The 121,896-nt window shown below is 40.5% G+C and overlaps 1 protein-coding gene across 4 annotated transcripts; it reads left to right on the forward strand.

Annotated features, from left to right (window-relative positions):
- Positions 1-32,925: 32,925 nt before the first annotated feature.
- On the forward strand, positions 32,926-112,972 carry LOC126461530 (HEAT repeat-containing protein 6). 4 transcript variants are annotated; one of them, XR_007585948.1, is made up of 17 exons: positions 32,926-33,137; positions 40,214-40,459; positions 44,540-44,815; positions 50,024-50,239; positions 66,715-66,981; positions 67,085-67,269; positions 74,998-75,227; positions 76,981-77,565; positions 77,650-77,813; positions 78,706-78,828; positions 94,996-95,120; positions 95,337-95,424; positions 95,503-95,646; positions 102,259-102,336; positions 104,545-104,760; positions 105,703-105,827; positions 112,627-112,759. XR_007585948.1 is itself a non-coding variant. In XM_050096003.1 (16 exons), exons 1-16 carry the CDS (start codon positions 32,964-32,966, stop codon positions 112,894-112,896), a joined length of 3,387 nt encoding a protein of 1,128 aa, XP_049951960.1. In that variant the 5' UTR covers positions 32,926-32,963; the 3' UTR covers positions 112,897-112,972. The 4 variants fall into 4 exon arrangements, 3 of the variants coding, with proteins under 3 accessions (XP_049951960.1, XP_049951962.1, XP_049951961.1); XM_050096003.1 differs by lacking the exon at positions 105,703-105,827 and having other exon boundaries at positions 112,627-112,972; XM_050096005.1 differs by lacking the exons at positions 105,703-105,827; positions 112,627-112,759 and having other exon boundaries at positions 95,503-95,653; positions 104,545-104,742.
- The last annotated feature ends 8,924 nt before the right edge of the window (positions 112,973-121,896 follow it).

The raw sequence follows: 121,896 nt of genomic DNA on the forward strand, positions 1-121,896 counted from the left end.
TTAACCCGCTGAGATGACTATGGAGTAATGTGTGAAGATTATCATACAGAGGAGGCAAGAACTGTCTCGATTTCACACACAGTCATTCCAAGTCAGTTCTGCTGGTCAAATCTCAGTGTGGTTTCCAGATTGTTGCCCGCACTCATCTATGCATCCGGTTAAGATAAAACATGCTCAGAACGGCATTTATATAAAAAAATTGGTCACACTGTACTCGTATCATAGACATTCAGTACTGCATTTATATACAGCATGTTCTCACATATGCAAAGAGAGCCATTGTTTCCGCTCACACTACTTATAACTGAACTAGCGCTGTCTAAAAGTTTATTCAGCTTGCCTTTTATTAATGAGACCTCTCTCCATCATACAAATGAAATAAATTGTTGGATCACTAGCTACTTAGGCCGTGTATACACGAAGTGACAAAGCCGTTGTTACTCCTGTTGTGGAACGTATGAGGTAAGGTAACCCACTATTCCTATCAGCAACCAGATCTAAAAGTTTGCTGCCTGGATAATTCGCCTCTGGGACTAAAGCAATCGAACAACAACTATTAAGCTCAAAATGTGCGCATGTAATTGTTGCTGCCTAAAAAAAAAAAAAAAAAAAATACGTATTGTGGAGAGAACTATGTTGCTCACACTATTTTTACTTTATTAATCACCCAGTAATGATGACAAAATGCTCAGAAATCTTGTAGATGGAGTTACGTTTCACCCTGCATAGACCTATGCCCCACAGCGAATTCGTGTTCACTGCAGGGGTTACACATGGAGTAATAGGAAGTTTCCGAGGTGACATAATTCCACGTTGTAGGACGTAAAATAGCGCTTCCGATGATGGATCCTGTTTAAGAACACAGCAGCATTTTCTTTCTTGCAGAAAGTAAGCTGTAAATGTTCTCCCTAGCACTCAATTTCGAACCTGAACCACAGAAATCCAGACTGTTACATGTTCTGTGGATCATTTGCACAGTTTTTATAGAAATGACGTGGAACGTGCGAGGCTATGACTTATTCGCAAGTATGGCTACATTCTGGCCATTTACCAGATTACTACATCAGCTGGGGTTCCATTTACCCTTTTATTTACTTTTATGGCCATTAAAAGGTATTTATTTATGAATCTTTTAGTGTTTCGAAGGGTTCTATTAAACGAGTGTTCTTTAAAATGAACAAGTTTGTCAAAGCTGCTGAGTTTTGTTTTCCTAGTTACAGTTCAAACTGTATATTTCCTGCACAGCTCTATCTTTTGGACGAATTCATGTTAAAAAAGACATAGCGAGAAAACGGATAAAAAGAATAATGCTTTGATCCGACAGGTTGCTTTTGGTAATTAGCCATGGAAGTAGCCACTTATCAGAAGTATTCAGATACAAACCATTCCGTGTGTGCTGCAGACTAGTAAGGGGAGATGCGTCGAACACACACGTGTGTCTAGAGTGCATGCAGAATAACGTGGTCGGTAGACGCGCAATCGGCACTAACGCGGGAGGAGAGCGGTATTCGTGGGGGTTGCGACCACGCGCTGTAGGGGAAATGCCGTTCTAAACTGAAGCGTACACTCCATTTTTCGTAAATATTAAGCGGGGCCCCTCCACGCCCACACCTGTATGGTTTCATTCAGAAAGATCCACTATCACCTCTGCTTTGGTTAGCATTTAAAAAGCATTCCGCTGAAAATGTAACAAAAGCCTGGTTTGTTAACCACTTGTAACTTTCAGAGAAGTGTCGTGTGTGGCGAATTTTGAGCAAAAACCTACACATTTGTCTTATCATGTTAAAATTGGCTTCTTTTGGCAAAGCATAGCGGAGTTTACATAGCGTCACTTCACTAACATGTGCAGGCGCAATTGCGAGAGAATTTATTAAATTCATAAAGTGAGGAACTGAGGAAAAATAAGGTTAATGTCTTCCATTACGTTGTTCCAAAATCTGTAGCGTTTCTCGTTTCACCAGCTATCAATAGCCCTTACACCTTACGTTCTTTTGTCAAAAAAGTCTGTAGTTAGTGGAATAAGACGGTAGATAATCAAGTTTTTTCATAATAACCATACGGCAAAATACTCTCCTCTTTCTTGCTATCATTTGCTAAAATATCATTTCGGTATCTCAAACCGTTTATGAAACATGAGGAATGCTGGCTTTATCGTTGGCGTGGGCGATCGCAAATGAGTGTACTAAATCAGATCAGTTTTCTCCGGATTGGTGACAAACAGAAACCCTCCACGGAAGCCTAATGAATAATTCAATGCAGCAACATAGTACATAATATACACCAAACGCAAAATCATAGCGACCTCTATTTTTCATTGCAAACTTTTTCTAATTTCGCACAGTTTCTTTCTTACGTACGAGTATCACGATAACTGATCATTAACGAAATGATGGGCACGTCTCATGAAGCTGATGTAAAGCTATAATTAACGCAAAAATGTTTTTTCCGGAATACTTTCTGTAAAATCGTTTGAGAAAAATTGCAGTGCGTGCGCCTCGATTCATGTCATTGCCTTCCAGCGCTTTGGACGAAAATTGGTCACTGCCCATAGGCCACCTTATCCGGCGTAGACTCTATGCCCCTCTCTCCTGAGCGATTTCTCAAGCTCTCCAATAACACAAACCTCAGAACGGTTTACGCTACCGTTCAAAGAGTACAAGACAAGGTTTTGTCATACATGGCGATGGATGTTAACTGACAAGGGAAAATACATAGTCCCCACTCCTAGTGCAGAATTATACAGGAACCTAATCGACTGTGAACATGCTGCGTAAGTTTAGGGACCGTGAGTGTGCAGTATAATTATTTGTATTTTAGCCTAGGTAACATAACTACAGTCACAAACGCCTGGTGATGGGGTCAAGTCTTGCGTGCGATTCCAATTCTCGGGCTTTTAGTCACGCGTCACGTCCGACGTTATGAGTTTACTATGTGAAGGATGTAATCAGCTTTTTATTAAATGTTATCTCTGGTGTCTTACTGACTGGCGTAAAATAAACTCTTTATTCTAATTATGTCGCGATTTCCGAGGGTGTGGTTAGGCAGGAACCTAAGACAACAGCGAAAATTGCGGAGAGTGAAACGGGCAGCAATGAAATTGATAATCTTGGTTCTCATCAATATTTGCCTGCTTATTTCCATAGTGCCTCGATTATTATTAGGATTTATCTTTTGGTATCGGTGTGTCTTAATGAGCTGCAAGCTCAAGTTGTCGATTCCGATTCCACGTTTCGTTACTTTTCGTTGGGTGTGTGGCTTGATTGCTTTTTACATAGGTCACACCTGAAATCCCACTGTTTTACGCGTTACTCGCCGGAAACTGACAATTTATTTACAAAATTGTACTTGAAACATTGTTTTTCATATTACTGGCTTTTAGTTTACATTCAGGAAAGAATTGTCCAGCCGTTTCTGTTTCGCATTCACTATTTTATGATGACGGTTCACATTTTTCGGAAAGTAAAAACGTCGATACATCAAACGAGTTCTGTTCTGCTAACAACAGCTCAATTGTGTTCCCGATGACTGGTTCTTCAATCGCCTCGTCATCATTCTTTTCATATTGCGAACAAACTTTGTTCATTATAACCGCTTCATTTAGTAGCTCAAATCTAATTTCGTACACACTGTTTATAAAACGAAAATATTTGTTGTAATTATAGCAGAATATCTCAGGCTTAGTTTTTTGTATTTAAAAAAGCCGGTGGACGGAGTTTACCTTTCCTTTACCTGCCAACTGCTGTTATAATTTGCACCGGGCAGTGTTAAATCTGCCCTTTGGTAGAATCGCAGATAGTTGTTGCTAGGAATGCGTGAAAATTTTTGAATAAAAAGTGTATCTGCAGATTGCAGGAGAGGGCAGGTGCGGACGCCTATGAGTAAAAGATAGAGTTGGTTTAGTCACACGGTTCAGTTCAATATCCACTTGATGTAACGAACCTCTTCCACTCGTCCGACTACCGCAAACTCGATTCTAAAACATACGACGGGTAGGGGGAAAGAGTCTAGCGTGGAACGCTTCGTACCGACAACAACAAAAACATGAGGAGTCAGAGCAAACTTGCGGCGAAAGAACCAAACCGGCGAAGCCTTGACGACTGACGCGAGTGCAGTTCAGCAGAGCGGCGCGGCGGTCCCTGGCGGGTGCTCGACGCGGCGCGCTTTTTCCGCAGCGGCTGGCACGGCTGTGCCCGGCCCGGCGTTCCTTTCATCGCGGCGCGTCGGCCGCGGGGGGACTTCCCAGCGACGCCTTCTGATCTCGGCCACAAAAAGCGACAGAAAGGCGCGCGCCAAACGAGCCGTAAATTGTTGATGGCGTGGGCCGGTGCGTTAATGAGGCGCGCCCCCCACATGCAAAATGCAGCGCCTCATTTCGCGGCCTCAGGTAACCACTAACCACTGCGCGGGGCGGCCGCAGGCGCCGGCGTCGCCCATCTTTACTACAGCTTCGCGGCGTGTGCGAGAGTGAACTCGACGGCGGCCGTAGCATTTATCTCGCGGTCGGCATCGGCGTAAGCTGTAGATGCTGCCACCAAAGGGAATCGCCAAATTCACGAAATGTTCACCGCTACCTCTTCCATTTCAAATCATAATTCACAAACAGTAACTGGAAGCAAAAATCTATTTAGAATATTTCGTAAAGCCTGCGGACTGCATCTCCTGAAGTCTGTAATGCGCTAGGGACATCATCTACATCTACATACATACTCCGCAATCCACCATACGGTGCGTGGCGGAGGGTACCTAGTACCACAACTAGTATCTTCTCTCCCTGTTCCACTCCCAAACAGAACGGAGGAAAAAATGACTGCCTATATGCCTCTGTACGAGACCTAATGTCTCTTATCTTTGTGGTCTTTCCGCGAAACATAAGTTGGAGGCAGTAAAGCTGTACTGCAGTCAGCCACAAATCCTGGTTCTCTAAATTTCCTCAGTAGCGATTCACGAAAAGAACGCCTCCTTTCCTCCAGAGACTCCCACCCGAGTTCCTGAAGCATTGCCGTAACACTCGCTTTATGATTAAACCTACCAGTAACAAATCTAGCAGCCCGCCTCTGAACTGCTCCATGTCCTCCCTCAATATCTCTAACGTCTAACGTCCATCAGTTGTAGAATTTTGGAACACGTATTATGTTAAAGTAAGAGACTAGAAATCTACTCTGTAGGAATCAGCATGGGTTTCGAAAAAGACGATTGTGTGAAACCCAGCTCGCGCTATTCGTCCAGGAGACTCAGAGGGCCATAGACGCGGGTTCCCAGGTAGATGCCGTGTTTATTGACTTCCACAAGGCCTTCGATACAGTTCCCCACAATCGTTTAATGGACAAAGTAAGAGCATATGGACTATCAGATCAATTGTGTGATTGGATTGAAGAGTTCCTAGATAACAGAACGCAGCATGTCATTCTCAATGGAGAGAAGTCTTTCGAAGTAAGAGTGATTTCAGTTGTGCCGCAGGGGAGTGTCGTAGGACCGTTGCTATTCACAATATACATAAATGACCTTGTGGATGACATCGCAAGTTCACTGCGGCTTTTTGCGGATGATGCTGTGGTATATCGAGAGGTTGTAACAATGGAAAATGGTACAGAAATGCAGGAGGATCTGCAACGAATTGACGCAATTGAATCTCAATGTAGACAAGTGTAATGTGCTGCGAATACATAGAAAGAAAGATCCCTTATCATTTAGCTACAATATAGCAGGTCAGCAACTGGAAGCATTTAATTCCATAAATTATCTGGGAGTAGGCATTAGGAGTAATTTAAAAATATGGATTTAGATGTAGATGAATCCGACCAGATAGGGATCCCAAGCGCTCGAGCAGTACTCAAGAATAGGTCGTATTAGTGTTTTATAAGAGGTCTCCTTTACAGATGAACCACATCTTCCCAAAATTCTACCAACGAACCCGAAGACGACTATCCGCCTTCCCCACAACTGCCATTACATACTTGTCCCACTTCATATCGCTCTGCAATGTTACGCCCAAATATTTAATCGACGTGACTATGTCAAGCGCTGCACTACTAATGGAGTATCAAACATTACGGGATTCTTTTTCCTATTCATCTGCATTAATTTACATTTATCTATATTTAGAGTTAGCTGCCATTCTTTACACCAATATCAAATCCTGTCCAAGTCATCTTGCATCCTCCTACAGTTACTCGACGACACCTTCCCGTACACCACAGCATCATCAGCACACAGCAGCACATTGCTATCCACCCTATCCAAAAGATCATTTATGTAGATAGAAAACAGCCGCGCGGGATTAGCCGAGCGGTCTGGGCGCTGCAGTCAACGACTGTGCGGCTGGTCCCGGCGGAGGTTCGAGTCCTCCCTCGGGCGTGTGTGCGTGTGTGCGTGTGTGTGTGTGTGTGTGTGTGTGTGTGTGTGTGTGTGTGTGTGTGTGTGTTTTCTCCTTAGGATAATTTAGGTTAACTAGTGTGTAAGCTTACGGACTGATGACCGTAGCAGTTAAGGCCGATAATATTTCACACACTTTTTTTTTTAGATAGAAAACAGCGGACCTACCACAATTCCCTGGGCCACTCCAGATGATGATGAGTCCCATACTCCTTCACAGACCGTAGGGGAGCGACGCGGGAGACCCGCGCCGCCTTACTAGGCCAGGTCCTAATGGAGGCGGTTTGCCATTGCCTTCCTCCGTCTGTAATGGGGATGAATGATGATGATGATGATGAAGACGACAACAACAACACCCAGTCATCTCGAGGCAGGAAAAATTCCTGACCCCGCCGGGAATCGAACCCGGGACCCCGTGCTCAGAAAGCGAGAACGCTACCGCGAGACCACGAGCTGCGGACGTTCGCAAGATATCATGTGAAAAAATGGCGAGTTGCGTTTCGCAGGAGCGATGCTTTCTAAAGCCGTGCTGATGCATGGACAGCAACTTCCCTGTCTCAAAGAAATTCATTATATTCGAACTGAGAATCCTGCAACAAACCGATGTTAAGGATATTGGTCTGTAATTTTGAGGATCCGTCCTTCTACCCTTCTTATATACAGGCGTCACCTGCGCTTTTTTCCAGTCACTCGGGACTTTACGTTGGGCAAGAGATTCGCGATAAATGCAAGCTAAGTAAGGAGGCAATGCAGTAGAGTACTCTCTGTAAAACCGAACTGGCATCCCATCAGGACCTGGCGATTTATTTATTTTCATCGTTGTAGTCGTCAAAAAAAAAAAAAAAAAAATTGTTCAAATGGCTCTGAGCACTATGTGACTTAACATCTATGGTCATCAGTCCCCTAGAACTTAGAACTACTTAAACCTAACTAACCTAAGGACATCACACAACACCCAGTCATCACGAGGCAGAGAAAATCCCTGACCCTGCCGGGAATCGAACCCGGGCGTGGGAAGCGAGAACGCTACCGCACGACCACAAGCTGCGGACTCGTAGTCGTCGTCAATATTATTATTATTATTATTATATTTCACAAGCGCCATATGCATTACAAAAAACGTAAAACAACAGGGCGTTCAAACTGTGACGCAACCTTAAACATTACCTTCATTTTTATTTGTCAATACACATACGAAACAATTTATTATTGTAAATCTGAAAGATTTGCTGTGGTTCATGGTTGGTTGATTTGAGGGAGATGACCAAACATTGAGATCATCGGGACCATCGGCTTAGAGAAGGATGGGGAAGGAAGTCGGCCGTGTCCTTTCAGAGGGACCATCTCGACAATTGCTTGATGCGATTTACGGAAATCACGGAAAACCTAAATAAGGATGGCCGGACGCGGGATTGAACCGTCGTCCTCCCGAATGCGAGTCGGGTGTGCTACCCACAACGACACCTCGCTCTGCACTCTTCGTGTAAGAAATATTAACATCGCCAAACTGGAGGGGAGTTCCAAATTAGACTTCCTGAACATGGATACGCAAGTAGTGGAAGTGCGTTGGCATATCATTTAAAGGAGCTCCAACATCAGCTTAAAAACAGTGAAGACGACATGTCCATTTTTCATTTTGGTAATAAATATTTAATATTGAACAGTTTCGAAGAAACTGAAGTATATATGAGTTATCAGGATGACCCAAAAATTATAATAAATAAGCAGACTTCCTACAGATGTAGGTGGTTCTTTAATTTTTCAATGATTTACTTGTGGGTAGGAAAAAACAATAAGCGTCCCCACCCTGCTATACTCTTAACTTTCACTCTGTTTTACGGATTTCTTAATGACTGCTTGTAATTTTATTAGCGAACTATTTTTATTAAGTCGTATTAAGAACGTAAAGGTGACGTGTAACAGCATATTTGTTTTATGAAACCTACACTATTGACTTGGGTTTAATTGTTGACTTTCTTGCACAACTGTGCTGATAAAAAACGAAATAACTACTTTGATTAATGTTGTTTTATTGAAAATAACTATTTTAACTAACTTCGTATCGGATGCGATGCCCTCTATTGAAATTACGAACCAATCATACAGAATGTAGTTCTATATGACGTTGTTGTTTGTAGTGTTATACTGTTTTTTCAACTGATGTTCCCGCACTTTAGTACTCACTGAGTTTTTATTATTTTATATTAATAATTTCTGTTTTACACGTCATCAGGAGTGTTGCATCTAGCGATGCGAGTTTACTTCATGGCACCGTTAACGGTGTAGTTGACACTGTTACTGTAGTCAGCTACTGGGTAGGTCTCCTTCTTGTGTACGACTGCAAATGTTTTTATTGATATTTGCACGGATATTATTCAGCACCCTTGTCGGTGCATATAATGATCTTAGATGGTGTGTGTACTTATTCTTTTCAAAATTATGCACAATTAAGATGATTTGTGATTTATATAACCTCATTTCTTTGGTAAACCTGTACTGTATATCATTATTTGCGCATCTCTATTATTTGTCACCGCGTCATCTGACGATGGGCCATGCCCGAAATATGTCAGGGGCACAATACAGGATTCAATACAATCTGGATCTGTATTATTTAAGCGACTTGCCGGCAGTTTAAAATTCACTTTAATAGTTACAATTTAGTGTTTACTGTGTGTCTTCGTAAAATCAAGCGCTCCCATCCCATCCATCAGCCTTGCTGGCCACTTCGGTTGGCCAGCAGAAGTCCTTGCAAAATTCAGTTAGTTTTGACGTGTCTTGCCGGTTTGTTTGGGCTTGTGACATTTTACCTTCAATCTTAAAATTGCTGGACATTTCATGACTATTATACTCGCCATAATAGAGTGCTGCTTTGTAAGCTACGGTATGGCGTATTTCTCTCCGATTTTATGACTGTTGATCACAAAGCTTCATTTGTAAAATTACTATGTACTGTTTGGCTTGTATGTTCACAGATAAGGAAAAGCTGACAATTGTTCTTACAATTGCGTATACGTTACATACTATAATACCTGCTGTACAATTGCAAATAATGAGCATTTGATCCAATTGATACTAATGCATCTGACTACTTTCTCCTTTATTTCGCGTAATGCGTGAGATTATGATAGGTTGTTCAAATTTTTTGCGCTACACCGTAATTTGATGTTCATCATCATTTGACAGTTACGTACTGTTTGTCTTTTACATACGGCACGTTGCCAGTTAACTATATATGCAGCTCCCCTGTCTTGTAATTTTAACTTTATTCCCTTGTTATTTGGATTTAGTTTTTAAGCTTTTTACGATTTTTCGTCCAATTTTTTCGACAAGTTTACAACCTGGTGCGCTCGCGATGAAGCTTTTAACTATATACTGTCACTATGTTATTGGCCCATTATACTACTGCATGTCTGTAGTTAATGACGTTTTTCAATACAATATTCAACTCCTTTTAAAATTTGAACTGTGGGTCATCTCAAATGCAGTAACATGTTATTTATACGACACTGTTAGGTGCGTTTGTAGTATGTCCGCCTTTACTACTGGAATTGGCTTTCCTCATATATTCCGTTCGGCTGTTATACAGTTTTATACCCAACTTCACTGTACAAAATTTTCTTAGGCTTCTTTATGGACGAGAGGATGGTTATAGAAAGCAACCTAAACTAGTCATCATTATTCAGTTGTATAATCAAAGATCTAGGTATTGAAAAGCTTTTAACAGTAAACATTTTTTATTTAATAACTTATACAAGAATGATTATTATTGCAGGTATGACCCAGTTAATTTACGAAAAAATTCTTATACAGTGGAACAGTTCATTGTATGTGTCAGTTAAGCCAAAGCACGGAATGTCTTCATAGAAAAATTTGGCAAACACTGCCTCGGACAAGTCCACCTCAGGTAGTTGCACAGTTTCCAGAAGAAGGAAAATGTGACAGATGCAGCCAACGGTAGTCGGTCGAAAAGACTATAGCCAGAAAACTATATCCGCCCAGGCTTTTTTTTTTTTTTTTTTGACCACGATGTCTGCTAGGTCTGGTCTCTTCGCTCGTAGTGCCCACGGTACTGCCCATCCGTACGAAATCCGTGTACTTCGTGAATTGTCAATGTGTCCGTGAAGACAAAGAACGTGTAGTTTTCTGTCACTGATTCATGTCATCTGTAACATAGGATGGCGAAGAACTCAGTGGTTAGTTTTGGTCAACCGAGATAAGTTTTCACCTTCATGTACAGAGGTTCAGAAGACAACTCCGCCAAAACACACACAGAAAACAGACAAATATCACTGGATAAAGCATCTGTACAAGTTTTGAACTCTCATTGTAGATGCTCGACATGGGCACCGCTCGTGACGCTTCAAAACGACGATGCGGGAGGAAGAGCATGTGTGTGCAGTTCACTGAAGCCGCTGCTGTCCTGAAAGGCGCAACGACAGCAGCTCGCTTTGGAAATCTCATGACTGGATTGTCTATCTGCAGACCTGAACTAATTTGATAGGACGATACGCAACGGATGATTTCTCTACCTGTTGTGGCACACCTGTCCACTAGTAGTGTGACTGAGCGAGGTGGCTCAGTGGTTAGCACACTAGAGTAGCATTCGAGAGGACGACTGTTCAAACGCGCGTCCGGCTATCCAGATTTAAGTTTTTCGCCATTTCCCTAAAATGTCGGGATGGTTCCTTTGAAAGGGCACAGCCTATTTCGTTCCCCATCCTTGACACAATCCGAGCTTGTGCTCCGTCTCTAATGACCTCGATGAAGATGGGACGTTAAACCCAACCTTCCTATTAGTTTTGCTCACATGGTTCAAAAGGCGCTAAGCACTATGGGACTTAACATCCGACGTTATCAGTCCCTTAGACTTAGAACTACTTAAACCTAACTAACCTAAGGGCATCACACATCCATGCCCGGGACAGGATTCGAACCTGCGACCGTAGCAGCCGCATGGTTCCGGACTAAAGCGCCTAGAACCGCTCGACCACAGCGGCCGGCACTAGTTTTGCGCTTTGCAACTACGTCATGGTGTGTCACTGAGGTGACGAAGGTCATTGGATACCACCTCATATGTCCGTCCCCGGTAGCTGAGGGGTCAGCGCGACAGAATGTCAATCCTAAGGGCCCGGGTTCGATTCTCAGCTGACTCGGAGATTTTCTCCGCTCAGAGACTGGGTGTTGTGTTGTCCAAATCATCATCATTTCATCCCCATCGACGGGCAAGTCGCCGAAGTGGCGTCAAATCGAAAGACTTGCACCCGGCGAACGGTCTACCCGACGGGAGGCCCTAGCCACACGACATTAAATTTACCACCTCATATCATGTCCGACTTCCTTTTGCCGGGCGTAGTGCAGCAGCTCAACGTGGAATGGACTCAACATGTCGTTGGAAGTCTCCTGCGCAAATACTGAGCCACGTTGCGTCCGTAGCTGTCCACAATTGCTCAAGTGCTGTCGACACGGGATTTTGTGCACTACCTAACCTCGCGATTATCTCCCATAAATGTTCGATGGGATTCATGTCGGGCGATCGTAGTGGCCCAACCATTCGCTCGAATTGCCGAGAATATTTTTTCAAACCAGTCGCGAACAACTGTGGCCCGGTGACATGACCCACTGTCAGACATAAAAATTCCATAGTTGTTTGGGGACACGAAGTCCTTGAACGGCTGTAAATGTTCTCCAAATAGCGGAACAATCATTTCCAGTCAATGATCGGTTCAGTTGAACCAGAGGACACAGGTCATTCCATGTAAACAGAATCACACCATTACGGAGCTACCACCAGCTTTCACAGTGCATTATTTACAACTTGAGTCCATGGCTTTGTGGGGCCTGCGCCACATTCGAACCCTACCATCGCCCCTGAAATCGGAACTCATAGGACCAGGCCACGGTTTTCCAATCGTCTAGGGTCCAATCGTCTAGGGTCCAATCGATGTGGTCACTAACTCAGGACAGGCCCTGCGGGCGATGACGTGCTGTTATCAAAGACAGTCGCGTCGGTCTTCTGTACGTCCCACATTGGTTTCTGAGGTTATTTCACTCAGTATTGCTTTTCTGCTAGCAGCTGACAACTCTACGCAGACGCCGCTACTCTCGATCGTTAACTGAAATCTGTCATCCACTGCACTGTCCGTGGTGAAAATTAATGCTTGAAATTGGTACTCTGTCGATCTCGGAATATCGAATTCCCTAATGATTTACAAAAATGGAATTTCCGACGCGTCTAGCTTCAACTACCATTCCGCGTTCAGACTCTTAATTCCCGTCGGAAACTTTTTCACAAGAAAGCTATCCCATGACTTTTCGAGAGCTGCTCCATCCACTAATATGTTGTCTACTAAACGAGTCCCATCAGCACGTACAAAAAGAAACCGTCTGGCGTGCAACGACACGTAGGCGAATTTTCCTCTCATTTTTTCACGGTACAATCAACAGTGAGCGCAATGTGCAGACCGTACAGCCCGTACAGCCATTTGTAAAAGCTATACGCAAAAAGCACCTGTGGTACACTCGGCTGAAGCATAACAACGATACAGCTCATACAGCCAACGCCATCATGACTTTCTTGGGAACGTGTTTTCATGAATAAGTGACATCGAAGCGATTGTGGTCCGCTCAGTCTCCAGATTTATTCCCACCTGAGTTTACTGTGAGGACACCTTAAGGATACGAAATTCACCGTCACACTATTCCCGAATCTCAAAAATAAATTGAGTTGTCACTCTTCACCAAACGTCACTATACCTGTTTAAGAACATGAAAGGTCGCATTGAATTACGTGACTCGCGGAACAGAGGGGACTCTCCACAATGCCTGTAGCTTCGTCACTTCCCTAATAACGCTATTATAAAACCAAACAATCATCTTCCTAAAGTTCCGTTAATGAAAAAAAAACAAAAGTGCGCTGTCAAACACTCAGTGTGTAACTTGACCTTTCGCGGCGTCCTTCATGAAAGTAATAATAACGCTGTGGGCAATCATGCGATAACGAGTGTAATAGCAAAATCAAATGGCTCTGAGCACTATGGGACTTAACATCTGAGGTCATGAGTCGCCTAGAACTTAGAACTAATTAAACCTAACTAACCAAAGGACATCACACACATCCATGCCCAGGGCAGGATTCGAACCTGCGACCGTAGCGGTCGCTCGACTCCAGACTGCAGCGCCTAGAACCGCACGGCCACTCCGGCCTGTAATAGCAACGTCTTTGGTTCAAAAAAATGTTCAAATGTGTGTGAAATCTTATGGGACTTAACTGCTAAGGTCATCAGTCCCTAAGCTTACACACTACTTAACCTAAATTATCCTACGGACAAACACACACACTCGTGCCCGAGGGAGGACTCGAACCTCCGCCGGGATCAGCCGCACAATGAAAGTCTTTGGTGTCCGCGGGTATGCAAACGTGGCGATTTGCAGACACTGTAGACTTGCGGATCCAACCAGTTCACGGAAAGATTTACCTGGTCCGAAGGGACATACACCCTATAGCCTCTACTGCCTCTCGGGCGCAGAATAACTGTTCACCACTATTAGTCTGTAAGGCGCACACCAGTCTCGCTAAATTACCACAAATTATCAAGGAATCTGGACACCCAGCTGTAGCGATACTTACATACGTGCTGATCAAAATCTAAATAGGTATATATTTTAGAATTTTATGCCTGTATGGGTATAATTGCGCTTTGCAATACTGTAGCATAGATCTTCATGATATATGAAATAATAATCACAAAAAAATTGTTTCTGCTTTTCTTTAATTAATTAATTAAAATAACTAAAAACATTACTGAATGACAGATATAATGGTTTCACAGGTTTTCATGACAACTGTACTGTTGATAGTACAACACTAGACGTCACTCGAATGACCTTCCTGTCGCCGCAAATTCCACATTTTTTCAGTTGCAATTTCCTTTATAATTACCATGTTTTCTTTGTCTATTCCGCCCGCGACATCACTAGTATCTTTTCATCAGCCGTAAGACATACTGGATTTCAGTGAGCAAATCAACATGGAATATGTAGTTTTTTAACCGTTCCTGTACCAGTTTCTTCCTTTGTTATTGTTTATTTGACAATCATAGTTAACAAAATAGCAACGAAAGCTTAACAGCTACTCGGCATCTTTGGTTCTGGAAACGCGTTGAAAAATGAGAATTCTGACAACATAGTATTAACAATAAATACTGTACGTGTGGACAGCCCTTATGCACTAGCAATGTCGGGAAAGACGAGAAAAAGACATCATGAAAACTGAGATTTGCGGACACCGCCAGCTCGAGGAAAGCCTTTCCTCGCCCCGAGTGATCGGTGCCCAAACTATCTGGCAAATGTGGGGCCCGCGAATCTCCGGCAGACCCTGTTGTCCCCATATCTTCGGCATTCGAGCTTCCGGGGATTTAAACAGAGCAGGCTTTCTGCCCACTTTAGCCTTCAGTTCCAACAATTATAACGTAGATATGTGAACGCTGGTCTCGCCATGTTTAACTGACGAGTCACTATATTACGTATTCATTGTGTTTAAAAGTTGCCGGCCGCTGTGGCCGAGCGGTTCTAGGCGCTGCAGTCCGGAGCCGCGCTGCTGCTACGGTCGCAGGTTCGAATCTTGTCTCGGGCATGGATGTGTATGATATCCTTAGGTTAGTTAGGTTTAAGGAGTTCGAAGTCTATTGGACTGATGACTTCAGATGTTAACTCCCATAGTGTTTAGAGCTATTTGAACCATTTTGTTTAAAAGTTAATTTGATTTGTAATTTAGTTTACATTATTTTACTATCACCTCATTCTTAAAAATCTGATAGGTCACTATAACGTAGGAACAGCTCACGCTCTGTGCGACCCGAGGATGAGAAATACGATAGAAGTGTTTCCCTTCGGAGGCTGTTTCTGCCGTCGTCGCCACTTGATGATGACGATCATAGTCACAGAAGAATCAAGTTTTACGGTCTATTTGATGCAGATTATCTGCCGAGACGATTTACTCAGCCTTACTGTCCCTTTTTTAGCATAGAAGTAGCTGAAATATTAAATTAGAAATTCCACTTATTGCCGCAAAAACAACTGGTTTACCAAGCAAAATCAGTCACTTTACCAATCGCCTACGCACGTTTCGAAGATAAATCGTCACAACTTCATTACTGAACTAACTTCATAGCGATTTCAAAGAGACAGAAATGCATAATTGTGAAAGATACATTGCTTCCTTGAATATGGCACAGTCATGTAGTTTTTGCCTGTTTCGCCTTATGCATAGAGTAGGTGTACTGTTTTTGTGCACTGTATACCTTGGCTATAAATGAAACCACTATTTTACGTCAGTAGACGAAATGTCGTGTAGTATTTCATGGGCAAGAAAAGCTGCTACGTGTATCATGTAGAAAGACGGTCTTAGGATCTCTTGAAAGCACACCAGAAAGGAAAACCTAAGTCTGGAAAGGCATTTGGGGGAATATTCCTAGCCGTACTGGGTTGGGTTGTTTTGTGGGAGACCAGACAGCGAGGTCATCCGTCTGATCGGATTAGGGAAGGTTCAAATGGCTCTGATCACTATGGGACTTAACTTCTGAGGTCATCAGTCCCCTAGAACTTAGAACTACTTAAACCTAACTAACCTAAGGACATCACACACATCCATGCCCGAGGCAGGATTCGAACCTGCGACCGTAGCAGTCCCGCGGTTCCGGACTGCAGCGCCTAGAACCGCACGGCCACCACGGCCGGCCCGGATTAGGGAAGGATCGGGAAGGTAGTCGGCCGTGCCATCCCGGCATTTGCCTGTAACGATTTAGGGAAATTGCGGAAAACCTAAATCATTCCTCCAGAATGCGTCAGCCGTATTGGTTTTCTGTGACTGCATTATAATAAAGGTAACATAAATGTACCGCAACCAGCCACAATGTTTATGGACTATTGATCTTGACGCGTTTTGCACTACTAGCTCGCATCAATCCACATTAAGGTAATTTATATTACTAAAAACCTAACCCGGTTCATAGTGAACAGAACCAGTTGCAGGGTGCCTATCTAACAGCTTCCAGGGACAGCAAAAATCTGATTTTCAATATTTAATTTAATTACTGGCCGAAATTAAAAATTTAAGAAGCTATCTACTCATTAGGAGGCATGTTCTTACGCTAGAGGTTTAACACAGTGAGGCAAGTATTACAGTTAGAAACTGTGTCTATGTCTTGAGGCAGCGTTGATTCACGACGCGCAAAAACGGCTGAATTGTGCAGCGTGGGGCAGAGGTAGAGGCCACGGTGGCGACACCGAAACCCAGCCTTCTCCGTCTCTCTCTGTGCAGAACGCAACACGCAGACCCCTACACCCCCTCTAAGGCGCAACACAGCTACGACAGTTTCTCAACGCACCTCCACAAAATTCACATGTTAGGTTACACCAATTGCAAAAGCAACCGCAATTAGCCGAGAGATATACACAAAATTAGTTTCCCATTCACGAAGCACAGTGCACACACACAAACGTTTCCACTTAAACTGGAAAGATTGACATCTTTAACCGACTAGTGTCAAGTCTCTCGCTCATAGCAACAACCCAAAAATGTAGAGTGTTTTATTGCGATATATTTTATTGGGAACACTAAATTGTGAGTATGTTGCTTTAATGTGTACTACTCAGTTTGTGAGCGGCTTAGTGTATGTAACTGGTTGTACTTTTCTCTCTAAGCGGTACTGTGGATCATCGTTATACAGAGTGAGCCACGGGAAATGACATTTTCAACTTGGCACTCTGCAAAGATGCAGATGTATTCCCGTTATCCACCGCAACTAATTGGACCCACCTACTACGGTGTTCAGTATGGAACGTTGGCCAGTGAAATTGCATACTGAGGAAGTGGAGAAGTTCATGTGCCGTGAATGTTTCCATGTTTCAGGCAGAACAACAATACCCAAAATAATGAAATAATGGCATGAGACGGTTTCTGAAGGATAAGAAACATGAAATGACAGTTTAAGTGCCGTAATGTATCCAACGATCTCGTGCAACTCCGCGACGAAGCGCAAAGCGATCTGCCCGTCGCCGTTCCACCATATTACAAACTTCTCGCATGTCTTTGCAGAGGATTGTGACACAGCGTATTAAGTTTCATCCTTATAAGCTGCAAGTGGCTCGACAGTTAAGGCCGAGAGATAAAATGGACAGGCACAATATTAGTAGGCAGAATTGACCAGGTCGACGAATTTCTGCCAAATTTTGCGATGTCTGCTGAAGCAAACTTTCATTTGAATAGATTTACCAATAAACATAACTTTCTATATTACTCGCGCACAAATACACAGATCATTCACGAAAGGCGCATGGGTGCTATTGGACACTCCGTTGGATTCGGGGGCCATTTTCTTTTTAAATACAGCGGACGGCCAGCGAGTGTCAGTTTGGAGTGGTATGCGGCCATGATTAACAGTTTCTTCGTTCCGAAGCTGCAGGGACACTGCCGTCTAAACGTGATATGGTTGCAGCAACACGAGGCTACAGCTCACACAGCCGCGAGTAGAGTGGTTACATTAAGTCCCGACTTTCCCCATCAGTTACTCTCATAACTCGGTGATAAGCCATGACCATCACCTGATCTTTCAGCCGCTGATTTTTTCCGTGTGGTCATCCCAGGGGGGAAGTTTTTCACTGCGACTCCGTAACACTGAGGAGGTGAAAGCCATAATCAGGGAACGGATAGCTACCAACACAAGAAATGACTGAGGAAGTAATGAGGGGCTTCCGCGAACGTCTGCAAAAATGCACCGCCAACGATGGAAGCTATTTGTGTGATGTCCTAATTAAGGAGTAAACTTGCGTTTGGCTTTTCCGTAATGGCAATGACTGTAGAACAGTTATCTAAAATCCGGCTATATCCTTAAGTTATTTGTGTAAATATACGCTAAACCATATAATAACCAAATGAAAATGTGCCACCCACTATCCCTTGAGCATGTCTAATTCTAGAATGAGATTTTCACTCTGCAGCGGAGTGTGCGCTGATATGAAACTTCCTGGCAGATTAAAACCGTGTGCCCGACCGAGACTCGAACTCGGGACCTTTGCCTTTCGCGGGCAAGTGCTCTACCACTGAGCTACCGAAGCACGACTCACGCCCGGTACTCACAGCTTTACTTCTGCCAGTACCTCGTCTCCTACCTTCCAAACTTTACAGAAGCTCTCCTGCGAACCTTGCAGAACTAGCACTCCTGAAAGAAAGGATATTGCGGAGACATGGGTTAGCCACAGCCTGGGGGATGTTTCCAGAATGAGATTTTCACTCTGCAGCGGAGTGTGCGCTGATATGAAACTTCCTGGCAGATTAAAACCGTGTGCCCGACCGAGACTCGAACTCGGGACCTTTGCCTTTCGCGGGCAAGTGCTCTACCACTGAGCTACCGAAGCACGACTCACGCCCGGTACTCACAGCTTTACTTCTGCCAGTACCTCGTCTCCTACCTTCCAAACTTTACAGAAGCTCTCCTGCGAACCTTGCAGAACTAGCACTCATGAAAGAAAGGATAATGCGGAGACATGGCTTAGCCAGGAATTTTCATATCAGCGCACACTCCGCTGCAGAGTGAAAATCTCATTCTGGAAACATCCCCCAGGCTGTGGCTAAGCCATGTCTCCGCAATATCCTTTCTTTCAGGAGTGCTAGTTCTGCAAGGTTCGCAGGAGAGCTTCTGTAAAGTTTGGAAGGTAGGAGACGAGGTACTGGCAGAAGTAAAGCTGTGAGTACCGGGCGTGAGTCGTGCTTCGGTAGCTCAGTGGTAGAGCACTTGCCCGCGAAAGGCAAAGGTCCCGAGTTCGAGTCTCGGTCGGGCACACGGTTTTAATCTGCCAGGAAGTTTCATATCAGCGCACACTCCGCTGCAGAGTGAAAATCTCATTCTGGAAACATCCCCCAGGCTGTGGCTAAGCCATGTCTCCGCAATATCCTTTCTTTCAGGAGTGCTAGTTCTGCAAGGTTCGCAGGAGAGCTTCTGTAAAGTTTGGAAGGTAGGAGACGAGGTACTGGCAGAAGTAAAGCTGTGAGTACCGGGCGTGAGTCGTGCTTCGGTAGCTCAGTGGTAGAGCACTTGCCCGCGAAAGGCAAAGGTCCCGAGTTCGAGTCTCGGTCGGGCACACGGTTTTAATCTGCCAGGAAGTTTCATGTCTAATTCTGCTATACGTCACTGCGAATTTAGTTTACATCCTTTTTGGCTTAATGATTGACTTTCTACTTCGAAATAAATCAAATAAAAAAAATCGGTAGTATACTCATTGAACGTAGCACCCCTTCATTCATCTGGAAGATTTTAGGGAAACGACGAAAATTCTAATCTAGATGGCTGGACGCGGTTTCGAACCACACATCTCACAAATGAGACTGTTCCCTATTGTGCGTAGAAGCCTGGCACAAAATCAACTCAGAGCGCAACAAGAAACATCTGTCTGAATTTTAATATTCTGTTACATTAACCGGAAACGGTAACACCACTTTTCGATGAGACTGCGCGAAACATGCTCTTCGCTATCATCTATTGCAAGCTATTTTAGTCTCTAAACGCAATTACATAACTATTCTTTAGTTGCTAGCAGATACTCTACTGACAACAATAATAATTTAATCAAACTATTTTGTGCTTTTCCAAACTGCGCTAACGAGTCTAGTCGGATTTCGTGTCATTTCTATTGCTCTATATCTGTGTTTCACTGTTCAACTTGCGTATTACTCTTTGACATTCTGTGCGGTTCATTTCTTGCCCAGTTTAACACGTTAACTGCAGCAAGGCCGTCGGCGGACACACCTGAGGTCCACGCCTCCGCCATTTACCAGCCAGCGGCCACACTCCTACACTGAATAGCCAAAGAAAGTGGTACACCTGCCTAATATTGCGTAGGGGCCCCGTGAGCAGCAGAAGTGCCGCAACACGACGTGGCATGGACTCGACTGATGCTGAAGTAGTGCTGGTGGGAAATGACATGAATCCTGCGGGGCTGTCCATAAATCCGTAAGAGTAGGAGGGGGTTGAGATCTCTTTTGAATAGCACGTTGCAAGGCATCCCAGATATTCTCGATAATGTACATGTCTGGTGGCCAGAGGAATTGTTTAAGCTCAGAAGAGTGTCCCTGGATCCACTCTGTAGCAATTCTGGACATGTGGGCTGTCGCACTGTCCTGCTGCAATTGTCCACATCCGTCCAAATGCAAAATGGACATGAATGTGATCACACAGGATGCTTACGTAAGTGTTACCTGTCACAGTCGTATCTAGACGTATCAAGCGTCCCCTACCATTCCAACTGCACATGCCCCAAACCATTACAGAACTTCCACCACCTTGATTGTCCCCTGCTGACAAGCAGGGTCCAGGGATTCATGAGCTTGTCTCCATACCAGTACACGTCCAACTGCTGCATACAATTTGAAACGAGACTCGTCCGGCCAGGCAACATGTTTCCAGTCACCAACAGTCCACTGTTGATGTTGACGGGCCCAGGCGAAGCGTAAAGCTTTGTGTCGAGCAGTCATCAAGGGTAGATGAATGGGCCTTCGGCTCCGCAAGCCCATATCGATGATGTTTCGTTGAAAGTTTCGCACGCTGACACTTTTTGATGGTCCAGCGTTGAAATCTGCAGCAGTTTTCGGAAAGGTTGTATTTCTGTCACGTTGAACGATTCTCTTCAATCGTAGTTGGTCCCGTTCTTGCAGGATCTTTTTCCGGCCGCAGCGATGTCCGAGATTTAATGATTTACCGGGTTCCTGATTTCACGGTACACTCGTGAAATGGTCGTACGGGAAAATCCCCACTTCATCATTGCTTCGGAGATGCTGTGTTCCATCGTTGGTGCGCCGACTATAACACCATGTTCAAAATCACGTAAATCTTGATAACAAGCCATTGTAGCAGCAGTAACCGCGCAGCAAACGCGCCAGACGCTTGTTTTACACTCCTGGAAATGGAAAAAAGAACACATTGACACCGGTGTGTCAGACCCACCATACTTGCTCCGGACACTGCGAGAGGGCTGTACAAGCAATGATCACACGCACGGCACAGCGGACACACCAGGAACCGCGGTGTTGGCCGTCGAATGGCGCTAGCTGCGCAGCATTTGTGCACCGCCGCCGTCAGTGTCAGCCAGTTTGCCGTGGCATACGGAGCTCCATCGCAGTCTTTAACACTGGTAGCATGCCGCGACAGCGTGGACGTGAACCGTATGTGCAGTTGACGGACTTTGAGCGAGGGCGTATAGTGGGCATGCGGGAGGCCGGGTGGACGTACCGCCGAATTGCTCAACACGTGGGGCGTGAGGTCTCCACAGTACATCGATGTTGTCGCCAGTGGTCGGCGGAAGGTGCACGTGCCCGTCGACCTGGGACCGGACCGCAGCGACGCACGGATGCACGCCAAGACCGTAGGATCCTACGCAGTGCCGTAAGGGACCGCACCGCCACTTCCCAGCAAATTAGGGACACTGTTGCTCCTGGGGTATCGGCGAGGACCATTCGCAACCGTCTCCATGAAGCTGGGCTACGGTCCCGCACACCGTTAGGCCGTCTTCCGCACACGCCCCAACATCGTGCAGCCCGCCACCAGTGGCGTCGCGACAGGCGTGAAGGGACGAATGGAGACGTGTCGTCTTCAGCGATGAGAGTCGCTTCTGCCTTGGTGCCAATGATGGTCGTATGCGTGTTTGGCGCCGTGCAGGTGAGCGCCACAATCAGGACTGCATACGACTGAGGCACACAGGGCCAACACCCGGCATCATGGTGTGGGGAGCGATCTCCTACACTGGCCGTACACCACTGGTGATCGTCGAGGGGACACTGAATAGTGCACGGTACATCCAAACCGTCATCGAACCCATCGTTCTACCATTCCTAGACCGGCAAGGGAACTTGCTGTTCCAACAGGACAATGCACGTCCGCATGTATCCCGTGCCACCCAACGTGCTCTAGAAGGTGTAAGTCAACTACCCTGGCCAGCAAAATCTCCGGATCTGTCCCCCACTGAGCATGTTTGGGACTGGATGAAGCGTCGTCTCACGCGGTCTGCACGTCCAGCACGAACGCGGGTCCAACTGAGGCGCCAGGTGGAAATGGCATGGCAAGCCGTTCCACAGGACTACATCCAGCATATCTACGATCGTCTCCATGGGAGAATAGCAGCCTGCATTGCTGCGAAAGGTGGATATACACTGTACTAGTGCCGACATTGTGCATGCTCTGTTACCTGTGTCTATGTGCCTGTGTTTCTGTCAGTGTGATCATGTGATGTATCTGACCCCAGAAATGTGTCAATAAAGTTTCCCCTTCCTGGGACAATGAATTCACGGTGTTCTTATTTCAATATCCAGGAGTGTATATAGACGTTGCCGACCGCAGCGCCGTATTCTGCCTGTACATACTTCTGTATTTGAACACGCATGCGTATACCAGTTTCTTTGGCGCTTCAGTGCAGTGCAGTATAGTAGGTTTTTAGGTGGTGAGTAAAGCTGTAAAAAAACAAAATTCAAAACGCTGAAAGATATATTGTACCTCATTTCCTGTATACGTGCGTCAACTCAGTCAAAAAATAAAAACTGCTAGCTGCATGGACTGTAGCTCAATCTTGCTGAAACCATAACGGGTTTTCAGACGGCATTGTCCCTGCAGCTGTGGTATGAAGAAATTGTTAACCGTGGCCGCATGCTACTCGAAACTAGTATTCACTGGCCGTCTGCTCTATTGGAAAGAACAGTAAAGACCCAATGATTCCAACTGTTTGTCTCACAGCACATCAGGCGACGACCTTTGCACCATCCTGGGCCTTAGATTTTGTTTAGAAGAGTAAACTGCCATTTGACTGTATTAGTATATCTTCGTGCTATCTAGATTTCGGCTGTTATGCCATTCTGAAGTACAAAGCTAAAAGTTGTTAAAACGTTATTACGTCACCTGTTAAAGCAGTCCAATTCGTTGACTGTTAACATCTTAAAGACTTAAGTTAATCTTTTTTGCCTGCTTTAGAATGCGTTAACAGTTATATTAATGATTTAACAACTTTTAGCATTGTACTTGAGAATGGCATAAAAGCCGAAATCAAGGTAGTATAAAAGACACATATAGTAATACACAGTCAAATGGCAGTTTACTCTTTTAAACAGTATTACATGACTGTGGCTCAACATGATCGAAAACTTCAGTTGTGTGTCCGAATAATATCAGAAATTGTGTTTATTGAAAAATTATTCAGATGAAGGTTTGTCTCACTAGACATCGCAAGATTAGTCGGAAATTCGTCATCCTGATCAATTCTGTATAGAAACACTGTGTCTACTTTCTTTATCTGCCGACCGTGACAGTTAAGTCACTTGAGACTTATGAGGATGAAAATTTAAACCATGTTTCACAGACCTATGCAAAGACGTACGAGGGATTTGTAATGTTGTGGACTGCACCGTACTGCACTCCATACTGTACTAAACACAGCGGCGTGGTTGGCCGCAGAGACGGCGCGGCGTCAAGCGTGAACCTCCACTGTGTCCCGCCGGTGACCGTGGTAGTCGGCGCGAAAACAGTATTGCAACCGAATGACTGGCGAGTCGGGCGGTGGGACCGAGATTTCATCCAATCGCTGCTCTTTCTCGTGACGGCTTTATCACTCGCTATACACAAACGTTCGACAATAACTGCAGCAACGAGGCGATCCACTGACCGTAAATACTGCTCCCTCACGTTCACAGTTGGCTCTCAAAAAAATTATTTCAGTTTACGTGCGCAGACAGTGAAGCGAATTTTTAGAACTGTCAATCTCTTTGACTCTGCCGCATATGACAGTTTCTCTCTCTCTCTCCCCCCGAGATACAGCATAACGAAACGGCACCAAAGCAGGCGTTAGGGCAAGTTCGAGCGCATTGGTTTCTCGATTTTTTTTATATCTATTTTCTTAAATAGTTGCTGGGCGATGGCCTTAGGCCAAGTGCGTGCGTTATGGTTAACCGTCGAACTAATCCACAGTACAACTTGGTAATCTCCAAATACGGAAAGCATCATCGGGAATAAATAGACAGAAAGAAATCTACCACCGGTCAGGGACCGAACATCGCCTCCATTCGCCAGAAATCGTTGAAAAAAATAGTGAATATTAACCCTAGATCACTAAACCCTCGCGAAATTTACGACTGCAGTCGGTATCAATTCGTGGTTCCCGACAATCTGGTATTGTAAGTATAGGGTGCAAAACAGGGCATTTTGTTTTTATTTTCTATATTGGAGACCTTATAATTGTAATTAACTAATGCATAAACCGTAACTTCCTTTCAATAAAATATGGAGCAGTAATATTTACTATGGTTTCGTAACAATGTGACATTCCTCCCCCCCCCCCCCCCCCCACCCCCGCCCTCCACCACCTAATTTTAGTTTTCTCTGCATTAAAGAATTTGTAATATCTACTTAATGCGATTTAGAATGAGCCTTAGTATAGTTTCCATATCGACTGCATTGCATTCGACACCCGGTTTTGACCCTTGGGATAAATTATTTTGTTCCACAGAAATTAGAAGATCATGACCAACAGTTCCGGAGTGAAATTTTGCTTTCCGTAACGCGATCTGCGCTAAAGTGAATGGGTGATGGGGATAACACAGAACGCCTATAGGTAATTTCGGCCAAAACTGAGGTACGAGGGCCTTCGATGTTGTCGGAAGATGAGGGTCAGCCTTGCTTCACGGCAATGATGTCTTCCGTCAGATGATCCTCTTACAAATACCGAGAGAAAAATAATATTAACGTCCCATCGAGGAATCGGCAACCCAGCTCAAGGCCAGAATGGATACGAATTGCGTAAAGCGTTCATCGTCTGTTTGGTTTTTATCCACACTACTGCCGTTAATTGTTCGCATAGTGCGGACTGCCTTGCCCTCACATTCTGCTTTTGCCAGACACTGACGTTTCGATTATTGATATGTAACTTATACAATGCTAGCCATTAAATTTTCAACACAACGAAAACAGAATGAAACAAACGTCGAACTGGCATGAAGTATAGTACTTAGGATTACTTATGCAAAGAATTATAATTTCATCACAGCGGCACATAGTAGGTAGGAGCGAATGCCATTTACATTCGTTTTTAAAGAAAGATTACGCAGCGGGTTACTCGCGTTGATTGACTGTGAGGCGATCGCGTCATGCCTCACGTACGGGGAAACGTCCACCAGCAGGCGCCCATTTCGATAGCGGAGGGATTGTGGGCTATCGAGACAGCGGTTAGGTGTTTTGCGATAGTGTTGCTTACGTTGGTCGGGATCCACTACTGTCGTGGAAATATTTAATCACGAATTGAGGAGAGCCATAACGCCATGCGTATCTCAGCTGCTGCACGCGGCTAGCACCCGAGAGGTCACACACATTGTTCACTCGGCCGTTTAGGCTCGTCAACAAACGGCACGTACCTCAAGCAAAGAAGTGGGCTCGATTTCAGCATGACAACTGTCTGGAGCGCAACGGACTGTCAGCACGATGACTGTTGCTGCAGCTTGCCTTGACACTGCAGCAGAGAGAGGCGCGCTGACAGATAGCGAACCCAACGAGAACAGTGGCCGCAGGAGTGACACACGGCGTCACTTTTTCAGAAGTGTCCCGATTCTGCGTACAGCATTACAATGGACTTATACCTACGTGGAGATTACCACGACAACGAAAGTTCCCGATTTCAGTAATCGACATAGGGGATCGTAATGTGTAATAGGCAGACATCTATCTAGACCATCACACACGAATTCCAAACTGCATCTTGATCCACTGCGAGTACTATGACAGGTAGCAGGTGAGAAAACTTTGATTTCATTGTCGAGCGGCTGCTCATAAGCCACACATCAGACCTCGCTTGCTGAAATGAGCGTAAACATTGGACGATTGAACAGTGGAAAAACTTTGTGTGGGTAGACGAATCACGTACACAATGTCGCGATCCGATGGCAGGGTGTGGGTATGGCGAATGCCCGGTGAACGTCATCTGCCAGCGTGTGTAGTGCCAACAGTAAAATTTGGAGGCGGTGGTGTTACGGTGTGGTCATGTTTTTCATGGAGGGGGCTTGCACCCCTTGATGTTCTGCGTGGCACAATCACAGCATAGGCCTACATTGCTGTTGTAAGCACCTTCTTGCTTCCCACTGTTGAAGAGCAATTCGGGGATGGCGATTGCATCTTTCAGAACGATCGATCACCTGTTCATAATGTACGGCTTGTGGCGGAGTGGTTACACGACAATAACATCCCTGTAATGGATTGGCCTGGCAGAGTCCTGACCTGAATCCTATGGAGCACCTTTGGGATGTTTTGGAACGCTGACTTCGTGCCAGGCCTCACCGACCGACATCGATACCTCTCCTCAGTGCAGCACTCCATGAAGAATGGCCTGCCATTCCCCAAGAAAGATTCCAGCAGCTGATTGAACGTATGCCTGCGAAAGTGGAATTTGTCTTCAAGGCTAAGCCTTGCCGATGGAGGGCGCCACGAACTTTTAAGTCATTTTGATCACATTGTGTACCTACACGCAAACAACGCAGAACATGAGACAAGCTAAACACACTGGCAGTCTAATCACAATTCAACGTTTGTCTCTGTGCTGTTCCCGTTATACAGACATTTGACTAACTTATGATCAGTAGGAGGATGAAGAGCGGGGTTTGAGTCGTACAGTCGACATCGGCGATATTATGGATGAGAGAGTGAAGTAATCAACTGTGGCATTTTTAAAGAATTGCGGGAAGCACTTGAAGCAGTTTTAACTGTTTGGAAACAGATCACAGTCCCGCTCAGTCACGTATCTCTATCCACTTATCACCAGCGTTTCAAATTTACATGACAAAAATTCATGCAGTGTGTATGTTACAAGTGTTGTTGCGCCTAATAGCCACAGACGTAGATAGAGGTAAAACAGCAATTTATTAGCGTCGCCAAAGTGTCATAAAGAAATTATATATATATATGTATATGTATATATATAATCTCAAGACCCATATATTAAGATGCCAGAAACACGTATTAACACATCATAATCTACTCGCTAGCAACACATGGTGACAATGGGTGAAACAACTCAGGATGCGCTTGGTAAACAAATATGTACGTAGACTTCTTACCGATTATGTATTTACGCGTATGTAACTGCAGTCTCTTAGTGAGCTGCGACGGAATTTCATTAGTGCAGCATTCAATGTAATTGTTAAATGTGTAGAGTTACTATGTGCTCCGTTTTCATCGTTTTTAGGTAATAACTTAATTCATTTTGAAATCACAAGTTAAAGTGCACCAATTTTCCCTCTATGCGTACTTATATCAGTAGATCACAAACGGAAAACAAAAGAACATTGATTACGATAGTTTTTTTTACCTCTGATATGCCGTTTAACTACGCGGTCAATTCTGAAAACAAGGTGTATCCAGCTGCAGTACGCAGACAATCTACTCACAAATTTTAAAACAGAAGTATGGAAAGATGAAGTAGATGAAGATGACGCGGAACGTCTGAGACTGAACAGAATTTGACAGGACACTGGAAGACTTACATCGAGCAATACCATTTAGGAAGATGACATTCCTTCACAGTTGCTGCGATCTCTGAGAGCCAGCCAGGACAAAAACTATCCCATCGGGTGTGCAAGAAATGCGACAGGCTAAATACCATCAGACTTCATGACGAAGGCACGCGCAGACAGGTCTGAATTTTACCGAACCAACGTTCGGTCAAGCTTGAAATATACTGGCACGAGTTATTTACATAAGACTAGAAAGACTGGCAAAAGTCGATCTCAGGTTCCGGAGAAATTTAAGAACTGTGAGACGGTTCTTAAATACAACCTATATTAGAAAACAGACTAAAGAAAGGAAAATCTACATTCATTGAGTTTTTAAGGAATTCATTTGACTGTAATACAATCTTTGATATTCTGAAGGTAGCACGATCGACGCATACTTTTTTCTTTTAAGCCAGCAGACAATTCGTGTCCGTATAATAGTTCTCACATGTTGTGACATTGAACAATTAAAGTTGAGTGACCTCCCCACCCCGATCCACGTATTTCTGTGTGACAGGTGGAGTTAAACTAGTGTGAATAGAATTACTGCTTTTACCATTGTCCATATTTAGAGGACAGGATAACCCAATAGCGCCTGGTCAGCCAGTTTACAAACGGGAGAAAATAGGGTATATCCATTTCCCACTGGACAGTGTCTGGTAATGTAACGTTCAAATCAAACTTTGTGTTGACTCAACTTCAAAAGAGATCGAAGTTGTTTATTATGGATTTTGTTAATACCGGCAGTTTCTCTAACACTTTGTGTCAGAGAAGCTATGTTTGTACACAATGAATAAGGAAGCCTTTCGAACCGAATACTTGTTATGATTCCTCGTGCAATTTAAAGAAACATTTCAGAAACAGGAAATGGTGAAAAATAGTGTTCATTAGCGTGACATCATGCAACTGACAGGTATCATCTACTAACCAAAATAAATGCAACGTTATCGTAGCGCCCTATTCATGTCCCTTTACTCTCCTTTTTGTCCGGATTCAAATGCATGATTTCAAGGAGATTATCAGCAAAATGGTAATTTTTGGGGTCTCAGGAGTGCGCAAACATTGGTCAAGTCATCGAATGCAGTCTGTGTGAAAGATTTCTTCCACCCCGAAATGTTATTCAAATGTGTAGCTATGGCTCAGGAAACAAATATTGATGTTCCTTGCAGCCATTTCTCGCTGTTAGTGAATAACAACTCAAATTTGTCGATACATACAGGACTGCCTTCCTCGGTGGATCCACTACGTCACCTGGTTTTTCCAGACACCTTGCTTCTCTCTCCTAGAGCCACTGATGATGAAAATAAGGTACTAGGGTTTTGGATGCACATATTAGCTATAGATGTTTCTGATATTATACTTCGTGTGGATATTGGAAACTATTTACCGTTCATTCTGATGTGTTGGTGTTCCTTAGGTGTACTTCGAAACAGGAGGCAACTTGTGCTTCCATCCATCATTTTATGAGCATTCAGTTGCATTATAGAGAAATCTGTATACTACATTTAAGGCTAAAGAAACATGCCACACTTTAGTAAAACTGTCAGTGAATACTTTTCGTGTAATGTCTTTCTCCTTCGTCCATAACACAATTTTGTTTCGCGCTTCCCGGCGAAATACTCACTGTAAAATGCTCGTGTCTTTCACAGGGCTTAGAACAAAATCAGCCTGTGGTTCTCCCACAACTAAGGACCTGCCTCTTGACACAGAGCTAAAGAGATACATGTCATGTGGATTACATTCATGCTATGTAACATGTACACAACCCATGCGTGACTCTGATGTCAGTTCCCGACAAAGAGTATGAACTCGCAATACATTTAAACTAATTTTGAAGTTTAAACTTCAGAACGTAAGTGACTTTTCTGCTAATAAATTACAGTCGTAATTGTATAGAATAAACTGACACACATATAAAAACACATAAGCGCACCGTCATTCCAGGCATTGTCGTTAAAGTTAGAAGGGTGATTGCTGACTGCCTCACGTACCTTGGGTCGGGAAGGATTATTTTCTTACTGGCTCGGGCTGCTGGCGTGCATTTGCTCTTTTCCATAGCCATCAAATAGCTCACGTCCGCGAGCACTGCCTCCAGATCCGCCATTTTGCGTGCTTTTTCTTTTCACCTCCTATTTCACTGCACACACGGACACTTCCTACAGCATATTGTCAATCTAACACCTGAAAAATCATCAGTAAAACTAGCTACGTCCGCGCGTTTCCTTTTTAGATCACCGTGGGTTCCCGAAGTTCGTCGCCTCATTCATTTGAAAAGTGATACACAGTACCGTAACATTTTGATGTCAAACAAGACCTTCCCACTTCCACAACAGATTGCTCACTGACCGGTTAGGTCGACCACTTTCCTCCCTTTGGTCCTGATTGGTTGATTTCTGAAGTAGTTCACAGTGGCACCTACAGATGTCAGAGGAGCGGCAGACGTCAACAGCTGACAAGGGGGCGCGGCCAAACACGCGGTACCAACATAAATTTCTTGATTTCAAAAGTCCCTAGGAGAAAAGCGTGGCCTTCTTTCATATAGAGTGAATTCAAATCTTACCATAAAACTAGCACATTTTGTATGAATAAGTTCGCGTGCCTGAATGACTGTTCGCTAAGCGTTGCACACAAATAAGTCACTAATACGTCTACGGTTCCTAACAATGACGTCATACAGTGAACTAGTAGTCTGCTTTGGCAGTGGGCGATTTTAGCAGAAGACACAATTCCAGTTCAGAACATATGTTATAGACAAACAGAAAACAAGAAAGTAGAAGTTATTACTAAAGATTTCGGTAAAGGCACCTATGTCTAACGAGCAGTGGTCGCTGCACGTTCATAACTCAATACGAAAGTGGATATTATATTGCAGAATCCTTTTGACTATCTTTCAATGTTTCGACGTTGGGCGCAGTTAAGCAGTAAAATATATCGCGAACATTGATATTCATTCTTCTGTTGAGCAGAGGTACCTGAAATACCTATGTCTGTACTTTCGTTTCAATGTAGCCGACAAAAAAGTTCATGTAGTTGATGGTAAGATGAAACACAGGAGGAACAATGCATGTGAATACGAACTATAAGGATTAGGCAATTGACTGACATATACAAAACGCGATTCGTTTAATCCTGCATATAAATAGTATGCACACGCCTCATAGAAGTGAGAAGCATACTTTTACGCATTTGTCCGGCGACAACCATTTCAAAGCATTGGCTATTTTATTAATATAGAACGAGCACTTTATATTGCTGCTTCTGGTACAACCCAATGTCACTTCTTTCAAAATGATACATATATTATGTTTGTTAAGAGAATGCTTTAATATAGGGTAATAATTATTCCTAAAATAAATTTCATTTTATTTCTTGGGTCTGCGTCACAAGCAACATAAAACATCATAAGTGTCTCAGTCACACTGAAGTGAGTATTTTACAATTTTAAAGATAATGAATTAAGAAATTTAGGGTCTGGTACTTTCAATACCGCTGGAACTTTGGGCTTCTTTTGTATTTAGGTACTGTGACTCAGAGAGAAAAAAATTAATAAAATGTTATAGCCCCTATTTTCTAATCCAATCTTTGTGCCTCTGTGATACCTAAAACAAGTTATTCCTTTGATATGAATGGACGTAGAAGAATATATGAAAACAACTGCACGTATTGTAAATGACACTTTTTAAAATTACAAACATTCAGTTTTCGTGAAAAATGCATCATTTGTACACATAGAGATGAACATTTGTTAATACTAAATAAGCTATGAATGAATAAATGAAATTTTTTACACAATTGTGTTCCAAATTTGTTTTGAGTATGCTGCGCTGTAGAAGTTCGTTTGGGAGCTCTTACACATCCTCCATAAAGTACCGATCTCTCTACCGGTGATTTTCATATTTTTGGAGACCCGAAGAAAGACATTTGTGACTGTCGATTTGCTTCGGAAGAAGGGGTGCACATCTGGAGACAATCTCGATTCCGTAGACAACTGCAAACATTTTTCTTTGAAGGTATTGACCGGTTAGTCTCACAGTGGGATAAATGTATTAACAATTATGGCGATTACTTTCGAAAAAATAAACAGTTTACTTAGTTTTGCATCTATCTCGTTTTCATTTGACTGCTCCTTATAGGACTATCACATAATTGCTGATGGTAAGTTTTATTTACGAGTTGCTCTATAGTTACGCTGTAAGATATTATTACTCTCTGTAGTCTAATAGTTTTGTTATGGATGCTTATCCTTACTTCGGAATGTAAATGTGGCTGTATATGGCCATTTAAATCAATCTGTATCACTTTTCCCGTTATAGTACAGGTACCAGTTCATACGGTTATTTAGATTGGGACATGTCTCACACGACTAATGGACATAAATCAGAACGATGAGCTGAGATTCTGTAAGTGATTCTGCAGAAACAATGGAAAATTGAAAAATGATGCACGATAACATCGGACTCCTACAACTTGTGGCAGTATATATAGGGTAAATATGATGTAATGAAGAGTGGGATTTGTTCTTGTAGGAACAGTTTCTGGCTCTCTTATTCAACATACGGGGCGCAGGCCAGAATACGTGTTATGTATAAGTTACCATGGTATTATCCGAGCTGTTCGGAATTACACGAGGGATTATCATCAGCAAAATAATGGATAGTATAATGTGTTTATGGCAAACGTACTAAGAGTTCATAATTTACTATTTTGTTATTTATAATTTCTAGGTGAATAACAATGCCATTCGTAACTAATTAAAAACATTGAAGAAACATGAACATCATGATCATACAGATAACATTTTCAGGTTGTTTGATTTCTGCAGCATACCGATAATACCACAGGTATATGCACATCGAGAATTCAGATGATGTGGTGTGTTTCTGTTTGTTACTTTGTTGTGTATATGTTGTCACCACAGAGGTCCAGAAAACAAAACACTTGGTGGGTGCTGTTCCCATAAGCCACCGCGCCCAGTGTTGGTTTGGGCTGCGCGTAAGCGTATACACTCTACTATTGTGTCGTGATGGATTTGTGTGGCGAGTGTGACACTCAAGAAGCAGTGAAATTCAATAGCTTATGTGATAAATTAACGACATTGTTTCATGGAAGGAGCCGAGGAGATCGGCAATATATCAATTCTTTACTTGATGAATTTAATTCACTGGATTTTAAGTCTGACGTTATACAAAATGCGGAGGTAAGATGTAAATGGTTGAGTGTTTTATTGTTTGTTATGTTGTTAAAAAAATTATACATATTAATCACTGTAAATAAATTCGGTTAAGGTTGCGTATTTAACCCCTCTCCCTCTGAAATCTTGGTTGTGGCTGCAAAACGGGGTCAACTGAATCTGCCTATATTGGATGTTTGCTTCGTTCCGCGACGTGATGATAGTGGTGTGCAGAAATTTATGGCTTTATCATGAAATTGTGTAAACATGTAGTTAGTTAATGCAATATCAAAAAAACTAGAGAAAGAACTTTCACACTGTGCAATTTCTCAACAAATTTCTCTCTTTGAAGTAACAAGATATATCACAGTTGGTCGGAAATGCTTATTAGCTAAGTCGTAGGGTGAATTGTGTGAATAGCCATAGTTTATAAGCTGGTAGCAGAACAATGTGCTGAATGGTGTTGTCTAATGTAGTAAAGGCAGTATAGCACTTCAGATGCATTATTAAAGTAATTGCTTTCATGTAGATAAAATGCTGAAGGAAACAATTCTTGCAGAGAAAGTCACATTAACAGGCTGCTCAGCCTTGTGTGTGAGAATGATTTTTAATGATTGGAATGCCACCTGAGCTTGTGATTTGTTTCTGATTATCTCTGTGTCAACAACGTGTTGAATTCTTCCATCTATTACATTTATTAATTGGAAATGAATGTGATTATTACATACTCTCTTTACACATTTACAAAACATTTATGTGAATATAAAACGACTCAGTCCACGTAATTACATTTTGTTGCCCAAATGATCCATATAACATGAAATTAACTTGGTCAGTGGAGGTGTAAAAGGATATTTTTTAAAAATTTGTTTCTTTCGTTTTACAAAAATTATAAATTGATGTAAAGTCTTATATTCTGTATGTGACTTTTATTTTATTTTGTTTAAATGTTCTTAACACTTAAACTGAACTGCTGTTAAGGTTAAGATACTGTGTGGTAACATAAGACCTGAAGTGTTGAGAGGAACTTCACTTTTTAGAGCAAAATGGGAAGCTGGTACTGTGTGTAAAGAGCCAATAACCAAATCTGAATTTAATAGGCCCACAATCTTGACAAGATGGTTGCCAACAAAAATTCCCAGCAACTTTGTCCATTGAGAATAACTTTTTTATAACTTCACTACTGTGGTCTCTGTTTTTATTTGTTGTTAATTACAGATATTTTTTAGATTTTGAACACACTTGAATCTTGTTGAGTGTATTACATGTTGGGATTTTTGAGTTAATTGAACAGTTTTGTGTACATGGCAATTCGGTTACAAGTGAATGATTAACCTTAGGCAGTGCTCAGTTTGAAAGGTATCTGAACATGGCAGTGCTTTTTAGGCATGGATGGTCCTGTTAAAACTGGTATACCTTTACCTTCCTTCAATCCATGAACTAAATTACGTTGCTAGTTATTGAAGGACCTACAGTTTAACATGGATTTTGAACCACAATACTACTATGCTTTTTTTCACATGTAGATGTCATTGCCAGAGGTGGAAGAAACTGTATGTGACAAAAAGTTTTTTTGGAGAATTGAGCCCTGAATGTTTGGCTACGTAGACCAACACTGGGCCGCATGTACACTGATCAGCCAGAATGTTATGGTCACTGGCCAGGTAGCAATATAAACCTGTCCAGGTGATAGCAGCATCACCTGTGGAGGAATGACTGCTAGTCAGTCGCACACACAATGCATGTGGTATCAGTGAGTGTGCTCTCACTGTGTAGAATGAGGTAGGCACATGATCTATGTGTTTTTGAAACAGAGAGCAGATAGTGATGGCCTGGAGGCTTGGCATGAGCATTTTGGAACAGCATGACTCGTCGAGTGTTCGAGGGGTACTTTGGTAAGTGTCTTCAGCACATGATGAAACCAAGGTGAAACCACATTCATGTGTTGCGGGATTGGGTGGGCACCCTTTCTTACAGGTGTCAGATGTTGTTGCCTGGGCAGACTGGTAAAACAGGACAGGTGGTGAACTGTGGTGGAACTAACATCAGACTTTAATGCTGAGTGGAGTACAAGTGTGTCTGATCACACAGTGCTCAGAACAGCTGATAACCCAGGCAAGTACCAGTGTTAACACCTAGACATTGGCAACTACGACAGAAATGGGCATGTGACCATCAGCACTGGCAGAGCATTGTGTGGTCTGATAAAACCCAATACTTTCTTCTTCATGGGAGGGAACAAATCTGTTGTCTTCTAGCGGAACAGCTCCTTGAAACCTGTCCTGTGGGACAGTGACAAGCTCTTGACGGCTCCATTATGCTCTGAAGAACTTTCACATGGGCATCTATCAGTCAATTGGATCTTGTGCAAGGCACCGTGATGGTAAAGGAATATCGTACACTGGTTGCAGACCACCTACACCACTTCATTGCAATCATATTTCCTGATGGCAGTGGTAGTTCTAAATAAGATAATGTACTGGTGCCCCAGCTCACCAGATCTGAATGTGCTTGAACACATCTGGGATGTGATTGAATGTGTCGTCAGAGCTCATCCCCCCCCCCCCCACCCCCTCCCTCCCTGGAATTTACGGGAATTAGATGAGTGGTATGTGCAGATGTGGTGCCAGCCCCCTCCAGCAATCTACCAAGGCCTCATTGCTTTCATGCCACAATCTGTTGCTGCTGTTATCTGTGCCAAAGTTGGACATACTGGCTATTAGGTATGTGGTCACAATGTTTTGGCTGATCAGTGTATATTATTGGCAGTTACTGGAAAATGTACTCGGGCCCTCTGTATGACTGTCACACACATGGAACGTTTGTGTATGTGAGAAAGTGTAAATGAATGTGTGGGTACTATGTTCCATGACATCTCATTTTGATATGTCCAGTCAGCGATGGTGAACAAGAAGATATTATTCAGATTGCCTGCTGATGTCTGGAACTGGTTTGGTTAGTATACACACAATCTGAGTTTGAAGGTATTTGATTCTTATTACATTTGGGAAAATAATCAGTTTTGTAGTGGAAAAAGGGAAGAAATGCTTTACAAAGAACTGCCTAACATTTTCAGTTTTGGTGAGTGTCTCTAAAGTTCATTGATGAAGCTATTATCAGTTACCCTCATGATAATCAAGCAGTTGCTTCTTTCATTTGGGTAAATTGACCAGTGAGAGACTTTTGGTAAAACTTTGAGGAAATGCTACTGTGATAAATTTTGTGGTTTCCCTAAATTATATTTTAATGTGTATTCAACAGAGCTATGGCTGATTTTCCTATGTGTTGTCTGAAACGGCTGAGTACATACCATTTTTTAAGTGCTCCCATGTAGCGAAAATCCCTGTAAATACTGGGAGTTACATCTGGATCCTCCACGTGGCAGACAAGGTGATTGCTGTGGATGTAGATGCTTGTTGTATGGTGGCTAGTATATGCAAAATCCTCTGTTAGCATTACATTTTTACAGTGTTCTGTCTTCGCCAGTGTTAATTCTGTAGTTAGACTGTTTTATCAGAACATCACATGATACTAAATGTGTTACCTAACTATGCTGTACCAGGTGTAGAAGTATGATACTGAAATTTGGTTGCGATAATTACTCGTCTTTTGTTTGAAACTGATAAACAATATTTTATTCAAAATAATCTCCATTGCTATTTATACTTTTCTCCCACCTCTCCAGCAGGCTGTGAATGCCAAGCCAAAAAAATAGTACTTCCTTTGAAGCAAACCAGTCAGCGAGTAATTTTTGTACATTTTCATATGAACTGAAGTGTTGCTAAGCTAGAGTGTTTCTCAGTGATGCAAATAGATGATAATCTGATGGAGCCAAGTCTGGAGAATAAGCCGCATGCCTTAGTATTTTCCAACTGAACACCTCGATTGTTTCCCTGACCTGTTTTGCTGTGTATGATGGGGCTTTATCATGGAGCAATATGTATGACTTTGCGTCGCATTCTTCCAGATTCTGCTCATTTTTCAAGTAATTCTCGACTTAAATCAATAATTTGCTGTGAGCAGCATTCAGTGTTAACAGTTTCATCAGGTTTTAGCAGCTCATAATAGACACCCTTCTGATCGCACTAAACACAGAGCAATGTCTTCTTTCCAAAGTGATTTGGTCTTGCTGTGGATGTCGATTATTTGCCTGGATTCACCCATGATTTACAACGCTTAGGAGTCTCAAAATATATCCATTTTTCATCACCTGCCACTATTCGATGGAGAAATGTCTTTATTCTGTATATTGTGAGCGGTGTTTCACAAGTGGTCTTTAAATTTGCTTGCTGTCTTTCATTCAGTTCATGCCGAACCCATTTTCCCACTTTCTGTACCTTTTCTATTGTCCTCAAACTTACTTTTTTTGGTGATTTCCTGTGCTTGTCGTTTCTCACATTGAAATCAACACATCTGAATTTTTTGAACCACTCAAAACAGTGTGTTTTCCCAAGAACATGTTTCCTGAAAGCTTCGACAAGCATTTGATGTGATTCTGCAGCAGTTTTCTTCAAATTATAACAGAAAACCAATGCTGTCTGCAAGTTGTAGTTCGTAGGTGCAAAACTCGACATGCTTACGGGTCTGAAACAGATACCAATCTATAGAACTTGGGTTACTGTGTGTTGACATTTGTCAGCAGCCGTTACATGAAGCAGAGGGTGCTGCGGACATGGTCTCAGAGGCCCTGCACTGATGGCTAGCACCACCTGTAGGGAAATTCTGGTTTCATACTTCTACACGTGGTAAATACAAAGTGCAACTAAATTTCCTTTACAGACTATGAGAACTTGTTGTAGCAACTAAGACGATTAAGTTTAGCATAGGAACTCATGTTTGGAAATCAGCCATTTTCCCACTACATCCAAAATGACACAACATACATTCCTCTCTGACTCCTGCTGCTTGCCATCTGGGTCCACTTAAAAAGAAACTCGATGTGCCAACTACTGACATCACTACCTTACAGTAACTCAATATTATGTCCTGGTACATGCTCGGTCCTCAATCATTTGCTGCAGCCATAACTTGTACCAGTAGTTCTTACTTGGTTGGCACAGGGATCTTGTAAATGAAGGAGTTCATGTGACCCCACAGGTAGTAGCCTAGTAGGTTCAAATTGGGAGAACATGCAGGCCAAGTAATTGGGCCACCAAAGTCTATCCACTGTTGCCCAACTCTTTGGTGTGGATGATCTCTGCCCGCATATGAAAACTGAGATGGTGTGTTATCATGCTAAAACTGCATGTTTTGACGTACATGCAGTGGCACATTTTCCAACTGACCATGTAGTAAGCTGTCAAGGAACAGAAATTTTATGGTACCCATGAGATATAGTATTAGAAGGCATTGCCCAATCACATGTTTATCCAGGAACCTTGCCCAAATGTTCAGATTATCATTCCTGAAACCCATGGGGTGTGCAGCATGTTGGTTTTCATTAGTCCACATATCACTATTGTGGGAATTGAGAATACATTCCTTGGTGAATCTGGTTTCATCCATGAACAGGTCCGCTGTGAGCAGCCGAACTCATTCACATGACAGTGCAAGAACCACTTCCAGAAGTGGGCTCGTGATGCAATATCTTGTGACTGCATTGTCTGTACATTCTCGGGGTGGTATGGGTGTAGCTGCTGCTCATGTAGAACAAGGTAGACAGTTTGGTAATCCACATTCACCATTACTGATACATTTCTGGTACTTGCTGTCACTTCCTCTTCCACTGCATGGATACACCCTCTTCAAACTAGGGTGTGCAGCACTGCCATGGAGCACCACAGTCTGTGCTGGCACTGGTGAATGTACATGTCTCCAAGGCTTTCAAGTTCACCGTAGCAAAGAGGGAGTACGAAGGTGTCTGGTGGTGTGGAAAATACTCCACATATAACTGACAGTCAGCACTCCCATTGCACTGAGCTTTTCCATACAGTAACTTCATGTTGGGGTATCTGCAAATGTGTAGCTGACTGTCGTCAACAGCAACACACTAAAAATGAAATATACCAATACAACTTGCACTCTGTACTAATGATTACTACTGTCCAGTAGTACAGTATGAAGAAAGACCACAAGCACAACAGCAGTACAAACCTCTCTGGGCAGATCACAAATTCAACTGAATGGCATGTAAAGAAATCAGTAGTGGGTATGGAACATCAGATGATTGGCGAATAGTGTATGTAACACCCTAGTCAGTGGTGTCGAAAATGCAGAATATATGAACATGTGCTGTAGTATTTTGCATGTATTGGGAAAATAGTACGTTTCTGCGCATGAGTTCCAGACTTATGCACTGCTCTTGCTGAGGAATGGGATCACTCTTGTAGAAAGCATTCATTTGGAACAACTGAAGCATTTGATACTTCTCCAGCCAGCCATTGTGGCCGAGCGGTTCCAGGTGCTTAAGTCTGGAACCACGCTGCTGCTATGGTTGCAGGTTCGAATCCTGCCTCGGGCGTGGATGTGTGTGATGTTCTTAGCTTAGTTAGGTTTAAGTAGTTCTAAGTCAGATGTTAAGTCCCATAGTGCTTAGAGCCATTTTGACCATTTGATACCTCTCCAACAATTCACAGACACCTTTCGACCTAACGTAGGCTTTAGGCTACTCTACAAATCAGTATGTCGTCACATATGAGACTTCATAGGCTTCAGTGTACATCACAGATAAGTTTGTCACCACAGATAAGTTTGTCTACACTTCAGAAACTAACACAGATGCAAAAGAAGTGTTGTCAATTTTCTGCTCTATTTTTATTTGCATACATATGATGATATACAACCACATCATCATGATATTGTGGGATGAAGCTGACATCCAGTATTGTTAGGTCTAGTTGACCCGTTTGTTCAGTTTATTTATTTATTTGTTTATTGTATTTTTAGAGAGTTAATTTTTCATTAAATGTGTTTCTTTTTGTTACTTAAAATTAAACATTAACATGTTGCAGCTGTGGTATGTTGGTTGTTTTGCGTGTATTTTGAAGAACTGCGACTGTGAAATTGTTTAACAATATTTTTTCTTAGTACTTCTTCAGTTAAGTCTCCACTGAAAAATGTTTTTGGATTGTCAATATATTAAAAAAAGTTAATTTTGGTTCCAGAAAGCTGTTTTAATTGTAAATCAGTGCTGTTGCATTGTTCCTTCAAATGACACCTTTTTGGTTGCTAAAGGATGCCAGTTGTTTAGCAACCTTATTTTGAAACAGAAAGTAAAAGTTGAAGGAAAAACATTGTTATTAGCAATAAACTGGTGTTTAGAGGCAGTCAAGTACTGTTCAGATATTGCAATTTTGGATATACTGGGTGCCTTGGAAGTACTACTGTATGGGAATGGAAACCTAGTAAAGGTATGGTAACTTTTATTCCTAATCATGTGGATGGCTGTTATTAATTCAAAATATTTTCAGTGCTTGGTCCCACACAGCTTGTCAAAAATTAAGTTACTAGACCAGTGGTTCCTCGTGTTGTGCTGTGTAAGCATGGCAAGATTGAGTTAATGACTGTCTAACATAAGGATGTAAAGTATCCTATGTGCGGATGGATATGTGTGTGTGTGTGCGAGTGTATACCTGTCCTTTTTTCCCCCTAAGGTAAGTCTTTCCACTCCCGGGATTGGAATGACTCCTTACCCTCTCCCTTAAAACCCACATCCTTTCGTCTTTCCCTCTCCTTCCCTCTTTCCTGATGAGGCAACAGTTTGTTGCGAAAGCTTGAATTTCGTGTGTATGTTTGTGGTTGTTTGTGTGTCTATCGACCTGCCAGCACTTTCGTTCGGTAAGTCACATCATCTGTGTTTTTAGATATAACTAAAGCTTAATTCACACAAAACAATTGTAAAGTGCCTTTCCGTTGTAATTTTGTCGAATTTGACATAGTGAATCTTTGAATACTATTTGAATAAATAAAAACTGCATGAGAGAATTTTTATATGGTGGGATGTCATACTTCAGTGATTCGTATGTGTTGTTGGCTGAGTATGTGTGTTTCATACTTACTTCTGTATTGTCTATATAATGCCATTGCACTGCATGTGATATAATGTTGGATGGCTTGAAGTTATTTTCCTATAAGTTGTTAGACTAATTTAAAGGGTAGCTATTGCAAATATGTTTTGCACTTAATATGCAGATTTTCACATAATATTTGCTGCTTATGCTTATAACAAGTTTAGTTTAATTATGTTTGTACTCTGTATTTCTAAAGTGTACAGCTTAACTAGAGATATAATGCCAGTGCAGCATTTTTATTGACAAAGTTTTTTCTTTGATCAGTATTGATAGTAACATGTACAATATGTTTAACTTGTTATTTTGAGCAAGTACAGCTTTTATTGGCTATTGCTCATGGTTCAGATGTTAAAAAATCTGAGAGTTGTTCCAACAGTTTACAAGTCTCCAGTGATGGAGTGATTTGTATTATTATATTATTGATGCATTGGATCTTCTGAGCTATATATAAATTTTACATACTGAGTTCTGTTGTTCAGTTTCTGATATTGTAGGTTTGTAGGGTGAAATAGAATGTCATTTATGTATGCTGTACATAGATACTGTAATTTAAAAACATCTTGTATGTATCCATAATGAATTTTCACTCTGCAGGTGTGTGTGTGTGTGTGTGTGTGTGTGTGTGTGTGTGTTGATTTGAAACTTGCTAGAATATTAAATCTGTGTGCCGGACCAGGAATTGCACTTAGGAACTTTGCCTTTTGTAGGCAGGCACTCGAACAACTGAGCTGTCCAAGAAGTCCTGCAAGATATGCAGGATGACTTTTTGAGGTTTGGAAGGTAGGAGGTAATGCACTGGAGGAAGTAAAGCTGTACAGACGGAATGTGAGCTGTGCTCAGGTAGCTCATTTGGTAGAGCACTTGCCTTTGACAGGCAAAGGTCCTTGGCTCAAGTCTCAGTCTGTAATACAGTTTTAATTTAGCAGGAAGTTTGAAATCAACACAAGTACTGTTGCAGAGTGAAAATTCAATCTGAATACAATTATCAAGGCTGTGTCTAACATCCTTCCTTCCAGGCCTGCTAGTCCTGCAATTTATGCAGGAGAACTTTTGTGAAGTTTGGAAGGTAGGAGATGAGGTACTGGCAGAAGCAAAGCTGTGAGGGCAGATCGTGAATCGTGCTCGGGTAGCTCAGTTGCTAGAGTCCTGGTCCAGCACACAGTTTTAATCTGCCAGGATGTTTCTTGTAAGTACATTATTCATTTTTGTAAGGTTTCAAAACCTTTGTATTTAAATAAGTTCTGGTCATTTGTGTTATGATTCCTCATGATGATTGATAGCATTTGAAACTTGTGGCAATAATGAAGATTTTCACGTTGACAGTGTTCTATGATTTTTAATAGATTATTTACCTATTTTGCATGCATGTGATATTTGATTCTGTAGTATTATATAAGCTTAATATGAGGGAATTAAAGTTTATGTGGGTTTTTAATAACAATTTCTTTTTAATTAGTTTGACAACAAGAACTTGAATGAGGTAGTTGAGTGTTGTGCTAACTTCTTCTTTGCTTCTTTTTTCCATATAGTGCCCATACTAAACACACAATGTGTGCTTTATAAAAGTATTGAAGATTAACTAGCTGCACTGTATGTTTTCTGTTAATATTTGTTTATCTACACTCATGCTCATAAATTAAGGATAATGCTGATACATGGTGAAACAACACTATGGTGGGCGGTTTGCGAGTTTAAACCACCTCGGGGTATGACCATGCGGTGCGGTCATCGCACGGTGGCGCTGGCAGCTGTCCACATACGCAGACGTGTGTTGGTGCATGTCAGAGTACAGTGCAGCGAGTAAGTGTGCAGATGTTTTCAGATGTGCTAACGGTGACTGTGTGTTGAAAATGGCTCAAACAACAGACATTGATGAGGTTACGAGGGGTGGAATACTAGGGCGACTGGAGGCTGGTAAACACAGCAGGTCGTAGCACGGGCCCTCCGTGTGCCACAAAGTGTGATCTCAAGATTATGGCTACGATTCCAGCAGACAGGAAACATGTCCAGGTGCTACAGTACGGGACGTCTACAGTGTACAAGACCACAAAAAGACCGATATCTCACCACCAGTGCCTGCAGACGGCTACGGAGTACTGCAGGTAGCCTTGCTCGGGACCTTACCACAGCCACTGGAACAGTTGTCTCCAGACACACAGTCTACAGACAACCAAACAGACATGGTTTATTTGCTCGGAGACCTGCAAGGTGCATTCTACTGACCCCTGGTCACAGGAGAGCCCGTAAAGCCTGGTGTCAAGAACACAGTACATGGTCTTTGGAATAGTGGTCCCAGGTTATGTTCTCGGACGAGTCCAGGTATAGTCTGAACAGTGATTCTCGCCGGGGTTTCATCTGGCATGAACCAGAAACCAGATACCAACCCCCTAATGTCCTTAAAAGGGACCTGTATGGAGGTCGTGGTTTGATGGTGTGGGGTGGGATTATGATTGGTGCATGTACAACCCTACATGTCTTTGACAGAGGAACTGTAACAGGTCAGGTGTATGAGGACGTTATTTTGCACCAGTATGTCGACCTTCTCAGGGGTGCAGTGGGTCCCACATTCCTCCTGATGGATGATAATGCACAGCCCCTACCAAGCTGTCATCATGGCGGAGTACCTTGAAACAAAAGATATCAGGTGAATGGAGTGGCCTGCCTGTTCTCCAGACATAAACCCCATCGAGCACCTCTAGGATGCTCTTGGTCAACAAATCGCTGGATGTCTTTAAACCCCTAGGACACTTCAGGAGCCACGACAGGCACTGTTGCAAGAATGGGAGGCTATACCCCTGCAGCTACTCGAGCACCTGATCCAGAATATGCCAATGCATTGTGCGTGTACGTGTCCATGGTGATCATATCCCATATTGATGTTGGGTTACATGCGCAGGAAACAGTCACATTTTGTAGCACATGTGTTTCAGTACAGTTTTCTCAACTTATCACCAATACCGTGGACTTACAGACCTGGGTTGTGTGTGTTCCCTATGTGCCTATGCTATTAGCGCCAGTTCTGTGTAGTGCCACGTTGTGTGACACCACATTCTTCAATTATCCTTAATTTATGAGCATGAGTGTAGCTCCAATCAAAGCTACAATAATTGTAACAGTAACAGTGAAGTGATCACTTACCTAAACATATCGCTTTACTGGTCGCATTTTAACTAAAATATCACTTTGTAAAGTGTATTTTTGTACTCGAGTGACAAAAATTTGTATTACATTATGTTAGTGCGATATATTTGAATGGTTTTATTCAATAAATCTAAATGTTCACATTTTTCATGATGGCGCTAGGCAGAGGTATTAATTAAAAAAGCTGGCAATGTGGGTGGTTTTAATTTTTTTTCAAGAAGTTTCACTTCTCAGAAAGTAGCTGAAGGAAATTATATTTATAAATTACTTTGTTTTCAGCTGTCATGTGATATTTTTTCTGAAGATGGTACTCTGATGCTTCTCTCTGACCAAGAAGATAATGATATGTCCAGAAAACTATCAGTGACATCAGTGTGGGATGTTCGCTTGCTTGCTCTGAGATGTCTCCAGTCTGTTACGCACATTGCAGATACTAATGTAAATGATCAAAATTCTATCTTGGAATTAGCACAACTTGAAAAATGTGCTTGTGTTTTCTTTAGCTACCTCCACGCCAATAGAAAACAGGATCAAAATGAACTAAATTATGTGAAGGTTAGTAAGAATAGTTGTTTCATTTTTAGTATAACTATTTTTTTAGGTTACCCTCTTGGAACTGCAATCACACAATATCATAGGAGTGAATATGAATATTCTTGGTGTATTCTGTTGATGAAAAGTTGACCAGAAATAAAAGAGCTTTTAATAGGTAGCTCTTATGATGTTACAATGGACACTTTACTTCAGTGTATGTATATGGTCACTTTGCAAGGAAAGGAAAACAGAACTGGGAATAGACTTTGAAAATATTTAAGAAATCTAGCTTCATTAGTTCTTGTAAATGCAGTGCCCATTAAATCATTCCATTACCTTTTTTATCTATTGGAAAAATGCATGAAATATTACATGGATAACATTTTATGTTCATTTTGTTTGCTGATATACTTCACGGCCTGATGGAAGTCTTCCTGTAATCTGGTTAAAATTATTGATGATTGACACTTCATGTGTTGTAGTTGGTTTTGTCCAGAGTGCTAAACATCATGCCTGAACCATTCGCCGTTGCCAAACTGCCGCAACAATTAGGTCACCTCTAATGCCTTGTCTAGCCGGTCTGGATGTGACCTAGCGTGCTACACTTGAAACACTTTGTTTCACGATGTGGACATTCTTTCCTACTGTGAGTAGAAAAACACTGTGGAGAAGATTGCTACACTTTATTCTAAACCACACCTTCTGTACAACATGACCAAAAGATTTTGATTTTAATCTGAGCCCCATTTTTATTCACTTTAACATTAACTGTAGACTAAGTACCTTGCGCACTACAAACAAGGGAAATAGACGGAGCCTGAAAATCAACTTCAGTTCTGTCCACAATACTTTGAGATTCTGTAATTGACAGAACTGTGTCCAGATCAGGATCTGGCAGTTTAGGATAGTAGCAAGTATACATGCACCAGACTATAACTTAGTCTGCAAGACCACTTGAACCCGCAACTTCTTGTTAGCCCTTTTAGTTCAACAATCCACTGTTTTCATGACTGTTCAGGGTGCTTCTTAAGACAAAAAGCTTTAAACCTCACCACAGAGACTTGAATCTTTGTCTTGTAATGCTCGTCCTAAGGATTTCCTGATAATCAACAGCTTCTGGTTGCGAGTTGGCCAACAGTCTGAGACACAGATGATAGCTGTTGGCTCTGTTAGAGGTCGGAAAGACAGTAATGCATACCGTACTTTAATGCTGTCTGCTGTGAAGTGTGCTGCTAGATGAGCACAATATTCTGACCAGTCCTCTCTGTTGCTGTTAAACTGCTGAATCTTGGGTGCAGCAACTGGCTGTGGTGTTGCTTGTTGTGACAATAAGTTCGTAATCTGTGGAACACTGAGAACCTGTCATTCAGTCTGCTGTGTCTGAAACTGAGCAACTTCTGTTAATGATAATTCATGTTGGGGATTTGGCATGGTTAAACATTTTAGACTAGATTCAAGAACACAGAAAAAATTATTGCTGCTGTGGCTAGTGCAACACCAGCCATGTCCACACAGGCAGGTAAAGGTGGCATTCGATTCAAAAACTCTTCATTGCCATGTTGATATGTCATAGCAAGCATAGACAAAAGTTCTACAGTTTTAACTTCTGAAGGATGTTTAGAAGCTTGTACTACATATAGGTATCATTAGATCAGTCCCAGTAAAGCACTTCAATAACAAGTGCTTATCTTTAGAAGGCACCCCTGCTCGTAATTGGGACAGTAATACACAATATGATCTCAGAAAGCGCTCGGTGATAAATTTTTCCTTAGATCGAACAATAATACTGCTGTTTTTGAAACTCTTTGTAGTTCACATACTGAATAATTGTTCTACACAAAAACATCATCAGACTAACAAGACAGTCAAATATCTCTTTCTTGTACTTAAATTTGAACTTACTGCTCTGACTAACGACACCACCTTGCTGCTAGATCTGAGCTACGATGAGACTATTATCACAGTGAGCAAGCGACACTGTGGTCTCACGTAAATATACTTTCATACAGTGGCAGCGTACAGGATTTCTCAAGAGCATATTTTTGTCAGCGCCTCTCATATTTGTGGCTGTGTATGTCATTGACTATGTTTAGCTTGTGGTTCTGTCGTGAGCTTCACTCTTTGGATGACACCGCAGTCTACATCCTTCTCTTGTAGTCTGCTAAGTTCTTCATCTAATGCTTGCAACATTACATGGATTCCTGCAACAGGGAGAATCAGATAATGAGGAATAGAAACCAATGTTATCATCATGTACCTGGCTAGGCTTGTAATCTTAAATGCTTGTCTGAAACAACAGACACTGGTGACAAGCCGCAACTGTATGAAACAGTTTTGAAATTGAGTAGCTGACTGCAAATTCTGTTACATCAGCTGTGCCAGGTGTAGATCTAGTACCCAATGGTGACATATGAAAATCTGTGCTGGACCGGGATTCGAACCCGAATTTCTGCTTATTGTGAGTGGTAGCCTTAATCACGTCAGCTACCTGTGCATGCTCCCTGGACTGATCCATTTATGTGTGTCACACTGTCTACATTTGTTGATTGTGAAGGTGATGAAGTTAGTCGACTATGATAAGAGGGTGTAGAGGATCTGGCATGTGGAAGTTTGGATTGGTCTGAGGAGCATACACATGTAGCCAAAGTGGTTAAGGTGACAACCCGAAATAAGCGGAAAATTGAGGTTTGAGTCTCAGTCTGGCACAAATTTAAATAAGTCACCATTGGATAGCAGATCTTTGCCTAATACAGCTGTCAGGGAAATCAGTCAGTGAATTAATTAGGAAATCATTTACTGTAATTGCCATGTGTATGTGCATATGATGAGTGTAAGTGTATGTTGTATAGTATATATAGGGTAGTGTCTTATTTGCGTTGTCGTTATGTGGTGTTGATAATGATGGTGATGGTAGTGATGAGACAAAATCTAGTGCTGACACATAGCTTACTCATTGTGACACAAATGACTCCAGATTCTACTGATCGATCATCACGAGACAGCATCACAAGTCCTTCCTACATGATATGCTGTGAAGATGATTGCAATTCAGTCCATGCATTTGATGTAAAGTTTGGTAATAAGGAATCAATATTACCACCATTCCTCCACTTGCCAACCAAAGTGTTTACACCATTAGAATTTTAACTGGCTTCCTCTGAGTCAGCTGACACCACAGAAGAGTATTTTATCAACCTTGTCTGTTGAGGTAGGTTACTTTGTGTAAATTGAAGTGGCAATTGATCAACAAATGTTTGAGTAATCTGTAGCTATTGCAGCAATGAGATCATTGCCACTGGGGATAGAAGTGGAACATTTTATGATTCTTTTAATGTGGACTAAGTGAGATTCCTGATCAGGATTTTACTTCAGTAGTAGCGCTGCTTCTCTCCATGTATATCTTCTTGCATTTCTTGTAGTGACGTTTTTTAAATTACAAACGCAACACTGTTTAACATAAGTTGTGAACCTTCCACATTTATTGACATGAGTAATATAGTGATCATCAACATATATTTAATAATTTAGGCACTTCATGTACCACAGGTCAGTACCTGCACTACGGATGTTTAGACAGAGTGGTATCATTTTTACAGTACATTTGTGCTGTCAAATTGTAACAAACGACATGAAGGTGGCTTTAGTTACATAGTCACTGCTCATAGTAGCTTTTCACGTGAAGTAACTTGTCACATGATGTTTACAGTTTGATTATAAGGCACTGTCTGACTTTTTTACTGATTACATTTTGATGCAAACTCACGTGTGATTGACAAGATAGCTTACATAATTGTGCAGAGAGTCTGAACGACTGTATCTGGATAAGGATAACTAAGTGATTGATAGTTGTTCACAAGGCAGCTGCCATAGCAACAGCCAATCAGTGTGAGAGTGAAGTCACACCTGTCCAATGCCCAGTTGTCATATTGAATTGCTACCTCTTGTTACCAGTCAGTTGCAGACAATTGTATTCTATTAAGTAATTCTTGTGATTTTTTATTTCTTATATGATTTGTTTATTGGTGTGGCATGTTTCTCTTACTATGAATTTGTTCCAACTATGAACTTGCTTAGGAAAGGGGTAAGAATCTTATGCTCTTGCAAAGTGAACTCAGTACTTCATGTTAATGGGGAACTAGACATCTGCTGTTACTGTAGGTGTATTGCACTTGCACTTAATGGTGAACTGACAACACCCTCCCCTTCAACGCAATGTCAAACACTTCTTTATTCTGATCCTATACTTTGTAGACTTAATCAAGTATTGTTGTGCACTCATACTTACAGAAATATGTAGGATTAGAAGTTAAAATCTACTAAAATATTTTAATTATTAACCATAAAAGAGAGCAAAAGCAGAGCATAGAAAATTATAGTAAGCAAAAAAGGAAGCCCTTTCAACTGTTACTTGTATTACCACAATAAAGGCAACTTTATAGATACTATTTTATATAAATGATCCCGAATTCCATGGAATTCACAGAGCCTGCCAGAAGTTGCTAAGAATGAAAATTTCAAAACCAAATCATTAGCTAACAAAAGAGTTCTAGTAGAAGAGGGTAATTTTGGAATCTGAAAAAATTCAAGCTACAAATATGTTGCACTGAATTTTGGAGATAAACATTATTTCAGATTGATTGTTTTGGAAAGTGAATTTTTGAACAGAATAATTTTTTAACTAGGACAATTTTGAAAAACATTAAGTATTTATTGAAAAGATGAAGAATGAAGGCTACCTCATTTTAGAAACAAACAGCTATTTCCTCACTGAAAATTTCACCTCTGTGTTTTTTGCTTATCTTAAATTGTAGATATTTCTTTATAAAAGAATTTCCAGGTATTCTAACTGTGAAACTACTGTTAGTGATTAAGACATTATGGAATAAATAGTAAGTCTCACTGTAATAGGGCATGAATAAGAAATTAGTTATTTTGTATAACCGTCACATGTGTTTTCCACAAAACAGAAACAAATAATGAGGAAAATTACTGTATATTTGTGCCAGGAGTGGTACGAGAACTAGGAGGGGGGGGGGGGGATTCCACCTTGTTCCTTTATTTTACAATGTTTCTGGAAGTGGTTCTTTTTTTTATGTGGACATAGCAAAAGCACACAATTTCTATGTAGTGTTATTCATAGTTTCCTCCCAATATAGGGCAAATTAAATTAGTTGCATATGTTGGGAAACATTTGTAACTTGGATGGAATATTTATCTCTTATATTTCAGATAATAATCACATGCTTGCTGGGACTGCAAAATATATTTTGTCAGTCAAAAGAAATGTTGGACAAATATGTTGGTGATGCCCTTGGTATTGTCAAAGCTTATATGTTGTTTGGTTTGCCGGGCCACACAGAGCTCAAACCTCAGAAAGTCTTTCCAAGTATATTCGCTCAAGCTGATTTAAGACCAACTTCCAGCAATTCAGTAAAGGTGAATAAGGTATGTCTGTTTGTATTTGTAATGTTTGTCGTTTAACAAGAAATTCAAACACAAATGTTTTTACGGTTAATATAAATAAGTTAAGCATTACCTGCTGCTCTTGTTCATGTATAGAGTGGATGTTGGCAATTTGCTTTCATGTCAAGTTTCACGCATCTAGCACTAGGAAGTGAATTACCCACATTTTGTGAATTGCCTTTACTTCGTGTTTTGCATTTTCTGGTGATTCGTGTTTCTGTTCTACACACTGGTGATTACATTTGCAGCACACTGAAAACAAAACCCAACAAATATCAAATTTGCATCATATGTATTGCATGCTCAGATACGAAAATGTATAACACTGCAACACAACCATAGGAAATAGGTAGGATTAATGTCATCTACTTTCTGTAGTGTATAAGAATAAATTACACAATAGATTTCTCATTCAGAAGCTGTATTTGAATGTTGTTTGTTTATGAGATTATGTTATACCTCATGTAAGAAAAAGAAAGAACTACCAGCATTTGCCAGAATTAAGCAGTGCCAGAGTTGTAGCCTGTCAGGACTATGGTTTATTGGTCTGGAAAGGCGCTACTTTTGTTTGCTGTGATTCCGTGGTCATCATATTAATATGGCTCATTGCGTTCAGGAGGGAGATGCTAAACGTCGTGTAGGAACTCAATGACCCAAGAGGACAGACATATTGTTCCCTCAACCATGCAAAATTGTACAGCCACATCATTAACTTGAGTCAGCAAATGAGCTTATTTGCAGCAGAACAAATATTCACATGTACAATGTTGCGACGTCCAGACATCTTTATGGGCAAGAGAGACAAGCATGCTGATTGTGGTACATACAGTCAACACTGGACACAGAAGTGACACCTGATTGTTTTTCCAGATGATTTCTGGATCTGCATCCAGCTATACACTGGACTTACCTGTATGTGGAGGCTTCAAGGAGACCAGTTTGCGTTTGTTGCAGCCATATGGGTCAACAGCTGGTGTGGCGGTAATGTGTGCTATTAAGTACACAGTACAATCACCTTCAGTTCTCATAGACCAGGATGTTCCAGCTGAAGACCCCACCAGTTGACAGCTGGGCACCTCGAGGTATCAATGTGCAGGGAAACAGTTTACAATAAGGCTGCTGGGCCATTGTTGTTGTTGTGGTCTTCAGTCCTGAGACTGGTTTGATGCAGCTCTCCATGCTACTCTATCCTGTGCAAGCTTTTTCATCTCCCAGTACCTACTGCAACCTACATCCTTCTGAATCTGCTTAGTGTATTCATCTCTTGGTCTCCCCCTACGATTTTTACCCTCCACGCTGCCCTCCAATACTAAATTGGTGATCCCTTGATGCCTCAGAACATGTCCTACCAACCGATCCCTTCTTCTGGTCAAGTTGTGCCACAAACTTCTCTTCTCCCCAATCCTATTCAATACTTCCTCATTAGTTATGTGATCTACCCATCTAATCTTCAGCATTCTTCTGTAGCACCACATTTCGAAAGCTTCTATTCTCTTCTTGTCCAAACTATTTATCGTCCATGTTTCACTTCCATACATGGCTACACTCCATACAAATACTTTCAGAAATGACTTCCTGACACTTAAATCAATACTGGATGTTAACAAATTTCTCTTCTTCAGAAACGCTTTCCTCGCCATTGCCAGCCTACATTTTATATCCTCTCTACTTTGACCATCATCAGTTATTTTGCTCCCCAAATAGCAAAACTCCTTTACTACTTTAAGTGCCTCATTTCCTAATCTAATTCCCTCAGCATCACCTGACTTAATTAGACTACATTCCATTATCCTTGTTTTGCTTTTGTTGATGTTCATCTTATATCCTCCTTTCAAGACACTGTCCATTCCATTCAACTGCTCTTCCAAGTCCTTTGCTGTCTCTGACAGAATTACAATGTCATCGGTGAACCTCAAAGTTTTTATTTCTTCTCCATGAATTTTAATACCTACTCCGAATTTTTCTTTTGTTTCCTTTACTGCTTGCTCAATATACAGATTGAACAACATCGGGGAGAGGCTACAACCCTGTCTTACTCCCTTCCCAACCACTGCTTCCCTTTCATGTCCCTCGACTCTTATAACTGCCATCTGGTTTCTGTACAAATTGTAAATAGCCTTTCGCTCCCTGTATTTTACCCCTGCCACCTTTAGAATTTGAAAGAGAGTATTCCAGTCAACATTGTCAAAACTTTCTCTAAGTCTACAAATGCTAGAAACGTAGGTTTGCCTTTCCTTAATCTTTCTTCCAAGATAAGTCGTAAGGTCAGTATTGCCTCACGTGTTCCAGTGTTTCTACGGAATCCAAACTGATCTTCCCCGAGGTTGGCTTCTACTAGTTTTTCCATTCGTCTGTAAAGAATTCGTGTTAGTATTTTGCAGCTGTGACTTATTAAGCTGATAGTTCGGTAATTTTCACATCTGTCAACACCTGCTTTCTTTGGGATTGGAATTATTATATTCTTCTTGAAGTCTGAGGGTATTTCGCCTGTTTCATACATCTTGCTCACCAGATGGTAGAGTTTTGTCAGGACTGGCTCTCCCACGGCCGTCAGTAGTTCCAATGGAATATTGTCTACTCCGGGGGCCTTGTTTCGACTCAGGTCTTTCAGTGCTCTGTCAAACTCTTCACGCAGTACCATATCTCCCATTTCATCTTCATCTACATCCTCTTCCATTTCCATAATATTGTCCTCATGTACATCGCCCTTGTATAGACCCTCAATATACTCCTTCCACCTTTCTGCTTTCCCTTCTTTGCTTAGAACTGGGTTTCCATCTGAGCTCTTGATATTCATACAAGTGGTTCTCTTTTCTCCAAAGGTCTCTTTAATTTTCCTGTAGGCTCTATCTATCTTACCCCTAGTGAGATAAGCCTCTACATCCTTACATTTGTCCTCTAGCCATCCCTGCTTAGCCATTTTGCACTTCCTGTCGATATCATTTTTGAGACGTTTGTATTCCTTTTTGCCTGTTTCACTTACTGCATTTTTATATTTTCTCCTTTCATCAATTAAATTCAATATTTCTTCTGTTACCCAAGGATTTCTACTAGCCCTCGTCTTTTTACCTACTTGATCCTCTGCTGCCTTCACTACTTCATCCCTCAAAGCTACCCATTCTTCTTCTACTGTATTTATTTCCCCCATTCCTGTCAATTGCTCCCTTATGCTCTCCCTGAATCTCTGTACAACCCCTGAGCATCCTTGGATAAGAGTGGCCATGTGGTTTTTACACTTACAGCATATAGGATGACTCAAGTTTGTTGATATTTGAAAGTGCACTAATTCACAGAATAAAGTAGGGGGAGAGGTAAAAATTAACACACCTGCCTGAATAGACATGGGGGTTTTATTGAAATCAAAAGTGAGTGAAATAACTGGCCAACAGATGGTGCTGGATAGCTGCATGTCAGATATGCTATGTGAGAATCTTGAATAAAATTAGCTGTATTGAGAGAGGGGGTCATATCAACCCCGTCTTGGCTGACAAACCCCAGCTGGAAGGTTCGACTTTCATGCAGGGTGGCACTCCTTCCCATATTGCTACATGTGTGTAAAATCTCTTGTGTGAGTCATTTGACGAGGATCTTTTACTGAGCTGCCACATCTGTCGTGCTTGGCCTTCCATGTCCCCAGGCCTCAATCCGTGTGTATATTGGTTGCGGCGTTACCTAAAGTCGCAATTCTACTGTGATCATCGTACTCATTAGGGATGCTAGAAGACAACAGGGGTGGGTGGGGGGCGGGGGGGGGGGGAGGAGGAGATATTCAAGGTCAGGTACACTCGCGTAGCACATTGCTTGTAAGCCAAATATGCTAGAGTTTTTCCAGAGATTGATCAAACATGGCAACAAAGTGATCTGTGTATAAAACAATGAGACAATGGTAATAAAAGAGTTACTATACTGAAAATATAAATATAAAAGGAAACAATAAGAACTACAGGCTATATTGAAGAAAGATGGAATATAGTAAAACAGGAATGAAGTAATAATATAAAAGGAAACAGTAAGAGCAATGGGGAAGCAGTATATCTCAGATTATGTTACTAATAAGTGAACTGATAGACAGTGAATTAATTGTCTGAATCAAAGCCCTGTGAGAATATTGAAGTGATAGTGAAACGGCGACTATATTGGTAATAGAAGTATGAAAACTGAATAGACAATTTATAATTAATACTAACAGTAAACCTAAGTAAATAAATTATTATAACAGGAAACTGTTTGATGGAAAGTACTACAAAATAAAATGTTTGTTTACAAAGTAGACACGCATAAAAGTGAACACACAAACAAAATTCAGTAAGAGTTGACATGATGAGATTTTCACTCTGCAGCGGAGTGTGCGCTGGTATGAAACTCCCTGGCAGATGAAAACTGTGTGCCGGACCGAGACTCGAACTCGAGACCTTTGCCTTTTGCAGGCAAGTGCACTATCAACTGAGCTACCCAAGCATGACTCACACCCTGTCCTCACAGCTTTACTTCCGCCAGTACCTCGTCGCCTACCTTCCAAACTTTACAGAAGCTCTCCTGCTAAGGTCCCGAGTTCGAGTCCTGGTCCGGCACACAGTATTAATCTGCCAGGAAATTTCAAGAGTTGACATGTTCTTAGTTCCTAAAGCACAGCCTTTTGAGTTAATGTACTTTGCAGACTGATCTTTTCCATTTCTGGTCTTGTACAGTATCCTTCTGTTGTTGGTCCACATATTTCGTAGCCTAAATCTCAAGATAACACATTTTAAAATTGTTAGTCTTTCAGAGGGGAGATTTTTGCATATTGTCAGATCTGACTTTGCAAGATTTCAGATCTTTTTGTATTTGGCCCAGCTTAACTATTCTGTGTCTTGGTTTTGTAGATCTTAGTGTTTTACACCCTACTTGGTGATTTCTCCCTGCACATTTGATATCACCTTCAGGCGTAGCTTCTCTTGGGCTAGATTGATCACTAATTCATCTGTATTCTCTCAGTTGTTCTCTGGAATCCTGAGCCGTCTGAGATTATTGCATCTCTGCTATTGTTTAAGCTCGTCAGATTTCTCGATCAGATTCTGTTCAATAAATTATGCCCTATCCTCAGTTTCTTTTAAAGATTTGTTCACAATATGTACTTGGTCCCAGTCATCTTCAGAGTTTCCTGTATTTTAGGCCAGTGACAGCATCAGTAATGGTCTGTATAACAAGCCCAAGCATACCATAGATATATTAAAAAATCTTGTTTCATATGTGCATTGCTTGTGCACTTCACACATTCCACATTATAACGGCTACTGTACTGTGCGATAGGGCAGTGGAACATGCAACCAACCAACTAACTAACTAACTAACTAACTAACTAACTGTCTTGTGACTGGAGTGTGGAACTTGTCTAAGCCATGACAAGTGTGGCGATGTTTGAGATATCAGGGGTATGGCCATAGCTCCCAGTGTCAGTTCGACTGCAGCACTCTCACTAGAATGGCCGTTGGTGATGTGCATTGTTTTTGATAATTTTCCATTTTAAATGGAGTTTCACATTACAGATTTTCAAAATAAAATGCAATTATGTCACTAGGCACTCACTGCAAGGTTATTTCAATATATAGAACAGACAACTGCTTAATAACACCTCCAAAGTAATGGACTGTGCCTTTATCTTTGCCTATGATATTTTCTTAACATGAGTAATAGTCAATCTTAATGTCCGCTGTAGCATACTTGTTTTATGTGTCTGATTTTTCACCTAATACATCTTCATTGTCATAATGTTTGCTCTTAATTCAATTGCAGTCAGGTTGTAATAATGTTATTTCAAGACATAATCTCAAGAAAGAACTTCTTTTAACATTGAGCTTTTGTGAGAACACAGCAGATTCTGGTTGCCTTAACTATCTGTAGTAATTTCATAGATTTAATTCAGTCAGATGGTGCACAAAAAGGCCAAATAGTGGAAAATTTTGTTGAATTTTTTGGGCAAGTTTTATATAAATTTTTGAGGATGCTGAATTTGAATTTTCAAAGTTACACCAAAATTTTGTCCCAGAAATTGGTCAAAACTGGAAAAAAGCCTAAAAAATGGTACTTTTTGATTTTTTGATTATAACTCTGAAATGACGCAATTTTTAGTGAAGCTGACTATTATGAAAATAAAGAGGATAAAATTTCCCCCAAAATAGATCTCAGTGACTCTTTTCATCAGATCAAAATGTGATGTGTAGTGCATGTTGAAGTTGGCATGATTTCAAAGCTGAAAAGATGGGTATTGCAGGACATACACCTCTGCCCTTATAGAATTTTGTTGCACATTCATTGCTGAATTCCACAGTTGGATGGAGGGTGTGGGGACAGTAGGTTACAGTAGGCTCAGTTCGGGATGATATTTGGATCGAAGAATGTGTTGTTAACATTACTCCAATCTGTGCACTTCAGAAAAGTTGGTGCTAGAGGGGAGGATCCATATGGCCTGAATTGTGAAGCAGCCATTGAAATCAAGCATGTTGTCTCCAGCTTTATGTTGTGCTGCAGGGTGATCCACTTCACTCGTGGTCATAGTTGGCAGTGACCATTCATCCTTATGGACAGCTGGTTGATAGTCATACAGATATAAAAAAGACTGAACAATGATTTCAGCAGAGTTGGTCCATGACACAACTACTTTCGCAAGTGAGCTGGCCCCTGATGGGGTAGGATATGCATGTCACAGGACTGGAATAGGAATTGCTGAGTGGGTGGATTAGGCAGATCTGGGTCTTCCGAAGGGATTGGTCCCTACAGCACGGGATTGGTGTTGGTAGTGGTATAGTGTTAGACTGCAGGATGTATTAATTCTGTGGCAACCAGGGAATCCAAGGAAAACAAGGGAATTTTTTCATCTGGGAAAAATGTGTGAATTTTTTTATCTCGGAAAAACATGGTAATTTTTCATATTTTGGTTTCCAGTTACATCTTTTTAGTTTTGAAAGATAAGAGCTGATACTCTAATGAGGAATTTTACTTATGCCCAGTACTGCAGAATAATATTGCAACAATGAAACAGAAATGAGACAATAACACCAACCTATAACTTTAGTTGATAAGAAAATGTACCATTTACAACAGCAAAACACTGTGTGCACTCAAGTGTCTGCAAAAAGCAAAATGTGTCAATGGCTTTAAGATGAAGACTATGCATATCACAGAACATCAAAAGTGGAAACAGAGAATGACAGCAGCATTCCACGCGATACTCAGGCTCTGTCTTCAGTGTTTTAAGCATAAAGTGAAATCGTGTCAAGTACAACTACTATAATCACTGGTCTAAAATTTTGTAATATGTGAACATGTAGTGTACATATTGCTGCACATCAAAGATGTTTCCAAAGCATGTTTTTTGCTGGGTTTTGTTTTCTAAAATCCCAGGAATTGAGTGAAAGCTTCACCATTCAAAAAATTGATAAGTTTTATAGCTCCAAGGGAAAGTACTCTGTCACTTAACACGGAAAAAATGTACTTTCATGTGGGGTATAGTGTGTCTTCATTGGATAAAAAGGTTATTTTTAACTGGGAAAAATCTTTTTTCTTTTCCTCCCTCTCTCTGTGTTTACACCCTGAACTAGGACGTCATGCAGGTTTTGTGGGTGCCGGAACACCACTTTGCCAGAGATGAGGAGGACTTTGGTAGGATGCCCTCATTTCAGGCCCTGAAGAAGGATATTGTCCATTTTTCCAGTCAAAGGTGGTATTGAGTGATGCAGGGGGCACTCGCTTGTTGCTGGTTATTTGGGGGGTCTGGGAGAATTTGGGGTGTATGATATGTGGCACGGGACATCTTTCGGGGATTAGGTCTGGGGGATGGTAGCTGTCTGTGAAGGCTTTTGTGAGACCTTCAGCACATTGGACAAGGGAGCTCCTATCTACATTTACATCTACATGATTACTATGCAAACCACACTTAAGTGCTTAGTGGAGGTTTCATCAAACCAATTTCATACTTATTCTCTGTTGTTCTACTCCTGACCATTGTGTGGAAAAATCCAGTCTCATAACTGAGACAATGTTCCATAATCACGCAATTTGATTACAAGCTGCTTGTGAGGTACTTTTTTGTGTCAAACACCTTCTAGAAATACGGAATCAATTTGAAATCACTTTTCGATAGTACTCCTAGGATTTCTAAATCTGTGTTGACTATTTGTCAATAGACCACTGTCGTTGAGGTAATTCATAGTGTTCAAACACAATGCATGTTCCAGAATCCTGATGCATATCCTCGTTAATGATATGGACATGTAATTTAATGGATTTCTCATTTTGCCTTTCTTGTCTATTGGCGTGACCTGTGCAACTTTCCAATCCTTGGGTATCTTTCATCGAGCATGCGATTGTATATGATTGTTAAGTATGCACCTAATTGGTATACAGTCTGGACTGGAAGACTTGATTTCATCAAATGATAAAAGTTGCTTCACTACTCCAGGAATATCTGCTTTTCAGTTACTCATGTTGGCAGATGTTCTTGATTCAAAATCTGGAATATTGACTTCGTCTTCTTTGGTGAAGGAATTTTGGAAGGCTGCATTTAGTAACTCTGCTTTAGCAGCATTGTCATTAATAGTATTTCCATTGCTACTGCACAGAGAAGGCTTTTGATTGTGTCTTACCACTAGCATACTTAACATACGAACAGAATCTCACTTTCACAGCAGATACGCTGTCCCAGTGTGGCCAGGCTGTATGGGAGGGATTTTTTGGTGTGTATTGGGTGACAGCTGTTGAAAAGACATTATGTTGATGTTTAGTGGGTTTAATATGGACAGAGGTGTAGATTAAATCATCAGAGAGGAAGAGGCCAACATCCAGGAAGGTGGCATGGAGGGTTTAGGAGGACAAGGTGAAGCAAGTGGGAGGGAAGGTGTGGAAGTTGTGAAGGAATGAAGATAGGGTGCCATGGTCCTGAGTCCAAATCAGGAGAATTCACCAATGAACCTGAATGAGATCAAGGGTTTCAGATTTTGGGAGTCTAGGACAGTTTCCTTTAGACATTCCATAAACAAGTTGGCATAGTAAATGCCATGCGGGTGTCCATTGCTGTGCTGCATATTTTTTTGAGTAACTTCCCTTTGAAGAAATAGTAGTTGTGTGTTAGGATATAATTAGTAATGTGTATGAGGAATGAGGTAGTGGGTTTGGAGTTGAAAGGATGTTGAGAGAAATAGTGCTCAATAGTAATGATATCATGGGCATGATGGATGTTGGTGTATAGGGAAGTGACATCAAGTGACAGGTAGGGATCGTGGAGATGCTGGAGAGTGAGTGGAGGAAGTAGTTACTACCTTTGATGTGGGAGGCTAGATTTCAGGATATGGGTTAGAAGCTTTGGTCAATAAGGGCTGGAATTCTTTCATTGGAATCATGATAACCAGTTGCAATGGGATATTCTGGATTGTTTGTTGTGGATTTTGAGGAGCATGTAGAAGGTGGGTGTGTGGGATTTCATAGGAGTGGGGAAGGAATTGTATAAGGGGAGGGATTCTGGGAAGGCCTCAGGCTTTAAGCAGGGATTTGAGGCTGTGTTGGACTCTTGGGATGGGAAGTTTATAGGTGGAGTTTTGGACAGTTGGCACAGGTATTCCACCAGGTAATCACTGCGATTCATAACGACAGTAGCGGTTCCTTTGTCTGCAGCTCAGGATCTGTTTTGAAGCTGTGTATGAGTGTCCTTTCTTCTGCTAAAAGGTTGCTGGTGTTAGGAAGGGACCTGGGGAAGGATGGTGAGGCCATATTGGAGGTAAGGAATTCCTGAATGGTAACCAGAATGTGGTTAGGTGGAAGGGGGAGGGGAGGATCATGGTTGGATGGTGGTGTGAACTGGGAGAGGCAGGGTTTAGTTGGCATTAGTTTGGCGTTGTTTGGAAGGATTGGTGGCAAAGACATTTTTCCGTAGCATGGATTGGAAGAGGAGAGCAGGTCCTCGACAAATCCAACATGGTTAAATTTGCATTTGTGTGTTTCTCTTGCAGTCTGACCAGAGCGGCTGGATATATGGTCATGTTTGTGTGAGGTGTGCTTGGTTGTGTGAATATGTGTGTGTGTTTCTCTTTTGTAAATTTGGCTGAAAGCTTATGTGTAACAGTCTTTTCATTGTGCCTGTCTAAATCTCAACATGCCATCTTTATGGTGAGTAGCAATCTATCCTTTTCATAATATTGTTGATGTTCCAACCTGGACTTTCCAACATTCTATTTTGCCTAATGGGTCATTCCACACCAAGTGGTCTAAAACTGAAAAAAGTTCCCACCATCATGGTCTCCAATTTTCGTCAAATTTTAACTGTAGCTTTAGTCAAGTGTTGAAGTAAGTTTCCCAAGATTTCAGGCCTCTAGCTGCAATAGCTGCTGATCTAGACCCCCTTATCTGAAGTGTACTTAGTCCGTGTGCATGCAACATAAAAAAAATGTCATATTTGGAGTCTAATAAAATCGAAACTAATTCATAAGAATGGTTAGTAAGATGCGACCCTGTACAGTTTTTTTTGCTGATTCCAACGAAATTATGTATAACATTACTCATGCAAACCCCGGTCAAATAACTCGACTCAAAGTATACTTCAAAATTTGTCGTGACACAACGCGACAAATTTTGACCAATATTAAGACTGCAATGATTTCCTTGCAGTTGAAGATATGGACTTGAACTTTTGGCCAAGCTTCATGCTTGTGCTAGACATAATGCAGCCGGATTTGCAATGATCCAGGCCATATGGTCGCCCTGCAGTATCTCTTCAAATTAGGCAGTGTCAGCACAAACGGTAAAATTTACCAAAGTTTCAAGCCAATTACTAAAAAATAGTTGGCCTGAATCTGCTTGTGAATAGTATCACCTAAAAGAGAAACTCTTGCTCTACAAGACTGACATTTGTTTTTTTTGCAACGCGACCATTAAGTACTCATTAACTCACATCAAAGTTGTTATATTTTGTATGCGCGATGCACTAATTTTTCTTCATTTCTAGGAATTTGAATCTTAATAGTCGCTTAGAATTACTGATATAATTGGATATTTCATTCGTGTTTTATTCAGTGATTGGCCAGTGAGAGATGTCAGAAGTTAATGAAGAAGAAGAATCGTTGGCCCCCTGTTCAATTGGAAAAGATGCTGCTGCATCGAAGTGCCATGTTATCTTCTATGCTAAGAAGACTGGATTCAAAGCGTTTAGTGATTTCACAGAATGTGACCAGAAATTGCTTGTTTCGCGTTCAGAAGCCAAACTTGACGAAAATTCCATCATTTGCTTCCACCATGAAGCCCTCTTCCTACATGAATATCAAGCGATGCAAAAGAAATGTTGCAATCCATTCAAGAAGAGGAATCACAATGTAAAAGCTGGACTTAGACTGCTTGATAATGAAACAGCTGCCAAACTTTGCCTGTTAAAGAAAAAAGAAGTGATTGATATAAAACCTGGTCAGAAGCTTTGCCCTCGCTGCATGTCGGCACTGAACCAAAAGCTAGAAGATTCATCATCACTATCAACCCAATCTGAACAAGATTTCACAACGGATGAAACTGAACCAGCCATCAACAAAAGTTTATCATTTATTGGTGCTTCACCATTGAAAAGAAGACAACTAAGTAAAAGAGATAAGCAAAGCTATGCAAAAAGAAAGATCTTGGATGCACAAAGTTTAATTGGGAATCAAATTGCTGCTGCTGTAGGAATCAATTACGATGAACAGCCAAGTTCAAGTAAAAGTCGCCCATGCAATAATTGTGCAGATCTTGATAATCTTATAGAAGAGTTGAAAGAAAAATGTAAAGTGTCAAATCGTAGGACAAAAGTTCAAATATTGACCTTGGTTCCAAGAAGCTGGACAATTAAAGATACGACAACAGCATTTAATGTATCAGAAAGAATGGTAAAGCAAGCGAGAAAACTGAAGAATGAGCAAGGTGTTCTAGCTTTTCCAGCAAATCGGCAAGGAAGGAAGCTTTCAGATGAAGTTGTTCAGAAAGTACATGACTTTTTTCAAGATGACGAATTCAGCAGACTTTGTCCAGGGAAGAAAGACTGTGTGCCTGTGAGAATTTCAGGAACAAAGGTGTACAAGCAAAAGCGGTTGTTGCTTTGCAATTTGAAGGAAATGTACGTGTCTTATCAGAAGCAAAATGGACCAGAAATTGGCTTCTCAAAGTTTTGCGAGCTTAGACCAAAATGGTGTGTTACAGTTGGCTCTGCTGGAATGCACTCAGTTTGTGTCTGTACAATACACCAAAATGTCAAGCTTATGCTCACTGGTGCATCAATCAATGAAGACTACAAGGAAATTCTTAGCAAAGCTGTTTGCAGCTTGGAAAACAAGGATTGTATGCTTCATCGTTGTGAAAACTGCCCTGGTCCAGAAGGTGTAGAAGCAATTATTGCAACATATTTTGAAGATAATGACCCTGAAGAACTGATTGAGTACAAACAATGGATTCATACCGACAGGGATACTTTAGAAACAAAGCAGCTTTCAACAGAAGAGTATGTTGAAGATATTGCAGCAAAAATTTGGAACCTGTCTTGTCATCACTACATTGCCAAGCATCAAAGCCAGCACCTGAAAGCTCTCAAAACTGATTTGAAAGAAGGCGAATTCATAATACTAATGGATTTTGCTGAAAACTATTCATTTATTGTTCAAGATGCAGTGCAAGGCTTTCACTGGGAAAACAGTCAAGCAACAGTTCATCCATTTGTAGTCTACTACTGTGAAAACGAAGAGGTGCAATGTGTGAATCTTTGTGTTATTAGTGACTGCCTTCGACACGATACGATTACTGTCCATGTTTACATTGGAAAAGTAATCAATTACCTGAAGATGCAATTTTCCAAAATAAGCCACATCCACTACTTCAGTGATGGTTCAGCTGCACAATATAAGAATTTCAAGAATTTTCTCAACTTATGCTATCACAAAGAAGATTTTGAAATAACAGCAGAATGGAATTTCTTTGGAACAAGCCATGGAAAGTCGCCTTGTGATGGCATTGGAGGCACAACAAAACGGTTGGCAGCAAGAGCAAGTTTGCAACGTCCATATGAAAACCAGATTCTAACACCCAAAGATCTTTTCAACTTCTGCAATGATAATATCAATGGAATCAAATTCTTTTTCATCAGCAAAGAGGAAGTTGAAGAAGAAAAAGCTTCTCAAGAAGAAAGATTCCTGCAAGGGCACACTCTAGCTGGCACAAGAGAAAACCACCATTTTTTGCCCATTGATATGACGACAATTAAGGTCAGTAGAGTTTCTAATGATGCGACATCTTTTTTGGCCAAAATTAGTGCTGCTGAAGTAGTAGTTCAAGTCATGGATCTTCAGCCTGGGCAGTATGTTGCTTGCATTTATGAAAAGAAATGGTGGATTGGAAACATCGTTGAAATCTCAGTCGAACAGAAAGATGCTTTCATAAGCTTTATGCATCCTCATGGTCCTGCAAGTTCATTTTATTGGCCCTTAAGACGTGATACTTGCTGGATTCCAGAACAACTTATCATTGGTGTTATTCCAGCTCCATCAGTGACATCATCTGGTCGGCAATACAGTTTTCCTGAAAGCATTCTCTTGCAAATCAACGATGCTTCCAGAATGATGAAGTAACTGAGGAAGACAGGCTTGGGAACCTGCATAAAGAAACCCACAATCAGGCTTGGGATCCTGTGGTAAAGACACCCTGTAATCAGGCTTGGGAACCTGCAGTAAAGATACCCACCCGTGGCTGTTACTGCATGGCTATCGGGCGTGGCCCCTATGGCGATGGGGATGCTGGTTTTATTGTGATAACCAGTAATGGCTCAGCCATCATGGACCAACGCAGGGCACTGCGCACACAAAATATAAGATACTTTGACCTGAGTAAATAAGCACTTAATGGAAGCGTTGCAAAAGAAAAATATATCCATCTCGTAGAGCAAGAGTTTCTCTTTCAGATGATACTATTCACAATTAAATCCAGGCTGACTATTTTGTAGTAATGGGCTTTGAACTTTGGTAAATAAAGCCATTTGCGCTGACACTGCCAAATTTGAAGAGATTTTGCAAGGCGACTATAAAGCCTGGGTAGTTGGAAATCCAGCTGTATTATGTCCAGCACAAAGATAAGACTTGGTAAAAAGTTCAAGTCCATATCTTTATCTGCAAGGAAATTATTGCAGTCTGAATATTGGTCAAAATTTGTCGCATTAAGTCACGACAGAATTAGGGGTACACTTTGAGTCGACTTGTTTGACCGGATTTTGCATCAGTAATCTTATAATTAATTTCGTTTGAATCAGCACAAAAAACTGTACAGGGTCTCATCTTACTAACCATTCTTATGAATTGGTTTCAATTTTATGAGACCCCAAAAATGGCATTTTGTCTGATGTCGCGCGCATGCGAACTTACTACCCTTCAGACAAGGGGGTGTAGATCAGCAAGTATTGCAGCTAGAGGCTTGAAATCTTGAGAAACTTAATTTAGCACTTGACTAGTGCTACAGATAAAATTTGAAGAAAATTGGAGACATGATGGTGGGAAGGTTTAGACCACTTGGCATGGAATGACCCTAATGGCTTTTCTTCATCCCAGTGATGTTTTCCTTTGTTACTTTTCTCTAAAACAGTACTGTACTCAATGTTTGCACACTTTCTTGTTTCCTGCAATTCTTCCTGACTATAATTATAAGTATAATTATTCCAAGTGATACCATTTCCTCCCTCATCCTCTCATATTTTTGTGTGTTATTTTCCGCATGTGCCTATGCCACCCTAACTTATGAACATAACCAATCTCTGTTGTTCTCCCTCCTCCCTCCATCCCTCCACCCCTCCCTCCCTCGCTTCCTCGCTCGCTCGCTCCCTCCCTCCCTCGCTTCCTCGCTCACTCGCTCGCTCGCTCGCTCCCTCCCTCCCTCGCTCGCTCCCTCCCTCCCTCGCTCGCTCCCTCCCTCCCTCGCTCGCTCCCTCGCTCGCTCCCTCGCTCGCTCCCTCGCTCGCTCCCTCGCTCGCTCGCTCCCTCCCTCGCTCGCTCCCTCCCTCGCTCCCTCCCTCGCTCGCTCCCTCCCTCGCTCGCTCCCTCCCTCGCTCGCTCGCTCCCTCCCTCGCTCGCTCGCTCGCTCGCTCCCTCCCTCCCTCCCTCCCTCCCTCCCTCCCTCCCTCGCTCGCTCCCTCCCTCCCTCCCTCCCTCGCTCGCTCCCTCCCTCCCTCCCTCCCTCGCTCGCTCGCTCGCTCGCTCCCTCCCTCCCTCCCTCCCTCCCTCCCTCCCTCGCTCGCTCGCTCGCTCGCTCCCTCCCTCCCTCCCTGACCAGTGCAAGTTGGAGACCTGTGAATTGGTATTCTTATGTATAGGAATAATAGCACACTGCTTGTGAAAGGCAGAAATCCAGTTCTGGGCCATGATCTGAAACTGTTTTACAGTTTGTCCATTAAATGGTCACTGTCAGAACAAGTTGTGTGTTGGCATCCCCTTTGAGAAATGTTTCCCTTGTGAGTTCATATTCTTGTGTTTAGCATGGACTTCTGGGTTTGGTGTTTTTTAACCTAATTTCGACACGTTCAAGTGAGATTGAAATGCCGTTCAAACACATCTGCTTCATATTTCCACATATTCCATTTTGATTTTCATTCCATAAAACTGATATTAATGAGCTTTGTTGTATTAGTTATTGTGGACAGTTTGAAACTGATCAAAAGTTGTAAAATGTAATAGATATTTCTTAACATTGGTGTATTGTACAAGAATTCAGTGTGTAAAGAAAACAATCTGCAAAGTGAATTTTTGCTATAAATCCCTCATGGTGTACTAGAATACATTTTGTTATTAAAGTCTCTAATACATTTAAATTGGTTGCTGGACTGGGACTGAAACCTTTACAGGTACCAGTTTTATGAATAGAGCTCTTTAGAGATGTGCTGTACTCGGGGTGCTTAAAACTAAATTGGATGCTTACAGAGTGAGGTACTGCAGTCATTAAGGCACTGAATTTAATTTTTTCCATAGTTTTCTTAAATTGATAGAGGTTGGGGATGGAGTGGTTTTGTTTGAAGAGGACACAGCCCATTTTTATGTCCGTCCTTTTCCAGTTTGCGCTCTCTAATGATCTTGTCACGTACTGAAGTTCCAACTGGCTTGTGATGTTTGCCTCCCTCTACTGAGAATCTATAAAGTAGACTTTGTGTCATCTGTTTCTCACATGTTTACTGCACATGGTAACTAGAAGACCTTTATATATTTTACAGTACTAAGTAATGTAGGCTAAATATTACATCAAAATTGGGATATTAAGTGTTCGGAAATTGTGTTATTCATTGTTACTAAGTGAGAGTATGTACTAAAATAGGTTGAATCATGGAGACTGAATGTAGTTAGTTCTACTGGGAGAATTGTAAACAAATAAGAGACAAAATTGTTCATGTGTGCCTCATCTCAAAGTAAGAAAAGAATTTTCTTCATAACTCTGTTCTCTGTTTCTAGAACTCAAAAGTCAAACTAAGGAACCCAAGACAGGCCAAAAAGACAGAGTCCAGGCCAGCTGACATTGAACACTGTGCATGGAAGACCTACTCAGCAGTGGAAGGTTCATTAAAATCAATTGCACAAGATTACAATACTGTAGCGACTTTTTTAAAAACAAGTGAGTCTGATTATTCAGATTCAGAAACAGGACAGACTGCAAAGACAAGGAGCTTTCAGGGCAGAGTGAGGCAGAGTTCTCAGTGCTTACTGCAAACAATAATCAAGGTTTAAGGCAAAGTATAATAACAAAGATTAACACTCTTTTTGGTATTTGAAATATCCGTTGCAGCTTTTCATTATAAATCTAGTTTCGTTTTTAATTTTTCAGGTTATGGACAAAAAAGTATTGTTTGGCTATTTGTCCAACTTTTTACCTGATGGCACAACACAAACTAGGACTCTCATGACTTGCCTTCTGAGAGATCCTTCTTCACAATGTAGACTGGAGATTATTAATTCTTTGTCAGCCATATTTCTAGCTTCAAAAATATATTTTCTACAAGCTGAACGCAGGTGACTGTTATAACTTATTTTTAATAAAAAGACTTCATATTTATAGTTATTACTTTATCTTTTGCTCCTGTAAGCTTACTTTCAAAATGTCAGTTACAAAACTATTTGAAGGGGATGGGTAATTAGGTGGAAGACTATAAAAGGAAATATTGCATTTTGTTTACACGTCACTACACCTTTTTTCAACTATGTCATCATATGCGACAATCAACCGTTAATAATTAATAAGGTCTTTCTAGCCAGTTACTCTTCATTTCATATATTCCAAAGGAAATTTTGTTTTGACTTCTTCTAACCCCCTGTTTTCTGGACCATTAAATCTCCCCTGTAGCATGACAGGCCAGTTTTTTTGGTTGTATTTCTTGAGTTGATGATACCGGGCCTTTTCTGTTGTGATATTCAATAAATTCTATTCGCTTTTCCTGTGTTTTGCATTAAAACTGTTTATAACAAAGCAATAAATTCCAACAAAAGCTGTTTTAATGGTTATGAATGAAGATTCACAAACCTTAATGCTATTAATTTTAAAAAGCTTGTCAGTGTGAAAATTGCAAGTGAAACAGCAAATCCGAACAATGATGTACAAAATGCAACAGCTTTCAAGCCCAGCATACGGTCTGTAAAGAGCTAAAATTCAAAAAACTCAACATAGCAAGTACAGTATCCAAAATAGTAAAAAGCATTAATGAAAAACTTGGAAATAATCATATGCTTGTTTATACACATAGAAAGCTAGCAGTTTTTCAGTCTGGTTAAAACTTGGACCTTGATCAATGTTGCTGTAGTTTCCTTTTTTTAATATAATTTTTTAAATTCCTATACCACTTTACATAGCGTATCTACTTGTACCTTTATCTTTCTCTCTTAAGAATAGGTTTATGTTTTTCACAAATCAGCTGCAGAGGAAATGTAGACATAATTCTAGGGCCATTGAAGAAATTTTTGTATAAATCTGATTTCTTATTTTCCAGTTCATAGGTATGAAATATGGCAGTTACAAATTCTGAGTGTTCCTTATGCTTCATTATCAACGGCAGGAAGTCCAAAATAATTAAAACTTGCAACAAAAAAAAGATTTTTTTAAAAAAAATTGTCTTGACTGACACACACACACACACACACACACACACACACACACACACACACACACACACACACACCAGCTCTCCGAAATCAGCGTAACCCAGTCAAAAATGTATCATTATTCAATCTTATGTCTTAATGCTATACAAAATAGCAAACCTGTTACGGTCTTATGGCGTTGAAAGAAATTCCTCCACTAGAAATAAACCACATCAGACTCTCATGTGTAACAAGAAAGCAAACAAGTTGCATCAAAGATCAAAGGTTAGGCACATGTCAACTTGAATGTAGTGGATTGCTCCTCTTTACCTTGGACAGATGGGAAGATAAATTAAAATGGGTTAAAGTTGATCCAATATCCTGAAATCTGAACAAATTCACATATGGCAAGCACCTTGTTCAAAACAAACATTCAATTAATAATATCACCAGTAACCACCAAGCCATACAACTGCTATAGAAGGAATGAGATATGATTTCATTTAAAGACTTCTAAATGTTTGTTGATAATACATTTTCCCACCAGTAGATATTTAATGTGCAGTAATATGCGGATGATATTGGATAATAAAGTTTTCCTGTGCAACTATAGAAAAAATACTGTGTGAATATGCTGATAATTTCAAGTTGGATCTGAAAAGTGCTATGCTGTGAAATAAACAGGTCTTAAATTTTATAACATCATATCAAACCTCTTATATTTTTTAATGTTATTCTATATATTTTACAGGAAACAATGACTTAAAATAAACAATACTGTGCTACAGAAATACAGATAGTATGAAGAGCTTTTCACTTTTTGAAAGTGCTGTTTTGCAGCTGTATTATTTGGTAACCAGATTAAGTGCACTAAAAAAATTAAAATATATTCCTTAAATTGATCTTTGGTAAAGTTGTGAGACAGTCATTTATAAATGCACACACACATCAGTTAACATGGTAACTTATATATGATAATTGTACAGTGTTTTAGTGTGTATAAAAGTGGTAAGCTTGCGCAGACATCACCTTTATCTACTGTGTTCATAATGACATTTTCTGATGAAAATCTTATCTATCCCAAGCATGGTTGAGATATCAATCCACAGCTCATAGTTGTATATTTTTCTTTTCTTTTATAACACTGATTGAAAAATAAATTGAGCTTATTGACTATGTACAAAATACACAAATACTTCTATGTACACTCCTGGAAATTGAAATAAGAACACCGTGAATTCATTGTCCCAGGAAGGGGAAACTTTATTGACACATTCTGGGGTCAGATACATCACATGATCACACTGACAGAACCACAGGCACATAGACACAGGCAACAGAGCATGCACAATGTCGGCACTAGTACAGTGTATATCCACCTTTCGCAGCAATGCAGGCTGCTATTCTCCCATGGAGATGATCGTAGAGATGCTGGATGTAGTCCTGTGGAACGGCTTGCCATGCCATTTCCACCTGGCGCCTCAGTTGGACCAGCGTTCGTGCTGGACGTGCAGACCGCGTGAGACGACGCTTCATCCAGTCCCAAACATGCTCAATGGGGGACAGATCCGGAGATCTTGCTGGCCAGGGTAGTTGACTTACACCTTCTAGAGCACGTTGGGTGGCACGGGATACATGCGGACGTGCATTGTCCTGTTGGAACAGCAAGTTCCCTTGCCGGTCTAGGAGTGGTAGAACGATGGGTGCGATGACGGTTTGGATGTACCGTGCACTATTCAGTGTCCCCTCGACGATCACCAGTGGTGTACGGCCAGTGTAGGAGATCGCTCCCCACACCATGATGCCGGGTGTTGGCCCTGTGTGCCTCGGTCGTATGCAGTCCTGATTGTGGCGCTCACCTGCACGGCGCCAAACACGCATACGACCATCATTGGCACCAAGGCAGAAGCGACTCTCATCGCTGAAGACGACACGTCTCCATTCGTCCCTCCATTCACGCCTGTCGCGACACCACTGGATGCGGGCTGCACGATGTTGGGGCGTGAGCGGAAGACGGCCTAACGGTGTGCGGGGCCGTAGCCCAGCTTCATGGAGACGGTTGCGAATGGTCCTCGCCGATACCCCAGGAGCAACAGTGTCCCTAATTTGCTGGGAAGTGGCGGTGCGGTCCCCTACGGCACTGCGTAGGATCCTACGGTCTTGGCATGTATCCGTGCGTCGCTGCGGTCCGGTCCCAGGTCGACGGGCACGTGCACCTTCCGCCGACCACTGGCGACAACATCGATGTACTGTGGAGACCTCACGTGTTGAGCAATTCGGCGGTACGTCCACCCGGCCTCCCGCATGCCCACTATACGCCCTCGCTCAAAGTCCGTCAACTGCACATACGGTTCACGTCCACGCTGTCGCGGCATGCTACCAGTGTTAAAGACTGCGATGGAGCTCCGTATGCCACGGCAAACTGGCTGACACTGACGGCGGCGGTGCACAAATGCTGCGCAGCTAGCGCCATTCGACGGCCAACACCACGGTTCCTGTTGTGTCCGCTGTGCCGTGCGTGTGATCATTGCTTGTACAGCCCTCTCGCAGTGTCCGGAGCAAGTATGGTGGGTCTGACACACCGGTGTCAATGTGTTCTTTTTTCCATTTCCAGGAGTGTATATTTCTTTTGGTCTAGGCTTCTCTCCACATTGCAAAGCTGAGTGATGTGGAAATAATAATTCAGTATTCTACAAATAGCATAACCATCTAAAGTTAAACCAAGTCAACTTGAAACCATTAACAGGATAATAAACAAATAAATTATGAAGTGACGTGTTACGGTTTCCTTTCAGTTTATATTGATTTTTAGCAAGGAGACAATAACAAACATTGTATCCTGAACCTAAGGATAGAAAGTAACTCTATAGATTGACATGTGTACATATCATTTGTATAATAGTCATTTTAACTACTGATAATGTTACAATGCAATGTACCATAAGAGCTGTGTCAGATTTAGATAATAGTTGAATCTCCTCAAATATTCCTGTAAACAAACTGCACTTACATTCCAATAAAAAATAAATAAATAAATAAATAAAATAAAAAATTAAAAAAATATCTATTTTTGAATATATGTTCTAATTATGTAGATAAAATATGTACTCAGCAACTGGTGGCAGGAGAAAACATATGTAAAGGTGAAGTAAATATGCAAGCCTTAGAAGCCAGTGGCTTCTTCTTCTGGAAGAAGAATTGAAGGGGAAGGAAGAGGAATGAGAAGGAAAAGGAATGAAAGAAAAGGACTTGAGAGTTTAGGAAATGAGGAGAGTTTTGAAAAGAGACTTACAGATGGAATGAAAAGGAACGAGCGATTGTCAGGGACAACACTGGACAGGATTTGAGAGCTTGAAGTTGGAGGATGTGGAATTAAACAACACAGAGATTACTGGCATAACACGCGTGGAATTAGCCGAGCGTTCTAAGGCGCTGCAGTCATGGACTGTGCAGCTGGTCCTGGCGGAGGTTCGAGTCCTCCCTTGGGCATGGGTGTGCGTATTTGTCCTATTGATAATTTAGGTTTAATAGTGTGTAAGCTTAGGGACTGATGACCTTAGCAGTTAAGTCCCATAAGACTTCACATACATTTGAACAGTTTTGAACTGGCATAACATTGTGCAACAGTTAATAAGAGTGGAAAGCTAAGTATATTTTATGTGGTAGAGATAGGGTGATAAAAATAGACAGGTAATAAAATGAAAGATACAGAAAACTAAAAGGGAATGCAGAAAGGAATAGTTACACTCAGAAGAAATGCTGAGTATGGAGAAACATAAACTAAGGACAGGTGGATAGTGAGAACCAAGGTCATGTTGTTATGCCAGTTCCCATATGTGGAGTTCTGAGAAATGGGTGTCAGGAGGAAGAATTGGTGGTAGTCGTACCAGTGTAGAAGACCAAACAGTATTTACGTAACAGCTGGTATACAGAAAGTGATTTCACAGATGTCTCTCCCTTTGATAATATACATTTTGCCACTTACAGGGTTTGTATAGCTGATGATAGGAGGGCTGTATAGAACAAGATTTACATTGGGATAGTTGCAGTGGTAGGAGCTCTAGGTTAGGGAAATGGGTGCAGAAGGATCATAGGGTCTGATCAGGATATGTGGAGATATTCCAACAATTTCTAACAATCCACCATTGCTTCACAACTATTTTTCAGGACCCCACAACATAACCCTAATCCGTCCTCTGCAGAACTCCAGGCTCTTTGATCCCTAAAAACTGATGACTGCATCTTTATCCTCCCAGTGGACAAAGATCTACCACTGTGGTACCTGATTGAAGGGAGTATGTAAATGAGGGTCTATGTCAGCTGCCTGATATCTCTACATACAGCATCTGCCATCAAAAACCCATCCCTGTGATACAAACTGACCTACAGTCCCTCCTCAGAACTTTGCGAATAACACTTCAGTCCATAGAACTACTTAGCCCACCCAAACCACATACCCACACCTTTTACCTTCTTCCTAAGATCCACAACCCAGTCCCCCTTACCATCCCATAGTTTATGGTTTCAAAGCACCCCTGAATGTGTATCAGCTTTTGTTGATTAACATATGCAAGCAGTAGTACAAAGACTTCCCTCCTATATTAAAGACACCAGCCATTTTCTAGATTGTCTGAAATATGTGCCCGTCCCACTCCCACCAGACACCTTGCTTGTCACCATTGATGCTACTTCCATCTATACCAACATCCCCCATATACATGGTTTGTCTGCTGTTGAACTTTTCCTCAATCAATGGCCACCTCGTTCCAGACCTATGACATCCTTTTTGCTTACCTTAATCAACTTTATACTTACCAACAGCTACTTTACCTTTGAGGGTTGGACACACAGATCAGGAACATGGCCATGGGAACCAGGATGACTTCTCCCTATACTAAACTTTCCATAGGTCAGTTGGAGGAGGCTTTCTTGGGATCCAAAAGTCTTCCGCTCCTGATTTGGTTTAAATACATTGGTGACATCTTTCAAACAATGGAAAATCCAGGCTGGAATGCGACAATGTTATGAAGAGGAAAGTTGCTACTCACCATATTGCGGATATGCTGAGTTGTAGATAGGCACAACAAAAGGCTGTTACAAATTTGCCATATGGATTCATGGTGAGCTGACCATTAAAATTTTTAGGATCTCTAAATATATTTTCCCAATTAAATTTCACATTGTCCTATTCCTGATTCTTTTATTTTTATTTATATTTATTTTTGTTGTGCATTTTTCCTTGGCATTGGCCTCATCCTCACTGAGAATCAGTTGCGCACTTCTGTTCACATTAAACTTACTAACAAACAACAGTACTTGCATTTTGACAGTTGCCATCCTTTCCATGTCAAATGTTCCCTCCCGTACAGCCTTGGAATATGAGGCAAACATATTTTTTCAGATGGAGTCTTACAGCAATACACCACCATTCTCAACTCAGCCTTTCTGGACATAATTACCCCACCAGCGTAGTTCTAAAGCAAATTTCCTGGACCATCACATCCAATCCTGGTACTGCTGATCCCTCCAAAAGACTGCATAGGTGTACACCTCATGTCACTCAATATTATCCTGCTCTGGAATGTGTTAATCAGCTACTTTGACAAGGCTGTAACTTCCTAAAATCAAGCCCTGAAATGAGGTCCATTCAGTGTGACATTTTGCCCACCACACCTAGAACAGCTTTTCGGTGCCTCACAATCTTCCCATATACTGATCAGATTCTGTGCTGCTTCTGCACTCTATGGATCCTCCCCTTGTGACCAACCCCACTGTAAGACTTGCCCTATGCACCCTCCACACCAGCCCTGTTAGTGGTAAAACACATACTATCAAAGGGAGAGCCACCTGTGAAATGACTTGTCCTGTACCAGCTAGTATGTAAACAGAGTTATGTAAATGCCGTTTAGCCTTATGCATTGGTATGACTACCACCAAGTTATCAGTTAGGATGAAAGGACATGGACAGAGGGTATATACTGGAAAAACACAATATCCTGATGTTCCCCTTATATCAGTTTCTCAGTACTCTGCAGGTAGGAGAACAGGTGTTACGTCATTGGTTCTCACCGCCTGCCTGACCTTAACTTGTGTTATTTTATGAGATCTCAGCATTGTTTCACAGTAACTTTTTCTTTCACTCCATTTTCTGTATCTTTCACTTTCTGATCTATCTGTCCTCCCCCTTCCCCCCTTCCCCCCTTCCGCCCTCCCCCCTCCACATTCAGTGACTCAGCTTTCCACTCATATTAATTCATATATGATGTCTGATCAGTAATCTTGGTCTTGCTTTTGCTCTACCTTCCATCTTTAAGCTTTCAGGTTTTCAAATCTTGTCCGATGCAGCCCTCAACAGTTAGTCTTTCCTTCTTATCCCCTCTGTTAAGTCTCCCCCGTCTCAGGGTTCTTGTTGATTTTTGTGAACTCTTCCCAAATCTTAAAACTTGCTGGCCCTTTTCCTTCTTCCATCTTCCTTCCCCTCCAGCCCCTCTGCCAGAAGGGGGAGCCACTGACTCCTAAGGTTTGCACATTTACTTAAGCTTTATATGTGTATTCTCCTCCCACCACTTGGCGAATAGATGTGTTATCAATCCAATTACATTGCACTACTATTTTAGTTACATATGAGTAAGAAAGACATCATCAATTGTATGTTTGTTCTTATAGTGGAAAACGCTGTGCAGCATTCACACCATACTCGGAAACTGTTGGAAATATTATTGAAGAAATTCATCGTTCCCTGTGTTTGGCTCTTTCTGCAGAAAATTCAGTTCCTGTAATAATCCAGCTTCTGAAGTGCGTAGCAAGATTGGTGCAAAATACGCCGTACCATAGATTGAGCCATGGGCTCATTATGAAAGTTGTTAGGAACACAAGAGCTTTTCTAAGACACAAAGGTGAGTTCTTTGCAGTAGGCTTCATTCCTGTATCCATAGAATTGATGAACTCAAAAACTATTAGATTGTGGGCAAATGGGTTTAAATAAGTTTCTTTTGGTATTTGATGTACTCTGTCTGGCCCTAAATGGATTGTTTGAATTTGGTTTTACTGTTTACTGCATAACACTGGAAAACTTGGTTTTGGGTGTGAATTTGATTTTACTGATTAATGCATAACACTGGAAAACTTGGTTTTGGGCGTGAATTTGATTTTACTGATTAATGCATAACACTGGAAAACTTGGTTTTGGGTGTCTGTTCATACTTTTACTCTCAGCTCCATATTCTTCATATTTGCTTCAATTCTGAAATACTACTGCTACTAGTCTCTCTTTTTTGTGGTTGAAGTTGTGTAACATTGTACTGTTATTGTGAAATTTCAGGCAAGCTAATTTAACTGTTACTTTTCTTGTAATAAAATACAGCATGACAGTTATTGAACTAACTTCAGAACAGTTTGCATTAGGACATTCAAACTGCATGGTTGGCCATGAGGTATGATGGGAATCAGTGGTTTGGTTTAGCAATGACGCCCACTGTCATTTGGATGGGTTCATCAGTAAGCAAAATTGGCACATTTGGGGGACTGAGAATCCATATTTTATGATCAAGAAGCCTCTTAACCCTCAATGTGTGACTGTGTGATGTGCAGTGTCCAGTCACTGAGTAATTAGTGTGATGTTCATTGATGGCTTGGTGACTATTGAACGGTACGTGAAGGTTTTGGAAGATGAATTTCATCCTCATTGTCTAAAGTGACCCAGATTTCGACAAGATGTGGTTCATGCAAGACGGAGCTCGACCTCATCAAAGTGGGAGAGATTTGATGTCCTGGAGGAGAAATTTGGGGCCGCATTATGACTCTGGGGGTACTCAGAGGCCACTGGCACGGGCCTCGAATGGCTGCCGTATTCTCTGGATCTGAATACATGGACTCCTTTTTGTGGGACTATATTAAAGATATGGAGTACAACAGTAACGCCAAAACCATTGCTGAACTGAAAACAGCCATTCAGGCGGTCATCAACAGCATCAGTGTTCCGACATTTCAGTGAGTCGTGCAGAATTTCACTATTCATAGACGTTTCTGGACTAAATATTGTTAAATACTTGTTAATCCACTTTCAGTTTTTAATGAATCCGTTTATGGATCTAAAATAAAAAAAAAAACTGGTCTGCCTGTGTTTCTACCAAACATTAACTTCACAGTATTCGCTAGATTTTTCATTGAAATTCTCCATGGAAAAATCATACCTCCACATTAAAGCACTTTAAACTTGCCAAAAAGATGAAACCTATTAAACAATAAAGGCCATGGGTAGTCTCAGCAGTGTCAAAACACCTGGCTAATGACTGGCACTGTATGCCTGAAAGGGAGGTCCTTGGAGATCTCAGGTGTGTGTGAATCACAGTGTGATACTGAAATGTGTGGGCTATGACAGCTTAAAAGTATGTTCTTCCAGATTTGCATGCAAGACAATGCATAACCTTCTTGCCATATTGTTGTCTGCTAAATAAACAACACATAAGCATGTCACAAGTCAGTCTCATGATGTAAAAACATCAAACTGACAGTAATGGCATAATAATTGAAACATTTAGTGGTCTAAAATAAAAGTGACTGAGACAGTAAATTTATGATCTTTTTGTATTATTTTCACTGTTTTTTAAATTAATTTCATTTTCATTTCTCTCTTTTCTGCATTTCTAGATTGGAATATACAAGTCGCAAGTCTTAATGTCCTCCGTTCAATTATATGTGTTGAACCTTCGGTACCAGAAATTATGGAGATCCTGAAAAGACCTTTAAAGATAAAATGGCATAAAAACTTTTCTGTACCTGTTTATGCAAGTTCAGGAGTTGATAATGCTGAAGACAGAAAAGAAGACATTTCTGGAAGTGAAACAGACAATCTTTGTGATGGGGATAGTGAGCTGGATGAGGAAACTGAACAAGTGACTACAGAGACGAAAACTAAGAATGAAATGTCATGGCTGCTTGAAATTAGTTTAGAAAATTTAGGCATTGAGTTGAGGAAACACTTGTCATTGGATCAAAACAAAAAAATGGAGCAGCAGTCTAAGTTCCTCTGTCCAGTACCAGTGCGAGTAGAATCATATCAGGTTGTCTCGGCACTCTGTAGATCACATTTTCCATCACTTGTGTCTCCTTATTTGCAGTTTGTAGTTGACGCAATTGAGATTGGTTTTACTGATAGTGATACTACAATATTGTTACATGCTGGAAGGTTAATAGAAGCTGTTGCAAGTATGCTGCTGCAGGATATTAAGCAAGGTATGTTACTCTTTATTCATTCTTTGTATTCTGCCTAATATGTTTCATTTCTGAGAATGAATATATTTTAAATTTATGTTTAAGGAGGTGAATCTGCGATTTCTACTGCTTCAGCTATGTTGTTCTGGAAGACAATGCTGTGTGGGCCAATTACTTGTCTCGTTCAAAATATGAATGAACCAGCTTTGCGTACTGCAGGTTGCGATTGCTTAGCTAACATGACATCAGACGTATTTGATGAGTTGCCGGTATTGTATAATTAAGAAATGTCTTAATAAATGAGTAACATTATACTTGGTTATAATAGAGGGAAACATTCCACGTAGGAAAAATATATCTAAAAACAAAGATGATGTGACTTACCAAATGAAAGTGCTGACAGGTCGACAGACACACAAACAAACACAAACATACACACAAAATTCAAGCTTTCGCAACAAATTGTTGCCTCATCAGGAAAGAAGGAAGGAGAGGGAAAGACGAAAGGATGTGGGTTTTAAGGGAGAGGGTAAGGAGTCATTCCAATCCCGGGAGCGGAAAGACTTACCTTAGGGGGAAAAAAGGACGGGTATACACTCGCGCACACACACACACGTATCTATCCACACATATACAGACACAAGCAGACATATTTAAAGACCAAATATGTCTGCTTCTGTCTGTATATGTGTGGATGGATATGTGTGTGTGTGTGCGAGTGTATACCCGTCGTTTTTCCCCCTAAGGTAAGTCTTTCCGCTCCCGGGATTGGAATGGCTCCTTACCCTCTCCCTTAAAACCCACATCCTTTAGTCTTTCCCTCTCCTTCCTTCTTTCCTGATGAGGCAACAGTTTGTTGCGAAAGCTTGAATTTTGTGTGTATGTTTGTGTTTGTTTGTGTGTCTGTCGACCTGCCAGCACTTTCATTTGGTAAGTCACATCATCTTTGTTTTTAGATATAACATTATACTTGACTAGACTTGAAAATGTCTCTGGAATTATAGTTTCATTTGACTATACTTTTTGTTATTATTTAATGAGGACATCCAACAAAAAACTGCCATAGCATATTTTTTTAGACGGGAACATCTGATCATGTTTTACTTACTAATAATGTTATTGTTGTTTTATTTTCTTTTATTTATTTATTTTTTTTTTTAGAGGGAAAAGCAAATTCTCATCATTACGCTGTTGTTCGGCTGCAGTTCTGATGATGACACCAATGTAAGAGCAGCTGCGGTTAGGGCACTTGCTGTTTACATTTTGTTTACAGGACTGAGACAGGCAAGTTATATACCAAACTTTATCTAGGTAGTTAGTATCAATTTATACCTGGATCAGAACAACAAAGTGATAAACATCTAGGTTCTTACAGCACTGTGTTCGTCAGGATAGATGTCAGGAGCGGAGGGCGTTGTAAAATGAAAAGTAATGAAGTGGAATGGACTCAGTTTATTCTTGTAATGATGATACATTGGTGCCTATGTAGGGCCGAGCAGCCCCAAGAGGGGTTGCCGTTTGTTCATCAGAGAGGCAGAGGATAGAGGAGCGACTACTCGGGGCCGAGGTCAGAAGCTAAGAGAGCGCGGAGCTGTTTCCAAGCCGCCCTCGCCGCTCCCGGCCGCGTCCCCACGTGATCACACGATTAGTCTCTGATTGGAGGATTGATTCCGCCAACGCGCCTTGCTAGTAGCGTACCCCCGTCAGCGCAACCAACCCGTGGGACTTGAGTCTGACCGAGGAGCACGTGGCAGGAATGTGCCGACCATGGTCTTCCGGCCAGCACCTTCCACCACAGTACACAGCCGAACATTATGCATGGAAAATTTATTTAATAAAATTTTGTCGGCAATGATCCCTCTTGGGGGGTCTCCTCGCTGCACAACTGCTTATATAGCAAGAACTGGAGAAGGCACTTGGTTGTGCCTTCTGTTCCATTCATCTTTATCAAATATCTCTTCTACAGCTACTAGCCAGTTGCAGATGGCACTTGTGGCCAGTAAACTAACAGTTTTGATCTGTTTCATTGAGTTCTTTGTTCCTTTGTGCAGTGAGTTTGTTTTGCACTGCAGAAGCTTTCAGTTAAAATCTGAATCTTTTTCAGAAAAACTAATTTTCTGTAATTTTTTTCTATTTAGGAAATTTTGTAATTTGTAATGTAGGTTTAATAAAAATAGAGCATTATTGAACAATATTGTTTAGATGGCCTATATAAATGAAAAATATTGCTTACGACAAATGAGATACATAATTGTAGTAAATAAATTACAATCTAAAAAAACTGAAAGTAAAACAAAATCTATGTCCTATTGTTTATGGTAGCTATTGTATCTTAGACTGATGTAGAATAAAGAACAGATTTTATTTCCTCCTCATAAATTACTAATCTGAAATAAAAGAAAAAAGGCTGCAATTAAATGTGGAGAACATGTTCCTTTTAAAAAATGGAGTTTTATGTAATTTTCATTTCCATTGCCTTAGGCAAACAAAATCATTGATTATGTCATTGAAGTCAAATTTAGCAGCTGACAAGGTAACTTCACCTATGCTCGACCTTCAGTAGTTTTTTATTGTCTTTAATAGCTGAAACTGCATTGATAAGACGGTGCAGGCACTTGATCTATTCAGTGTTTAGATAAGCGTCTCATATGACTAATACCTTAAAAGACCCTTCAGAATATCGAAATGGCAAGTTGTGTCAGTTCTCTTTTCAGCTCTTTCTACTAGAATTTGAAACACACTGTTTTGTTAACTAGCTCAGCTGTATGGGTATTTCTTCTATATTTGACAGCAAAATCTGGTATTTATTTTTCCAAATAAGATAGAGAGCTCTCATTTAAGACGTTCTCAATCGTAAATTGAAGTGAGATGAAATGGATTGTTACATGTGAGATCTGTTTTCCAGTGCACTTATTATTGTATCAGATACTTTGAAGCACTCTAACTTAAACAGTTTCACTCTAGTCTTCAGATGACAGAAATCGGAAACTTTGTCAGATGGCATGTTCGTGTCAGCACCCTCCTGCCATTATCCTACACTTCCATAGCAAAGTAGCAGCAAAACCTCTGTTGCTGAACATGAGTGAGTTGTGTAGGTGTCAGCTATATGAACCAAGTGCACTTTTGGTACACAATCTGTTTGTCGCCTGTTCAGTAGTAATCATTTCTTTATGCAGCTGTTTGGGTGCAGTGACAACAGCATGTATTTACAGACTTGGGCTGAGGGGAAGGTTTATTCTCAAAGGCATCTTGTTTTCTCTCCTGTCAGTTTTTGTGCCCCCTCTGTGCCCGCATCCTCGGTGGGCACCTATCTTGCCATTGCCTCGGTATGACCCTGTTGTAAAGTGAGGTAGAATTTTTCAGTGGCTGCAAGACTTGTTTATTAACAATTGTCAGAGTCTTCCTTTTCATGTACAAAAACATTAATGGACACAAAATTATAATGGAGAAAAGTGATATTGTTGTGTGGTGTTGTCAGTTTTTAGGAAACATTGTTAAAGTGCCATTTGGAGTCATTTTGTGGCTTGATGAAACATAGATAATCATCAGAAAAGATTAAGCTGATGAAACTACATCCAGAAATACAGTATTTGCCAAGGAAAAGGGAACAAGAGTTATTGCCTTATATGCTGGAAGTTTATCTGGTTTTGTACTGAGCTATCTGCAGCATTATAAATTGAGGAAGACAAACAGCTAACATGAAGAGATGGATCATGATAGTTTTCTTAACTCCTTCAAGGGGCAGCTACTGGAAAACTTACATTGGTTGTCTGTTACTATGATGGATAATGCCCCAACCCATTCAGTTATTTAAAAAGTTCCAGTGATGACGATGAAAAGAGAACAGTATGTTGTTGGCAAGATGGCTAAAGAACACGGTCACAGCGTTATTAGGCCTCCTCCTTATCACTGCCACTTCAATGCAATCAAATGGTTTTGGGTGCAGATCAAACATTATATAACAACAAATAACAAAAGCTTCACTGTGACAAAAATTCAGAAACTGTTAGAGGAAGAAGTGGCACAAATAATGCTGAAGAAGTGGAGTAATGGTGTACACTACACAGAAACTGATACTAAAGAAATCAGAAAAAGTGAAGTGAGCGTGGGTGTGTCTTTTTCACAAATCAAAGCCTAGTAATGACAGTATCGAAGAAGCAAGTGACTCTGAATTGGTATTTGCACTTTTCTGTAATTAATCTTCCGTAAGTGTTTGTTGCCACTGTGTTAATATTTTGAGTGAATAATGTCTGCTACGTTACCATAATAAATTTCATATCATTGTTAAAGAATTCCACTCTGTACATGTACTACATGCACACTACAGTAATTAATAAGTACTTAAGCACTTTATATTTTTAATTGTGTTCTTGAAACAAAGATGATGTGACTTACCAAACGAAAGCGCTGGCAGGTTGATAGACACACAAACAAACACACAAAATTAAAGCTTTCGCAACAAACGGTTGCTTCATCAGGAAAGAGGGAAGGAGAGACGAAAGGATGTGGGTTTTAAGTTCCTGTGGTTCCTTCCAGTTCACAAACAGTTCCTTTCACCTATTAAACAACCATTTCGGCTAGTTCTAATAACTTTTGCTTTATTTCCATTTCCGTTTTTCCCACATCACTAATCATTTTTAGCCGCTTCCCACAGGTTTTAACGTCATTATTTCTTCGTCAGACAACTGTTAGCCTCATTTTTATAATCTGCCACCACAAAACCACTCGTTTTAATACATTTACACACAGTTTTTTTCCAAATTTTCCCGAATTGCTCCACCCTTTAACGTGTTTTGGCGGCAACACAACCACCTAACCTTTGTGCACATCGTTGTCTACCGACCCAGGTTCACCACAGGATCAACATAGCCCAGCTTCAACCAACACTTTTTCGCCCTTTTTCACACCAGATCTCCAGTTGCTTTCTAGTTCACCTTTATCTCTCCCCATATATTTTCATTTTCATTTTAGCCTCATGTTAACACTTTCCACCTTCTAGTACCATGTCACCCTCACAACACCCCCACAACGACCCCATTAAGTTTTCTCCCTCAAAACCCACATCCTTTCGTCTTTCCCTCTCCTTCCCTCTTTCCTGATGAAGCAACCGTTGGTTGCGAAAGCTTGAATTTTGTGTGTGTGTTTGTGTTTGTTTGTGTGTCTATCAACCTGCCAGCGCTTTCGTTTGGTAAGTCACATCATCTTTGTTTTTAGATATATTTTTCCCACGTGGAATGTTTCCCTGTATTTTATTCATATCATTAATTGCGTTCTTGTATTTACATGAAGGATTCAGATCCATTGTACTGTCCTTTGTATTGAATAGACCAACTAAATGTGATTCACACTAATTATTGTGTGAGAGTGTGCATATCCTGTGGCTTTTGTTGAGCTATACAAACACAAACGAAGGAAGATAATACCATTTTATACAAAGAAGTGTGTTTATCAAGCAAGAGATATTACTATCCAGCAAAGTGAACTCTGTATTGGATATTGACAGGGAGGGAAGATAGAATGGAAATGCACAGCTGTTGCTGTTGCAATCATACTGTGTGCACATGCACCATTGAACAGGCATCGCCCACTTCCTCACTCAACAGTGCTTCTCTGTCTTATCACATTGTTATTCTGATCCAGGTGTAAAATTATAATTTATTGATTGAATCATATTGATCGGCTGCATGTTATGTTGTAAAAATTAAACTTATTTAACAACCATGATAGATTCTTGCGCCCCCCCCTCGCCTTTCCCTGTTGCCCCGATCCATATGTTCTCCCCACTTAAAAAGGTCAAGAACAGCAAATATTGTTAACTTATATATTTCCATTTTGATGGCACAAACAATGATAAAAAAAGCAAAGTACCTTAGTCTGGATACATCCCTGTCGAAAACTGTGGTCCACAATAGTTGTAGACAGCAGAAAGTTGTATACAGAAATTGATCAAAGGTATGTTCCCTCAACTTTGCTGTACATGTCGGCAAATTTTTCTTTATTTTTCCCAACAATGTTGGCATAATTTTGGACAAGATAAGGGGGTTATAATACTCTTGTAAGGATTGTCTTCCCTTTTAAGGGATGTCAGAGATGTATTTTATTACTTTACCTCAAAGGAAAGATAATGCTTTGTCAGTCAGATGAATGCACTCATTACAGAATAAGACCAGTTGTTTCTATCTTCCTTTAAAGTTAAGTCTAGTGAAGATGATTTTAGAGTCATTGAAGAAAAACATAATAAAATGAACTTAACCGACCTTTCTTAGTTAAATATAAAAGATCGAGAAAACTTTCCTCTTTTATTTATTTCTTTTGCTGTGTACGCAGACATGGTATACAACTGCTGTTTATACAGGAACTAACCGATTCTGTGACTTCATTATTTATTTGTTTAGCTTCCTTTTTGATTTATTTATTATACGTGTCTTAAATCTCATTTACTTGATTTTCAGGTCTACTTTCAAAGCTGATCTATTAAATTATTATGCTCACTGTTGAATTTTGTGTGCAGCGGATGTAAACAGTATTTTTCTCAGGCTGTAGAGGATAGTTTGAGATGGATGATCTCCTTACTTGAATCCTCCTTCAGTTATGAATTTCTTCACTTTCCTTATGAGGCCTCATGGAAACCGTAGCATTGACATATATATTTTTGATTGTACTAATGTAGGTTGAACCAAGACCTCATTTCTTGACCACTGTTTGTGCACCACTAAGTCAAAGGCATTTTCAAAATTTGTGAAATCCATACAGTGTGGCATACTCTGTTCTGTAATTTCTTTCAGCACTCACAAATGGCCATTGTGCTGCATCCATTCTAAAGTCAGCTTGTCCCTTTACTCAATGAGAATAGTGTGGTTTTTTTCCTGTGCAGCTGATGATAATTTTTGTGAACATATTGTGCATTACAAGAGAGGAGGCAATTTGATCTTTATGTTACCTTTCTTGTCAAGTGTAACAATCACAGTGTTGTTTGAGTTTCAAGAGAATTGTTTCTGCTACAGATATTCTCTAAACAATTTGGTAAGTTCCTTTTGTATTTAAAACTGCTACTAGTGCAACATGATCATTTCCAGCCCAATTCCTTTATTTTACATCTCAAATGTCTTTATACACCTGTCATTACGTTCATTATCAAATATCTGTGTTTTTGATCCAGCCTTTGAAGTATACAAACATTTAAAGAAGTCTTAGAATGACTATACATCCTCTTTTGTAGATCACTGTGTCATCTGCCATCAGACTGATCAAGTTTGGCATCTACCCAAAACAAGTTTCTGTTTTGCTTTTTTCATATTATTTTCAGTTGTGAAATGTTGTCTGTCGCTTAGTAGTTTCGTGTCATGATATTTCAGTGACACTAAGTATTACGCATTTGTTACCTCTGCAGGCTGAATTTATATTTGTTATTGCTCCAAGTGTCTAGATTGCCTGCATAAATGATGCTTGCATATCCTGCTCCTCTTTCCTCCTGCTCCCCATGACAACCCACTAGCAGGTTGATGCAAATTTCCTAATCTGTGTTATGGCAGTCTTGCTAATAGCATTGGTTTGATGAACCCATCTCTGATAGGGTCGAAGAAAATATGAACAAATATTATTTTAATTTGTTGCTAAGTACATTCCCTCGATCACGAAGAAGAGCTATGATTGAAAAGTAATGGCAGTTTTGTTTTTCTTAAGGTATATTTATTTATTCATCAAGATCAGCGTTATCCCCTTCAAAGTAATCCCCCTCAGAAACAATACGCTAGTGCCAGCACTTTTTTTTTTCCAATCTTGTAAGCATGTCTGGAACTCGCTATTTGTTATGGTTTTTGTGGTTCTCGTCAGCCTTGGGGATGGAAAGAAGTTGCTATGTGCCATGTCTAGTGAATTTGGCTGAGGCAACATAATGGGTTTGTTTTTTGTTAAAGAGTCCTGAGCAAGCATTGAGGTGTGAGAGGGAGCATTATCATGATTCAGTTTCTAAGAGTGGTTTTACCACAATTCTGGTCATTTTCTTTGGATTGCTTAATGCAGTTGGTCCATAACATCCAGATAATATTCCTTGTTGACTGTATGACCATCGGGCAGGAACTCATGAGACACTATCTCATTGTAATCAGAGAAAACAGAGAGAAGAACCTACACATGTGATTGAGCTGTCCGAATTTTTTTTTTTTTTCTAGGCTGTTGAGGCAGTTTCTATAGGGCCGACTGGCCATGTTTCATCACCAGTTATAACCTTCTTCAGGAGTTATTGACCGTTGTCAACTTCATTCATTTATTCCTGAATGGTGTCTATGCAATGTCATTTTTGGTTGAAATTCAACAGTTTCAGGATAAATTGCTGCTACACATTTCATGCTCAAAACATCCAAAAAATTGCTTGACAAAAACCAAAGGATATTCCAACATCATCAGTAACCTCTCTGATATGGTTTGGTGATCTTCCAGAACCATTTTCTTCACTTCTTCCACACTGACATCAGTAATTCATGTGCTAGGACATCCAGGGCAGTCATCATCTTTAGCATCTTCCCGACTCTCCTTGAAACATTTATACCACTCATAAATTCTTGTCTTATTCATAGCTGGTTCACCAAGAGCCACAGTCAACATTTTGAATGTGGTACTGCACTTTATTCCATTTTTCAAACAAAATTTAATAAAAAATCTTTGATTCATCTTTTTTGAAAGTAAAATCTCGCCAAGCACTCAGAAACACACATCATTTTCAGTTATCAACAATGAACTAAATATTCTAAGCAGCTCAAAATTCAAATATACATGAGGAACATTTGTACCAACAAGATTTTTAAAAAAGTTTTGAATATTGGATGTATAAATTAAGAAATTCCTGTCATTTTTTGATCACACCTTGTATGTTGTTCTGCAAGTTGAAATGTGAAACTCAGCTGGGATTGGAGTCACAATTAAAATGATTAGCATTTGATTTTCAATAAGTCATTTCTCCTTTTTTGATTTTCAGAAACAAAAACTGTGTTACATGCATTAAAATTGGACTATTTGTTTTAATTTATTTCTGTGATTACTGGAGTTTTGCTTTTCAAAATTTTCAGTACTAAAATGCACAGCTGTATTTATTTAACAATTTCTTATTTTTCCATCATACATTGATTAAAGTACTTTCTTTTCTTTCTTAATATTGAACTTTGTGTTTGTGCTCAAACATCTTATTTGAGCAGTTGCTAAGCTCTTTCCAAATTAAAAGTTTTATAAAAGTGTTGCTCATTCGTTTCTTCAACAGGACTGGTAATTTGCATCATCAGTGAACTATGTAGGGATGTAGTATTTGGCCCACTAGCTGGCATTCGTAGATCCATGCAGCATGTGCTGTTATGTAGGTATTTCTGCTGTCAAATGCCACCTGCTGTATGCTGGTCAAGGGGTAGTTCAAACAAGTAATAAAAATAAAACAACAAATATTTGAACACAGATAGGATATGATCTACTTATAAATAACAGTTTATTTATTCATTGTCAAAATGATTCTAAAATTAGTTGTACACACCTCAAATGGTTGTGAGAAAATTCCTGTATTAAATTTACCCTAATTCTGTACCCTAATAAAGGACTGTCTGAAAAGTTATTTAAAACAAATTTATTGGAATAATTTTGAAACTGAACCTATGTGTTACTTCTCTTAATAAGCATCATTCAAATTTAAGTATTTATTGTATCTCTTAATGAGTTGACAGATTCTCTTCCCATTAAATTCTACCACTTGACATTGCAGACAACTTGTGACAGCATCTTTGACTTCATTGTCAGAGTCAAGGCACTTGGAGCCATACCTTTTTTTCATGTGTGGGAAGAGCTGAAAATTACTTGTATCCATTTCTGGGCTGTAAGGCAGATGTTGAACTGATGCAACAATTCTTGTGTTTGCTGGCTGAAGTGTAGGGGTGCAGTGTCATGGAAAACATGAAACAGCAACAGTAAAGAGGCTGTTGCTTGTTCTGAATTGGTCTTCTCAATATTTTTACTGTGCCTCGGTAGGCTTCACAGTTGACTGTGTGTCAGTGTTCTGTAAAATCCACAAACAAGATTCATTTAGTGTCCCCAAAATGGTAGCAGTAACCTTTTTGTCCGACAGTTTTTCATACGTTCTTCGGTTTACTGGACTAAGTGGCATGACCACACTCCCTTGTCACACACTTTTCGACACACACCTTATAGCTAGAGACAAAACTCATTTTATTTTATGCCCAGTTTCGGTTTAGGTTCTGATAGCGTGTTTTTGAGGTACCCTATGTTCCTGTTATTGAAAATTAAAGTATACCTATCAATTACATTATATTTATTAACATCACAGATCACATTTATTTACATTTGTTGTTGTTGTTGTTGTGATCTTCAGTCCTGAGACTGGTTTGATGCAGCTCTCCATGCTACTCTATCCTGTGCAAGCTTTTTCATCTCCCAGTACCTACTGCAACCTACATCCTTCTGAATCTGCTTAGTGTATTCATCTCGTGGTCTCCCTCTACGATTTTTACCCTCCACGCTGCCCTCCAATACTAAATTGGTGATCCCTTGATGCCTCAGAACATGTCCCACCAACCGATCCCTTCTTCTGGTCAAGTTGTGCCACAAACTTCTCTTCTCCCCAATCCTATTCAATACTTCCTCATTAGTTATGTGATCTACCCATCTAATCTTCAGCATTCTTCTGTAGCACCACATTTCGAAAGCTTCTATTCTCTTCTTGTCCAAACTATTTATCGTCCATGTTTCACTTCCATACATGGCTACACTCCATACAAATACTTTCAGAAATGACTTCCTGACACTTAAATCAATACTGGATGTTAACAAATTTCTCTTCTTCAGAAACGCTTTCCTCGCCATTGCCAGCCTACATTTTATATCCTCTCTACTTCGACCATCATCAGTTATTTTGCTCCCCAAATAGCAAAACTCCTTTACTACTTTAAGTGCCTCATTTCCTAATCTAATTCCCTCAGCATCACCCGACTTAATTAGACTACATTCCATTATCCTTGTTTTGCTTTTGTTGATGTTCATCTTATATCCTCCTTTGAAGACACCGTCCATCCCGTTCAACTGCTCTTCCAAGTCCTTTGCCGTCTCTGACAGAATTACAATGTCATCGGCGAACCTCAAAGTTTTTATTTCTTCTCCATGAATTTTAATACCTACTCCGAATTTTTCTTTTGTTTCCTTTACTGCTTGCTCAATATACAGATTGAACAACATCGGGGAGAGGCTACAACCCTGTCTTACTCCCTTCCCAACCACTGCTTCCCTTTCATGTCCCTCGACTCTTATAACTGCCATCTGGTTTCTGTACAAATTGTAAATAGCCTTTCGCTCCCTGTATTTTACCCCTGCCACCTTTAGAATTTGAAAGAGAGTATTCCAGTCAACATTGTCAAAAGCTTTCTCTAAGTCTACAAATGCTAGAAACGTAGGTTTGCCTTTCCTTAATCTTTCTTCTAAGATAAGTCGTAAGGTCAGTATTGCCTCACGTGTTCCAGTGTTTCTACGGAATCCAAACTGATCTTCCCCGAGGTTGGCTTCTACTAGTTTTTCCATTCGTCTGTAAAGAATTCGTGTTAGTATTTTGCAGCTGTGACTTATTAAGCTGATAGTTCGGTAATTTTCACATCTGTCAACACCTGCTTTCTTTGGGATTGGAATTATTATATTCTTCTTGAAGTCTGAGGGTATTTCGCCTGTTTCATACATCTTGCTCACCAGATGGTAGAGTTTTGTCAGGACTGGCTCTCCCACGGCCGTCAGAAGTTCCAATGGAATATTGTCTACTCCGGGGGCCTTGTTTCGACTCAGGTCTTTCAGTGCTCTGTCAAACTCTTCACGCAGTACCATATCTCCCATTTCATCTTCATCTACATCCTCTTCCATTTCCATAATATTGTCCTCATGTACATCGCCCTTGTATAGACCCTCTATATACTCCTTCCACCTTTCTGCTTTCCCTTCTTTGCTTAGAACTGGGTTTCCATCTGAGCTCTTGATATTCATACAAGTCGTTCTCTTATCTCCAAATGTCTCTTTAATTTTCCTGTAGGCGGTATCTATCTTACCCCTAGTGAGATAGGCCTCTACATCCTTACATTTGTCCTCTAGCCATCCCTGCTTAGCCATTTTGCACTTCCTGTCGATCTCATTTTTGAGACATTTGTATTCCTTTTTGCCTGTTTCACTTACTGCATTTTTATATTTTCTCCTTTCATCAATTAAATTCAGTATTTCTTCTGTTACCCAAGGATTTCTACTAGCCCTCGTCTTTTTACCTACTTGATCCTCTGCTGCCTTCACTACTTCATCCCTCAAAGCTACCCATTCTCCTTCCACTGTATTTATTTCCCCCATTCCTGTCAATTGCTCCCTTATGCTCTCCCTGAATCTCTGTACAACCTCTGATTCTTTTAGTTTATCCAGGTCCCATCTCCTTAAATTCCCACCTTTTTGCAGTTTCTTCAGTTTTAATCTACAGGTCATAACCAATAGATTGTGGTCAGAGTCCACATCTGCCCCTGGAAATGTCTTACAATTTAAAACCTGGTTCCTAAATCTCTGTCTTACCATTATATAATCTATCTGATACCTTTTAGTATCTCCAGGGTTCTTCCATGTATACAACCTTCTTTCATGATTCTTAAACCAAGTGTTAGTTATGATTATGTTGTGCTCTGTGCAAAATTCTACGAGGCGGCTTCCTCTTTCATTTCTGTCCCCCAGTCCATATTCACCTACTATGTTTCCTTCTCTCCCTTTTCCTACACTCGAATTCCAGTCACCCATGACTATTAAATTTTCGTCTCCCTTCACAATCTCAATAATTTCTTTTATTTCATCATACATTTCTTCAATTTCTTCGTCATCTGCAGAGCTAGTTGGCATATAAACTTGTAGTACTGTAGTAGGTGTGGGCTTCGTATCTATCTTGGCCACAATAATGCGTTCACTATGCTGTTTGTAGTAGCTTACCCGCATTCCTATTTTCCTATTCATTATTAAACCTACTCCTGCATTACCCCTATTTGATTTTGTGTTTATAACCCTGTAGTCACCTGACCAGAAGTCTTGTTCCTCCTGCCACCGAACTTCACTAATTCCCACTATATCTAACTTCAACCTATCCATTTCCCTTTTTAAATTTTCTAACCTACCTGCCCGATTAAGAGATCTGACATTCCACGCTCCGATCCGTAGAACGCCAGTTTTCTTTCTCCTGATAACGACATCCTCTTGAGTAGTCCCCACCCGGAGATCCGAATGGGGGACTATTTTACCTCCGGAATATTTTACCCAAGAGGACGCCATCATCATGTAATCATACAGTAAAGCTGCATGCCCTCGGGAAAAATTACGGCTGTAGTTTCCCCTTGCTTTCAGCCGTCCGCAGTACCAGCACAGCAAGGCCGTATTGGTTATTGTTACAAGACCAGATCAGTCAATCATCCAGACTGTTGCCCTTGCAACTACTGAAAAGGCTGCTGCCCCTCTTCAGGAACCACACGTTTGTCTGGCCTCTCAACAGATACCCCTCCGTTGTGGTTGCACCTACGGTACGGCTATCTGTATCGCTGAGGCACGCAAGCCTCCCCACCAACGGCAAGGTCCATGGTTCATGGGGGGGGTATTTACATTTAAAGGAAAGTTATTTATACTGAATCCATTAAATCTACCCAATTAAAGGAAAAAATAACTTCACAACTGTACACTGTAGAAATATATCAACAAAAATAATAAATATCTGAAAATGTAAGTGGCTGCAAGAAAAAAAAAAAGCACAAAAGAAATGCAAATCTGCATGCTTTCAGGGCCAGTGGCTCTTTTTTCTGGTAAAATAGTTGAAGGGAGAGGAGGAGGAATGAAGGAAAAGGACTTGACGAATTTTAGGATATGGTGAGTGTTACGGAAAAGTCACCGAGAACCCTGGGTCAGGGGAGACTTAATGGATGGTAAGAGAAGGAAAGACTGGTTATGGTAGCCTGCAACAGATGAAATTTGTAAACCTGAGAACTTAAAAGGTGGAAGATAGAATAATAAACAAGACAGAAAGTACTGAAAAAACCTCATCAGTAGTCAATAAGAGCGGAAAGCTAAGTGCTTTATACATGATAGGCAGGTGATAGGGAGTGGGGAAAAATAAACAATGTCGAAAAATAAAAATTCATAAAAATAAAATGGAGGGAAGGAAAGGAATAGTTACTGGAAAGAAATGCTGAGACCACAGAAATTAAATTTAAGCCAGGTGGGTGGTGAAAGTGAAACACATGTAGTAAAGTGATTTGCCACCTGTGGAATTCTGAGAAACTGGTGTCAGTAGGGAGAATCCATATGGTATGTGTGGTGAAACACTGCTGTAGAAAGTTTTTCAAAAGTGAGCACTGCCATAACTCCAGAGTTCTTTTCTGAGACTTCGCCACCAATCCATCGGTAGTTCACTATAATGTGGAAACAACCACCGAAAATTTAAATTTGAACATGGAATACAAACTGACGTCAGCACAGCACAAGACATTTGACAATGTCCAGACAGCCTATTGCCAAGGGAAGTTGCTTTCCCACTAAATTATGAAAGGGTTTGTAAGTTGTCAGAATATCTTACAAAGGTGAGACATGCCATTCTAAGTATACATGATGGACTCTTTGCGGTGTCAGCATTAAGTGAGTTTGTTATCATCACGTGGTTGATGCAGAAACCTAGAGTTGAAAACACTGACATAATACATGGATCTGTGGACATAAGAATTGGTAGCCTAATTTGAAGCTGTGATGCAGTGTGTTTCACTGTTTTCTTCACTTCTGCTCAATTCTTCATCCTTTCGTATTTTTCAAAACATTACTGGTCCAATCTGCAGAAATTCATTTTCACACAACAATGAGGTAAACTTAATTTTCAACTTAGAATGCATGGTTTAAGAGATCTGTAATGTGACGCATCAGTTAAATTGCATAATTTTGTAGGACAGAAGTAAAAAAATTAAAATCACGAAGTATGTCAATTTAGCTTCACAAACACATAATATCATGGCTGCTCAGTTTGTTTCTATCAGCCATTCACAGGATGTACCATCATACTAAAATGTTTCTGAGGCTAAAACCGAACATAAAACGGAACACTGAGAAAATTTATTCGATATTATTTTTACTACTTAATAGAGTTTGTAATGATTTCTAAGCAAAGAAGGGAAAGCAGAAAGGTGGAAGGAGTATATAGAGGGTCTATACAAGGGCGATGTACATGAGGACAATATTATGGAAATGGAAGAGGATGTAGATGAAGATGAAATGGGAGATATGATACTGTGCGAAGAGTTTGACAGAGCACTGAAAGACCTGAGTCGAAAGAAGACCCCCGGAGTAGACAATATTCCATTGGAACTACTGACGGCCGTGGGAGAGCCAGTCCTGACAAAACTCTACCATCTGGTGAGCAAGATGTACGAAACAGGCGAAATACCCTCAGACTTCAAGAAGAATATAATAATTCCAATCCCAAAGAAAGCGGGTGTTGACAGATGTGAAAATTACCGAACTATCAGCTTAATAAGTCACAGCTGCAAAATACTAACACGAATTCTTTACAGACGAATGGAAAAACTAGTAGAAGCCAACCTCGGGGAAGATCAGTTTGGATTCCGTAGAAACACTGGAACACGTGAGGCAATACTGACCTTACGACTTATCTTGGAAGAAAGATTAAGGAAAGGCAAACCTACGTTTCTAGCATTTGTAGACTTAGAGAAAGCTTTTGACAATGTTGACTGGAATACTCTCTTTCAAATTCTAAAGGTGGCAGGGGTAAAATACAGGGAGCGAAAGGCTATTTACAATTTGTACAGAAACCAGATGGCAGTTATAAGAGTCGAGGGACATGAAAGGGAAGCAGTGGTTGGGAAGGGAGTAAGACAGGGTTGTAGCCTCTCCCCGATGTTGTTCAATCTGTATATTGAGCAAGCAGTAAAGGAAACAAAAGAAAAATTCGGAGTAGGTATTAAAATTCATGGAGAAGAAATTAAAACTTTGAGGTTCGCCGATGACATTGTAATTCTGTCAGAGACAGCAAAGGACTTGGAAGAGCAGTTGAATGGAATGGACAGTGTCTTGAAAGGAGGATGTAAGATGAACATCAACAAAAGCAAAACAAGGATAATGGAATGTAGTCTAATTAAGTCGGGTGATGCTGAGGGAATTAGATTAGGAAATGAGGCACTTAAAGTAGTAAAGGAGTTTTGCTATTTGGGGAGCAAAATAACTGATGATGGTCGAAGTAGAGAGGATATAAAATGTAGGCTGGCAATGGCAAGGAAAGCGTTTCTGAAGAAGAGAAATTTGTTAACATCCAGTATTGATTTAAGTGTCAGGAAGTCATTTCTGAAAGTATTTGTATGGAGTGTAGCCATGTATGGAAGTGAAACATGGACGATAAATAGTTTGGACAAGAAGAGAATAGAAGCTTTCGAAATGTGGTGCTACAGAAGAATGCTGAAGATTAGATGGGTAGATCACATAACTAATGAGGAAGTATTGAATAGGATTGGGGAGAAGAGAAGTTTGTGGCACAACTTGACCAGAAGAAGGGATCGGTTGGTAGGACATGTTCTGAGGCATCAAGGGATCACCAATTTAGTATTGGAGGGCAGCGTGGAGGGTAAAAATCGTAGAGGGAGACCAAGAGATGAATACACTAAGAAGATTCAGAAGGATGTAGGTTGCAGTAGGTACTGGGAGATGAAAAAGCTTGCACAGGATAGAGTAGCATGGAGAGCTGCATCAAACCAGTCTCAGGACTGAAGACCACAACAACAACAACAATGATAATGTAGGCTGGGGACTAGGTTAGGTTGAAATGTATCAGATGCCATGTTTTGCTAAACTTAAGTGCAATATATAAGGTTTGTCTTATTTATATTTGTGTTCTAGGAAAATACATAGTTTTAATTGATGCTCCATGTTAAAGAACTTTAAAAAACACTCCATTTTTTTGTATGATACATTCTGCAAAAATATCAGGAAATGTCACATCTGAAACTAAAATTGTTATTGAAATGTGGTTTGTTTGACATCATACCAAGAGCCATAGTTTCTCATGTACTAAATCAACTGTTACTGTATTTAAAGACTGCATGTGATGTTCAGAGTAGAGAAAGAAGTCAAACCCAGTTTCAGCATTCACTATCAGTTACCAATATTTTTAAAGTGCAGCCCTCAGGTTTACAACATTTTTATATGGGAATAAAAAATAATGACAAATTTTGTATTATTTATGGTTTTATTTTCTGTACCTACTTATTGCTACAGACTTACTTTCCATGCTTTTTGTTTGTAAATTTTTAATTAAATATTACCTGTGCGAACCAATAGATTTTGCTACTAACATGACAAGAATTCTGATTTTTTCCACAAATGTTTTATTTATATTTTTGTTCACTTTCTCTTTTTCAGGATATTCAGTTTGTGATAGATACTGCAGAGGCTGTAATTAAAGCATTGAGTGACAGTCATGTTGGAACAAGAATGAAAGCATCGTGGTCATTAAGCAACGTCAGTGATGCACTGATTGTTAATGTGTGAGTGTGATATGAAATTGTGACAGTTAATTGAAATAACATGGAACATTCAGAAATTTGTTGAGGTTTTAGTTTCAGGCATCTGTTAGAACCAAATCCTGTGTTAATTTAAATTTAGTTACATACAGTGTTAGCCAGTGATCTTGTCCAATGACTGCAGTTTTGTAGAAAATGTCATTTTGCTGATACTGTTTAAGGATGTCCTTTTAATTTCAGAGATGATGATGAAGCTGAAGAAATACCCAAGTCTTTGTTTACAAAAATTTTGGAATCTGCTATTAAGGCATCAAGGGACAATGAAAAGGTGTGATGACGAAATTGCTTTAAATGATTTAGATTTATTTAATCTAAATGAAAGTTTTAATAACTCAGTAATTTTCAGGTTCGCTCAAGTGCCGTAAGAGCAGTTGGAAATCTTTTGCGAATTTTAAACAGTGAACTGCTGTTCGACCAAGCTGTGAAGGAAAATGTTCAAGCTGCTGTCAAAGTCTTAATTCACAATGCTTCTACAGGAAACAATATGAAGGTATCAGGTTTGTGCTGTGCCTTCTAAATCTATAAAGTACAGAATGAATGTAAATTTGAAGCACTTTTTTGACCGTGAGGATTTGGTTGGGGGTGGGGGGGGGGGGTCACATCCATGTCAGGCCACCCTGGACACAGACAGGATGTTAAATTATAACTGCTTCCCCCTTATTATAACACCATTTTCATTTATATATGACATAACTCACTGATTCGATTAAATTATTTATATGTTACAATGCCTGATTATGCACACTGTAATACTCCATTCTTATTCATACCAAGCATGCCAGTCACATTATGAAAGTTTTCTGCTTCTTCTTTTATAGCGAGTAATTGCTGTAATTGCACTACCAGCTGTTAAAATTTTATTCCTCCACTTCCATAATAACCACTGAAGAATTTCCTGCTGAGAGAGTGACTTTTTTCATTACGTAGACATTAACTAATTTTATTTTATGGAAGAATATACAGATTTGTTGACGCAACTACCGTTTATACGTCTGCTGTTTACAACTATGTTCTCCTTGTTTCACCAAAATGACATCTACTTAGGAATCCCTCGGTAAATACATGATTATCAATAACTACCCCATCCTACCCCCATTTATTGTGTTTGATCATCACAATCTTTTATCATCAGAGCCAGTGTCTTGCATTTCTGAAAAGCTTGAAGTGTTCTTTAAATTAATAGTGCATTACTTCTTACATTGCTACTAACAGAAAAAGGACCCCAGTACTCTGGTATCAGACTACTAAGAAGTCTGCCCAAAAACCTGCAAGATAGTGTACTTCACAATGACTTTCCAAAGAAACTTAAAGACTATCTCATTGAAAAAGAGTTTTACAGTGTTGCAGAATACTTATGCCATTAAATTTGTGTATATTGTTATTCATTATCAGTGATGTAAAAATGTAAGCAAAGGTGTAGAAAAATAAGTGATAAAGAATGTCAATACTTTGACATGTCCTATTTACATGTACATTTACTGTACACAATGTAATCTTACAGGATCAAATAAAATTCAATTCAATTCAATTCAACAATAAAAATGACATATTGAGTTGCAGATACCACAGTGAAAAAACAGTTACACATTCAGGTTTTGGCCAAAGTCTTCTTCAGAAAGGACAGAACACACACACACACACACACACACACACACACACACACACACACACACACACACACACACATCTCATATCACAGCTGTCTCTGGCTGCTCCGACTAGAACGCAACTGTATTACATTGAGCAGAAGCAGCAGTTGGGAGTGGGGCAGGAAAAGAGGAGGGATAGCAGGATATGGGTGGGGAGAGAGGAGTCAGCACGGCCTTGCAGAGCATTCTGGGACTAGGTGGTAGGATAAAGCAGCCAGGCACAGCTTCAAAAGACTGATGGAAAAGGGGGGGGGGAAGCAGAGTGGGGGGAGTGAGATAGGAGAGAGGCAGAGATGGGGAAATGACTGAAGGGTGCATTGGCAAAGAGTGACACACAATGAGGGTGAGGGCACTTGAATTAGGAGATGAGGGGACAGAGTTGGTGGAAACTGGAGGGTGGAGGCTGTGGGGAAGTAGATTACTGTCAGTTAAGACCAGTATCATTATGGGAGCAGAGAAAGTGTTAAGGATAATTCCCATCTGCATACATCAGTAAAGCTGGTGGTGGAGGGAAGAACCAGATGGCTCGGGTACTGAAGCAGCCATTGAAATCAAGTGTGTTATGTTGAGTTACATGTTGTGCCACAGGATGATCCACTTCGGTCTTGGTCACAGTTTGGTGGTGGCCATTCATCCTGGTGGACAATTGCTTGCTAGGCATACCAACATAAAAAAAAAAAACCACCTGTGCAATGATTGCAGCAGAGCTGGTATGTGACATAGCCTCTTTCACAGGTGGCCCGGTCTCTGATGGGTAAGGATAACTGTGAGATGGAGATTGGTTAGGAAGTGCTGGGTGGGTGGATTATGCAGGTCTTGCACATGGTTCTTCCACAGGGTTATGAGAAGGGTTGGAAGGATTTTGTGTAGGGTGTCCCTCATTTTAGGACATGATGATAGATAAATTCCTGATGAAGGATGTGGTTCAGTTGTTCCAGTTCAGGCTGGTATTGGGTGATGGAAAGGGTGGTACTTTCTAGCTGATTGTTGGGTGTGGTAGGAGGATTGGGAGAGTGTGGGGATATGGCATGGGAAGTATGTTTGCAGACTAGTTGTGAGGGATAGGGCCTGTCTGTGAAAGCTTTTGTGAGACCTTCAGTGTACTGGGCAAGGGAGTTCTTGTTGCTGCAGATACTCTATCCCTGGAAGAGATTTTTAGTGTGGAAGGGATGGCAGCTTTCAAAATGCAGGTACTGTTGGTATTTGGTGGGCTTAATATGGATGGAGGTGTGGATAGAGCCAACAGAGAGGAGGTGGTCAACATCCAGGAAGGTGTTACGATTGGTTGCTGAGGATCAGATGAAGCAGATGGGAGGGGAGATGTTGAAGCTGTGAAAGAATGATGATAAGCTGTCATGGCTCTCTTTCCAGGTCATGAAGATATCATCAGTGAACCTGAACCAGACTAAGGGTTTTGGTGTTCTGAAAGGCTAGGAAGGTTTCCTGTAGATGGCCCATAAAAAGGAAGGCATAGAAGGATGCCATGCAGGTGCCCATGGCTATGCCACAGATTGGGTTTTATACCTTCCCTTCAAATGAGAAGTAGTTATGTGTTATGGTGAAGTTAGTAAGATGTGTGGGGAATGAAGTTGTGGGTTTGGACTCTCTGTCAACATGTTTATGGGCCATCTAAAGGAAGTCTTCCTAGCCTCCCAAAACCCAAAATCCCCAGTCTGGTTCAGGTTCATTGATGATATCTACATGATCTGGACTCAGAGCCTATTCTCATTCCTTCATGACATTAACACCTTTCCCCATCAACTTCACCTGACCACCTCAGCACAGCATGTCACCTTACTTTATGTTGACCACCTCCTCTCTGATGACTGCATTTCTGTCCATGTTAAACCCACCACCCTCCAAATGGTACGTGCATTTCAACAGCTGCCTTCCCTTCCACACCAAAGAATTGCTGCCATATAGCCTGGCCACCCTGGGATGGTGTATCTGCAGTGACAAGAACTGCCTTGCCCAGTGTGCTGAAGGTCTTGGAAAGACTTTCACAGTCAGACACTATCCGACAGATCTAGTCCACATATAGGTTTCCCCTTGCCACACCCCCACACACCCTCAATCCTCCCACCATCCCAAAGAACCAGCTAGAAAGAAGTACCCTTTTTGTCACCCAGTACCACCATGGACTGGAACAGCCGAACAACATCCTTTGTCAAGTCCTTGATTATTTGTCGTCATGTCCTAAAATGAGGACACTCTACCCAAAATCCTACCCACCGCACCTCATATCCCTGTGGAAGACCCAGGTACAAGGCTTGCCCAACCCATCCACCTGGCACTTCCTATTTCAGTCCTGTCACAGGATTATCCTACCCCCATCAGAGTCTGGGCCACCTGTGAAAGCATACATGTCATATACCAGCTATGCTGCAATCATTGCACAGTTTTTTTTATGTTGGTATGACTAGCATTGAACTGTCCACCAGTATGAATTACCACTGCCAAACTGTGGGCAAAACCGAAGTGAACCTTCCTGTGGCACAGGACGCAACTGAAGAACACACTTGATTTCAGTGGCTGCTTCACAACCCAGTCCATCTGGATGTTCCACTCGACCACCACCTTTCCTGAACTACACAGATGTGAATTATCTTTACAACATATTCACTACTCCCAAAATGGTATTGGCATTAGTTTATGGTAGCGTACTGCCCCTGTACCCTCCACCCAACAGTTTCCACCACATTTGTCCATTCACAATCCCCCCTCCACCACCTGATAATGAATGCCCTGGTAGCCTTGTCCTCCACATATTTCCTGATTTCCTACATGCTCCACCAGGCAGTGCTGACTCCTCTCCCCACCCTTATCATGCTATCTCTCCCTGTTTCCTGTCCCACTCTTGACTTTTGCTCCCACTCGGTGGGCTACAGTTGCATTCTGGTCATAGCGGCCGGAAATAGCAGTCGTGTGTGTAAGGTGTGCTTGATTGTGTTAATGTGTGTGTGTTTCCCATTTTGAAGAAAGCTTTGGCCAAAAGCTACATGTGTAACAGTCTTTTGGTTGTGCCTGTTTGCAACTCAATGTGTCATCTTTATGGTGAGTAGCAATCTATCCTTTTCATAATATTGTTGATACCCCAACCTGGACTTTCCATTGTATATTATTTCTTTTTTGAGTTGTTGTCATTGCGTGTTCATACCTCTAATTTGCCTAAGAAATATATTCGTATTAAATGATTTTTCAAGTGATAGCATGCAGTATTTGCATAGTTAATATTACTTAAAATACAATACAGTGAGAGGTATTGGCTAACTGTACTGGTCTTATACCAAATTCTAACGTGGGAGACTAATATGCACAAAGAAGGGCAGCGAAAATGGTCTCAGGTTTTTCTGACTAACAGGAGACTATAACGGAAATGCTGAAAAACCTGACTTCACAGATGATTGGATGTAGATGCTAGTTATCCCAATGAAACTTACTTTCGAAGTCTCAAGTACCTGTATAAAGTGAAGAATTTAGGAAAATACCACATTCCCCTACATTTCTTGTTTTAGGGATCACAAAGACAAGATTAAGGTAATTACAGAACTTGCAAACGTATTTGAGCAGTTATTCTCCATATGCAAATGCAACAGGAAAAACCCTTATATGCGTGAGAATGATAAGTACCATCTGCTTTGCACTTCACAGTGGTTTGCCAATAGTGCCGTGCCTTGTGTGACTGGAGAGGTCCATTCATACTAAACTCATGCAGTTACGAGCTATCAGCTAAGGGAAAACATTAAAAATGTGTTTGTACAAAGTGCAATATCAGCATAATTTGATAGAGTTTGAATGGACTGTATTATTCGTCTTCTGGACATATGGTTTTGTTATACAGTATTTCATCCTTTGAGAATAGAAGAGGAAATGTTATGCCATGATAATAAAAACAACAGAATGCTACAATATTTGCATCTTGCATGCTGGCCCCCTACATTTCATGCAAAAAAAAAGGGGGGGGGGGAGAGGGCAGCTTGTAAGTCACTAGCATGCTGTTGGTGATTGTGCTAGAAGCATATAATAAATTTTGCTGCAGGTTCACAGAAGTGTGACCACATGCTGATTAATTAATAACCCCATACGAAACTGTACATCACTACCACTTCATCATATGTGGCAGGTAGTACTCCTATTACACTTGCAAATAATGCTGAGGAAAAGTGACTGCCTGTTCTTCTCTGTACAACTCCAAATTTCTCTGATATTACTATTGTGGCCATTATAGTATGTATAAGGGAAGAAGTTTTATTATCTTTTTGACAACTTTAAGGTCAGGTCTCTCAATTATTAGAACTGAAAGTAATCAGTATTTACTTGGCAAGGTAGAGACACAAAGTTTTTGTTCACCAGACATGCTCGGTCAAATACCAAGTAACTGACCAAGCTCGCACAATGCTGAGACACTGAATTAAATGTGGGAGGATAGTTGTTCAAATCCTGTTTTAGGTTTACCTTGTTTCTGTAAAAAATTTGAGGCAAATGCCAGAATGATTCCTGTGAAAGCTGATCATCAGTGTCCTTCCCATAATGTGAGTATGTGTTCCATCACTAATGCTCTTGTGAAGAGGATGTTAAACCCTAATCTCTCTCTCTCTCTCTCTCTCTCTCTCTCTCTCTCTCTCTCTCTCCCCCCCCCCCCCCCTTCCCTCCCTTCTTCCTCCCTACCAATCCTTTAATTCCAGACTCATCCACAACGACAAAAACACAGCACCAAAGTACACTGTCCAAGCATTTGTCACTGTTATCTGTATGATACACACTTCATAACATAATACAGCAGCAAACTCCAAATTGCTTCCAGTGTAATCAATGCCCACTACCCCTGGGATGAAAATGATACAGGACTGCCTTTTATTGTTCTTTTGATGAAACAAACCTGTAGCTTATTGTACAGGTCCAGTTTAAGGACCACCCACTGCCCCTCTCTCTACTATTAATTCTGTTTTATAAGGATGCCAGACAAAGGAACAGTTATCTAGAATGGCCCACATAAGGATTTTCTATAGTATCTGCTTTTTGGATGACTAGCTTTCTGTGGTTGTTCTGTTTTAAGTTGCTGTGGGTAGCAATGCTTAAATTGCGTGTTGTGTGTAGTCAAATAATGTAAGACTTTTTTAACCCTATATTACACTACATTGCATGTGCCTGTACATACATACTGAAATTATATGATGTCCCATGGTTTAAATTTCTTGTGTTCGCTATGTCCACAAATAGAAAGGAGCAGTGTTAATTCTGGTGATCAATGTGAACTGCAGCATAGCTAGTGTTCATCTGGCAGTTTCTCTTTTCTAGCATTGGCAGACTTTGTTGCTTACTTAAAGATGTGTTGAAAAATTTTCTACATTTCTGTTTTGCTCAGAATGTTAGTTAATTAACATGGTTTGTTACAAACTGTTACATAGGTGTTTTTCATTGCATGGTAAAAACTGGTATTTTTCTTTCCACAGGTACGGTGGAATGCTTGCTATGCAGTTGGAAATGTGCTGCGAAACAGATTTCTTTATGCAGAAAATGCAGAATGGCTGGTAAAAATATTTAATTTATTTTTCAGAAAATTTAGGTCTTATTTAGTTACACATGACTTAAGACTCAGTTCCAAATAGGGAATTCTTCTGTTATTATGATTGTTATTATTATTTTTGTGTTGTGGACTCATGCGATAGCAGTCAATTAAAACATTATTTTTGTTGTTCATAAGAACTGGATAGAATATTCAAGTATTAACTCTTGAAAGTCATAATTATTATCTAACAATTGTGAATTAGCTTCTCACGGTTTTTCTGCGTCATTAAAGCAGATGGTAGGATGGTTCCATACACAGGCTATAGCTAAATTCTTCTGTATGCTTCTCCATCTGAATTAGTGGAAATGGAAGAGTTGAATCATCTTTTTAACGATTGTGATGATATACAGTATAACGTACTGTCTGTCTTTGCAGGGGCAATACTTCATTATTGTTGATCATGTAAATAGGTGACACTAGCTACATTTATAAATCAAATGTGGTGAGAATTTCTCAGTTTGAGCATAAGCAATGCAATTATTAAAATAAACTTATACTTCACATAAAAAGGACAAAAATTACGTAAGATGAATGTCAAATCTAATACAAGCCCATTCACTATACTTGTTCCATTTACTTTTATAATTATTGTTCAGTTTTTTACACTACTGCTTGTGAAGGTGCAAATTATGTAATATGGAAAATGTCTGCAGCACCTCAGTATTGACATTATAAAAAAAGAGAATTGCACTATTTCACTTTTAATGTTTTGCTGTTAGTGTTTATATTGATATTGAACTTAAGAGCATTAGGTGTTATTAACTAGAATTTTGCATGAAATTATTTTCCTTGTTCTTTTGCGTATTGTTTGAATATTTTGATGATGTTTAAAATTGATTTCTTCCTTCATGGATATTTATTTGTGTAGCAAACACAAACAGTTGATTTCTCTCACAGAAGAACATATGACATCTGTCGTTGATACTATACGGTGGGGGAAATTGAAATTTGCACTGTAACCAGCATATTTACTTTTTGAAAAGCCCACAGGAGCGCAGCAGGGTTTAATGTCAAAAATAGCATGTACTTCAGTGGGCAAACCTTCCATTGTTCGCTGATCATGAACTATGGTTGGCTGGCTGTGATTATTAAGCCCCACTGCATTTTCGTAAGCTTGTCAGACACTCTATAACTGTACTGTAGCTCCTGATTCATTTATACTTGCTCACATTTTTTCTGACTCCGTAAATATCACTTTCCTCAGCAATGGATGTCTTTATTTTATACACTGAAGAATTTTTTAAAGAAATTACAAAGTTTGTGAGTGTAAAATTAGCAATAAGCATCGTATTCTGTGTTGCACAATACACCCTCTCCATACCACCAACCTAACTGCATAACTGTATCTGGCTTGATGAACAGTTTGACAGAACAAAGAAATGTAATGGTATACCATCTACAATAGATCTACGCAAAGTAAGCAAATCTATATTGAAACAAATGTTCCAGACAGATGATTGCCATATTCTAATACTTTTTTTGGAAATTTAGCAAGAAGTAGGGCTGTCACACCTAATTTTATAGTAATGCAGAAACTTATAGTTGCATACCAGTTCAGCAGTTTAAAATGATTCAAAGTGAGAGGAGACAACTTGAAATATTGTATCAAATGAAAAGTATTAAGAGAGGGATCCAGATTAGCTCAAATGCACTGTAGGGAATTGAATTATCACTCACACTGAAGCAGATGTGATGAATGATGAACAGAAAACCTGAATAGAACTAAGAGATTTATCAGCTCTCAGATTTCCATTCTTGTTCAGAAAAAAATTGATTGAAATCTAAGTGGAAACTTCAGAGAGACAGGAAGAGAGGGATTTATGATCAGTGGAAAATAATTGACTTGCAGGATAGGAATAATGCAGTGAATAGATGCTAACAGAAAGTATGTGGAAAGGATTAGGAAAATGCATTACAGCATAAGAATATTACCAGTTGTGGAAAATAAAGACAAGGAAAAAAATCAATGTTGGGGAGTCATTTAATGTGGTTTAGTGCAGATGGGAAACCCTACCTCCAGTAGCACGGCAGGTGGTTTGAAGAGAAGACACTTCTAGAAGCTTTTTAAGAATTTTTATGGATTGGCATATTATTTGAAAACTTTTGTAACAGACACATTTCTTTTAGATTCAGAGTTCTGTATGATAGTATGTTTTTGTAATTTTTTCAGGCATCTGCTTTCCACACATTGTTGGAATTAGTACAGAATTTTCGTAACTTCAAAGTAAGGATTAGTGCAGCAGCTGCTTTAGCAGCCCCTTCCACAAGAGAACAGTATGGAAGTCTCTACATAAATGTTTGGATAGCATTGATCCATGCACTGGAGAATTCTCACAATATGGAAGACTTCAATGAATACCAGCATCAAGATAATCTTGTACAACAGGTATCATTAATTTACAATAGTGCTCTTAATCACCTCTAGACAATACTTCCCACAAAACAATAAAATTACCACTTTTTATTTTTTCCCCAAGCACCTAGTCCAGTGGTTTAGTAAATCTGTGTGGAGAACACAATTTTTGAGAAAGTATCGTTACATATTGCATATCATGTAGGCGTTGTTAACTGTATTGCAAGTAGAGATGCAAACTTTGCCAAAGTACTGATATATAGACTTTCAGTAAATTGTCTATATGATATATATTCTGGCATTACAAGAGGTCTGTCACTGTCTATTTACATACATGTTTCTTTTTAAATACAATTTTTAAATTTTTACAATGAATCTTAACACTTTCTTGTGTAACTTACTGACCTGTTTTGCATGCCTCTGCCTCATTGAATCTGTCCTTTAATTTTAACTCCTGTAAGTATTGGATATGATAAAGCATTATTTAATAACATACAAAACACTGCAGAATTTACTATGCATTATCTTCATATTTATAGCACTAAATTCAGTATGTAATTTTAATATCGGAAGAGTTGAGACATTGACAGGCACATACAAAAGAGAAAGGAAACTTTCCAAAAAAAATAGCAACATTTTTCTCTCTCTTGCATATTCCTGTTGCTGACTCAATGTGTCCTTTAGTCAGTTAGTTGTCTCTTTTACTCCAGATTATTTACATTCTACCAAAAGGTTCAATTTAGAGCATTAAATTTTTAGCATGTATAAGCATCAGTATCGTAACACAAATTGGTGAGCTGTACCCAGTAAAAGACATTTCGAAATGTAGACAAGTGGCAGTGATCAACAATATAACTATATATCTTTACAGCAATTAAAAGCTAATGAACTGAACATGGTTATACACTCATTGATGACTAGATATTGACTGTGTGACATGCTACTTTACATTTTAACTATCAAACATTGATTTAGGCTTTGTGCAAGACTCCTGCTCATAGGTGAACAGCTGCGCGGGATTAGCCGAGTGGTCTAGGGCGCTGCAGTCATGGACTGTGTGGCTGGTCCCGGCGGAGGTTTGAGTCCTCCCTTGAGCATGGGTGTGTGTGTTTGTACTTAGGATAATTTAGGTTAAGTAGTGTGTAAGCTTAGGGACAGATGACCTTAGCAGTTAAGTCCCATAAAATTTCACACACATTTGAACATTTTGAACATAGGTGAACATACTACAGAAGCTGCGAAACAGTTAAGATACACTACTGTTACATTTTGTATGTTAAAATACAAGACAAAATTAAAGATACCAAGATACAATAAGCAGTGAAGTAAATTTAGCAAAAGCTGTATAATTTGAAAATGACAAAAATGGACTAATAGTAGGTACTACTTTATGATAGATAGATAGATAGATAGATAGATAGATATGAATATAATAGAGGGAAACATTCCACGTGGGAAAAATATATCTAAAAAGAAAGATGATGAAACTTACCAAACAAAAGCGCTGGCAGGTCGATAGACACACAAACAAACACAAACATACACACAAAATTCTAGCTTTCGCAACCAATGGTTGCCTCGTCAGGAAAGAGGGAAGGAGAAGGAAAGACAAAAGGATATGGGTTTTAAGGGAGAGGGTAAGGAGTCATTCCAATCCCGGGAGCGGAAAGACTTACCTTAGGGGGAAAAAAGGACAGGTATACACTCGCACACACACACATATCCATCCACACATACACAGACACAAGCAGACATTTGTAAAGGCCTTTACAAATGTCTGCTTGTGTCTGTGTATGTGTGGATGGATATGTGTGTGTGTGCGAGTGTATACCTGTCCTTTTTTCCCCCTAAGGTAAGTCTTTCCGCTCCCGGGATTGGAATGACTCCTTACCCTCTCCCTTAAAACCCATATCCTTTTGTCTTTCCTTCTCCTTCCCTCTTTCCTGACGAGGCAACCATTGGTTGCGAAAGCTAGAATTTTGTGTGTATGTTTGTGTTTGTTTGTGTGTCTATCGACCTGCCAGCGCTTTTGTTTGGTAAGTTTCATCATCTTTCTTTTTAGATATAGATAGATAGATAGATAGATATCGAGTGATTAAAGGCCCTGCAGACCAGCACTGCTTTCACAAACTGCCTTCATCCCTTCCTGTTTTTTGCTTGTATTCTCCAGGTGTCTTCAGTCCCCAGGGCTGCTAGGTCCTTCATCAGGTTGTCCGTCCTGCGCTGCCTTGGTCGTCCAATGGGGTGTTTGGTTTCCCTTCTAGTGCCGTCTTCGCCTGTCTTCCATCTGGCATACGGGCTAAGTGGGCCACCCATTGTAATCTTTTGCTCTTTATCTTCTTTACGATAGTTGGTTGTTGCATTAGAAGGTAGATTTTCTCGTTTTTCCTTCTCCTCCATTCTCCGTTATCTAAAACTGGTCCCACATCTTCCTCATTACTCTTCTTTCAAATATTAGTAGTTTTTCCTTTTCTCACTTAGTCATGCTCCATGTTTCTGAACCATAGATTTTCATCTTAGTGTTCACTGAGATTGATTTAGAGCCGAGTGTCTCTCTGAGGGAATGGATACATTTCATTCCCACTGCTATTCTTTCCCTGATGTCCATTTTTATGTTGTTGTCCATGGTAAACCAAGATCCCAAGTATTTCAACTGGTGTACTCTCAAACCTCTTGCCATCTATCTCAAGAAATTCTTCCTGCTCTTGTCTTCTTTCTAATTGCATGAACTCTGTTTTTTCTTGATTCACTTTGAGCCCTTCCTTCTGTGCATAATTGTCCATTTTTTGGCACATTCTTTTCAACTGGTGCTCTGCATATGCAAGGCAATTGAAGTTACCGTCCATTCGTACTCCAGCCCCCTCCTGTTGCCTACACTCCTTTAGTACTTTCTCTAACATGACATTGAGCAGAGCACATGAGAGAGCATCCCCTTGTCTGAGGCCTGTCTCAATCTCAAATGTTTCTGATGTGACTCCTCAGAAATGTACTGCTGCCTTTGGCCCTTCCATGCAAGCTTGCACCATTCTCACTACCTTCTCAGGAATTCTGAAGTCACGCGTTGCATTGTATAGGCTATTCCTGTGGACGCTGTCATATGCACATTGAAAATTGACAAACAGGCTGTAGATATCTTTATCATGTTCCCAGTGTTTTTCAAACAATTGTCTTAGTGTGAAAATTTGATCTACTGTCAATGTGATCTATTGTCAATTGGTTTGTTCGAAAGCCAGTTTGGTACTCCTGTATGTTGTTCTCCATGAATGGTTGCAATTTTCTGAGGATAATGATGGACAGTACCTTATACGTTACATTCAACAAGCTGATTCCATTTTGCTTCCCTTCTTGTATATTGGGCATATTATAGCCAACTTCCATTCTTCTGGCAGTGTCTCCTTCTCCCATATCAACTGCATCAGTTTATGTATCTCTTAAGTGTAAGCTCTCACCTCCCTCATTGATTAATTCTGATGTTGTTCTGTCCTCCCCTGGAGCTTTGTTGTTTCTGAGTCCTTTGATTGCTATCGTCACGTCTTATTAACTAACTTCCTATTCTTCTTCATTTTTCCTTTCATCCATAGTATCTGCAGGTAACATCTCATCTGGGTCTGGGTGATTAAACAGTTCTGGGAAGTATTCTTTCCATCTTTCTACAATTCTTTCCTTGTCATTTATAAAGTTGCGTTCTTACCTCTAATGAATGACAGGGAAATTTTAATTCGTATGGGGACGCCCAAAGTTTACTAAGAATTTTCTAGAAAGTGAAATTTTCTGACTGAAATAATTAACAAACTAATGGGTTATTTTAATAAAAGTATATATTTTTAGAAGCAGGAAAATTTGGGACACTAAACTATAACACTGAATTTTAGAAAGAATCACATTTTTAGATTCATACTTTCTGGAACGCAAGAATTTTAAATAAAAATATCTTTTCAGATGGTAAGTTCTCAGGAAAGTAAAACATTTGTGTGAAGAAGGAGAATGAGGGCTTCCATCTTATAACAATGTGCACATGATTAACTGGTATCATAAATTATGCATATTTCTTCAAATAAAATGTTTCCATATGAACTAAAGATACTAGTGTTATCATCAACTAGTGCACTGTACTGTTAGTGCACTGTACTGTGAATAATAAAGTTCAGCAGGGTACTGTGTGAATAAGAAATCTTGTGTTATGTAATTATGGTATAGAAACTACTATTAAAAAGAGTTCAACAAAGAAACAAATATTGACATCAGGAGTGGTGTAAGAATAAGTAGGATAGTCCAATATTGCTCCGTTACATTTGCTTTTAAATTACAGCAAATTTATAGGGCTGGTTACTTAAGCTATAGAGAGGTAAGGCAGAAAATAATTCTTCTAAATTGAAAATAATATTGGTGGAAACTCCAGATAGGAATATTAACAATGTAGGAAAAGACAGATTGCTACTTACCATAAAGAAGACCCGTCAGGTTGCAGACAGGCATGATTAAAAGACACGTGTAGTTTTCAGCCGCAGTTTTGTCGGTCAAGACACACACACACACACACACACACACACACACACACACAAACAAACAAACAAACAAACAAAGTAAGCACACCTCACGCACACATGACCACAAAGTCCATCATCTCGGGCTGGAATGCAACATCACGTGGGATGCAAGCAGCAATCTGGAGGGGTGGGGAAGGGGAGGAGATAATAGTGTAAGGGTGGGGAGAGATACGAATGCTGTCTGGTGGAATGTGCCGGGACTAGACTTCAACAGACACAATGTCAGAAGGTTGTGGGGCAGGGAGATGGGGGAAAAAGGAGCAAAAAATGAAAGGAGCAGGGAAAGACAGGTGGATGCGTTGGCAGAGATTTGCAAATAAACAAAGTGAGAGATGAGAATGGGGAGGAGAGGACGCAACATTGGGGGTGGAAACTATTGGGTGGAGGGTATGGGGACAGTGTGTTACTGTTGGTTGAGGCCAGGATAATTACGGGAGCGCAGAATTTGTTGTAAGGGTAACTCCCATCTGTGCAGTTCAGAAAAGCTGGTGGTGGAGGGAAGAAACCAGATGGCATGGGTAGTGAAGCAGCCATTGAAATCAAGTGTGTTACCTTCAGCTGCATCTTGTGCCACTGTTTGGCAGTGGCCATTCATCCTGGTGGACAGGTGGTTGGTAGTCACACCAACACAAAAAGCTATGCTATGATTGTAGCAGAGCTGGTAAATGACACGGCTGCTTTCACAGATGGCCCGGCTGCTGATAAGGTAGGATAAACCTGTGACAGGAAGTGTTGGGGAGGGTGAATTGAGTATGTTTTGCACATGGGTCTTCTACAAGGATATGATTCTTGTGACCAGCGGTTGGGATTGGGAGTGGCATAGGGATGGACTAGGATGTTGTGGAGGTTGGCTGGGCAACAGAACACCACTTTACGAGGGGTGGAAAAAATCTTGGGTAAGGATGTCCCTCATTTCAGGGCACGATGATAGGTAACCAAAGCCCTAGCGAAGGATGTAGTTCAGTTGTTCGAGTCTGGAGTGGTACAGGGTGACAAAGGAGATACTACTTTGTGGCTAGTTTTTGAGGGTGATGGGAGGATTGGGATTGTGAGAGAAAATGGCATGGGAGATCTGTTTGCAGACTAGGTCTGAGGGTAGTGCCTATCTGAAGGCCTTTGTGAGACCCTAGCATACTGAGCAGGGCAGATTTTTTCACTGAAGATATATTGCGTCCAGGTAACCATGTTACATGGGAGGGATTTTCTGGTCTGAAAGGGATGACCACTATCAGAATGCAGGTACATTTGGTGGGTTGAATGTTGACAGAGGTGCAGATGGAGCCATCAGAGAGGAGGTGGTCAACAACTAGGAAGGTGGCACACTGTGTTGAGGAGAACCATGCAAAGTGGATGGGAGAGAAGGTGTTCATGATGTTGTGAAGGAACGAAGATAGGTGTCTTGGCCCCGGGTCCAGATCATAAAGATATCAACAATGAACCTGAACCAGCCTAAGGGTTTGGTGTTTTGGGAGGCTAGGAAGGTCTCCTGTAGATCGCCCATAAAAATGTAGGCATTGGAGGGTGCCATGTGGGTGCCCATTGCTGTGCCGCAGATTTGTTTGTATACCTCCCCTCCAAATGAGAAATACTTGTGGGTTAGGATATAGTTAGTAAGGTGTATGAGGATTGAGGTAGTGGGTTTGGAGCCTGAAGGATGTTGGGAGAGGTAATGTTCAATAGTGGTAAGACCATGGGCATCAGGGATGCTGGTGTATAGGGAGGTGGTGCCAACAAGTGACGAGTAGGGATCCAGGAGGTAAAGGTGTAGGGACGGTGAAGAGTTGGTGTAGGAAGTGGCTGGCGTCTTTGACATGGTAGGCTGGATTACAGACATTTGGTTGGAGGTGTTGGTCAGTATGTACCGAAATTTAGATGAACACACATTTGGTCATATAGGATGATGATGGTACAGAAAATTTTGTACGTTATGCTTTTGGGAAAATCCCAAATTTAATTCAGCTAAATTCTGTACCCATTGATTGACATCTGACTGATTAGCTGCTAGCTAACTCACCCACTCTTGCAGATGTCTTTGTTTCAGGCACCACTTTGCTTGCATATGTGACACTCTTGTACCTGATGCCTCAGTGTTCCCTGAGGCAGGCAGTGATAAAATGTTTTATATCTTGGGAACAAAAAGTTTTTATCTTTGTGATTCAGCTGATCTCTCTCCCCCCCCCCTCTCCCCCTTCTCTCACTTACTTGTTTATGATGTTTTGCAGCAGATTCACAAATAATAATAGTGGACTGCTTTATGGTCGTCAGACTGATTTACAGCTTCTTTCTGTCCACTTTCTTGAACATTGTGTATTAATCAATTTCTTTCTCCACATTCATTGTTACTTTGTTGTTCCTTGCCCAGTTTTCTAAGTGAACAGAAACTGTTAAATTTCCACAAACAGTTACCAATTTCCATGTCTCCAGTTCTCAGAAGAGAACACTTGACTCCAGAAATGTGAAAATTAGTGCAGTCTTTCATATATTTCTGGTGGCATTTGAAATGGATTTTACTTTTTGTTTTGTTGGATTTTACTTCTTGTTTTATTGTCAGCTAAAGTCTTAACATAATGTGTTCACAAGTTCTGAGCTTGGTTTCCTGACCAAGGTCTTCTGTGTTCACCCAAGCTATTCCAGGTGAATATAAGTATGATCTTGTATATCTAAAAACAAAGATGATGTAACTTAACAAACAAGTGTTGGTATGTTGATAGAGACACTAACAAACACAAACACACACACAAAATTCAAGCTTTCGCAACCCACGGTTGCTTCATCAGGAAAGAAGGAAGGAGAGGCAAAGACGAAAGGATGTGGGTTTTAAGGGAGAGGGTAAGGAGCCACTCCAATCCCAAGAGTGGAAAGACTTACCTTAGGGGGAAAAAGGGACAGGTATACACACACACACACACACACACACACACACACACATGTGCGGATGGATATGTGTTTGTGTGCGAGTATATACCTGTCCCTTTTTCCCCCTAAGGTAAGTCTTTCTGCTCCCGGGATTGGAATGACTCCTTACCCTCTCCCTTGAAACCCACATCCTTTCGTCTTTCCCTTTCCTTCCCTCTTTCCTGATGAAGCAACCGTGGGTTGCGAAAGCTTGAATTTTGTGTGTGTGTGTGTGTGTGTGTGTGTTTGTTAGTGTCTATCAACATACCAACATTTTCGTTTGATAAGTTACATCATCTTTGTTTTTAGATATATTTTTCCCACGTGGAATGTTTCCCTATATTATAGTCATATAAGTATGATCTTGGTTTGGTATCCCATATCCTTACCAAAATACATACAATCCACCACCTGTGATAATATTTTTGATCCAACGTGTAAAATGTTTATGTTGCAGATATGCCACACACTGATCCACCTGGCAAATCTGGTTTCCGAGGCTGATCTGACTCCTCTTGAAGATATTGTTGTGTTCAATATTGATGTACTTCAGCAGAGTATTACCAGATTCCAAAGAAATGTGATTCCAGAGAAAACTGCTAACCTGATGAAGACTGCTGATTACATCTCTTCTTTTTTGCGCAATTGGAATCTCAGTGCTGACCAGAAAAGATCAGCTTCTCTTTTGCTGAGAGTGTTTTCTGTGGAAAATGACACATTTTTATAATTTTTAAACTTTTCTTGCAGTGAATTTTTATATTGTACGTATTCACACAGAATAAAATATGTTTATATATTGTTTACTGATAGTGTACTATGGCCCAATATTTTCCCCATTCTTTTTCCAACATCAGCATCACACCCACACGCAAAAATATTTGTATTTAGGCATAAATATCATTTTAAAGCAAGGTTTTTTTAAATAACAATTTCAATTAAGGTAGTATGAAAAGATTAATAATCTTCCATAATTTTTGCAGTCTACAGATTCCGATTTATTTTCTTGTACTAATAAAATATGAATTGTAACAATATTTGAAATAGAGGGAAGAAATACTAAAGGTTCTTTTAACAATGAAAATAGTAAATACTTGACAATATCATGTAATTGGATAGCTAAAATATCTACTCACCTAGCGAAGGAAGGACAACACACATATATAGAAAGGTTTTACGATTGCGAGATTTTGGCGCTAGAGGCTATGTTGTGGCAGAAGGGTTGAAACCGGGGTGAATTACCGGACAGGTTGAGAAGGAAAGACTGGTTGTTGGAGACTGCACCCTATGAGATTTGAAAATCTGAGAGCTTAAATGAGGAAGAAAGAATAATATGCAAGACTGAGATTATCGCTAAAATATTGTGCACAAGTTAATAAGAGTGAAATCTAAGTGCATTTGTATACAGCAGAGGTGGGAGGGGGATGGCCCCGGCAAAAATTGGAAAGGTCAGAAAATAAATGATGTAGAAAACTAAAAAGGAGTGAAGAAAGAAGCAGTTATTGTGAAGAAATGCTGAGATGGAACAAATTAGCGCCAGGTGGGTGGCGAGAACTAAGGACATGTAGCAGCACTAGCTTGCACCTGTCGAGTTCTGAGAAAATTAGTGTCTGGGGGAAGAATCAGATGGCGTGCGTGATGAATGTCCGTTCATCCTAACTGCTAACTTTGTGGTAGTCGTGCTGATGTAAAAGGTTCTTTTAGATGGTTTTGTTTTATCTAGGTCTCTACATGATGATACCTAAATTTGTCTAGGAAGTGTAGCCTTTTATGTCAGATGCAGTGTTTAAAATAAAATATTGATATATCTATATGGAATTGGGAGTTCTGACAGAATGTATGCAATTCCAGTGTAAATGTACCAACGAACTGAGTAATAGAGGTGTAGGACCACAATTTCTAGATATTGTTCCATGTGACCGAGAGAATAAATTATCTCTTTATTCAACATTGATTTTTGGTGCCATGTACATCAATTTATTGTCATTCATGTAATTGCAATTTGTGTTTATTTAAATGTGCATTTAACGTGCCACCACTTTATCTGGCTGGAGGATCATAATCTGAAAGTTTTACTTCAGCTATCATAGCTAATGGGCATAAAAGCAGATGTGGACAGCTCAATCATATGACATCAAACCATATTTTCAGAACAGAGCCGTGCATAGACCAAGAACAAACTGACCACCAATCCCTTAATTCTGGTATGCCGCAAAGGAAATCTGATCAGAAAATCTAGCCATATTGGTCAAAAGTTGGTATATCACGAACTCCACAGAGAATAAATAACTGTAAGGTTTTCTGATGATGTTGTACTTCTGTTAGACATGCCAAAAGACTTCAAATAGCAGTTAAACAGAATAGATAATGACTTGAAAAGAGGTTATAAGATGAACATAAAAAAAGTACAGACTGACATCAGCTAGGAAAGCATTTCTGAATAAGAGTAATTTGTTAACATCGAATATAAATTCAAATGTTAGGAAGTCTTTTCTGAAGGTATTTGTATTTAGTGTTGCCCCATGTGAAAGTGTAAAATGAATAATAAACAGTTCAGATGAGAAGAGAATGGAAGATTTTGAAAATGTGGTGCTACAAAAATACTTTATCATGATTGATTAATGGTGTACTGCCACAGTTGAGGTGTGTGTGTATAGATTCATTATAGTTTACTATTAATTGCAATGTTATTAGTGTCAAGTTGTGGCACTACGTACATCATACAACACCATTTTACAAATATTAACGTTATATACTCCTCCCACCTTACATACAGTTATAAGTGTGTGATGAACCATGTACTTTGAAATGGATTCCTTTGCAGTGTCTGATGCATGCATATGCTGTTATGTGCCACACACATGCAGCTGATGCATAGATGGGGATTCCTGTATAGCATCAGCTGCACAGTGTCAGTTAGTCTCCTATATCTGTAGTAAAAGAATGAGTGAGCATGATTTGTTGTTTTTTCTGGTGTTAGAAGACATTGAAGTTAAAGAAAGTCAGCTACAGCTATGCGAGGGAAATACTGCAACACAACCAATTTTCCAGATTGAGGAAGGCTGTTTTGAACAACTTATCAGATGGCATTTTGTTAAAAAAAAGAGTTGAAATTTCAGGGGGACCATAGCCGAGTTCAACCATGTCCTCAATCTTGTCAAAGAAGATACCAAGATTCCTCTCCCAGATATCCGTATCCTACAAGCCCATGGTGTGGGTTTTCCTGTAGTCATGTCCTAGTTCATGAACCATGGGCAACGTATGAGTGGCCAAGTAAGTGGTCCTGACAGTCGGGATACCAGTTACTTTGAAATAAGGCTGGGCATCTCGGACATATTCTGAGTCGTGGTCACCTTTGTGCTCATACGGCAAAGACTACCCTCAGCCGTTAGGGGTAAGTAAGGCTAGCAACCTGCTTCCCTGGTACTTTAAATATGATGCTGGCAACAATCAGAGCAAAATGCCTCGGACCTTTGGCGGTGACAGAGTCCCACCTCTAACTGACAAACCAGGGACTCCTAAGGTACGACTTGGCAAACAAATGGTAATGAGATGGGGAGCTATTAATATCAGTGGGGGCTACTCTGGGAAGAAGATAGAGCTGGCAGAGGCTGCAAGTAAGATGGGGCTGGACGTTTTAGCTGTTAGTGACGTTCGGGTGAGAGGTGAGAAAGAAGAGGAAGTGGGAGAATACAAGCTCTACCTGTCAGGAGTCAAAGCAGGAATAGCACAATGGGGTGTAGGGCTTTACATCAGGAAAGATATGGAACCCAGCGTAGTTGTAATAAGGTATGTAAATGAACGACTGATGTGGATAGATTTGACTGTGTCTAGCAAGAAAATTAGGATTGTGTCAGTATATTCGCATTGTGAATGGACAGATCAAGATAAGATGGATAGTTTTTATGAGGCACTCAGTGATGTAGTTGTTAGAGTAAAGGACAAGGACAGTGTTCTGCTCATGGGTGATTTTAACGCCAGGATTGGAAATCGAACAGAAGGGTATGAAAAGGTTGTGGGTAAATTTGGAGTGGATATGGAGGCCAACAGGAACGGGAAACAACTCTTGGATTTCTGTGCCAGTATGGGCTTAGTAATCACAAACTCCTTTTTTAAACATAAGAACATTCACCGGTATACTTGGGAAGGCAGGGGAACCAGATCTGTCATTGACTATATAATAACAGATCAGGAATTCAGAAAGGCTGTGAGGGACACACATGTATTCAGGGGATTCTTTGATGACACTGATCATTATTTAATCTGCAGTGAAATTGGGATTGTGAGGCCGAAAGTGCAGGAGGTCAAGTCCATATGTAGGAGGATAAGAGTGGAGAAACTTCAGTATAAGGAAATCAGGCACAAGTACATAACAGCGATCTCAGAAAGGTACCAGTTAGTTGAATGTAGTCAATTACAGTCATTGGAAAAGGAATGGACAAGGTACAGGGACACAGTACTAGAAGTGGCTAAAGAATGTCTTGGAACAGTAGTGTGTAAAAGTAGGATGAAGCAAACAGCTTGGTGGAATGACACAGTCAAGGCAGCCTGTAAAAGGAAAAAGAAGGCGTATCAAAAATGGCTACATACTAGAACTCGGGTAGACAGAGAAAGTTATGTTGAAGAAAGGAACAAAGCCAAACAGATAATTGCAGCATCCAAGAAGAAATCTTGGGAAGACTTTGGAAACAGGTTGGAGACTATGGGTCAAGCTGCTGGAAAACCATTCTGGAGTGTAATTAGCAGTCTTGGAAAGGGAGGTAAGAAGGAAATGACAAGTATTTTGGACAGGTCAGGAAAACTGCTGGTGAATCCTGTGGATGCCTTGGGCAGATGGAGGGAATATTTTGAAGAGTTGCTCAATGTAGGTGAAAATGCAGTCAGTAATGTTTCAGATTTCGAGGTAGAATGGGATAGGAATGATGATGGAAATAGGATCACATTTGAGGAAGTGGAGAAAATGGTCAGTAGATTGCAGTGCAATAAAGCGGCTGGGGTGAATGAAATTAAGTCGGAACTCATCAAATACAGTGGAATCTCAGGTCTTAAATGGCTACACAGGATAATTGAAATGGCCTGGGAGTCGGGACAGGTTCCATCAGACTGGACAAAAGCAGTAATCACACCAATCTTTAAACATGGAAACAGAAAAGATTGTAACAACTACAGAGGTATCTCTTTAATCAACATTGTGGGTAAAATATTATCAGGTATTGTTGAAAGGAAAGTGTGAGTATTAGTTGAGGACCAATTGGATGAAAATCAGTGTGGGTTTAGGCCTCTTAGAGGTGGTCAGGACCAGATCTTTAGCTTATGGCAAATAATGGAGAAGTGTTATGAGTGGAACAGGGAATTGTATCTATGCTTTATAGTTCTAGAAAAGGCATATGACCGGGTTCTTAGGAGGAAGTTATTGTCTGTTCTACGAGATTATGGAATAGGAGGCAAACTTTTGCAAGCAATTAAAGGTCTTTACATGGATAGTCAGGCAGCAGTTAGAGTTGACGGTAAATTGAGCTCATGGTTCGGAGTAGTTTCAGGGGTAAGACAAGGCTGCAACCTGTCTCCACTGTTGTTCATATTATTTATGGATCATATGTTGAAAACAATAGACTGGCTGGGTGAGATTAAGATATGTGAACACAAAATAAGCAGTCTTGCATATGCGGATGACTTAGTTGTGATGGCAGATTCGATTGAAAGTTAGCAAAGTAATATTTCAGAGCTAGATCAGAAATGTAAGGACTATGGTATGAAGATTAGCATCTCCAAAACGAAAGAAATGTCAGTGGGAAAGAAATATAAACCTGTTGAGTGTCAAATAGAAGGAACATAGTTAGAACAGGTGGACGGTTTCAAGTACTTAGGATGCATATTCTCACAGGATGGCAACATAGTGAAAGAACTGGAAGCGAGGTGTAGCAAAGCTAATGCAGTGAGCGCTCAGCTACGATCTACTCTCTTCTGCAAGAAGGAAGTCAGTACCAAGACTTAAGTTATCTGTGCACCGTTCAATCTTTTGACCAACTTTGTTGTATGGGAGCGAAAGCTGGGTGGATTCAGGTTACCTTATCAACAAGGTTGAGGTTACCGGTATGAAAGTAGCTAGGATGATTGCAGGTACCAGTAGATGGGAACAATGGCAGGAGGGTGTCCACAATGAGGAAATCAAAGAAAAACTGGGAATGAACTCTATAGATGTAGCAGTCAGGGCGAACAGGCTTAGATGGTGGGGTCATGTTACATGCATGGGAGAAGCAAGGTTACCCAAGAAACTCATGGTTTCAGCAGTAGAGGGTAGGAGGAGTTGGGGCAGACCAAGGAGAAGGTACCTGTATTCGGTTAAGAATGATTTTGAAGTAATAGGCTTAACATCAGAAGAGGCACCAATGTTAGCAGTGAATAGGGGATCATGGAGGAATTTTATAAGGGGGGCTATGCTCCAGGCTGAACGCTGAAAGGCATAATCAGTCTTAAATGATGATGATGATGATGATGATGATGATGATGATGACGACAAGTCCAGATAAAAAAACTAGCTTCGACACTGAGGCATGTAAAATTCAAAATCTACCTTAATATTTTATTGATTTATTATTGTTGCAGACAGCATAAAAATGAAAATAGTATAATATAAAAAGAGGAATAAAAACTGATTGCAATGTTAAAATTGTTTGTAAGCTTGCATTTCAGTTTCTGTGTAATTGGGTAGGGCAAATATTTTATTGATTTATTATTGTTGCAGACAGCATAAAAATGAAAATAGTATAATATAAACATGAGGAATAAAAGCTGATTGCAATGTTAAAATTGTTTGTAAGCTTGCATTTCAGTTTCTGTGTAATTGGGTAGGGCAATATCAGTGTTATCGACAGTTGATGGGGTTTCAGCTATTGAGCCTGAGTAAGCACTTGGTGACGAGTGATGCATGAAAAAGTAAGAGTCAAATGAACTGTGATTTTCCAATTAGATAACCATTTACAGAGTTCTCATTTCGGCTGTAGAAATAGATGTCTTTGTCAGTTTTCTTCAGCCAGTGTTTCCAATATGATTTCTCTCTCAGCCTGCTGAGAATTCATCAACTTCAAGATTTTGTTGTTTTGATGCGTTCTTTTTCTGGGTGGTCAAACAACACCATGTCTTACATGTTTTCTGAAAAAATGTCTTTATTAGACGAAGTTGGTTATGTTTGACACACCTCTCGTCACTTGCCATCATCATGTAGACTTTGCGCTTCATCAACCTCGATGTTGGATATACTTCTTTGAAATAAATTACAAAAATAACTTAAGATAAATAATAAGTTTAAAAAATCAAAAAAATGTGAACAGGCAAATTGGGTGGTAACCTGATCTCACTTGTGATCGACTTTACTTAAAAATGTTAACATATTGAGGTGTAACAGGTTGTTCCACATCTTTCTCCCAATATGAAAGATGTTTGTGTAGGTATATGTAGAGAATCTCCGCTGTGTGCACGTAGATTTTGGTATGTGCAGAGAGAATGCAATGCAAGAAGCTTAAGCACAAGAAATTGACGAAGTGCAATGCTGTCAAGAGTCAAGCTGGCATTTGTGCTTTGGCATCATGGCTTGGCAGTGGTTTCTAAGGCTCTAAGAAAGCACCTCTGCTGACAGTGTAAATACACAGAAACAATTGGACAGTGTAAATACACAGAAACAATTGAAAGAAACTGTGGACAAATGTCTTTCAAATGCTTTTCTGAGATTCACTTCAGCTAGTTGTTCTGAGTAATAATTTATCTGTAGCTAAACGTTGTAATTATTGAATACGAGAACAACCAAATACAGAATAGTTCTTATTATAGCATATTGTTGTGAGTTGGCATAGATGTGACCTGTCTTTACAGCCTTTGATCCTCTGCACATGGCACAATTAGTGGCACTGCATAGCAGGTCCAATGAATTAAGAAAAAACACAAGGTGGCTGTAAGTCGTCAATAATGTAGAAGTGCTCATGAACAACATACAGGTGACAGATCAGTCGAGCTTTGACAACTTAGTTATGACTTGTAACTGGGGTCATTTTTGTATCACTCCATTTGGCACCTTAGGTTAAGGATGCACATAAGAGGTGCTGAAATGAGAGAGCTTTCGGGATAAAAAAAGGTATTTTCAAGAAATAACAGAGAAATGCATGAGATTACCTAGAGCAACAGAAGGTGAACACGTGCTGTAGTGTTGCCCAATATAATTATTATGTTTAAGAAGAAGTTATTTGGTGACTTGATAAAAACAAACAAGTATGAATTAGCACAACAGAAGACATAAATAGCATTAGTTGGCCACAGTGACCAGGTCAACAACAAGAAATATTTACTTGTTGAAATAGATATTGGCACAAGAGTGAAGAAAAAGTATGATGAAAGATTCTGACGTGCTGTTTCTGTTCCCATATCAGTAGCAGCAACCTGAGAACCATCTTTGTTGCAACCACACAACGTGATAGTAGTGCAGCCTTGCATCCGAGGGCAGTGGCCGATAAGCCGACTACGTGACTGCTGCACAGCAGCTACGTGACACATTGCATTAGCCTCACATGTCATACTGAGAGTGTGGGGTGTGGCTGATTAGGTGAGCTGTTATCAGCTGCAAGGTTTTCTTTAAAAGGTGATCTGTATGTGATATGTATGTGAAGTGTGGGTGATAAATGTTTTATTGATTTTTTTTTTTTTTTTAATTTGGTGCCTAAGTAAAGAAAATAGGCTTTCGGTGTTTGTAAGGGAAGATATTACTGTTAGTATTATTGTATGCCCGTAACTACTTGAAAAATGGATAAAAGAATGACAGAAATTTTGAAAAAATTGGATGAGTTGTTGGATAGTAGTAGAGCTCAGGCAGAGTAATTAAAGAAAATATGGGGTTTAGACACATTAAAAAAATATTGTTAGAGACACAAAATAAGAATTGTTGAATAGTATTTCAAATTTAAAAACATAGAGGGTGGGGAATTAGCTATAAAAGTAGACTTTTCAAATAGTAAAATTGCCAGTATAAAAGTGAACTGAGCAAACCTCCCTAAGAAGTTACAAACTGGACTACAGGAATCTTCAATTCAAGAAATAAAAAGTAATCAAACATCAGATACGGAAGTTGGGTAAAGATATCGTCGCAGAAGAAGCTGAGTAGCACCGTGGTGTAGTGGTTATGATACTAAACTGTTGCATGGAGATCATGAGTTCAAAGCTCACCTGGACTGTACAATTTTAATTTCTGTATTTGGTTGCAGTGCATTCCAGAAGTATCCACAAATGTCAGGAATCATTGTATTGGAATGTTCAGTAGTTGTACATGCACTGTATGTGTTCTGGGCGGAGGCAGTTCGCACCGCACTCTTGTATATGCAAGTGCTGAATAAAACTTCGTTAAGTGAAGTTAGTGTTTCTCACCTCCTTCTATGTCACATTATTCTGGTGGAGGCACTGGGTATTGGAACTTGTGATAGCGCACATTGTCGATGACACTGTGGCTCCCATCAGGCCACGACAGAGCCGCCGTTTACGTGGCGAGAAACCCGAGTTCGAGCCATATTCAACAGATCTCAATCTATCGGAGACAGAAGAAGAAGAGGGCGTTACGATGACAGCAACTGTGTGCCACTACATGAGACACAACCTTCCAGGTTCTCTGGTGACGATGGCCAAGATCCAAACAAGTGGCTGAAGGTATATGAGAATATAGCGAAATTTAACAAATGGGATGACACCATGT

This window comes from Schistocerca serialis, chromosome 1 (assembly GCF_023864345.2).
Source record: "Schistocerca serialis cubense isolate TAMUIC-IGC-003099 chromosome 1, iqSchSeri2.2, whole genome shotgun sequence".
Taxonomy (NCBI): domain Eukaryota; kingdom Metazoa; phylum Arthropoda; class Insecta; order Orthoptera; family Acrididae; genus Schistocerca; species Schistocerca serialis.

Excerpts from the sequence above, each read along its gene's own strand:
- LOC126461530 (XM_050096003.1), top strand. The coding sequence starts at position 32,964 with ATGGATTTGTGTGGCGAGTGTGACACTCAAGAAGCAGTGAAATTCAAT. Across the intron at positions 40,460-44,539 it reads GGAATGGAAACCTAGTAAAG|CTGTCATGTGATATTTTTTC; the intron begins GTATGGTAACTT and ends CTTTGTTTTCAG. Across the intron at positions 78,829-94,995 it reads TGTTTACAGGACTGAGACAG|GATATTCAGTTTGTGATAGA; the intron begins GCAAGTTATATA and ends TCTCTTTTTCAG.